Source organism: Hakea prostrata, chromosome 3 (assembly GCF_041222555.1).
Source record: "Hakea prostrata isolate BN-2017 chromosome 3, UWA_Hpros_2, whole genome shotgun sequence".
Lineage (NCBI taxonomy): Eukaryota > Viridiplantae > Streptophyta > Magnoliopsida > Proteales > Proteaceae > Hakea > Hakea prostrata.
In genome coordinates, this window is record NC_142602.1 from 24,001,134 (window position 1) to 24,122,607 (window position 121,474).

General features: G+C 36.1%; 15 protein-coding genes, 2 long non-coding RNA genes and 3 pseudogenes across 18 annotated transcripts in view; 3 read left to right on the forward strand and 17 right to left on the reverse strand.

Annotated features, from left to right (window-relative positions):
* The window catches only part of LOC149021769 (uncharacterized), a 3,887-nt gene extending 1,096 nt beyond the window's left edge, over positions 1–2,791 (reverse strand). The window contains exons 1-4 of the mRNA XM_089147489.1: positions 2,717–2,791; positions 748–869; positions 479–648; positions 50–341 (exon numbers count right to left, since the gene is read on the reverse strand). Coding sequence (XP_089003615.1) covers positions 50–341; positions 479–648; positions 748–869; positions 2,717–2,791 — 659 coding nt within the window. The remainder of the gene's footprint in view (positions 1–49; positions 342–478; positions 649–747; positions 870–2,716) is intronic.
* Positions 2,792–4,249: 1,458 nt separating this feature from the next.
* LOC149021770 (uncharacterized) lies at positions 4,250–5,936 on the reverse strand. Its single transcript, XM_089147490.1, has 5 exons — positions 5,701–5,936; positions 5,397–5,566; positions 4,959–5,250; positions 4,700–4,857; positions 4,250–4,462 (listed from the first exon to the last, which is right to left on the reverse strand). The coding sequence occupies exons 1-5, from the start codon at positions 5,934–5,936 to the stop codon at positions 4,305–4,307; spliced, it is 1,014 nt and encodes a 337-aa protein (XP_089003616.1). The 3' UTR covers positions 4,250–4,304.
* Positions 5,937–10,529: 4,593 nt separating this feature from the next.
* On the forward strand, positions 10,530–11,057 carry LOC149021771 (uncharacterized). The gene has a single exon (XM_089147491.1). It carries the CDS (start codon positions 10,530–10,532, stop codon positions 11,055–11,057), a length of 528 nt encoding a protein of 175 aa, XP_089003617.1.
* A 2,900-nt stretch (positions 11,058–13,957) lies between these two features.
* On the reverse strand, positions 13,958–16,534 carry LOC149021772 (protein RESTRICTED TEV MOVEMENT 3-like). Its single transcript, XM_089147492.1, has 6 exons — positions 16,480–16,534; positions 16,255–16,387; positions 15,981–16,150; positions 15,555–15,846; positions 15,248–15,414; positions 13,958–14,118 (listed from the first exon to the last, which is right to left on the reverse strand). Exons 1-6 carry the CDS (start codon positions 16,532–16,534, stop codon positions 13,958–13,960), a joined length of 978 nt encoding a protein of 325 aa, XP_089003618.1.
* A 3,545-nt stretch (positions 16,535–20,079) lies between these two features.
* Positions 20,080–21,860, reverse strand: LOC149021773 (MATH domain and coiled-coil domain-containing protein At3g27040-like). The gene is made up of 6 exons (XM_089147493.1): positions 21,783–21,860; positions 21,561–21,687; positions 21,266–21,435; positions 20,841–21,132; positions 20,582–20,742; positions 20,080–20,243 (listed from the first exon to the last, which is right to left on the reverse strand). The coding sequence occupies exons 1-6, from the start codon at positions 21,838–21,840 to the stop codon at positions 20,080–20,082; spliced, it is 972 nt and encodes a 323-aa protein (XP_089003619.1). The 5' UTR covers positions 21,841–21,860.
* Positions 21,861–25,599: 3,739 nt separating this feature from the next.
* LOC149021774 (uncharacterized) lies at positions 25,600–29,667 on the reverse strand. The gene is made up of 7 exons (XM_089149964.1): positions 29,137–29,667; positions 28,465–28,592; positions 28,243–28,372; positions 27,969–28,138; positions 27,544–27,835; positions 27,274–27,440; positions 25,600–26,113 (listed from the first exon to the last, which is right to left on the reverse strand). Exons 2-7 carry the CDS (start codon positions 28,517–28,519, stop codon positions 25,956–25,958), a joined length of 972 nt encoding a protein of 323 aa, XP_089006090.1. The 5' UTR covers positions 28,520–28,592; positions 29,137–29,667; the 3' UTR covers positions 25,600–25,955.
* An 821-nt stretch (positions 29,668–30,488) lies between these two features.
* Positions 30,489–33,821, reverse strand: LOC149021775 (uncharacterized). Its single transcript, XM_089147494.1, has 7 exons — positions 33,806–33,821; positions 33,584–33,710; positions 33,294–33,463; positions 32,881–33,172; positions 32,606–32,778; positions 32,117–32,269; positions 30,489–30,586 (listed from the first exon to the last, which is right to left on the reverse strand). Exons 1-7 carry the CDS (start codon positions 33,819–33,821, stop codon positions 30,489–30,491), a joined length of 1,029 nt encoding a protein of 342 aa, XP_089003620.1.
* A 2,486-nt stretch (positions 33,822–36,307) lies between these two features.
* LOC149021776 (uncharacterized) lies at positions 36,308–38,243 on the reverse strand. Its single transcript, XM_089147495.1, has 6 exons — positions 38,186–38,243; positions 37,961–38,090; positions 37,669–37,838; positions 37,264–37,555; positions 36,992–37,164; positions 36,308–36,471 (listed from the first exon to the last, which is right to left on the reverse strand). The coding sequence occupies exons 1-6, from the start codon at positions 38,241–38,243 to the stop codon at positions 36,308–36,310; spliced, it is 987 nt and encodes a 328-aa protein (XP_089003621.1).
* Positions 38,244–40,952: 2,709 nt separating this feature from the next.
* LOC149021777 (uncharacterized) lies at positions 40,953–43,662 on the reverse strand. Its single transcript, XM_089147497.1, has 7 exons — positions 43,597–43,662; positions 42,503–42,586; positions 42,284–42,413; positions 42,006–42,175; positions 41,578–41,872; positions 41,313–41,485; positions 40,953–41,110 (listed from the first exon to the last, which is right to left on the reverse strand). Exons 2-7 carry the CDS (start codon positions 42,531–42,533, stop codon positions 40,953–40,955), a joined length of 957 nt encoding a protein of 318 aa, XP_089003623.1. The 5' UTR covers positions 42,534–42,586; positions 43,597–43,662.
* A 3,961-nt stretch (positions 43,663–47,623) lies between these two features.
* LOC149021778 (uncharacterized) lies at positions 47,624–57,710 on the reverse strand (annotated as a pseudogene).
* Positions 57,711–59,621: 1,911 nt separating this feature from the next.
* Positions 59,622–61,116, reverse strand: LOC149021779 (uncharacterized). The gene is made up of 6 exons (XM_089147498.1): positions 61,044–61,116; positions 60,809–60,953; positions 60,509–60,678; positions 60,112–60,403; positions 59,858–60,021; positions 59,622–59,779 (listed from the first exon to the last, which is right to left on the reverse strand). The coding sequence occupies exons 1-6, from the start codon at positions 61,114–61,116 to the stop codon at positions 59,622–59,624; spliced, it is 1,002 nt and encodes a 333-aa protein (XP_089003624.1).
* Positions 61,117–63,521: 2,405 nt separating this feature from the next.
* LOC149021780 (uncharacterized) lies at positions 63,522–65,182 on the forward strand. Its single transcript, XM_089147499.1, has 5 exons — positions 63,522–63,763; positions 63,884–64,053; positions 64,203–64,497; positions 64,599–64,762; positions 65,025–65,182. The coding sequence occupies exons 1-5, from the start codon at positions 63,522–63,524 to the stop codon at positions 65,180–65,182; spliced, it is 1,029 nt and encodes a 342-aa protein (XP_089003625.1).
* A 3,592-nt stretch (positions 65,183–68,774) lies between these two features.
* Positions 68,775–70,282, reverse strand: LOC149021781 (uncharacterized). The gene is made up of 6 exons (XM_089147500.1): positions 70,201–70,282; positions 69,983–70,115; positions 69,735–69,901; positions 69,342–69,639; positions 69,103–69,251; positions 68,775–68,968 (listed from the first exon to the last, which is right to left on the reverse strand). Exons 1-6 carry the CDS (start codon positions 70,280–70,282, stop codon positions 68,775–68,777), a joined length of 1,023 nt encoding a protein of 340 aa, XP_089003626.1.
* A 3,888-nt stretch (positions 70,283–74,170) lies between these two features.
* Positions 74,171–76,781, reverse strand: LOC149021782 (uncharacterized; annotated as a pseudogene).
* Positions 76,782–77,135: 354 nt separating this feature from the next.
* LOC149021783 (uncharacterized) lies at positions 77,136–81,573 on the reverse strand (annotated as a pseudogene).
* A 3,864-nt stretch (positions 81,574–85,437) lies between these two features.
* Positions 85,438–90,977, forward strand: LOC149021784 (shikimate O-hydroxycinnamoyltransferase-like). Its single transcript, XM_089149965.1, has 3 exons — positions 85,438–85,521; positions 85,605–86,021; positions 89,712–90,977. Exons 2-3 carry the CDS (start codon positions 85,614–85,616, stop codon positions 90,600–90,602), a joined length of 1,299 nt encoding a protein of 432 aa, XP_089006091.1. The 5' UTR covers positions 85,438–85,521; positions 85,605–85,613; the 3' UTR covers positions 90,603–90,977.
* A 2,514-nt stretch (positions 90,978–93,491) lies between these two features.
* LOC149021785 (uncharacterized) lies at positions 93,492–94,802 on the reverse strand. The gene is made up of 3 exons (XR_016172019.1): positions 94,529–94,802; positions 94,006–94,292; positions 93,492–93,907 (listed from the first exon to the last, which is right to left on the reverse strand). It is a non-coding gene; the product is annotated as an uncharacterized LOC149021785 (long non-coding RNA).
* Positions 94,803–96,207: 1,405 nt separating this feature from the next.
* On the reverse strand, positions 96,208–96,715 carry LOC149021786 (uncharacterized). The gene is made up of 2 exons (XR_016172021.1): positions 96,604–96,715; positions 96,208–96,512 (listed from the first exon to the last, which is right to left on the reverse strand). It is a non-coding gene; the product is annotated as an uncharacterized LOC149021786 (long non-coding RNA).
* Positions 96,716–99,769: 3,054 nt separating this feature from the next.
* On the reverse strand, positions 99,770–105,691 carry MPS1 (multipolar spindle 1). Its single transcript, XM_089149966.1, has 10 exons — positions 105,439–105,691; positions 105,289–105,346; positions 105,028–105,180; positions 104,866–104,925; positions 104,683–104,762; positions 104,516–104,570; positions 103,584–103,697; positions 102,471–102,663; positions 101,238–101,308; positions 99,770–100,056 (listed from the first exon to the last, which is right to left on the reverse strand). Exons 1-10 carry the CDS (start codon positions 105,598–105,600, stop codon positions 99,872–99,874), a joined length of 1,131 nt encoding a protein of 376 aa, XP_089006092.1. The 5' UTR covers positions 105,601–105,691; the 3' UTR covers positions 99,770–99,871.
* A 319-nt stretch (positions 105,692–106,010) lies between these two features.
* Positions 106,011–114,883, reverse strand: EIFISO4G1 (MIF4G domain-containing protein / MA3 domain-containing protein). 2 transcript variants are annotated; one of them, XM_089149968.1, is made up of 9 exons: positions 114,355–114,883; positions 110,321–110,392; positions 109,377–109,472; positions 109,015–109,251; positions 108,617–108,714; positions 108,340–108,427; positions 107,887–108,237; positions 107,544–107,786; positions 106,011–107,458 (listed from the first exon to the last, which is right to left on the reverse strand). In XM_089149968.1, the coding sequence occupies exons 1-9, from the start codon at positions 114,565–114,567 to the stop codon at positions 106,421–106,423; spliced, it is 2,436 nt and encodes an 811-aa protein (XP_089006094.1). In that variant the 5' UTR covers positions 114,568–114,883; the 3' UTR covers positions 106,011–106,420. The 2 variants fall into 2 exon arrangements, with proteins under 2 accessions (XP_089006094.1, XP_089006093.1); XM_089149967.1 differs by having other exon boundaries at positions 109,015–109,257.
* Between the last annotated feature and the right edge of the window lie 6,591 nt (positions 114,884–121,474).

Genomic DNA, 121,474 nt, shown 5'->3' on the forward strand with positions numbered 1-121,474 from the left:
GTGAAGAGGTGATATGTAAAATTAAAGGATATATGCAACTTTAAGTTACCAATTATGACCAGCAGCAGTAAAAATATCGGAGCAATGGAATTCCTTAACCAACTCAGAGAATTTCTCTATCTTCCAAGTATGAATGCAACTCACAGACTCGGCTGGCATCAAATGTTGCTCCATTTTAGCTATAACACTCTCTTTGTGGACAAATACTTCAGCACCAAAAACACAAGCATCCTGCACCAAGTACCCATTTTTTGGATCATTAAATTGTTCCAAGGAAATTAATCTGTCGAACCCATATTGAGTTGTTGTTGCACGGAACCTTCTTGGTCTTTCGTTGCTATCTATGTCAAGTATGATGGGTTTTTTCAGCTTAACAAGTTAGGCAGCTTTTGGTTACATAAAAAGCAAAAGAGTTGCACACCAGGTTCCATCTTTAATATTTGAAGTTTGTGATTATCAAAACCAAGACTCTACGTACCTTGGAGTGTTAAGTAGTTGTCACTAAGTTGGTCAAGCACAAACAACCTGAACAAGGCATGAACCTCCCAACCTGGGGATAAGGAGTCCGTTGCTACCATTTCCAAGTATAGAGATATGTGCCCTTCCCCATTTTTATCCTTGTTTCCATTTGGGTATAGGCAGAGTTTCCTGAAATGCACCCATTAATATGCATGCATGTGTCAAAGTATTTAACATGAATCTAAGGTATTCAGATGAAGACATGATAATCTGGACAAGAAGGTGTACCATTTGTATCCACCGGCTTGAAAATTTCCAGAGTAGTATTTGACACTGGAAAGGAAAGAAAATGAATCGATCCTAAGTAGAAAGTGGGTTGGAGGTTCATCTCTTATTGTTCTTTGAAACTTCTGCATAAATGAAAAAAATGAAAGTAGATATTCAAGTTCAAGAAAAGGGATTTAATACATTGAGCAATTAAATAAGTAGAATTAGCCTCTTGCCAACCTGCTTCTTCCGTCTTTGTCTTCTTTCTTGGAGCCATTTGGATTGGAGTTCAATCTCCTAAGAGCAAAAATATTGTTCTCCAAGTGGAAAAGGTACCTATAGAGGATTTATATGAGAGGGTGGAGACAAAGAAATTCTAAAATGAGAGAAAATAGAAGAAGCTATTCTCCAGTAGAGGTCGTCTTTAAAAACTTTCAATATAAATCTTCACAAAGTTCATATGGAAACAATCCTTCCCTAGTGTCTGAGAGGTATCATGTTGTACAAAATATTTAAAAAATAAATTAAAAAGATAAGTTTGGAAGAATCCCAAAATATTAGTCACAAACTACAATTGCAGCTATATCACCTTACATATTCGAAAAAACGATATCAAATTTCCCAAGAAGACTTTTTCCATATGTTTTGATGGTTAATCAATTCTGTATTGGAAATTGCAGCTTCTCCTCAAGCACACAGGAACAAGTTTTTGCCTCGTACAACAACTTTGCTCAGATTTAATTTCTAATTATTAAACAATTTATGCAAATATGGGTTCAACATCATCATATACCTGAAAGATGTAGCTTGAATAAACCAGACGGCGTTTCTTTGTGTTTCCTCTTGATCTCTTTTATTTTCTACGTTCCAAATCCAGAATTTGAACGGTTTCTCTTTTTCTTCTATTTATTATATACTCTCTCTCAACCCTAATTGCTTCTCACTTATAATCAAAGAGTCCAACCGGGACTCTTTTTCCTTTTTAAGACCACTTGGACTCCTTGGACGGTGAACCATTTACGACTCTAGCATTTGGTTGGAAAGAAATCCTCTCATATTTTCTCGAATTACCTTAAACAGCTGAAAATTCCTCTTTAAGATCCTGAATTACACTCTTGGCAGGTTTCTGATCTGAAATATATTTAGAAGTTTTTTTTTTTTTTTTAAATTTTTAAATTTAATTTTTAAATTTAATTTTATTTAAATAATCTTAGTAAAAAGAAAACTACAACAAACATTAATAGAAAGAATGTGGAAAGAATATCATAGTGATTGAAAAAAAAAACCTCAGCTGTGCACAACAGTGTATTTTTGTACTAAATGATTGTCTGAGATTAAAATCTTAATTTTAAATTCTCAATAGCTTCACTTCTCTATCTCACCAGTCACCACCATTCCACCCCAGGTCCTTTTGACTCACTATCTCCCTTTGTGCGTGTATTCTAGGACTGTCCTACAACAAATGAAAAACCATTGGATCGAGATCTCGGTTGAAATTTTGATCGAGATTTCGATCTCGATGTTAAAAAACAAGTGGTCAAGATCAAAATCGTCCGAGATGTTCATCTGACAGCTTGTTTTCTTTCTGAAATGTACATGTCTAGTACGTGTCTAGTGCAGGACTGAAGCTCGATCCGTCCTCCTCCTGCTCCCCACCTTGTGCCATCACTGGGCCCACAACCCCTAACCTCAAACCCATCTACACCTCATCCTCTTCTCCCACCTCCCACACACTCGAACTTAGTTTTTGGACGTTACCAACTAGAAAGAAATGGATTCTTTTTACTTTTTAAGGTTTGGTGAAGAGGATCAGCTTTTTCAACATCATGGTTAAAAGTGTACATTTACCCCAAGTAGTTGGCTCAGCCGATAAAGATTAACATTTCATAGTATAAGGTTAAAAGTTTAAATAATTATACCATTTTGAAAAAACCATAATCACTTCTTAGCTTCAGGAAATAAATCGTAATCCCTAATAAGTTCAAATCACCTTCTCAATAAAAACAGACTTTTTAAATATGTTTTCATAGTTTGCTCGATTTTCTATTGGATTTGCAGCTACCATTTATATTTAATTTTAAAGTTCTACTTAATCTAAGGCTCAAACACATAGGGTTATTAAAGGCTCAAACAAATAACTACCCTTTTTTACCAACCAAAAAAAAAAAAAAAAACCCTCTTAAAGATGTAATCCAGGTGACAAAAAAAAAAAAAAAAAAAAAAAAAAAAAAAGCAATGTCCATTTGTGTGTAACTAACTTAGATATAAAACTAAGTGTCTTGTATAGGGATGAAAATAAATCATTCCGGAGAATTTGAACATATATGGGATAGGGATATTATGTATGTTGTTAGCAAAAATCAAACCTATGATCCCTTCACTAGAATGCATTAGTCTTTACTAATGTACAAACCCTGTATTAACAGGAAATGAGTTTTATTTATACTTGTATTCTAGAGCACAAGTGATACAAGTTGTATTACATGCAAACTTTCATGGTGGTAGAGTTTCCATAGGTTTCTACCAACTACAAAGAAGCACCTCAAACCATTTTGAACTTGTTCAAAATTTCAAAGGTTGTATGGGTTTTGAATATGGGTTATGAGTTTGGAAAAGTATGGATTACGGATAAGTCTTAACAGCCCACATCTAGATGATATGGGTAGTTTGCATAACTGCAATTTATTGTCACAAACAAATACAAATCTGGTAGTTGATAATGGCTTTGTCTAGATATTTGCAAGCTGATCTTTGTGGAGATAAATTTCACTTCAAGTAGGCCTTGGTATCTTACGAAATTGAAGTAATTAGATTGAGGGATGTAAATGGATGATTGAAATCTATCTTCATATCCATTTAAGAGAATTTGAATCTATTAGAAATTTAATTAGGTACATACATGGTATCCATTATTCAACATATGTACCTTCGATCTTCAGCTGAAGAAAGAGACTTTGCATGTTTCTGATATTACAAGTAAAGAAATGGATTTTTTTTTCAGAAAAAAAAAAAATTCTTATTCTTTTGGTGCAAAGGAATCAGCCTTTTCTACATCATGGTCAAAAGTGTCCATTTGGGCACTAAAGAATTAATTGGATTAAAACAATGTTGCGATTAACTAGATACCATCTTTGATTGTGGAATGTCAAGATTTTGAATTTATATACATTTAGGAATATTCGAATTTATATGAAAATTAATTAGAAGTAGATATGATAACCAAATTGAGGAATGTAAATGGATAATCAAAATTTTCATTCTTATCCATTTATGGAAATTTAAATCCGTGAGATAATAAATCAGGCGGGGATATGGTTTTCATTATTAAACCGATTTGATTATGTTTGATTAATTCTAGAAAAATTAGTATAAGCTAAAATAGAGTGGTTATTTTTTAAAAATAAAATTACAATAAACAGGAATAGACAGAAAAGTAAAAGAATCAAAGATTGAGAAAGTAAAAGAAAGGAATGTTGATAGATTTTAAAATTTGAAGCAAATCAGTATCAGGTGTCTTCCATGCTTATAAGCAGATATAACAAAATACCTAATTAAGACATCGAACAGCATTTGAACTCTCATTCTGATTTTTCAATTGTTCCGATAAGTTCAACGTGTGCTTCAATGATGCAGACATCATTCACCAAGTAGCCATTTGATTGATCTCTAAAACTGCTGAGAGCCAGAAAATCTCTCCAACCCCAATCCTTAGTTGAATCTTTGAACCAATGCTCCCCTGGAACAAAAATTAAATGGTTGATCATGGAGGTGCAAGAAAATGAATCAACAACTCACAGAAAGGATTCAGGATAGAAGAAATTTTTTCATTTTAGACAATATCAACAATGCACTGTGATGTGATCTTCTATGGTAATTAACCACATGGCAATAAACACGAATGCCTATTTTAACTTTGGAGTGCTTGTAGATCGAATCAGACACAAACTGGTGCTTTCAGTGTATTATGGCTCACCTTTCAATTCCTTGTGTTTGGTGTGGATCTGGTCCACTATTTTTAATTCATACTCTGCATATACTCCTTGGTCCTTTGTAGAATCATTCAACTCCAAGAACAAAGACAGGCTTTTGCCTTTACATTTAGACTCTCTTTTGGGATAAACAAGGATTCTCCTGAAATGGACAATTTAAAACAGCCAACATCTCAGAAGCCGGAGAGATTACGTAGAAAGAAAAGATGTGTAAAATTAAGAGAAGGATTAACGTTTAGGTACCAATTAAAACCACCAGCAGTAAAAATATCAGAGTAATGGCGTTCCTGATTCAAGTCGGAGAATTTATTTATCTTCCAGGTATGCTTGCAATCGACTGGTACAGATTTCATGAGCAACCACTCCCCACGGCTTGGAAAATTCTCTTGGATAAACACATCAGCTCCAAACACACAATTGTCGTCGACCAAGAACCCCTTTAAAGGGTCATTGAATTCTTTTAGGGTAATGAATCTGGTGAATCCAGCAGATGGGTTTATTGATGCACGGAATCGTCTTGCTCTTCCATCGGCAACTAGACTCAGTCATGAAATGGTAGGAATAAGAGATAAGTTACTTAATTCCATTGAAATACAAATGGTTGAAAAGTTTTTGAATGATAATAAATAGCTAGTTGACAACTGCTAGTGTAGTTAATTGGAATTTGAAGAGGGCAGCAACCTTGGAGGGTTAAGTAGTTGTCTCTGAGTTGGTCAAGCACCAGCAGCCTGAAGAAGGCACGGACTTCCGAACCTACAGAAAATGTATTTGTGTCTGACATTACCAAGTAAACCGAGAGGTACCCTTCACCTTGTTGACTCTTGTTTCCTTTTGGGTACAAACGGAGTTTCCTGCAATTCAAATGTTAATGTACAGATGAAGAAACAGGCAAAAAATTAATTAAATTGAAAACACAATGAAACAAACTGACTGATGAAGACACAGTAATTAAATTTAATAAGAGCTAGCTGAATAGATCAGTAACCATTTGTAGCCACCAGCTTCGAAATCCCCAGACTCGTAGATTTCAAGGGAGGACTTTGAGAGTAAAGAAAATGACTTGATTCCCAGTGTGAAGTGAGTTGGTGGTTCATCTCTTGTTGTCCTGAGCACTTCTGCAGAACATGAAATAGAATCAACTGAATTTGATGAAAATGAAGTGTTCAGGAGGGAGGAATTGTCTGAAATTGTTGGCATATGGTAACCTTCCCCACCATCCATCTGCGTCTAATTTGGTTCCTCAATCATACCAATCTTCTTCTCTTCTCTGCAAGTTTGAAGTTATTGTTCTGGACGAGGAAGCAGGGTTAGTTTTTTATTCTTTTGTTATACGCAGGGTGAAGTGAAGGGAGAAACTAAAAAGTCGTGGTGGTTCTGGGCTGTTTTAATGCAGCGTTACAACCTCACGAGTCACGAGTAATAGACGATTTACGAGGACCATTGATAGAGTATTCACCGTTTCTTCAAACTTCTTGAGCTGCCCCAGCTTGATCCCTTCTGAATTCTCTGGATTCCTTCCTTGAGTTTGTGTTTGCTTTATTCTTCTTCTTCTTCTATCCCATGTAGAAGAATGTGCATTTGGGTTTCTCCCTATGTGGAGAGTTCTCAATCTTCCTAAAACAGGATTCAAAGAACCATGACTTGAAAGCCCAGGAAGGCATATTATACAATTTATGATCTTGATGCTCTGCTGAATTTTTATTTATTTATTTTTTTGTGTATTATATATAGGAATGGGGATATTATGCATTGCTGTGTTGATTTAGATTGCTGTTCAATGTAGTTAATTGATAATATAAATACATTATATATATTGTTAATTAATAATGTAGATACGTTATACATGTTCCCCTCTAGTTTGTTGGGTAACCTTTGGATGGCACACCGAGGCGGGAATGTAGGGAAGGGAATTACGAGGATGTGAATCCTCCTCGATTCACATCCGTAATTCCCGTCATTTCTGATTCCTCATAAGATTGTGCCGCCGTAATCCAACGGTTATCTAATTTAAAATAAATTAAATTATTTAAACCCATCCATAAATTTGAATTTTATTTAAACTCTAGTTTGTTGGGTAACCTTGGATTACTTAAATGCCACATGGCACAACCTGAAGGAATGCGGGAATGTAGGGAAGGGAATTACAGAGGATGTGAATCCTCCTCGAATTCACATCCTCTGTAATTACCTTCCCTACAATTTCCTGTATTTCCCTCATAAGATTGTGCCATGTGGCATTCAAGTAATCCAACGGTTATCTAATTTAAAATAAATTTAAATTTTATTTAAACCCATCCATAAATTTGAATTTTATTTAAACTCTAGTTTGTTGGGTAACCTTTGGATTACTTAAATGCCACATGGCACAATCCTATGAAGGAATTGCAGGGAATTGTAGGGAAGGGAATTCCAGAGGATGTGAATCCTCCTCGAATTCACATCCAAATTCTCCTTTCTTTCCTCATGAGATGGCCATGTGGCATCAAGTAATCCAACGGTTATCTAATTTAAAATAAATTTAAATTTTATTTAACCCATCCATAAATTTGAATTTATTTAAACCGTTGTTGGGTAACCTTTGGATTACTTAATGCCACAGGCCAACCGGGGCGGGGGGGAGGGAATTCGAGGATGGAACCCAATCCCGCCCTCCACCCGCTCTCTCGGACCCACCACCTTATTTCTATATGAATTCAGTTATTCAGATTAGCCCCTCATCAATCTACCATCCCCACCCTCGTTTTGTAAATTTTTCATAAAATAGTCCATTTGGGTCTTTTTTTTCCTCCTATTTTTTAGGTTTTTCGCCATCTTTTAGTGTGAAATATCAGTACTTTGCCGCCCCCTCTTATTGGAAAAAATGTAATGGATAGAATAGTTATTATGTCCCCCTCTCCCTCTTGGGGCAACCCAATGCTGAACATTGACATTGCCCATGAAACCGTAATCCAACTTTATATTTAATGGTAAATGAGTTATAGGATTTAACTAAGTATGATATTCTAATCCGACGGTATTCATTGCATTTATCTTTCTTGAATAAAAAATAAAAAAAGAAGAAAAGAAGAAGAAGAAGAAATCATACAAGTCTTGTAACTCATTGAACCCTCATTGAGAGAGTCCTTCTTTGGTTCGAATTCAAACCCCCTTGCCCTCTTGTATCCCTTGTCTCTCCCTAACACTTGGTTCCTCCTCGGACTCCCATCTTCCTCTCTCGAAAAAACCCAATCTTCACTGCCAAATCCCTTTCATCCACCGATCACCACCAATTTTCCACCCTCATCAACAAACTGACATAATTGGAAGGGAAAAAGATAAATAAAACCTAGATCGAATTTGCCATACATTTCCACTTTCATTCATGGTTTTTGTTCATGAATTGGATTGGATTTAATTCCAGATTCTCCACCCATGTAGATTGGAATTAAGGGTGGATGGTTATCGAGTGTTATTTTGAAAAACATAATCCATTTTTTAAACAAGATTAATATAAATAAACTTGATGGTATTAAACAAATAAATTAATTAGTTTTAAATATTCTATGGCTAAAGTGTAGCTGAACGTAAGTGTGAATAGGTTAGCTGAACGGCTTTGAATATTCACCTTAGATTTGTTAAATTAAATATGAATAATCTAATAACATTCTTATTTTTCCTCTTATTATTTATGGGTTAGTTAAATTTAACCTAATATCACCGGTTTGCGGTAACATCTCTTTCTTCTTCCTCTATTTCTTCTCTAATACACTTCTTCTATAGGTTCAACACTTTTTTCTTCCTCGTTTTCTTCTCTAATATGGTTCTTGTACAGGTTCAATACAATTGATTTTCTGGAGAGACTTAGAGGGAAAATGCTGGTTTTTGTGAGAGATTCAATGAACATAAATATGTGGAATCTCTTGTTTGTATCCTATGCAAATGAAAGAATTCTTAGAGCCATGGAAATGGAGAGGGAACAGAGGAAGAAGAAATTTAACCGTTACTTTAACATATTCACATGTCCATTTAGCTAGCCCCTTTCCTTACCCATATTCTATTGACTTAAACAATAAAATTTAGAATTTTTCGCATGTGGGTCCCCTTAGTGGACCACAAACTATTGTTGGGTCCCATTAGTGTAATATATTACGTGTGGATCCCAATCAGACTAACACCATTAGCCAGGGTTAAGTGTATTCAAATTTCAAATGTGGAGGGACCAAACACAAAGGGGTTGTCGGAAAAGATAGAGAACTGCATTGCCAATGGAGGGGGATGGTTAGGAACTTGACTTCTCATTGGAGAGGTCGTTGATTCAACCCCTACCGGCGGCATATGTAATATCCCTATCCCCTATATATAAAAACGCCTTTGTAAAAAAAAAAAAAAAAAGAATTGCATTGCAGAGACATGCCACTATTACGGGGTATGCTTGGGGTATTTTGGTAATTCCGCATAAGAGAGGGTATTTTCATAATTTTACTTCAATTGTGTGATTGATAAATTTATAGTGAGGGTATTAGTATAATTTTGTGAATAGAAAATGGGGGTATTATCATTATATTCATACATAGATGATATTTAGGTAATTTGAAAATCAAATTTTATATGCTTTAAATATAAGTAAAGGAATTTTGGTCATTTTACACGTCTACTTAACTGAAAATGTAACTGTGGGTAATTTGTAATTTTGACTGTGGGTGCTTTTAATTTTATTATTACTTTATTCCATGTACTTTTTAACAAGTATCACGCTATAGCAGAGATCATTGTTGTTTTGTTCTTTTGTGTAAATTTCAAGAATTATAATACGTACACACATATATTTATTTCTTTTCTCTAAGATCATTGCACTTACTGTTTGAACTTCAATTTATACTGCGAAAATATTCATCTTCACCTTGATGCATATTTTGATGGAATTAAGGGCAAAGAAACTAGATCTCAAAAGGTAATTTGTTTACAAATTTTCTTTCAAATCCAAAATTGATTCTAAACTATAATATTTTAAGGATATAATTGACATTTCATATGATTTCTATAAATGAGAGTAGTGTCATCTTTTTTACTTCTTAATTTTAATGAAAGGCAAAATAGACATTACATATTCAATATTAACAACTACTTAACACCGTTTAGAAGTGAGGGGCCAATAGTAATTTTATAAAGAATGAGGTTTGATTAGTAATAAAACCAAAGTATAGGGAGCAATAATAATTATCATTAAAAAAAAAGTATTTTCTTCCCCATTTTGGGAAAAAAAAATCATTTGTTGTGCACAACTCTCTGATGTGCACATCAGTGCATTTTTGTACAAATGATTGGCTGAGATTAAAAACTTAATTTAAAATTTAAAAAATCTTCAATAGTCTTTGTATTTATTTTGTTTTCTCAGCCAATTATTTGGTATATATATAAACACTGCTATGCACAGCAGAGACTTGTGCACAATCGATGATGTTTTTCCCCCATTTTGGGTGCAAGGAAATATAACAAATCACCATCAAGTACAGTTTCCATGTTTATAAACAGATATATTACTCAATTGTACCAATGAGTGTAACATGTGCTTCAATGATGCAAACATCATTCAACAAGTAACCATTCGATTGATCTTTAAAACTATTTAAAGCCAGGAAATTTGTTTGACCTGAAGTCTTACTTGGATCTCTAAACCAAATCAATATGTTTCCATAGTTGTTTGATTCTCTATTGGATTTGCCACTTCCATCGTATTCAATTTCAAAATTCTACTTAATGCTGGAGCACATAGGATCATCTTTTTAAAATATATACAAGTTGCAGACACCATAGAAAAAAGGAAGTAATAGAAGTATGGAACAACATGGGACAGCACTTCTCCAATGGACTCCCCCACCACTTGGCTTTTCTAAAATAAACACAGATGCGGCCTTCAGCAAATCTTCAGGTAAAGTTGGTCTTGGTTTTATCATTAGAAATGATGGTGGTCAACATTTACTTGCCAAATTGATTCCATCCTCTTTTCTTGACATTCTTGATGGAGAAGCACTAGCGATGCGTGAAACACTTAAAGAAGCAAAAGATAGGGGTTTTCTTAATGTGGTAGTCGAAGCTGATAGCAAGGAACTGATTTCACTATTGAGGGATACTACCAAAACTGGTCCTCTATCTACACAACCACTAATTTCTGATGTTTTCTTCTTGGCATCTCATTTTGTGAGTTGTAGTTTTACTTATATTCCTAGGATGGCCAATGGTGTGGCCGATAAACTAGCAAATGTGGCTTTGTCGATTCCGAGCTCGACATCATGGCCTAATATCACTCTGTGGCTTGATGACTATGTGAACATCCCCATGTGTTTGTCTCGGTTCCTTGAATGAAAGAGTTTCATACCAAAAAAAAAAAAAAAAAAAAAAAAAGAAGAGAAAGAAAAAAAAAAAAAAAAAGAAAGAAAGAAAAAAGGAAGTAAACGAATTAATATTTCAAAGTAAAAATATTGGAAAGAGAAATGAACTCGTACCAACCTTTTTATGCAGAGAAATCAGTAATCCTGTAAACCAGTAATCCAACCTAGCTGATATTTTGTAGGAGTAAGTTGAAATGGAGAGAGACAGGTAATTTAGTGGTTGATGAGTTGTAGGACTCAATCACATATAATATTCTAATTTAACAATAATTCAAATTTAAGTTCAAACTCCTTAATCTCGGAGTGAACTTGAATGCTGCGCATTAATGGACAGCATATGCTGCCGATGGTTGAGATCAAATCTTGACTATCCATTTTGAAGGTGGTAAAAATTCAACCGATACGCCCCACTCTTACCACCATTAGACCCGATCTCCATTCCCACTCACATCTCCCTCCTCCTCCCCCTCCCCCCAACCTTTGTGCGTGTCACTATGGGCCACTTTTGGGCCAACCTGCCTTCCATCCTTTGATCATGTATGCATATTCTTTTAGAAATATAAAAAATAAAATAAAGTAATTATTTTTTAAAACTAAATTTCTAGTAAAAAATTTATAATAGACATCAATAGAAAGAGATGTAAAAGAATCGAAGATTATAGAAAAACAGAAGAAAGGGATGAATAAGGATTGATTTCTCCTCCAACTGTAAGATGTGATCCCATTTTAAATCTTCTGGATATAAGACCGATACAAACAGTATGAATTAAAGAACCAAAACAGGGACATAAAATATTTGTCTTTGAATCTCTTAGAAAGATGTTGAAACCAGAAAAAATGGTGGAAAAACAAGAAATTTATAGAAATCCTTGGTTGTGGTTCATACCCTCTAGTTATTGTTAAAAAGTCTTTTATTATGGATCCCAATGCTGTTGCCTCAGAGAATTCAAGAGGAAACAAAGATCGAATCTCAGGTGGGTCTGAATATTTCTGAGTACTCAACGGTGATGGCTGTAAATAAACCATTTTTCTGCAATAGCCTTCTCTTCTTTGGAATTGCAGTGGATGAAGATGGTGACTCGCTTCCCGAACCAGAGTATTGAACAAAGAAGAAAGTCTACCATACTTGTATGGGAGAATAAGGTGGAATAGGTAGTTAGGTGAGTCGGAGCTTGATTTCGTGTTTGCTCATATTCTGTCTCTTTTCCTGAAGCTTGAAATTTGATCGCCGAGGTCCGACGATGTCGCCGGAAAGAGATGATCTTGTAGCTAGTTTATCTCCTGTAGATCCTCACTCGCTAGTTTGTCCTTTTTCTTCAGTTCGCCGGTGTGGGCCAGAAAGTGGTGGTAATCGGTGGCTGGAGGGGTTTGGTGGTGAAGATGGGGGTTTTTTCATTCAAGGCATTTTTTGTATTTCTGAAAAATAATTAATTTATTTACATCTAAAACTTGACTGTGACTTCTAAATGCAAGAGATTTGATTGATAAACCGACGAATTTTGCTGGGGTATTGCGTAATTAATGCACAACACCTATAACGAAAGGTGAATATTGAAATCTCGATCATCCATTTTTTAAAAGTGTGTTTTACACTTTTGAAAAATTGCAGCACAAAGATGCGCATTTAATACGCAACACTAAAATCAAGTCCTAAATTGAGTACCGGCCTTAATTTTAGGATAACTCAAAAGGTGGAGCTGAAAATTACCCTTTGAATCTATAAAACCTGCATTTTTCCCCCCTAAAAAGTCTAGCCCTTCAAAAGCCATCTAGTAACAAATTTGGCAGATCACTACTACGTGATACTGAGTTGGACAAGAAGATATCATAGACCTTGATTGAGAAAACTAGTGTTGCCTTGACGCATCATATACTCGTTCCTAATTTAGTCAAGTACAAATAGCCAATAGAAGGCATGGACCTCTAAGCACGAGAGAGGGAGTTTGTCTTTGACATTACAATGTAGGGTTGGTAGAGTGGTAGAGATCCATGCTTTTCAGTGGAGATGTCACAAGTTCAACCCTTGTAGACAGCGTCTCCCCCCCCCTCCCCAAGAATGTAATCAAGGTGCGCACAAACTGACTTGATGAACCTTAGCTTCCCAAAAGGAAAAGAAAATAAGTTTTTTTTTTTTCCTTCCTTGGAGAACAAAGGAATAAAACAAATCACCATAAATATATTTCTCTGAATATATTTTTCAATTGTACCGATGAGTCTAATATGTGCTTAATGATGCAAACATTATTCACCAATGAACCATTGGATTGATCTTTAAAACTACTAAGAGTCGGAATTTGTCCAACCCCAAGCCTTAATTGAATCTCTAAACCACAGCGTGCTTGCATCAAAATTTAAATAAACACTCGTGAAGGTAGAAGAAAATGGACCAGCCACTTAAAAAAAGGATTCAAGACAGATTAAAATCCTTCATTTTACACAGTATCAGCAGTGTGATCTTCTATGATAGCCACATGTCACCTTGCATCATTTCATAACTTAAGACCCATTTACACTTTGTAGTGTGAAGCAAGCACAAATAGAAAATAAAAGTTCTAATAGGTGTGAATAGTATAAGGAAAGAAAACGGAAAAAAGGGAGGAAAGAACTTAGAAAGAGTTCTAAGAGTTTGATTTAAAAACGGGTCACAAGACAGCATCCACCCAATTAACTATTCGTTATATTTCACTATCATATTTAATAGAATTCTTGTTAAACTAGGTCTGTTATAATTCCAAAGAAATATAAGCAAAAAAGTTTTGCTCGAGCTCCATTACCAAAAACAGAAAACATTAAGTTGCATGACAAGTCACTACCACATAGACTGTCAACAAAATTTTCTAACTAAGAGATAGACATAGAATGGCACTAAACTCACTAAAAGCTTGAACCCTTTGCTCCAGTGAGTTGAATGTTTGCTTCAATGATGAAGACATCTTTCACCAAGTAGCCTTTTGATTCATCTTCAAGACTGCTCAGAACTAGGAAATTCTCCCAACCCCAACTAATATTTTTACTGTTAAACCAATTCAGGCTGCCTGCAATGAGAATTAAATAGATGCTTGTGAACATATAATAAAATGAATAAGAAAATGTAAGAAAAGGGTTTAAGACGTAGAACGGAATCTACTATGACATTAAATAATCCTGTGGTTTAAATTGTATTGTGTCGTTTCAAATGTTAAAATTCTATTTTCACTTTGTAGTTCTTGTGGAACAAAAATGTTCTTGTTGTACTAAATAGGAAAGACAAGAAAACGAAATAAGGGACATGAAGAGTAATAAACCGTCGAGCCCCAAATCAGTGTCTAGCTAAAAGCTGAGATCATTTGGATTGGCAAGGGAGTTGTTTATGGATACATCGGTCATTGAGAATGAATAGGGAGTCTGGGGAGGAAGAAAGTAGCTAGCTATAAATTCCATCTAGAACAATCTTATATTTCATAATCTTCATGAAATATAATATGGCAAAGCAACATATATGTATTTACATAAGGAAAATCAAAGGAGGGAAAAGTTCATCAACAGATATCCGACTTTACCCCATTCCCATCTCAAAAGAAGAAGAGATATTAATTATGTAGTGCTTGTTGTTTGTTCCTCGCTTAGCATGATAGAATATTAGAATAGTAAACCGCAAAACATTGGGTAAATGGGCTACTATCAAGTCGGACCAGACCAGAATAGACCAAACCCAACTTGATAGGTTTCTTAAACCCCCAAACCATATCACTTCCAATAAGCCTTGGTTTAGGCTGGTTGGAGCCCTATCAGATTGGTTCTATTTGGATTTTAACAGTTCGATTCAAGAATTAATACCCATAATTGAAAATGGGCGTCTTTGTTTTCTACCGTTAATATTTCTCAAGGTAAAAAAGAGCAGAGTATAACCAAAAGACTGCACTCTTTTGCAGAGTAGTCAATCGATATCCATTTTACGGCAAAGCTAATACTTTTTCTTTTTTTTAATGAATAAATAAATTTATTATCAAAGAGTACAAGGAGATAAGCCCAAACAAGCAAGCCAACGAACTCAACTGACAAGCAAAGAGGCCTAAAGCCTAGCTACCACTTATGAGCAACAAAGAAAGCAAGAGGACACAAGATACCACTAATACTTAGTAGTGGAGGAAAGCAAACTAATGCTACCTACTTATGATGGCTTACTTGTTTTTTCCACGTCTTTGCCGTTGATTTGGTCCATTATTGAAAATTGATACTTTGCATATACTCCTTGGGCAGGAAGAAGCTTAGTTGAATCATTGAACTGCAAGAACAAAGAAAGGCTCTTGCCTTTCCCTTTACCACAACCTTTGGGATAAATCAAGATATTCCTGAAAGCAGCATTTAAAACAGTTCATATTTCAACTGATAGATAGATAGATTGTGTATTGGTGGAAATCTGTAATATTAAGAGATTCATAACTATGAAGGTACCATTTTCTACCCAAAAAAAAAAAAACTATGAAGGTACCATTTATGACCAGCAGCAGTAAAAATATCTGAGGAATGGCATTGTTGAACCAATTCAGAGAATTTATTTATCTTCCAGGTATAAATGCAATCCACAGCCACAGCTGTCATCAAAAGACGCTCCACTTTAGCCGTAACATTCTCTTTGTGGACAAATACTTCAGCTCCGAAAACACAAACATCCTTCACCATGTACCCATTTTTCGGATCTAGAAATTGTTCCAAGGTAATCAATCTGTCGAACCCATGATGAGTTTTTGTTGCACGAAACCGTTTTGTTCTTCCAATGCCCTCTATTGTCAAATATGAAAGTTTTTAAGCTTAAAAATTAGACATCATCATTTATATTGAAGGTTCTGATTGTCATAATAACTAACTAAACAAAAAGTAGTCAACATTTGATGAAAGTGCAATCAAAGAAAGCTACCTTCAAGTGTTAAGTAGTTGTCTCTGAGTTGGTCAAGTACAAAAAGCCTGAATAAGGCATGAACCTCCCAACCTGGGGGTAAGGAGTCTGTCACTACCATTTCCAAGTATAGAGAGATGTGCCCTTCCCCATTTTGCTCCTTGTTTCCATTTGGGTATAGGCAAAGTTTCCTGAAATATATGCACCATTAATATGCATGTGCCAAAGTAGTTAACAAGAATCTGGAATATTGAGGGAATAGATGAAGACATGATAATCTGGATAAAAGGTGTACCACTTGTATCCACCGGCTTGGAAATCGTCAGAGTAGTATTCTGTGAGTGAGGAACTTGCAAGCAAAGAAAACGATTCGATCTTAAGTTGAAAGTGGGTTGGAGGTTCTTCCCTTATTGATGATCTTGAAACTTCTGCACAAACGAAATTGTATGTAGATATTTTAAGTTAATGAAAAGTGAATTAACACATAAAACGGATTGAGTGGAAGTAGCCTACTGCTAACCTGCTTCTTGCATTTTTATCTTCTTTGTTGGGTGAAATTGCTCAAACGTCGCCATTTGGGTCTAATTTTGTATTCTGAGTCCAATCTGCCACAAAGCTAGAATGTTGTTCTCCAAGTGGAAAAGCTACCTATAGAGGATTTAAGAGGGTGGAGAAGGTTGATAATAAACTCTCAGATAAAAAAAAATGGAAGAAGTCATTGTTGAATAAAGCCTTTGCTGGTCTCCCTTTTCAGTTTTCACTATGTCCATGCAGAAAAAGATCCACCGATAGGTACCATGATGGGCAGAATAATTTGAATGGAAATGAAAAGTTGCAGAAAAAGTTTGGAAGAATCCCAAAATATTAATTACACTAGGAATAGAAAAGAAGATATATCATTTAACAAATTCGATAATTAATCACTTCCCGTCTGATTAGCAGGAAATTCCAAATCCCTATTATTCCGTCTTACTTAACCCTAACTAGAAAAAACTACTCCGACCAATAAGTTCAAATTACCATAGTAATCAATTTTAAAATTCTACCTAATTCAAGCACATACAACAGGACGAATGCCAGTGACAACTCAGAGAAAGAGAAAAGTAAACCAATATTCAAAGTAAATAATAGAAAGAGAAATAAAGAAAGTGCTAACCTTAACTAGTCGCCTGGGTGTGTAAACACGGCTGCTTTCTTAATATATATTTGTGTCTACCACAAACAAAAAGAAACTCCAGCCAGTTTTACAAGTTGGAAGATTGTTGTTTCTGCAATTACATACAGGGTAAAGAGTGAGAGATGGATCGAGCTTCATGAACACAAGTCATCAGATCACTCCTGCGCATTTTCTGAAGCAAAATGAGTGACCGATGAAAACCCTAAAAGATGCACAGGGTAGGGCTGCGTTGAATCGAACTGTATGCATTATTGATTAAAATATTACAGATGATTCAACTTTATAATTTATCAAACACTCATCGATCGAAAGAGTCCAACCTTATATGAAGCACTTTTAAGGATGTTTATTTATATAAAACACTTCTAAGGATAGAATCGAACTCCCTTTATCCTCTCATACAGGTCTCTCTCTAACACTCGGTTTCTAAATTTACAAAAAAGAACCCCTGATTCTACCAAACTCTAATTGCTCGTTCACAAGCCCTAGATTGATTAGTATTTGTTGCAACCAAATATTGTGAACTTTGTGTTAAAGTTAAGCAAAACTGGTTCATGACATACTCCTCTCCCAGTTCTCGCCACTTTTGTCCCTGCAACCATCAAAACTAGGGTTCATCTGTAATTCTTTCCACTCAATTGAGTTCAATCGAAGCCATGTCATTGTTCTTATGCTTTGGAGTGTTAGGGTTAGGTTTGAAATTTGGACATGCCTTGAAGGTCCCTTTTAGGGTTAAGGAAATGCTCCCAGTTCTGCCTCACCGGATTTCATGGCCTGTGCTTAATAATCTTCACAGTGCTGTTGATCTATTGCCCATTTTTGTTGGGTCGGTTACTCCCAACAATGCATCCATCGAGTGGAAAGGCTCTGGTTTTCAAGGTAACGATGCTCGGTTCGATTTAACTGATTTGGAAAGCGATGAACAAGGATTGGGTGGAGGGATTATTTACCTTTTTAAGGTCTAGTTTGTGCTCCAAGTTATCAGTTTTCAACTAATTACTTCTGATGCGCTTAAGAGTCGTTGCCAATTAGTTTAGTGAATTATTAGTCGAGAGATTATGCAATTGAATCACTAATTTGGCAACATCTGATCGTCCGGACCTTGTTTCGGCAAATTGATTTCTATCAAGCAAATGGAGGAAGACCCAGAAAATCCACTACCTTGGGAACAAAACAGCTTTTCAGCTCATTGAAGATCGACTTGTGCAGGAGAGAAAACGGGTTCATCTCTTGAGAGTACTGGTTGGTTTTATACTTTTATTCTTAGAGGTTGCTGCCTTAACAATGGACATAATGTCCCGGATTTCAAACTGTTCGATCGTGGTTTAATACATAATTTCATATAACAAGGACGAATGCCGACGAATTGGTATTAATGCCTTGTTTTACCTTAAAAAATTAGGCTAGTTTCTCTCAAACATCAATTATGGCTTGCTAAACGAGCGATTAGAGTTGGGTAGTATCAAGGGTTTTGTTTGTAAATTTAGAAAATTTAAAACCTTTAGTGCAAGAAAGAAGAAGTTATATTTACAATTAAAATTCCCATATTTTCAATTGACACCGTTGGATTGTAATTTGTATACATGGCAATATCTAAAGCGTTCTATTGGCAATAGCGGCTGTTGTAAATAAAAATCAGAAAAAAGTCTCTAAAGTGGTTGTATGGCAATGATTCTATGTCAATGTTCCCAATTCGGCACAGAATGAACTTTCTGTGCTTCTATGCCGAATTGGGCAAATTGGGCACATAATCGGTATTGAAATGTTGTATGGTTGGAGACAGATTAACATGTTTCTTTGGCAAAATATGCACAAAATCTTGTATGATATGTACAAAATCAAGATACAAAATGGGTTTCGATTGTAGAGAGAGGGCTTTGATTTTGGTTGCAGAGTGCTGAGAAGTGAAGCTTCACTTGCTTAGGGCTTGAGAGGGACGAGAGTCAAGAGAGAGATGAGAGAGTCGAGAGAGACTCAGATGTATTGTTTTCGGGCTTTTGAAAATAGATGGGCAAATGACATGATACTCGATTCACCGTCAACTTTTCTCTAATGCCCCGCGTTTTCTACAAGAAGTGCTTCTGTGCCCAAAAAACTCCTATTTGGAGCTTTTTGTTGGCATAAAATTGTGCGTGAAACACATAGTTCAACACACTTTTGCTGAACACTACATATAATTTCAGACAACTTTTGTGCCAAACTGGGCAAATGACACATAATTAATATGTTAGAATCATTGCCACACAACTCCTAAATTATTCAACTCCAAATACAAAGCAAGATTTTTATCATTATGTTCAGCAAAACCTTAGGATTAAGTACAAGCCTCCCGGAATAAAAAATTATACAACTTTTGACAACTTGAGAAAATTTGCTATTTCCCATATACATTTTAAGAGTTCGGGGCTTAACTTTCATTATTAGATAATCTCTATTTTGCTTACAATATTCTATTTCTAGGTGAAGACTTCTACTTTGAACATACAGGTGTCCCCTACCAGAGTCTCTTAGTTGGGTCGTTAAATTCATTCTGGGAATTGAATTTGTAGAACTCAGCTGCAATTTTGTTTCGCAGAACGGTTTTGGTCTTCAATAGACATCTAGGTTACAAATTTGACAGATCACTGCAACCTAAAACTGAGTTGAAGAAGAAGATACCTTAGATCTTGATTTGAGAAAACTAGTGTTACCTTGGCGCATCATGTACTTTTTCTTGATTTAGTCAAGGACAGATAGCCCATAGAAGGCATGGACCTCCCAAAAAACAAACACCAAGAAAATAGGAACAAAAGTTTCCCTGTCATATTTAAAAAGTCCTACCGTTATTAAACTTGCTTTGCTTATGTTTTCATACGAAATTAGGATGAAAAGTTTTGACAGTTGGTTCCATTACACCTAAAAAAAAAAACAATAATAAATTAATGTCAAGTACAATTTCCATGCTTATAAGCAGATATATTTCTCAATTGTGCCAATGAGTGTAATATGTGCTTCAATGATGCAGACATCATTCACCAAGTAACCATTCGATTGATCTTTAAAACTACTTGAAGCTAGGAAATTCGTCCAACCCCAAGTCTTATTTGGATCTCCAAACCAAATCTTCCCTACATCAAAAAATTAAATAGATGCTCATGAAGGTAGAAAAAAAAAAGAAAAGAACTAACTATTAAAGAAATGATTCAAGACAGATCAAATTAAATCCTTTTTTTAACATAATATTAGCAATGCAATACTAGGATGGAAAGAGTTGTAAGAGTTCGATTTAAAAATGGGTCTATGCACCAATAAAATGAACCTGAAAGGAATTATAATTGCTTGATTATAAGTTTTCACATGGTGCCTCATGAGACTCTACTGCAGACATTATAAATCAATTTTTGTCGGACTTAATACTTGGAAGTGGAGGAAAACAAACTCGGGCTTTGAGTGTATTATGACCCACCATTTAATTCATTGTGTTTGGTGTTGATCTGGTCCATTATTCGTAATCGATATTCTGTGTATACCCCTTGTGCAGGAAGAAGCTTGGTTGAATCTTTCAACTCCAATTCCAAGAACAAAGAAAGGTTTTTGCCTTTATGTTTGGGATAAATCCTGATTTTCCTGAAATCAACAATTTAAAACACCTCACATTTAGGAGCAGCTGGAGAGATTATGTAGAAGTGACTCTAAAACTAAGAGAAGCATTAAGTTTAAAGTACCATTTAAAACCACCAGCAGTAAAAATATCAGAGAAATGGTATTCCTGAACCAATTCAGAGAATTTCTTTATCTTCCAGGTATGAGTACAATCCACAGCCTCGGTTTTTACCAAAAGGCGTTCCACTCTGCTTGGAACATTTTCTCTCTGAACAAATACTTCGGCTCCAAAAACACAAACATCATTCACCAAGTATCCATTCTTGGGTTCTTTAAATTCTTCCAAGGTAATCAATCTTTCGAATCCATGACTAGTTTTTTCTGCACGAAACCGTCTTGGTTTTCCGTTGCCATCTATAATCAAATATGACAATTCTTTTAAGGTTATCATATTAGACAGCTTTTGACTATAGAAAAACTAATAAAGAGATGTAACCCTTAATTCATCTATATTTGAGGGTTGTGATCAAAGAAAGCAGCTACGTACCTTGGAGTGTTAAGTAGTTGTCTCTGCGTTGGTCAAGTACAAATAACCTGAACAAGGCATGAACTTCCCAACCAGGTGATAAGGAGTCCGTCACTGCCATTTCCAAGTATAGAGAGATGTGCCCTTCTCCATTTTCCTCCTTGTTACCTTTCGGGTATAGGCAAAGTTTCCTGAAATAGATGCACCATTAATTAATATGCACGCATAGGTCGAACGAAGTGGTTAGCAAGAATCTACAATAATAACGGAGCAGATGATGAAGACATAAAATAATTATTTGAATAAAAGGGAGTACCATTTGTATCCACCGGCTTGGAAACTGTCTGAGTAATATTGTACGAGTGAGGAACTTGAGATCATAGAAAATGATTCGATCTTAAGTTGGTAATGGGTTGGATGTTCTTCCCTTACTGTTCTTGAAACTTCTACATGCAGAAATGAAAATGTAAGTAGATATTCAAGTTCAAGAGAAAAGAGTTAATAAGTAAGAGCGATCGAGTGCTTTAATCTTGATTACCTGCAGCTTCGTCCATCTTCGTCTTCTTTTTTGGACGACAATGCTTGGTGGCCACCATTTGAGTCTAATTTTGTATTCGAGTAAAATCTGCTACAGAGTTACCGTTGTTCTCCAAGTGGAAAAACAATCTACAGAGAATTAAAGAGAATGAAGAAAGGATGAGAGAAAATAGAAGAAGCCCATTTCTAATACACCCTTTGCAATTCTCCCCTCTTAAGTCCTCACAATATCATACAGAAAAATGATGATCACTCCTTTATTGTTTTCAAAACATCCCTAATCAACTCAGATCAATAAGTTCAAATTTGACCCCAAAAAATCGAATTCCCCAAAGAAAAAACAGACGTTTTTAATTTTAGAATTCTACCTGATTTAGATTCAAGAGGTATGGAAAGAGACGCTTAGAAACAGGTAAGTAAACCAATACTTAGGAAGTAAATAATGGAAAGAAAACAAGTTAGAAGATTGTTGCTTCTGTTATCATACACACAGGATAATGAGAGAGAGAGAGAGAGAGAGAGAGAGAGAGAGAGGTACAGAGGATAAAGTTGAAAAGTAACGAAAATTTACAAGCAAATGAGTTACAGAATTCGACCACATCTAAAACTCTAATATAGCGCTATTTGCTTGCTAGATTTATGTTGGCTTTGAAACTAAAATAGTTTATACGTACAACTGAATCTTATCTTATGTAACTAACTCATTAAACGCTCATTTGGAAGAGTCCTTCTTCTAAGGGTCGAATCCAAACTCGACCACTCTCTCTCCAATCACAACTTACAACACTAGGTTTCTCCCGGACTTACATTGCGGCCGCCGCGCGGCCGGCCCCGAGCACTATGGATCGAATGGTGAAATAAAGGATAGGGTTTAGTGGTAAATATAAGTCCACACAAAAGTTGATTTCAAATTACAAAGAAATCCCCTACTCTGCCTCCCACACCCCCCCCTTCCCCTCAAGCACTCACAGCCCCCCCAGTTCTCAAGAGAAATCGTCGCAACCCCCCAGTCCAGCAAGACAACCAAAGAGAAATGGAGGCTCAAGATGAGACCCGCCGTAGTGACGCATGGCTGGCCGTTGGCGGTGGTTCAGAATGTCGAGCGAAGCCCAGCACCGCTCCCGCCGGAAGCCGCACCGCTTCGTCCTACCGTATTCGTTCTTAATTGCTCTTCTAACTCCCTCGGAGGAATAGAAGTTGGACTCGTGATGGTAGATACGGAAGACTCAGATATCGATTGCTCCAGATATCTACGTGATACCAAGTAATTGAGTTCACAATCGATAACCTCCAGCAATTATGAAGTCCTAGGAAAATATACTACTCTTGCCCGAACAGGTAAAAGAGAATAAAAAAAAGCTCCCATCATGGGACAGAATCTTGTTTTCTAGAGGACAGCATAGCGCTAGATTAGCATGCTCAACCAAACGAACACACACGACCGGAGTAAAAGAAAACGATGGTACCGCTGAACCTGAAGCAACCAAAACCACGGAATGATTTCATAGACGACACAGAGAAAACACAGGGGACGATAACGGGATTGTGTCAATGAGTTCGAGAGGTGAAGGAGACCAACGCTGGAAAATTAATAGAAACAAACGCCCAGCAGCCCCCAGAAATGTCAAGTAACAAAACCACGATGAATAATAACGATCCCATCTCATTTAAAAACGAACAGTCAGCGCACCAATGGAGATTCAGAGGTAAGACAAGCCGAACACCCCTCCCGACCAACTGTTACCAGCCACCAACACGACAAGCAAGTACATAGATCGAGATCGAGGAAAGAGTAAGAGGGATTTCTTTTGTAAATTTGAAAATCAAAACAGTGTAAAGGAAAACTTATTTCCCTACCCTATACCTTTATTTCAACCATCGATCATATGCTTCTGGGCCGGCCGCTGGCGGCCGATATCCGTTTCTCCCCAACACCAACTCCAACTCCAACTCCAACTCCCTCTCTATGTGGGCCACCCTCTCTGGGCCCACCGGTGGACCCCACGTCCCTCCAATCCACATCTCCCTCCTCCACTTGTGCGTGTCATTTCTGGGCCCACTTTTGGATCCACCTGTCTTCCACTCACCACTTCCTCCTCCCCCACTCTGCGCGCCATTCGTGGGATTTTGGACTCCTAAACTTGTAGAAAATTTATTTACAGTTTCAAATTATCAAAATTATTTAATGCTCTCTTCAGGTACATGAATCCGGAATTTAAAATAAAATGAAATTTCAAATCTATAGATTCATAGTTCACAAAAGTAACTGTTAGTGTTTTTATATTAATCTCCGATTCATGAATCCACAGATTTGAAATTCTTAAATTCGGATAACTAAATAGGCTCTAAAACAACTCTGAGATGAACTAGACACAGATTTAAGTTGTGTCAAATGAAAAGTGAAAAGTGCGGATACAGTGACCATTAGACTTAGAAATGTAAATTTGAATTCATACCCATATTGAGGAATTCAAATCCATCTAAAAACCAATCAGCTGTGGCCTGTGGTAAACCATTATTCAACCGATTTGGATATGCTTGCTTATTTTTATAACTATATAAGCTGATAATATGATTATTTTTCTGCAAAGTTTCTATTTGGAGAACTAAAATAGTCCTATTTTTGTTTGCGGCTCGGCAAATATCCTCTGCGCAGCCGTGGGATGATGACACATGTCATTTGAAAATTTCAAAGGTTAGATCTTATATTTTAGCTTTTTAAGTTGAAAAGGTTTTCAAAATTATAGTTACACCTCTCTAGAAAATATTTTTATTTTCTTAAGAAACTCTTTAGATATTAAATTTACAAAACAAGCCCAATATTTTCTCGTACACAAAATGAAATTTTTTGTTCTACACCTAACCCTAGGCGCTGTTCTACCCTTATCTCTGGCAACCCATCAGCCACTTCATCTTCTTTGGTGCCCTCGTCTTGGTCTATCAAATCCTTTGTTGCAACAATTTTTTCGTTTTTGAGAATGTTTTGTGATTTTAGGTATTAGTGATGGAAAAGAAAAAGAGGAAGAAGAATGAGAAGATGGATAAAGACTCAACAAAATCCAGCAACTGTGGGTTAGAATATGAGAGATAGGAAGAGTACAGAAAGAGAGAGCAGATGAAGGAGTCTCGAAAGACTACTGGGATTTAAGGAGATAGAATGTTGTGGGCCTCATTTTTATTTGAGGGTTGTGATTGTCACAATAACTAAACAAAAGTCGTCAACATTTGATGGATGTGCAATCAAAGAAATCTACGTACCCTGGAGTGTTAACTAGTTGTCTTTGCATTGGTCAAGTACAAAGAACCTGAACAAAGCATGAACCTCCCAACCCAAGGATAAGGTGTCTGTCACTACCATTTCCTTTTAAGATCCCGTCCATTTCCAAAAAGTGTTCACATTTTTGCAAAATGGACGGTCGAATTTGAGATCACTAATAGAAAGCCCTTCATTTAATGCACAACACTAAAATTGAGTATCTCAGAGTCTGGCTTAAATCTTATGAATACCTTTAGGGGTGATGCCAAAAATTACCCTTGAATCTATAAAACCCAGCTGTATTTTTGTTGTATTTTTGTTTCCTAGAAAGTGTCTTAAAAACTATCCAGGTAACAAATTAGCAGAACACTACTACGTAAAACTGAGTTGAAGAAAGAAGATATCTTATTCTTGTTCCTAATTTAGTCAAGTTGAAATAGCCAATGGAAAGCATGGACCTCCAAGCACGAGAGAAAGAAGATATCTTATTCTTGTTCCTAATTTAGTCAAGTTGAAATAGCCAATGGAAAGCATGGACCTCCAAGCACGAGAGAGGGAGTTTGTCTCTGACATTACACGTAGATTGGGGAATAGAATAAATTTAAAATTCTCTTAAAGTTCTAATAGGTGTGAATAGAATAAGAAAATAAAACGAAAAAAAAGAAGAAGGAAAGAACCTGGAAAGAGTTTCTAAAAATTAGAAACGGGTCACAAGACAGCATCCACCCAATTAACTATTCGTTTATATTTCACTATCATATTTAATAGAATTCTTGTTAAACTTGGTCTGTTATAATTCCAAAGAAATATAAGCAAAACGTTTTGCTCGAGCTCCCCAGAAAACAGTGACAACTCACTACCACATAGATTATAAACAAAATACTCTAATTAAGACACATAGAATGGTTACCAAACTCACTAAAAGCTTGAACCCTTTGCTCCAGTGAGTTGAATGTTTGCTTCAATGATGCAGACATCTTTCACCAAGTAGCCTTTTGATGCATCTACAAGACTGCTCAGAACTAGGAAATTCTCCCAACCCAAATTATGATTTAAACTGTTAAACCAATACTCACCTGCAACGAGAATTAAATAGATGCTTGAGAACATATAATAAAATGAATAAGAAAATGTAAAGAAAGGGTTTAAGACGTAGAACGGAATCTACTATGACATTGAATAATCCTGTGGTCTAAATTGTATTGCATCGTTTCAAATGTTAAAATCCTATTTTCACTCTGTAGTTCTTGTGGAACAAAAAGGTTCTTGTTGTGCTAAATAGGAAACACAAGAAAACAAAATAAAGGATAGGAAGAGTAATAAACCGCCAAGCCCCAAATCAGTGTCTAGCTAAAAGCTGAGATCATTTGGATTGGCAAGGGAGTTGTTTATGGATACATCGGTCATACAAAATGAAGAGGGAGTTTGGGGAGGAAGAAATCGGCTAGCTATAAATTCCATCTAGAACAATCTTATATTCCATAATATTCATGAAATATAACATGGAGAAAAACAATAAGAAAAGAAGTGACAAAGCAACATATATGTATATACATAAGGAAAATCAAAGGAGGGAAAAGTTCATCAACCAATAACCGACTTTACCCCATTCCAGTCTCAAAAGAAGAAAAAAGAGATTAATTATGCAATGCTTGTTGTCTGTCCCTCGCCTAGCATGATAGAATGGTAAACTGCAAAACCTTGGGTTAATGGGCTACTATCAAGTTGGACCAGACCAGAACAGACCAAACCCAACTTGATAGGTTTCTTAAACCCCCAAACCATATCACTTCCAATAAGCCTTGGTTCAGGCTGGTTGGAGCCCTATCAGATTGGTTCTATTTGGATTTTAACAGTTCAATTCAAGAAGTAACACCCGTAATTTGAAAATGGGTGTCTTTGTATTCTACAGTTCAATTAAAAAAGGAGCACAGTAGAACCAAAAGACTGCACTCTTGTGCAGAGTAGTAAATCGAAATCCATTTTATGACGGAGCTTTTTTTATTTTTTATTTTTTTAATGAATAAATAAATTCATTACCAAAGAGTACAAGATACAAGAGTACAAGGAGCTAACCCAAACAAGCAAGCCAATGAACCCAACTGACAAGTAATGAAAGAGGCATAAAGCCTAGCTACCACTTATGAGCAACAAAGAAAGCAAAAGGACACAAGATACCAATAATACTTGGTAGTGGAGGAAAGCAAACTAATGCTACCTGCATATCATGGCTTACCTGTAAACTTCACGTGTTTGTTGTTGATTTGGTCCATTATTGAAAGTTGAAACTCCACATATACTCCTTGGGCAGGAAGAAGCTTAGTTGAATCATTGAACTGCAAGAACAAAGAAAGGCTCTTGCCTTTCCCTTTACCACAACCTTTGGGATAAATCAAGATATTCCTGAAAGCAGCATTTAAAACAGTTCATATTTCAACTGATAGATAGATAGATTGTGTATTGGTGGAAATCTGTAATATTAAAAGACTCATAACTATGAAGGTACCATTTATGACCAGCAGCAGTAAAAATATCCGAGGAATGGCATTGTTGAACCAATTCAGAGAATTTATTTATCTTCCAGGTATAAATGCAATCCACAGCCACAGCTGTCATCAAAAGACGCTCCACTTTAGCCGTAACATTCTCTTTGTGGACAAATACTTCAGCTCCGAAAATACAAACATCCTTCACCAAGTATCCATTTTTCGGATCTTGAAATTGTTCCAAGGTAATCAATCTGTCAAACCCATGATAAGTTTTTGTTGCACGGAACCGTTTTGTTCTTCCATTGCTATCTATTGTCAAATATGACAGTTTTTAAGCTTAAAAGTTAGACATCATCATTTATATTGAAGGTTGTGATTGGCATAACAACTAACTAAACAAAAGTTGTCAAAATTTGATGAAAGTGCAATCAAAGAAAGCTACCTTCAAGTGTTAAGTAGTTGTCTCTGCGCTGGTCAAGTACAAAAAACCTGAATAAGGCATGAACCTCCCAACCTGGCGATAAGGAGTCTGTCACTACCATTTCCAAGTATAGAGAGATGTGCCCTTCCCCATTTTGCTCCTTGTTTCCATTTGGGTATAGGCAAAATTTCCTGAAACATATAAACCATTAATATGCATGTGCCAAAGTAGTTAACAGGAATCTGGAATATTAAGGGAAGAGATGAAGACATGATAATCTGGATAAAAGGTGTACCACTTGTATCCACCGGCTTGGAAATCGTCAGAGTCGTATTTGATGAGTGAGGAACTTGCGAGCAAAGAAAATGATTCGATCTTAAGTTGAAAGTGGGTTGGAGGTTCATCCCTTATTGATCTTGAAACTTCTGCACAAACGAAAATGTATGTAGATATTTTAAGTTAATGAAAAGTGAATTAATACATAAAACGGATTGAGTGGAAGTATCCTACTGCTAACCTGCTTCTTCCATTTTTATTTTCCTTGTTGGGTGAAATTGCTCAAATGTGGCCATTTGGGTCTAATTTTGTATTCTGAGTCCAAATCTGCCACAAGCTAGAATGTTGTTCTCCAAGTGGAAAAGCTACCTATAGAGGATTTAAGAGGGTGGAGAAAGTCGATCATACGAAGGAAAGAAACTCTCAGGAAAAAGAAAAAAAAGAAGTCATTCTCCAATAGAACCTTTTCACTATGTCCATATAGAAAAAAATCCACCGATAGGTACCATGATGGGCAGAATAATTTGAAAGGAAATGAAAAAGTTGCAGAAAAAGTTTGGAAGAATCCCAAAATATTAATTACACTTGGAATAGAAAAGAAGATATATCACTTAACAAATTCGATAATTAATCACTTCCCGTCTGATTAGCAGGAAATTCCAAATCCCTATTATTCCGTTTTAGTTAACCCTAACTAGAAAAAACTACTGCGAAGTCCGACCAATAAGTTCAAATTACCATAGTTGCTCGATTATTGTCTATTGGATTTGGGGTTTCGACAGTATTCAATTTTAAAATTCTACCTAATTCAAGCACATACAACAGGACGAATGCCAGTGACAACTCAGAGAAAGAGAATAAGTAAACCAATATTCAAAGTAAATAATAGAAAGAGAAATAAAGAAGTGCTAACCTTAACCTTCTGCTGGAGAAACCAGTCGCCTGGGTGTGTAAACACGGCTGCTTTCTTAATATATATTTGTGTCTACAACAAACGAAAAGAAACTCTAGCCTGTTTTACAAGTTGGAAGATTGTTGCTTCTGTAATTACATACAGGGTAAAGAGTGAGAGATGGATCGAGCTTCAAAAACACAAGCCATCAGATCGAGAGCAAAATCTCGATTGAAATGTCGACCAAGATTTAGATCCAACGATTTTTTTTCTTCTTTCTTTTTTCGCAGAGCAACCCTGCGCTTTTACTGAAGCAATATGAGTGACCGATGAAAACTCTAAAAGACGCACTGGGCAGGACTTCGTTGAATCGAACCGTATGCATTATTGATTAAAATATTACAGAAGAACCTTATATAAAGCACTTTAAGGATAGAATCAAACTCCATTAAAATATTACAGAAGAACCTTATATAAAGCACTTTAAGGATAGAATCAAACTCCCTTTATTCCCTCTGCTCTCTCTGTCTCTTGGTTTCTCCAACGGAAGGTTCGAAAATTTGATTAAATTTAGGCTTTCGGTGGCCAGCGAAACTAAACCACCGAAACCTTAAATATTACCGACATTGAAAAGAGTTAAATTTAAAATACTGTGGTCCCGTCATAGAACGACTCATATTTTTCCAAAACCTTTTACCAAATTTTTTTTTTTCCAAAACCACGCATGGTTGTAGTCTTTCAGATTTATATCCCCACCACCAAAAGGCTAAGATGTCAGAAGCCTTACAAGTTCCATCCTCTCTCTCTCATCTCAGGCCTTTATTTTGCAACTCAATCGCCATTGATGAACAGAGATGAAGCTTAACCATTGAAGAAGAGAAAGTCGTCTTTTAGACAGAGACTTAAAAAGGGTTTGTTCTTGTGCATAAGATTTTTGCAAATAGAAGGAGAAAAAGATAGAAAAGGGGTTTGTTGTTCGGTATTTTGTAGAATGAGAGGCAGACGGAGAAACAGTGGTGGGTTGCAGCGGTGACGGTGACGGAGTGACTCGTGTCTTTGAGCTGGTTTGAAGTGCTTCCTCTGTTTTCTGGCAATTCTAATTCTTAATCTACTGATTTACGTTTCACAAAAGAAGCAACAACAGAGTTAGCGGAAGTAGGAGAACAAGTGAAAAAATTCGACGGAAAATACAGAGAAATGACGATTCTTACCAATTCAGTGAAATTAGTTGATTTATCAACGAATTTCCGGCGATTTTTAGTAAATTTCGTATCGCAGGTTGGATTCATGCAGGTCTTGAGTGACACACCGAATTTCTTACCGATATTTCTGGTGACATATTGTTCCTTGCTCCCACAACTCCCGTCTTCTTCTCAGTCTTGCTTCCTCACCATGCAGCCCCCACTCTCACCACCAAATTTACAGCCAACCTCCATTCCCCATTCACATCTCCCTCCCATTTTTGGACGCACTTGGTAAGGAATAGCATAACAATTGGTACTCACAAAGTGCAAAACACTCGTAGGCCTGGAAAACTATACAACATTTGACAACTTAAGAAAATTTGTTATTTCCCAACTACATTTTTGGAGTTCGGGGCTTTAACTTTCATCAATAGATAATCTCTAGATCTTTTGCTTACAACACTGTATTTCTGGGCAAAGATTTCAGCTTTGAACATACAGGTGTCCCCTACCAAAATCTCTTAGTTGGGTCATTAAATTCATTCTGGGAATTGAATCTATAGAACTCACCTGCAGTTTTGTTTCGCATAACAGTCTTGGTCTTCAATAGGCAACTAGGTAACAAATTAGGCAGATCACTACTACATAAAATTGAGTTGAAGAAGAAGATACCTTAGATCTTGATTTGAGAAAACTAGTGTTACCCTTGACTGTTGGCTCCATTACACCCCAAAAAATCAATAATAAATCAGTATCAAGTACAATTACCATGCTTATAAGCAGATACATTTTGAAACAGACCACATTAAAGAAAGAAAAAACAAACACCAGCGCATGAAAACACAAGGCACACGAACCAAGGAGCGGAAAGCGACCAAACCGCAACAGCAAAGACAGGGCAAGAAGGGAGGGCAAGCCCACATACCCAGAAATAAAGCGCAACAAACAAAAGCACCCACAAAGGGGAACAAAAACACGCCCAAGGAACAAACACGCCCCAAGGGCGGACGGACAAACGCCACAAGGGCGCACACACACACACGCCAGGGCGGACACAAACACGCCCAAGGGGACGGACAACACGCCACAAGGCGGACACACAACACGCCCAGGGCGGACACAAAAGCGGTCTCGCAGAGCACAAAGTGCGGAGGCACCCCCCAAGCGCCAAGCGCCGCAGAGACGGGGCACCAACGATCGCCGGAACCAAAGAAACCGAAAAACGAAAAAGGGAAAGAGAAGACGCAACCGGGGAGAGAGGCCGGAAAAACAAACCGACGACAGCAAAAACACGGACCGGGGCCGAGCAAAAGGGCAGAGGCGGAGAAGGAGACGGGAGGGAGAGGCGAAGAGGAGACGCGGAAGAGGAGACGGAGAGAGAGGCGAGAGGCGAAGACGGAGACAAAAACGCGGTGGTGGAAGAGGCCGAGAGGAGAGAGGGAGAAGGAGACCCAAGATCCGGACAGAGGAGAAAAATCGGGAAGAACAAACACGGATCAAGGGAAAAACCCACCGGAACAAACCGAAACCGAGAAAGGAGAGAGGGAGAAGGAGACGGGAGAGAGGAGAGGGAAGGGGAGACGGGAGGCGGAGACGGGAGAGGGAGACAGAGACGGAGAAGAAAAGAGATGAGGCGGGGATGAGAGAGAGGGAGACGAGAGAGCCGGCGGGAGAGGAAGACAACCGGGGAGGCGGGAGACAGCAGTCCTCCGCCCAACGGCCGGAACTGAGAAGGCGGAGGTTGAACAGGAGTTGTTGCGTCTGCCAAAACCTAAAAAAAATTTTGCCACACGTCAATTTTGTGATCAAGCAGATACATTTTTCAATTGTACCAATGAGTGTAACATGTGCTTCAATGATGCAGACATCATTCACCAAGTAACCATTTGATTGATCTTTAAAACTGCTTAAAGCAATGTAATTTGTCCAACCCCAAGTCTTAGCTGAATCACTAAACCAACCCTTCGTCCCTGCATCAAAAAATTAAATAGACGCTAATGAAGGTGGAAAAAAATTAACAAACCAACCATTAGAGAAATGATTCAAGACATATCAAAATCCTTTTTTACACAACATTGCATTATTTACACAACATTAGCAATGCAGTACTGGGATGGAAAGAGTTGCAAGAGTTTGATTTAAAAATGGCTCTATGCACCAATAAAATGGTCTTAAAAGAACTCTAATCGTCCGATTATATTAATTTTTCAAGTGGTGCCTCATGAGACTATACTCCAAAGGATATAAATCAATTTTAGTTGGAATTAGTGCAACTCTGTGCTATGAGAAAGTGTACTATGACCCACCATTAAATTCCTTGTGATTGGTGTTGATCTGGTCCATTATTCGTAATTGATTCTTTGCATATACTCCTTGGGCAGGAATGAGCTTAGTTGAATTTTTCGATTCCAACTCCAAGAACAATGAAAAGCTTTTGCCTTTCCCTTCACCATATCCTTCCGGAAAAATCTTGATTTTCCTGAAATCAACAATTTAAAACATCTCATAATCATCAGCAGCTGGAGAGATCATGTAGAAGTGACGAAGTTTGAAACTAAGAGAAACATTAACTTTAAAGTACCATTTAAAACCACCAGCAGTAAAAATATCAGAGAAATGGTATTCCTGAACCAATTCAGAGAATTTCTTTATCTTCCAGGTATGAGTACAATCCACAGCCTCGGTTTTTACCAGAAGGCGCTCCACTCTACTTGGAACATTTTCTCTCTGAACAAATACTTCGGCTCCAAAAACACAAACATCATTCACCAAGTATCCATTCTTGGGTTCTTTAAATTCTTCCAAGGTAATCAATCTTTCGAATCCATGACTAGTTTTTTCTGCACGAAACCGTCTTGGTTTTCCATTGCCATCTATTATCAAATATAATAGTTCTTTTAAGGTTAACATATTAGACAGCTTTTGACCATAGAAAAACTAACAAGAGTCATCTATATTTGAGGGTTGTGATCAAAGAAAGCTGCAGCTACGTACCTTGGAGTGTTAAGTAGTTGTCTTTGCGTTGGTCAAGTACAAATAACCTGAACAAAGCATGAACTTCCCAACCAGGAGATAAGGAGTCCGTTACTACCATTTCCAAGTATAGAGAGATGTGCCCTTCTCCATTTTCCTTCTTGTTACCTTTAGGGTATAGGCAGAGTTTCCTGAAATGCACCATTCATTAATATGCACGCATAGGTCGAACGAAGTGCTTAACAAGAATCTACAATAATGATGGAGCAGATCGATGAAGCTGCATAAACTAATCTGAATAAAAGATGTACCATTTGTATCCACCGGCTTGGAAAATGTCTGAGTAATATTGTACGAGTGAGGAACTTGAGATCAAAGAAAATGATTCGATCTTAAGTTGGAGGTGGGTTGGATGTTCTTCCCTTACTGTTCTTGAAACTTGTACATGCAGAAATGAAAACGTAAGTAGATATTCAAGTTCAAGAGAAAATAATTAATAAGTAAGAGCGATCGAGTGATTTAATCTTGATTACCTGCAGCTTCGTCCATCTTCGTCTTCTTTTTTGGACGACTCGCCACCATTTGAGTCTAATTTTGTATTCGAGTAAAATCTGCTACAGACTTAACGTTGTTCTCCAAGTGGAAAAGCAATCTACAGAGGATTAAAGAGAATGAGGAAAAGATAAGAGAAAATAGAAGAAGCCAATTTCTAATACACCCTTTGCATGCAATTCTTCCCTCTTAATCACTTCCTTTATTGTTTTCAAAACATCCCTAATCAACTCAGATCAATAAAATCAAATTTGACCCAAAAAAATCGAATCCCCCAAAGAAAAAAGACGTTTTCAATTTTAAAATTCTACCAGATTTAGATTCAAGAGAAATGGAAAGAGACATAGAAAAAGGTAAATAAACCATTAATACTTGGAAGTAAATAATGAATTAAATAAGGGAAAGGGAAATGAACAAATGCAAACCTTATTATGCATGAAATCAGTCATCTGCGTACTCTAATCTGAATTACAAGTTGGAAGATTGCTGCTTCTGTTATCATACACAGGATTGAGAGAGAGAGAGAGAGAGAGAGAGAGGTACAGGAGAAAGTTGAGAACTGGAGAAAATTTAGTAGGAGATGAGTTATAGAATTCTATCATTCTAATATAGCGCTATTTGCTTGCTTGTTAGATATATATCATGTTAGCTTTGAAATTAAAATAGTTTATACAAAATCTTATGTAATTCATTAAACGCTCATTTGGGAGAGTCCTTCTTCTATGGGTCGAATCCAAACTCTACCACTCTCTCTCCAACTACAAGTTACAACTTACAAGTTAACACTAGTTTCTTTCTCCCCCAACACTAACTAACTCCCTCCCTCTCTATGCGGGCCACCCTCTCTGGGCCCACCAGTGGACCCCACGTCCCTCCAATCCACGTCTCCCAGTCCCACCTCCCCTAGTGCGTGTCATTTCTGGGCCCACTTTTTGGACCCACCTGTCTTCCACTCACCACTCCCTCCTGGCTCCTCCTCCCCCACTCTGCTCGCCATCCCTGGGATTTTGGATTTCGAAATTTTAGGGCCACCCCCCCCCCCCCCCCCCCCCCCCCCCCCCCCCCCCCCCCCCCCCCGGATAACATTACCTCTAACCCTCATTGTAACACACAAAAAATATTTTGAATCTTATAATTTAAACATAAATTTAAAATTCCAACAAAGGGCTGTTTGGTTACATGAGTAGAGCGATTTGAAATGAATTGGGATTTCATAAGTAAGAATGTCTGAATTCACGTTTTTAGAATAAGTACTATTTTTTTGGGTATGAGAATAATTACGATTTATGGAGGCTTTTCTCCATACACAGCATCAAACTTCTTGAGGTGCCATAGCCTCCTTATTCTAAATTCTAGCTGTTAGCACTTCCATGAGAGTATAAAGTATGGTTTGCTCATTCTCTACATTCCTTGAGTTTGTGTTTTTTTGCCTTTTAACCCTATGTAGAAGAATGTATCATGTATGTGTTGTTTTCTTCTAATGGGAATGGAGTATAGATTCTCTATCCGTTATGATAGAGATTTGTGTTCTCTTTATATATTTCTATTATTCATTAGAGGTAGAATCCACTTTTAAACAGTGACAAAATAAATTAAAGATGGGACCCCATATAAGTTCCACATGAACCCCATACCTAATGTATAGTGGAGTGCTCTGAGGGGAACATAGACCTTTGCCTGGCGAATAAAGGATCCGAACTCAAAGCGAAGGGTTCTCAGAGTTTTTCTTGGCAACATGGGAGATTATTTCTCCCAACCTCTCTTGTTCCTCGAGAAGCTACTGAGATTAATGTTGATCATTGTCAGGATCCCGAGGGTGCTCTTGACATTGATGGTTTAGAAGAAGCAAAAACTCTACAAATGGGTGCCACCAAACCAATGGAGACTTTCATGTAGACTTCACTCATAGAAAGGAGAAGACAAAACTAATTTAGGTTCAGCTGTGTTTGCCTTTGGTTCGGTCTTTTGTGCTCCCCCCTCCTCTTCTTCCTAATTAAGAGAATAATTAAAAGTTGAATCCTTGATTCTGAATAAATCTGGGTTCCTTCTTGTCATAAACCTTCACATTGAAATAATCCCTAAGATTGGACGACCTACCAATCTGGTGAGCATATTCATTGGCACCAAAGGCAGGCACTCAACAAACCTTATTGAAGTTGCTGCAGAATTCAAGAGCAAAAGGTAGTATATTTCCCTGTTCATTGTGCTTGATGAATAACACCAAGGGCTTGGCAGGATTGCACAATTACCCTCTGTTGTATAGCAGATGGCTTCTCAAGCCCATAGCATAGATGCCCTTCAGAAGATTCTCTTGCAAGCCCATGGCATCATAGTGAAAGGGTCTACCATTATTAAACTTGATTTGGTTATGAATCCATAGGAAAAAAAGGAAGAAAAGTTTTGATTCTTGGCTTCATTACACCTCAATAAAAAGCACAACAATCTGTGTTATAACAAATCACTATCAGGTAGAGTTTCCATGCTTATAAGCAGATATATTTCTCAATTGTACCAATGAGTGTAATATGTGCTTCAATGATGCAGACATCATTCACCAAGTAGCCATTTGATTGATCTCTAAAGATATCGAAAGGCAGGAACACTCTTTGATCCCAATTAAAACTTGAATCTCTAAACCAATGCGTCCCTGCATAAAAAAATTGAATACACAGCTCATGAATTCAAGGCAGAAGAAAATGAACCAACCACTTAAAGAAGAAAGGATTCAAGACAGGTTAGAATCCTTCATTTTACACAATATCAGCAGTGCAGTACTGTGATGCGATTCTCTATGGTAGCCACATGACACTTTGCATCCATTCAAATCTTAAAGACCTATTTTCACTTTGTAGTGCTTGTAGAAGCAGGCACAAATAGTCAAAAAAAAAAAAAAAAAAGGGTTCTATTTGGTCTAAATAGAATAGGGCAAGAAAAAAGAATGGAAATGGTTCTAAGTGTTTGATTTATAAATGGGTTTTTCACAAAAATAAAATGGCCATCAAAGAACTCTAATCATACTATTCTAATTTTCAACATGATGCCTCATGAAACTGTACTGCATTGGATGGAGTTAATGCTTGGCATTGGATTTCACCAAAAGAACAAAATAAATAAATACTTGGCACTGGAGGAAAGCAAACTAGTGCTTTGAGTGTACTATGACCCACCATTAAATTCCTTGTGTATGATGTTGATCTGGTCCATCATTCGTAATTGATACTTTGCATATACTCCTTGGGCAGGAATGAGCTTAGCTGAATTTTTGGACTCCAACTCCAAGAACACTGAAAGGCCTTTGCCTTTCCCTTCAGCATATCCTTTGGGATAAATCATGATTTTCCTGAAATCAACAATTTAAAACACCTCATATTCAGCAGGGGCAGCTGGAGAGATAGATTATATAGAAGTGACGACGTCTAGAACTAAGAGAAGCAAGTACCATTTAAAACCACCAGCAGTAAAAATATCAGAGTAATGGTATTCCCGAACCAAGTGAGAGAATTTCTTTATCTTCCAGGCATGCTTATAATTCATAGCTTCTGTTGTCACTGAAAGGCGGTCTACTATACCTGTAACATTCTCTTTATGGACAAATACTTCAGCTCCAAAAACACAAACATCATTCACCAAGTATCCATTTTTCGGGTCTTTAAATTGTTCCAAGGTAATCAATCTTTCAAATCCATGACGAGTTTTTTCTGCTCGGAACCGTCTTGGTTTTTCATTGCCATCTATTGTCAAATATGACATTTTTTTAGGATTAACAAGTTAGATAGCTTTTGACTACAGAACTAACTAAAGAAAATTCTAAAATTTTGATGAATGTGGAATCAAAAAGAGCTACCTTGGAGTATTAAATAGTTGTCTTTGCGTTGGTCAAGTACAAACAACCTGAACAAGGCATGAACCTCCCAACCCAGGGATAAGGAGTCTGTCACTACCATTTCCAAGTATAGAGAGATGTGCCCTTCCCCATTTTCATCCTTGTTTCCTTTGGGGTATAGGCAGAGTTTCCTGAAATGCACCATTAATTTATATGCATGCATAGGTCGAACGAAGTGGTTAACAAGAATCTACAATAATGACGGAGCAGATCAATGAAAGCATAAAATAATTATCTGAATAAAAGAGTGTACCATTTGTATCCACCGGCTTGGAAATTGTCTGAGGAGTATTCTACAAGTGAGGAACTTGAGATCAAAGAAAATGATTCGATCTTAAGTTGGTAATGGGTTGGATGTTCTTCCCTTACTGTTCTTGAAACTTCTGCATGCAGAAATGAAAACGTAAGTAGATATTCAAGTTCAAGAGAAAAGAATTAATAAGTAAGAGTGATCATCGAGTGATTTATTCTTAATCACCTGCAGTTTCGTCCATCTTCGTCTTCTTTGTTGGACGACATTGCTTAGTCGCCACCATTTGGGTCTGATTAATTTTGTATTCTGACTCCAATTAATCCTCTGCTGCAAACCAAAGTTGAATGGTGTTCTTCAAGTGGAAATAGAAAAAATCATTCTCTAGTAAAGCCTTTGCAAGTCGTCTCCGCTCTCCAGTCTTCAGAATCAATATATTCATATGGAAACAAATCCTGCCATATTGGCAGGTAATCGCTTCCATAGTATCTTCGGGAAATCCCTAATCAACTCTTATCAATAAATTCAAATTTTTCAAAAAATATTCAAATTTCCGCCCAAAAAACACACGTTCAATATGTTTCCATAATTTAGAAATTGAATCCAATAGAGAATCCAACAATCTATGGAAAACATTTCCTTCGTGCGTGTCATTTCTCGGCCACTTATGGGCCCACATGCCATCGACTAACCACTTACCTCAGTCCCTCCTCCTCTCCCTTTTGCGGGCCAACCTGGGCCCACCACCACTAACCCCGAACCCATTTTCTCCAGCTTTCCCACCACTCGTTCCCTTTCAACACTGGATGGGGCTAGGCTTTGTTGAATGTGAATCGCCTTTTTGATTTTTCAAGTTTGGCCTTCTTTTGTAAATCTACTCTAAATCAAGGGCCTGTACTTGTAAATTACAAATAATTTTGTAATTTAAAAGTAATTGTTGTTCATAAAAACCGTTGATTAAATGCATAATATTTCTCCCAAAACCGTGCCAGCGGAGCGGATATCCTCACAGTCGTGAACAAAAATCCCACTCCTTTTAACCCCATCCCACTCTCATCTATTTTCCAATTGTTTGCTTGAAAAATTTGAAAGGTCAGCTAAAGAATGGCAATAAAAGCATCAATAATAAATAAATAAATAATGGAATAGAAGGCCAGAGTCTCCATTATTGAGAAGCCTAGAGGCACGAGTCTAGATTTTGTGCTCTCATCATAATTTTTCATCACGCGATATGGTGGATTTCATTCACCTCTATTCATTTATCAACATTTAGAGATGATTTTTTTTTCTTTTGGGCCAAACTTAAAGATGATTTTTACTCCTATTATGTGGTAGAGAAATGTAAAAGATTATAGACCTCTACTCTAATAGATAAATAATCCAAGCTATAAAGCCATGACTGTATAGATTTTGTTATTGTGCAATCGAACATTGAGTTTCTTTTTCCCCTTTATAAAAAACAATCGAACATTGAGTTCTTTTTTCAAATTTAAAAGATCGAACATTGAATTTTTTTTCTTCTTCCCCTTAAATAATCGAATGTTTATCTAAGAAAACAAGTTCATAATTTATAATACTGGAGGACTGAGTTTTATATAGGTCTACTTTGTACTAAATTAGCTGTTTCTTTTTATTTTTTTCTTATTTTAGTTCAAAGAAAGAAGAAAATTAATATGTGATACCACTGCATGATTATTCGATTGGAAATGACCAACACCAGTTTATAAATAAATCATGAATTCGACACTCATTGATGGTATATATATATATATATATATATATATAAAATGCCTTTAGACTAGAATTAATATATGATAGGGGGAAAAGTGAGGCTGATCACCTTTATGTTTCATGCGAATGCTGCTGGTCCACAAGTCGGAATTGGTACTCTGCAAAGACTCTTCAACATCAAGATCTCCATTGTCCTTGCCTACTTGGCCACCAATTTGCTAAAACTAGCTCAAAGACTTTCTTTTTTTTTTTTTTTGGTTCGCCAACCCCGGTTTCCAAGGCTTTGCCCTGACTAATCCGGTGTTCGACCCGGGTCGCACACCTGATTGTGGTGGGTGAGTCTCCCAGCGGGGATTTTTTGCATTCACAAGATTTTGATATCGGAACCTTGCTTAAGCGGACCAAGCTGCTTACCACTTGGACCAACTCCCGTTGGTTAGCTCAACAATTTTCTAATGTAACTTATTATGATATTCCTCTGCCCAAGTTACATGATTTCTCTTTAGTCTTGCATCCTCTGGAGGTACAACAATTATCATAAGTTTCTGATGTACTCCAAGAATAATGAAATTTGTATGGCGCACAAATGATTATAGATGAAGTTTTACATTTTACAATGAAAGAAATCTCAGCCAAAACTTAATCAGATGTTTAAGTTGTAAATTAAATAATGAATTTATAAAAAAAATATAAAATTACATAATAAATTAGAAGTTAGGGTTGTCATTGTTATATATTGCGATCACAACCTGCGCCCAATTCAAGTATTTAGTTATATTTTCTTATCATGTTTAAAAGGCTTAGAAACAAAATCTAATTCAAATTCATAATTAAAAATTTTTCAAATGCAGAAGAAGGTAACAAACCTTATGTGAATCACTGTCAAACTCCAATAAATTAGAAACGGCTGATCTACATTTGAACTCTATCTTCTACACACCTTGTATTATTTGAATTTAAATAGTTCCTGTGACTGTACAAGTAAATGTTTCCACATAAGTTTTGAACGCAAAAAACCTTCATATTCTAAAGGAATTCTTTTGAACTGCTACCCCAAATTCAATCTATTCAATATAAAAATAAGAAAAGAAGTTTTGATTGATGACTCTGCTACCCCCAAAATAACAAAAGAAGAAAAAAATCTGTCTCATAACAAATCACCATCAGGTAGAGTTTCCATGCATAAAATCAAATATAACAAAATACCCTAATTAAGATATAAAACATCACTTGAAGAGTTGAATCTCCAAAAGCTTGAAGTCTCTCATGTTGATTTCTCAATTGCTCCAATGAGTTCAATACGTGCTTCGATGATGCAGGCATCATTCAACAAGTGGCCATTTACTTGATCTCTAAAAGTACTGAGAGCCACGAAATTACTAAAACCCCAACTCTTAGCTGAATTATTAAACCAACGCTTCCCTGCATAAAAGATTAAAAACAATCATGAAAGTGCAAGAAAATGAACCAACCACTTAAAAAAGGGATTCAAGACAAATTAAAATCCTTCATTTACACAATATCAGTACTGCATTTTGATGCGAACTTCTCGGGTAAACCACATGACAATGAACAATTAATCCTGGTAAACACAAACTAGTGCTTTCAGTGTATTATGGCTCACCTTTAAGTTGCTGGTGTTTGTTGTTGATCTGGTCCTTTATTCGTAATTGGTATTCTGCATATACACCTTGGCCAGGAAAAAGCTTAGTAGAATCATTCGACTCCAGCTCCAAGAACAAAGAAAGGCTTTTGCCTTTCCATTCAGAATTTCCTCGGGGATACATTAAGATTTTCCTGAAATGAACAAATTTAAAACAGCCCATATTTCAGCAGCTGGAGAGATTATGTAGCAGTGATGTGTGAAATTAAGAGAAGCATTAAGGTACCAATTAAAACCACCAGCAGTAAAAATATCAGAGTAATGGCGTTCCTGATTCAGTTCAGAGAATTTCTTTATCTTCCAGGTATGGGTGCAACTGACTGGTACAGATTTCATCAGCATCAACTCCCCACTGCAGAGAAAATTCTCTTTATGGACAAACACTTCAGCTCCAAACACACAATTGTCGTCGACCAAGAACCCCTTGGAAGGGTCATTGAATTCTTCAAGGCTAATGATTCTGGTGAACCCAGCCGACTGTGTTCTTGATTCACGGAATCGTCTTGCTTTTCCATCTGCAGCTACACTTGGTCATGGAATGGAAGGCATTACAGATACGTTACTTCATTAAGATAGAAAAAAAAAAAGAAAAATGTTGAAATGCTTTTGAATGATATTAACTTGACAACATGCAAGTGTAGTTGAAGAAGCAACCTTGGACTGTTAAGTACTCGTCTCTGAGTTGGTCAAGCACTAACAGCCTGAAAACTGCATAGACTTCCCAACCTCGATGGAGTTTATTTGTCTCTGTTATTACCAAGTAAACAGAGAGGAACCCTTCACCTTTTTTACTCTTGTTTCCTTTAGGGTAGAAACGGAGTTTCCTGCAATGCACCAGTTTAGAAACATACTTACACACACACCAAAAAAAGAAAAACAGAAAGAAACAAATGAACTGATGAAGACATCGAAAATAATATATCTAGAATAACCATTTGTAGCCACCAGCTTCGAAGTCGCTAGAGTCGTATTCATCGAGGGATGAACCTGAGAGCAAAGAAAATGACTTGATACTAAGTTTGAAGTGAGTTGGTGGTTCATCTCTCATTGTTCTTGACACCTCTGCAGAAAATGAAATAGAATGAACTGAATTTGATGAAAATGAAGTTTCAGGAGAGAGGAATTGAGTGAAATTATTGGCAGATGCTAACCTTCTTCACCACCGCCAGTGTAAAAGGCCATCTGGGTGTAATTTTGTTACTCGATACCAATCTTCTTCTCTGCAAGTTGGAAAGCTTTGTTGTGGAAGTGGAAAGGTTAGTTTCAGTTCTTATATGGATCTACACCGATTTTTCAATAATATTCACATCCCAGGGTGATCAGTGATGACTACTTTGTTGGATTTTGGTTTTAAAAACTAAATAATATATTATTTAGATAATTTTTAAAAACATTAAAACACTATCTCCCTAGGTTTTAGATAATTTTTAAAAACATTAAAACTCTACCTCCTAGTTTTGTTTTAGGACACTCTTATTTAATTCTTATTTCATAGGATTATTTTTAATGTAAAGATTTTAATCCAAGTATTTTGGCAATTCGACATATATATAAAGTAATCTAATTTACCATATTTGTTTAGTTCCACATCAGATGGAACTAATGATAATATCGATTATATATACATTGATTGCTCCTATTTAGGGTAAATGCTGGTAAAAAGTTAAATATAGATCACTCTGCATGGGAAGAGTCGAACTGTAGACCCTAGTCAAATTAGGCCATGGGATATAAAAAGAGTTTTTCTCTTTGGTTTTTAGTAAGAAAAATTATGTTTTGAAAGGTGAAAAAATTTCAATTTTGCTTTCTTCCTTCTGTGTTGGAGGTGAGAACTCCAAGATCAAACCCAACACTTAAGGGGCATTTAATCACCTTAAGAAAATGTATTATACTTATGCCTCAACTCACTTTGTTTTAGTTCATGTACTCTACATACGCCTCAACTCACCTTGTTTGAGTTCCTATTGTTTTAGTTTTTGCTTCTTCAATTTTTCAGGTATGTGTTTCTGACATAAGATTATAATAATTTGTGTGGTTCTATTTCTTATTGTCTAATATTGCTCTGTACAATGCCTCTGGTGTTCTGATACTAACATACTGTCATGCCAAATTCGTTGTAGTGGTAGAATATATGGCTAAAAAAAATTGCACAAATTTTGGTGTTCATTAAGCATTGAATGGGTGATAGTACAGAAGAGAAGCAGCAAAGAAATTCGTATCATAAATAAATAAAAAAAGAGCTTACCAAGCAATGCGATTCTACCAACTCTGATTCATCAAGTCTCGTTTAATCTTGCTTGAAATGATCTAGCTAGCAGCTTCTGAGTTGATCCTTATCCTATATAACAAAATCCTGCTACTTCTTTCATCTATATGTGAATTAGATGCAAGTCTTTGAGTTCAGTCTAAGTTAGGTATGCCCAAAATTGCGAGTCTTCTTTTATTCTTGTTGGTAAAAGACTTGCAGCAAGTTTACTAAAAGGATCAAAAAAAGCATTAACATTGTTTGTTTTAATCAAAGAAAGGACTCCAGATGGCTTACGAGAGAAGATCACATATAAAAGAGGCCCAAACAAGTAATTCAGAGCCCATGTTTCAACCAATCAATAAAGAAAGATTTCAATCAACGAGTGTTAAAAAAATATATATATATATGCTTCTTAACAAGAAAAATAATCTTCTATTTTTAGATTTCATAATCTTTTGATTTAAGAATCCGTAATCTTCTATTTATCATAATCTTTAGATAAATCTTTTTCTTAAGAGAAAGTTTATCTTCCATTTTTTTATGGGTAAATATCACTTACCTCCTCTCTTAGCTGGACAAATAGCACTTACACCCCCTCTTAGTTGGATAATATCACTTACCTCCCCTCTTACTTAGCAAACATATCAAACACCTCCCCTCACTTTCTCAGTTATATTTAACTTTTACCGTTAAATATTTTTCAAAAACCCCAAACTACCCTTGGCTAAAAATATTTTTTATTTTAAACCCTAAATTATCATAATCACCCTAACAGTTAAAATACTAAATTACCCTCAATTAATATAATTGTTAAAAAATCAAAACAACATAATTAAAACCCAAATTATCTTTAATTATTAAAAGCAACATACTTTTTTTTTTTAAATAAATTTATCAAACGATTAGAAAAACCCAAAATAGTACTACGTGTTTAATTTTATCAACATACCCTTTTTTTTTTAATTGCATTTTTAAATTTACTTGATAGTAGTACGTGTTTTTTAATTGTTTCATTAAATTAAAAAAAGAAAAGAAAATGGTATGTTGGGCTTTTAATAATTAAAGATAATTTGATTTTTAACTATGGTGTTTTGGTTTATAATAATTATTTTAATTGAGGGTAATTTAGTATTTATTTGTTAGGGTGATTACGGTAATTTAGGGTTTAAAATAAAAAATATTTTTAGCTAAGGGTAGTTTGGGGTTTTAGAAAATTTTTTAGCAATAAAAGTTAAATTTAACCAAAAAAGTTAATAGAGAGGAGGTGTTTGATATATTTGCTAGATAAGAGGGGAGGTAAGTGATATTATCCAACTAAGAGGGGGTGTAAGTGCTATTTGTCCAGCTAAGAGGGGAGGTAAGTGATATTTACCCTTTTTTTTATTGATATACATTGATTTTTCAATAATATTCACATCAATATTCAATCAAATCTAAATTAATAAACTTCACTCTTGATTTTTAAAGAGGCTTCAACCAACAGGGGTTGGTCTAAGTGGTAAGCAGCTTGGTTCGCTTAAGCAAGGTTCCGATATCGATTCCTTGTGGATGCAAAAAATCCCCGCTGGGAGACTCACCCACCACAGCCAGGTGTGCGACGCAGGTCGAACCACCGGTTTATAAACCGGGGTTGGCAAACCAAAAAAAGAGAGGCTTCTGCCCATAGGCTTTCCCCACATCGTGAAACTTCTTGAGCTGCCATAGTCCGATCATTCTAAATTATAGCTGATTGGTACTTCCATAATGCTATAAAGTTCGTTTTGCTTATTCTCTCCATTTCTTGAGTCTCTGTGTTTTTTTTCTTCTAACCCTATGTAGAAGAAAGTATGCGTAGGTTTTTGGATCTCAATATGTAAAAGTAGAGGTTTCTGTTCACTCTTCTCCATCACATATTAGGAGTATGACCTACATTTGAGTAGTAAAAAAAGGGTAATTTTCATCTGGACCCCCTAAGGTTTGGTCTATGTCATTTTTAGTCCAAAAAAATCGAGACTTTGCATCTGCCTCCCCTGTACTATAGATTAAGTCAGTTTAAGGACAAATTATTACTTTTATGACTAATGCCCTTTTTACTTTTTATTTAAGTAAAACTTTATTAGGATGGATGAAGAGATTCCTCCTCCACCCATCTTCATGATTAAATTGAGCAAAAGGGGGAAATTTATGTTCTCAACAGTGCGCAAAGCCACATTTGGTTTCTTCTTCTATGGTGATTGCTAAACTCGTTCTTGAAGAGAACAGCCATGGCAGCTAGAATTCCCGTCGCTGCGGGCGCTAAATGCTCCTACTTGATCGAAATCAGTTCCTTTTTTTCCGAAACCTAACTCAGTTTTCTGTTCCTCGTCTGTCTCATCTCCAATCGTTCACCGTCCTCCCAGTGTTTTCCAGGCGAAGAAGAAGATGAGCTTGATTATTTGCTCTGTCATGGAGCAGGAGTGGATAGGTAGTACTGAAGAGAACAACGATGAGTTTAATATGATTTCAATGCGAATTGTTGAGAGATTATCCAGAAAGAAATCGGAGCGGTTTACTTACCTGGTTGCGGATGTCATGTCCAGTTTAGGAATCACTTCCATGGCTATTGCCTCTGTTTATTATAGATTCTACTAGCAAATGGAGGTTATTTCTCTCTCTCTCCATCCCGATCCAAGTTTTGGAATTTCTGGTTTCATAGCAATTGTCATTGGCAGGAAGAAGAGGTTCCTGTATATTTGCTCTAACTGTAGGCGCTGCAATAAGTATATTTTCTCTTTTTCTGTCACCAAAACTCAACTCAAGTGAAGGAGGTTTTGTAGTTAATCGATGGATTTCTTGAGGGACCATTTGATAGATTACACTAATGGTGTTGAGGAATTTCAGGTGGGAATGGAATTTTGGGCTCGATGGGTGTATGTAGGCCATTTGCTCAACTCAACAAAGAAGATGGGTGAAGGGAGAATCTCTTCATCCATCTTGCTAAGATTTTTCTTAAATTAAAAAATAAAAATTAAAAAGGGCAAATTAGTCATAAAAGTAATAATTTGTCCTTAAACTGACTTTTTCTATAGTACAGGGGAGGCAGATGCAAAGTCTCGATTTTTTTGGACTAAAAATGACATAGACCAAACCTCAGGGGGTTCAGATGAAAATTACCCGTAAAAAAATAATATAAAGGTAAGACCATGCAATTGATTTCATGTAGACATTATAATAAATATGTGGTAAAGAAGTGTGAGAAGAGCACAAACTCGAAAGGAAGGATTCTAAGGCTTCCTAAAATGAGAATCAAATAACCATTAAGTTAAAAGAGATTAACTTAAGTTTTCGAAAGAAAAAAATTCTTGAAAACCTAAGAAAGCATACTATCCTTTTGCTCGTTGTATTTTTTTCCCCTCCCTCTTTCTCTCTTTTGATTATTGAAATTTTATTTTTCTTTTGAATTAATGAATTCTGTATTCAACTTGATAATCCATTTCAAAAACCCGGCAGTTATTAGTAACATGCTAATAATTGATTTTCAAGTTTCAATTTTCCCTCAACAATCAGAATTCCTATAGACTTTTAAAGCTATGACATCATCCAAAATAAGTGTATATAGGCTTCAAGAAAACCATTGAGACACCCAAGGCCATCTTAGAAAAGAGGAGTTCGAATTTCCCAGTTGCTCCAGTGATTTATTGTATTAAATTATTTGAAATTAACTAGATAATAATTTAGATTGTCTTAGTTAGAAATGTAAATGAATAATTAAAATTCGTATGCATTTAGAAGAATCCGAAAGATGTTATAGAGCACAAGTTAAATGACAACAGATTAATAATTTCTAGCTACATTCAAATTGGTAGAATCCTTGTCAAGAATGACTAAATCATATGTTTATGTAAGTTACTATTTATATCATGAACCACAAGAAGTGACCTCACAACAATTCAACTAATCATTTGAAGTATAAAAATAAGGAACCAATACAATTTCAGGTACCTAACAAAACAGTACTAGGTAGAGTGTCAATGCTTATTAGCAAAGATAACTATATGTAGAACTCTCATGTTGATTTCTTAATTGTTCTAGTGAGTAGAATGCGTGCTTCAACGATGCAGACGTTTTTCACCAAGTAGCCCTTCGATTGATCTCTAAGACTATTAAGAGGTAGGAAATCATACCAACCCCAATTTTTATTTGAATCATTAAACCAATCTCGCCCTGCATAAAAAATTAAATAAACAGTTGTTAACATACAGGAAAATGAATTAACAACATAAAGCAGTACTAACTAACATTAAGGATGCAAACCTTAATGGTTTTTGTGACACCATACTCCACCAATAGCTTTTGTATTTGGCATTTCAATCCTCTTTAGACTATAGAAGGTCAAACATTATAGACCCTACTACCTTATGTATTTTGGGAAGGACAATTGAAGTATGTCAATACAAGAAGACTTTGGGAGGGGAAAATCATTGAAGCTCTCTTATGTGGGATGAAAGATGGGATAGACCAAGCACAACTGTACAACATTCAAGTAGAAGAGATTTGGTGCATTGAAAATGAAATGTTTGATCTACTCTCACCACTGAATCACAATAAGTGGCCGATAGCTTATGTTCCAATTTTGGTATATAATTTGTAAAATAGTAAGCATTCTAACCTTAAGGAGTTTATTCAAACCACACTCTAGCAATATGGCTCACTTATATAGCATATGTATCCTCCTTAGAATATCAAAGACACTAGCTGTAATAGATACTACTACTCTATGTATTTGAGAAAAGAAAAAGAAAAAAAAAAAACAGTCCATTACTTGTACAATAACTAGCTGACCTTTTTATTTCATGTGTTTGCCGTTGAGCTGGTCCACCATTTGTAATTCAAACTCCGTATATATGCCTTGAGTAGAAACAAGCTTGGGTGAATCACACAACTCCAAGGTCAAACAAAGGCTTTTGCCTTTCGATCGAGCAACACCTTTGGGATACATAATGATTCTCCTGAAAGCAGCAATTCAAAACATCTCATATTTCAGTGGCTGGAGAGGTGATGTGTGAAATTAACTCATTAAGGGAAGCGTAACTTAGATACCAAGTATGATCACCAGCAGTAAAAGTCTTGGAGGCACAGAATTCCTGAACCAATTCAGAGAAACGGGTTATCTTTTAGGTATGGTTGCAATTGCCAGGTACATTATTGCTATTGCCAGAAACGGATTTCATCAAGAAACACACCCCTTTGCCTGTAATACTCTCTTTGTGAACAAATAATTCTGCTCCAAAAACACTAATGTCATTTACCAGGTATCCATTTGTAGGGTCCCTGAATTGTTCTAGGGTAATTAACCTATCGAACCCATATTGAGTTTTTGTTGCTCGGAATCGTACCAGTCTTCCATTGCCATCTTTGCCATCTGTTGTAAAATATGACAGTTTTGCAAGCTTAACAAGTTAGACAGTTTTGTGATTGTCATAAGAATCAAACTAAAGTGGTTATAAATTTGATGAAAGTGCAATCGAAGAAAGCCACCTTGAAGTGTTAAGTAGTTGTCTCTATGTTGATCAAGCACAAAGAACCTGACCAAAGCATGAACCTCCCAACCAGGAGACCATGAGTCTGTCTCTAACATTTCCAAGTAAAGAGAGATATGTCCTTCCCCCTTTTCATCATTTCCTTTAGGGTATAGACAAAGCTTCCTAAAAAGCACAAATATTAACTAAAATATTCAGGGAACATACGAAGAAGGCATAACAAGATGGTTAAAAGAAGGGATGTACCAGTCATATCCACCCGCTGGGAAACTGTCAGAATAGTATTTAATAATTGTAGAATTTGAAAGCAAAGAAAACGATCCAATTCTAAGTTGGTAGTGGGTTGGAGCTTCATCCCTGGTTGTTCTTGAAATATCTGAAAGAAATGAAGATGTTAATGGACATTAAAGTTGAGGAAAAAAAGAATTAATGCAAAAATATTGGATTAATTAATGGAAATACCCCACTGCTAACCTTGTTCTTCACCCTCCATCTTCATCTTGTTTTTTGGCAAGATTGCTCTGTGTCCGCCTTTTGAGTCTAATTTCGTATTCGAGTTCAATCTGCTACAACTTATAACGTTAATTTGAAAAGGTACCTGTACGTTAATTTGAAAAGGTTCCTGTAGGTTATTGACGATTTAAAGAAGTGAAAAACTGATTGATACCGAGAGAGGGGGAGAAATCCTAAAACGAGAGAAACTCTCCAGAAGAGTCTTTGCGAATCTCGCCTCTCTCACAAGGCTCATTTATAGAAACAGATCTTCCAAGAACACTTTGAAATTTAAAAAGTTTGAAGAACCCAAATAATTTAATCACTTCCAATTTTATTTTCAAGAAATCCCGAATCCCTATTTTCGCGTTTTGTTTACTAGAAAACAACTCCAATTGATACGTACTTGCAAATTTTGCTCCTCTCTCTCTCTCTCTCTCTCTCTCTCTATATATATATATATATATATATATATCATATTATACTATCATATCATATGATAATCTTTTTCTGTCTTTTTTTGTCCTTATCATTGTTCCAAATACCAATAATGTTATAATATTTGTTATTACTTTACTTAATTTTACAAGGATAATTTAGACATTTTAGTCATAAATTATTATTAATTTATCATTAATTTTAATCCCACTTTTAATTTCTCTCTCAATTTCTCTCTCGACCTCTCTCAATCTCTCTCAAAGTCTGTTGCTCTCTATATCCATCTCCCTCTCGAATTCTCTCTGAATCTCTCTCAAAGTCTGTCGCTCTCTATATCCCTCTCCCTCTCGAAGATATGAAATCCCGAATGTGGAAGATTTGCCAAAGGAGTTTTTGGAGGAACGAAAAATATTTTCCCCATTTCCCAACTGTTATCTCTCGATGCGTTCTTGTTCTTCCCCAACCCCTGTTTCTTCTAATCCGCTTTTCTCTCGTCTGAATTTTTTCTCTTCTCTCGTCCAACGATACGGTAGACCGGGAGTAATCATCTCAAACTCTAACCCTAACTCACAACCGACTCCATTCAAATTCAAATTGGAAAGTTTTGTTTATTAGTAATCATCACAAACTCTAACTCTGACTCTAACTCACCCCATTCAAATTCAAATTCAAATTGTAAATTAGACATTTTAGTCATAAATTATTCTTAATTAATTTATCATTAATTTTAATCCTCTCTTAATTTCTCTCTCGATTATCTCTCGACCGCTCAATCTCTCTCAAAGTCTATCACTCTCTATATCCCTCTCTCTCTCGAAGATATGAAATCCGAGTGTGGAAGATTTGCCAAAGGAGTTTTTGGAGGAACGAAAAATATTTTCCCCAATTCCCAACTGATATCTCTCTGTGCGTTCTTGTTCTTCCCCAACCCCTGTTTCTTCTAATCCGCTTTTCTCTAGTCTGAATTTTTTCTCTTCTCTGGTCCAACGATACGGAGACCGGGACTGTATCAGTAATCATCTCAAACTCTAATTCTAACTCACAAACGACTCCATTCAAATTCAAATTGTAAGTTTTGTTTATTAGTAATCATCTCAAACTCTAACTCTGACTCTAACTCACAAACGACTCCATTCAAATTCAAATTGTAAATTTTTTTTCTTCCATTTTTGGTTAATTTTTGTACCTTTTTCGCAAATCTTTTTCTGTCCTTATCATTGTTCCAAATAGCAATAATGTTGTATTATTTGCTATTACTTTTCTTATTTTTACAAGTATAATTTAGACATTTTAGTCATAAATTATTCTTAATTAATTTATCATTAATTTTAATCCCTCCCTTAATTTCTCTCTTGATTATCTCTCAACCTCTCTCAATCTCTCTCAAAGTCTATTACTCTCTATATCCCTCTCCCTCTCGGACTCTCTCTGAATCTCTCTCAAAGTCTGTCGCTCTCTATATCCCTCTCCCTCTCGAACTCTCTCTGAATCTCTCTCTAAATCAGCACTCTCTCGACCATCTCTCTGAATCTCTTGCTCGATCTCTCTCGAACCTCTCGATCCCCTCAATCTCTCTCAAAGTCTCTCGGTCTCTCGATCTCTTGATGCCTAATCCTCTGTTGCGGAAGGCCTTCACCTAACCCTAAAATTACACGAACCAACCTCCTCTTCCACTATCCCCTCAATCTCTCTCAAAGTCTCTCGGTCTCTCGATCTCTTGATGCCTAATCCTCTGTTGTGGAAGGCCTTCACCTAACCCTAAAATTACACGAACCAACCTCCTCTTCCACTAGACCTCTCAAAGATAGCTGATCAAACCATTAAATTGGGCGGTGGACTGCGTCAGGTATGTGCTATTGTACCGTTATCTTTTCGTTTTTTTGACAAATAGTAATAGTAATGTTGAAGTCTATTTTTCTCCTTCGAACCCTAACCATTGTCCTTTTAAAGGCGATTTCTCCTCTTTGTCTTCTCTGTTTCCAGTGCCAATCCATTTTTTACATCGGGATTGCAGCGGCTCATCTTTCTCCATCTCCTGGTGCAGGGGATTGTGAGAGGCGAGCAATATACGACATCCAATTAGAGTAACTATTGTTAGTTTAATGGAATCAGTTACTATTAATAAATATTAATAAAAGGATAATGATGTATTCTTCAAAATTAAACTTTAATTTAACGATATTAATGAAACTCTCATTTCATTTGATTGAAAAATACATCATTCTGTTAAAGTAAATTGAAATATACATACAAAATTAATTACCAGAACAGTACATCTATGAAGACAACTGGAGATCTAATTTGCCCATCAAAAACTCTCCATCTTAACTGGAGAGAAACATTACATGTACACACACACCAGAAAAAGAAAAAAGAAGCCCTACTTCACAACAAACCTTAAAGTCGTTTACCTAGCTAAAGTAGATGGAGAAAGGTGGATCCATATCCTCTGTAATTCCTTTCCCTACAATTCCCTGTAATTCCCTCATAGGATTGTGTCCCGTGGCATTTAAGTGAAAAATATATATCTTGATAAAATATCAAGATTCGTATCTCAACTCATATTCTATTATTATTTAAAAAAATGCAAAGAATAAATAAAATGAAGTTGTTTGGTCAACCGTAAGAAAGTTTTAAGGAGATGAATAGATTATGATAGAAAAAAATGAATATAAAAATTGAGAGAATTTAGGAAAGATTTTAAATTATTATTATTATTTTTTTCGTCTATCTCTCCTTTGGAATAAACATGAAGCATTTTTTTTATCTATGTATAATTTAATACGTAGAAGAAGGATTTCAGTCGTTTAAACAAGAATTTTTTATTATAATAATGTCTTTTCACCACACGCAATTTTCGCGAAAAAAAATTCTTAATTCCAACAAAGAGTTAAAAAGTCCACTTCAATGATGCAAAAGTGGAAGATGAACGTTAAATAGATTCAAGTTAGAATCAAGATTGAACCTGGTTGGAATAAAAAATAAATCTTTTAAAATTTAAAAGAGTCCACTAATTATGCTTCTTCAATTAAAAATTACATTTTAAATTTGATGTACCATTGTTTGTACCTTTCAAGAGTCCACTAATTATGTATTTTAAATTTAAGTATTATAAGTTATAACTAATAATTTCATCAATCCAATAAATTATAAAACGATATATAATTGTGAAGCAAGAGATTCTCTGCTCGATTACATAACATTGAGGCTGGTGAAAATACTGACGTGTAATCTGATTTCTGAGATTAATATTTATTCATAGTCTGATATATGGGATTAACATCTATTTTGTTAACTCAGAAATAGTTAACGTTTACCTTTTAAAAGATGGAAGTTAGCCAACAATCTCGTTGCTTTTTTATTTTTCAAAAGAAAAAACACATTTAGTTGATTATTCATGCAGATCTAAATTGACCCTACAACCGCATGAACCAGAATATCAGGGTTAAATAATGAAAAAATAATAATAATATAATTGTTAGAGTAATATTCAATTTTTCTCAAAACCTAATTAAATTTTATATAAAAATTTAAAATATAATATAGTGTTTAAAAAAATTATGCATACCTTACACTTACATCAGATGTATGTTAAAGAAAATTAATTCAAATCTTGAATGTCAAAACCTATAGAGTGATAAAACATTCTCTAATTTCCTCGTCTTTCCTATCATACCTCTTTCTTGTCGAGAGATAAGAGAACAAAAAACTTAAGTAATTGAAAGAACCCCATCATAACCAGTGGCGGACCCAGGATTCAATAGTGGGGGGGGGGGGCGAAGAATGAAAGCCAGTAACCTTCCTATTTGGGGTCCCACCGCTAAATTATTTTATTAAATTAAAGAATAGACCCACATATATTTTGTGGGGCCCACACTTATTTGAAAAAATGATGAATTATTGATAATGACATTTTTTTTTGATAAAATATACGTAAAATTAAAGCAACAATATAAAAAAAAATATACACATGACTTCAACCCTAAAAAGTTAAATGCAAACCAAAATTTCTTTTTAGGTAAGAGATGCAAATCAATGGTAGTTAGTTACCTACTAACTATAGACATTTTATTCACAATACAAAATCAAATAACAAAAATTGCAGAAGAAATAAAGAAACATATTCAAACTTAATGGCTACTTAACACCGTTATAAGGAAGGGGGGCAACAGTAATTTCGTAAAAAACAGGGTTTTATTAGTAATAAAATCAAAGTACAGGGGGGCAACAGTAATTATCCCAATATAAAATCAAATTAAAAAGAATAACAAAAGAAAAGAGAAAAAAAAACAATAAATAAATTGAGAAAGAGAAAAAGACTTAATTTTGGAGTAGATTTTTTTCCAAATTTTCTTAAGCCACGCTTATAGAAAGGGAAGAGAATAAATAGAGGAAAAAAAAAAAAAAAAAAAAAGAGGATAGAGAAGAGGAGATAAGAGAATAAATAGGGATTGAATAGTTAGTTTTTAATTAAAATAACATTTTGATTTTTGAATACCTAATAAGATTTTTTTTTTCAAAAATTTCCTTTAACCCACGTTTATAGAAACAGGAGAGAATAAATAGGAAGAAAAGATGAGAGAGAAGAGATGGGAGAATAAATAGGGATTGATGAATTAGTTTTTTTTATTATAAATGACATTTATACCCATCATTTTACCTTTAAAAATTGTTCACAATATTAGGTGGGGCCAAATAGTGACATTTCACATGTGGGAAGAGAAAAAATCGAAAAAATTAAAGGGATTAGGAGAATATGCATAAAATTTATAGCAATCTCAAACCATAGTCCATAACTATTTATAATAGCAATCTCAAACCATAGTCCACTTCCACAATTGATCGGTTCGATCCATCGCAAATCTAATGACATTGCATTGCCTTGATATGTTGAGACTCCATCAATTATTAACTCCAACAATTAATCTAAGGCCGCATATTATATTAAGATAACCCAAACAATATAATATAAAACAACAAAAAATATTTACCAAGTATCTTAGCTAAAAAGAAAAACTGTAATATAATAACTCCATAGCAAGCAATACCCTAGTTAAGAAACAGATGAATATTAATTGTGCTCATCAAAAGCTTGTCCATCCTCTCATTTTGATTTCAGTCTAGTTTCCCAATTTCTCCGATGAGTTCAATGCTTGCTTCAATGATGCAAGCATCTTCCACCAAATAACCCATTGATTCATCATATCTGAAATTACTTAAAGAGGGAGAAATTCACTCCAACCCCACCACTTGCTTGAGCTAAGCCAACCAGCCCTTGCACAAAAGAATAAACGCTAATAACTTTTTTTTTTTTTTTTAATTTTTTTTTTTTTGGGTGGGGTGGGGTGGGGTTTTGAGGAGAAGAAATTCTATCGACTTATAGAACTATAGGAAACATTGGCGTCTGTGTTACAAATACGTCGAAACTAAGGATTGGCTAGTGACCAATTAGTCGAAGCTCAACCGACATAGCCAGGCTAGGCAAGAGAAAAATAAGTACAATTGACCAACCTTCTTTTATCATGTGAATGGCAGTAAGCTGGTTCATCACTCGTAATTGATACTCCACATACACTTCGCGGTCAGGAAGGGTTTTTCTACAATTCGTCAACTCCAAGAACAAATTAAGAAAGGCTTTTGCCATTCCCTTCAGCACCACTCTCCTGAAATCATATTTAAGACAGTTCAGACTTCAATTGAACTGCTTGTTAGTTATGTGAAGTGTGAAAATAATGGATGGATAAAAAAATGTTACCATATATGATCACTAACAGTAAAAGTATTAGAGAAATAGATTTTCTGATCCAATTTAAAAAAATTATGAAAGCAATTAATTTGAGTGTCATTGAAGAAAAGCCACATTGGAGTGTCAAAAAACTTGTCTCTAAATTGGTCAAGCACAAACAACCTGAATAAGGCATGGACCTCCCAACCTGAAGAGAGGGAGTCAATCTCTGAAATTTGCAAGTAGAGAGAAATGTGCCCTTCCCCATTTACATCTTCGTTTCCTCTTGGGTATAAACAAAGTCTCCTGTAACGCAAGAATTATATTTGTTCAATAGTTTTTTATCCACATTAATTGTTCTGATAAACAAGAAGGGGAAGCTGACTAAGAGTAGCAAATGGGACAAGCAAGTTTCTGAAAAAATGGTGTACGTACCATTTGTATCCACCAGTTTGGAAAACGCCAGAATGGTATATTTCAAGTGAGGAATTTGAGAGTAAAGAAAATGAATTGATCCTAAGTTGGAAGTGGGTTGGAGGTTCATCCCTCACTGTTCTTGAAACTACTGTAGAAAACGAAACTTGAAATAGATAATAATGTCCAATGGAAAAAAACGGATTAACACATATTACATTTTTGTAGGGATCGATTACTTCTAATAATGTCCAATGTAAAAAAACGGATTAACACATATTACATTTTTGTAGAGCTCATTGCTAACCTCTTCATTCACCCTCCATTTTGATCTTCTTATTTGGGTGAAATTCCTGAGCCTCCATATGCGTCTATTTTTTGCATTCAATTTTGACCTGCCAAGCTTGAATGTTGTTGATCAAATGGAATGGGTACCCATAAACGTTTTAAGAGGGTCTAAAGATGGCAAAAGCGAGACATATAGATGCTAGTCATGCTACACAATGAGAGAGAGAAATTTGTATTTCTTTGTGTTTCGCAAAACCAAACTGAAAGACCTAGTGCACAGTGCTACTCTCCATTTCATATCTTGGATTTTTCTAATTTGCCATACATCTTATCATTTACCAAATTAATAATATTAAAAAAAAAAAAACCCTAGTTCTTCCAAAGATTTTCTTCATAAAAGCTCCTTTAAGTAAAAACAAGAAAGACATTTAAGAATAAATTAAGTAAGCCAAACTCCGGAACAAATTCTTAATGTAAATAAAATGGAGCTAACCTGAGTTATCACGATTACACAAACCACCAACAAAAAAACTAGGTTCAGTAGTGCAGAAGAAGATACAAACAAATATATGTTTGCAAGTGAAGACGCTATTCATGAATCATGACCATATAATCTGTTAATAGGAACTCTGAATATTATAGACAGAGAGATATATGATATATCTACCAACAATTCCAAGCTTCGAAGGGAGGAAGAGTTACCTGGTAAAGTTCCTAGACGACAGTTCCCACCCAGTATTGGGAGAAGAGAGAGAGAGGAAGGGTTGGAAAGATTTTCAAGACTATCTTGAAAACGAAATGATAAAGATTCTCAGTTTTGAGAGAGTCCGAACGACACTAGTATTTTTGGGAAAATTAATCAATAATTTTTCAGGTTTCTTTCTACAGAAGTAACCGCTTAATGTTTTTTTTTTTTTTTAAACAGCACTTCTTTTAAATAATTAAAAAAGTACAAGCTGCATGAGTACACAAAGTTCGAAACGAACCAAGGAGCGGCATATGACCCCCGCGTACATGCAATTGTGGGGCCAGGGAGTACGGGTTGGGTCAAGCCCAAAATGGATCGCGTCCACAATACCCTTAGAACAAACACCTAGATAGGGGGAGATACAAACACCCACATAGGGGGAGATACATATAATACCCACATAGGGGAACCTACAAAACGCCACAAGGGCGGACACAAAACTCCTACGGGTATGGCGATGGTAGCAACGAAAGTGCGGAGAAGGTGTGACCGCCATCCGACTCGCCATATAGGCGATTAGTCAAGCTCGACGGAATAACTTGTACCCAAAGTTGGAGTTGTTCCGCGTGTGCACCAAAGAAACGCTCCGGCTACGTGCACAAGGAAACGCTGTAAGCCCGTAACCAAAGGAGCTGTTATGAAAAAAGAAAAATAAAAGAAAACAAGAAACAAAAACAAAGCAACGCAACCCAGATCTAGGGGAAACCCTAGACCCGGTTATTAACGGAGAAAGAGGGAAAGAGGGAGGCGGAGACGGAAAAGAGGCAGAGAAGAAAAGAGAAAACGGGAGAGAGCAAGAGAGAGGGCGGGAGAGAGAAGAGAGAAAGAGAAAGGGGGAGAGAGAAAAAAGAGAGGGAAAACGGGAGAGAGAAACGGGAGGGAAAACGAGAGAGAGAAAGAGAGAGGGCGGGAACGAAACGGGAGAGAGAAAACGGGAAGGAGAAACAGAGAGGGTGGGAGAGAGAAAACGGGAAGGAGAAACAGAGAGGGTGGGAGAGAGAAAACGGGAGAGAGAAACGAGAGAGAGCGGGAGAGAAACGGGAAGGAGAAACGAAGGGAAAAGAGAGAGAAGCGGGAACGGAAGGAGGACGGGGGAGGTGGAGAGACACCGGGCGCCCCGCCCGCGCCGACGGGAGGAGTTGCAGAGCGGCGACGAGGGTTGCAGAGCTTGCTGTTTGAATAGATGTCATACAATTTAGGGCAACCAAAGTGGAGCCATGGAGTTGAAGAAAGTGATAATGACTACCGCTTAATGTTTTACTTAATACTTAAAAATTGAATTTGAATTAATAAAAATAATAATTTTCTTTGAACATTTTTAACCTTAAAATTAAGTATACCAATATCAAAGACAGGCTTTTGCCTTTCGATTGAGCAATACCTTTTGGGATACATAAAGATTCTCCTGAAAGCAGCAATTGAAAACATCTCATATTTCAGCGGCGGAGAGGTGATGTGTGAAATTAAATGATTAAGGGAAGCATAACTTAGATACCAAGTATGACCACCAGCAATAAAAGTATTGGAGGTACAGAATTCTTGAACCAATTCAGAGAAACGGGTTATCTTCCAGGTATGGTTGCAATTGCCAGGTACATGATTGCTATTGCCAAAAACGGATTTCATCAAGAAACACTCCCCTTTGCCTGTAATACTCTCTTTGTGAACAAATAGTTCTACTCCAAAAACACCAATGTCAGTTACCAGGTATCCATTTGTAGAGGTCCCTGAATTGTTCTAGGGTAATTAACCTATCGAACCCATACTTAGTTTTTGTTGCTCGGAATCGTCCCAGTCTTCCATTGCCATCTGTTGTAAAATATGACAGCTTTGCAAGCTTGACAAGTTAAGACTGATTTTGACTACACAAAGCCCAACAATTGTGATTGTCATAAGAATTAAACGAAAATTGTTATAAATTTGATGAAGGTGCAATTGAAGAAAGTCACCTTGGAGTCCACTAATTGTGAAGTAGTCACTCACTTCAGATGCTGAAAATTGTGAGATACTATTATTTTTCTTTGGTAAGCGAGAGATTCTCTGTTCGCTAACACTAAGGCTGGTGCAAATACAATACTGACATGTAATCGGATTTCTGAGATTAATATCCATTCATACTCTGATTTCTAGGATTAACATCTATTTTGTTAACCCAGAAACAGTTAACGTTTACATTTTAAAAGATCGATGGAAGCTTAGCCAACAATCTCGTTGCTCTTCTTTCTTTTGGAAGCTTAGCCACTTGAAGCAGAATACAAGGGTTGAATAAAGAAAACAAGGAACACTATAATATGAAACAACAAAAAGTATTTACCGAGTATCTTAGCTAAAAAGAAAAACTGTAATATAATAAATCCCTAGTTAAGAAATAGATAAATACTGTGCTCATCAAAAGCTTCTCCATTCACTCATTTTGATTTCAGTCCAGTTTCCCAATTTCTCCAATGAGTTGAATGCTTGCTTCAATGATGCAAGCATCTTTCACCAAATAACCCTTTGATCCATCTCTGAAATTACTTAGAGAGAGAAATTCTCTCCAACCCCAGAACTTGCTTGAGTCATTAAACCAAGCACCCCCTGCACAGAAGAACAAATGCTAATGATCTTTTTTTCCTTCTTAGCCTAGACGAAAAAAGTAAATACAATTGACCCAACCTTCTTTTTTCATGTGGATGGTAGTAAGCTGGTTCATCACTCGTAATTGATACTCCACATACACTCCTCGGTCAGGAAGAGTTTTTCTACAATTCGTCAACTCCAAGAACAAAGAAAGGCTTTTGCCAATCCCTTCATCACCACTGGGATACAGTACCACTCTCCTGAAATCAAATTTAAAACAGTTTAGACTTTAACGGACTGCTAGTTAGTTATGTGAAGTGTAAAATAATGGATGGATAAAGAAATGTTACCATATATGACCACCAACACTAAAAGTATCAGAGTAATGGAATTTCTGATCCAATTTTGAGAAATTCTTTATCGTCCAGGTATGGTTGCAACTGACTGATTTGGATGTCATCGACAGACACTCTCCTTTGCCTGCAACACTCTCCTTGTGGACAAATACTTCAGCCCCAAACACACAAGTGTCATTGACCAAGTATCCATTAATGGAGTTTTTGAACTGTTCCAAGGTAATTAATCTGTCGAACCCAGATTGTGTGTTTGTTGCACGGAATCTTCTTGGTCTTCCATTGCCATCTATTGTCATTATTGTAATTTTTCAATTTATTTAGACCTGATTCTAGTCATAGAACTAACTTATGAAAGCATTTAATTTGACAACTGTGATTGAAGAAAACCCACCTTGGAGTGTCAAGAACTTGTCTCTAAATTGGTCAAGCACAAACAACCTCAATAAGGCATGGACCTCCCAACCTGGAGGGAGGGAGTCTATCTCTGAAATCTGCAAGTAGAGAGAGATGTGCCCTCCACCATTTACATCCTCGTTTCCACTTGGGTATAAACAAAGTCTCCTGTAATGCAAGAATTATATTTGTTCAATAGTTTTTACCCGCATTGTTCTGATAAAAAAGAAGGGGAAGCTGAATATGAGTAGAAAATGAGACAAGCAAGTTTAACAATCTGAAAAAATGGCGTACGTACCATTTGTATCCACCAGCTTGGAAAACGTCAGAATGGTATATTTTAAGCGAGGAATTTGAGAGTAAAGAAAATGACTTGATCCTAAGTTGGAAGTGGGTTGGAGGTTCATCCCTCACTGTTCTTGAAACTACTGTAGAAAACGAAACTGGAAATAGATAATAATGTCCAAGAAAAAAAAACGATTAACACATATTACATTGTAGGATCGATTGCGTAGAAGTAGCTCATTGCTAACCTGTTTCTTCACCCTCCATCTTTATCTCCATTTTTATCTTCTTTTTTGGGTGAAATTCCTGAGCCTCCTCCATATGCGTTTCTTTTTGCATTCAATTTTGACCTGCCAAGCTTGAATGATGCTACACAATGGAATCGGTACCCCATAAACGTTTTAAGAGGGTCTAAAGATGGCAAGCAAGACATATAGATTCTACACAATGAGAGAAAATATGAGGACAAATATTAGAGGAAACTGCTGTTGAGGTATTTGAGTCATATTCAGAAATAGTTGAGGTATTTGAATTATACCCAACGTATGTTCTAATATAGGCCATAGGATCAGTTACGATCCAATGGTGTAATGGGCCTTTATAGGAGAGTTCAACTAACTGTAGAACCTAGTGTTCTGGAAATAACGGTCTTAATATTCCAATCTAGATACTCGGGGTGTAATGCTTTAAGTAACTTTGTGCTTGTTAAACTAAATCAATGAAAGGAAAAGTTTTAGATCATTTACCTTAGTGATTTTTTGCAATGGATTTAAACATTGGATGTGCCTATTTGCGTTCCCTTTCTTTTCTTTCAACTTAATTATTTCCAAGTTTTCAAATCGGTGAACCTCCATAGATTAGTTTGGAGAATTCGTAGAGCATGGGAAGAGTATTATAAATCATGTGTTGTTGTTTGGTTTTTCATCCCTCTATTTATAATGTTTTCCCTCAACCCTAATTCATTAATTCCTTAATTAAAGTTTTTTTAGATTCATCTTATGGAGGGAATATTAGAAGTCCTCTTTAGACTCAATTAAATAAATGAGTAGTCATCTTAAACTACATAACCATCTTGTAGTGGGACCCACCCACTAATATTAACATTGCTTAAACCTTAACCCTAACAACTACGTCTCAGCTCCTAACGAAGAATTTCTTCAGTGCTTAAACCTTAACCCTCCATTTCATATCTTGGATTTCTCTAATTTGCCATACATCTCATCATTTACCAAATAAATAAATAAAACCCTCGTTTCTTCCAAAGATTTTCTTCATAAAAGATCCTTTAAGTGAAAACAAGAAAGACATTAAGAATAAATTAAATAAGCCAGACTCCGGAACAAATTCTTAATGTAAATAAAATAAGAGCTAACCTGAGTTATCACGATTACACAAACCACCAACTAAAAAACTAGGTTCAGTAGTACAGAAGAAGATACAAACACATATATGTTTGCAAGTGAAGACGCTATTCATGAATCATGACCATATAATCTGTTAATAATGGACTCTGAAAGGCATAAACCACAAACCACAAACCCCAGTCCACAGACATATCTACCAACAATTCCAAGCTTCGAAGAGAGGAAGAGTTACCTGGTAAAGGTCGTAGAAGACCAGTTTCCACCCAGAATTGGAGAGAGGGAGAAGAAGGGTTGGAAAGATTTTCAAGACTATCTTGTAAACGAAACAACGACGATTCTCGTTTTGAGAGAGTCTTGAACGACACTTATATAGTTGAGAAAATCAACTATTTTCAGGATTCTTTCAACAAAGTAACCGTTTAAAGAAACAACTGAATTTGAATTAATAAAATCAACTAAAATAATAATTTTTTATTGGATATTTTTAACCCTAAAAGTAAGTATATCGACATGGAGGTGAAAATATTCAAAGACTTTTTCATTTGGACAGATAGTCATTTTTCCTCTTCAATGTGATTAGTTTTAAGGATTAAAAATGAAAAATGACTACGTTGGTTGGTTTTGTAAATCCAAATTCAGGGTTAACCAGTTTTGTTAAACAAAATATTGAGTGATTATTTTTGTAAAGGAAAATTTAAAAGTAGCTAGTCATATACATTTTCCAGCAAAGTTTAAAGTATTCCACGATACCATACGATACTAGTCAATACGTATCCATATTTGAACCAATCGATACAATACACTCGATACAGGACAATACGTCTCTTAAATTCAAAGAATAGGGAATTCAAATCGTGGGAATATGCACCATTATACAATACACCAATACAAGAATGACTGATAAAACTTTTTCTAAAAAAATAAAAATAAAAAAAACCTTCCTATAATATTATAGTAAATAATATAACTATCTAGAAGTAGAAGGAAGTTACCTAGAATAGAATAATACGATAAGAAGTTTACCTAGATTAGAAGTTTACAGTAACTAAACTACCAAAAATACAAAACTCTGCGTAAAATGGAGAATTAAGAAGAATCCGAGATGAGAGAAATAAAAATCGATTTCCAAACTGTAGAAACTGTGATTAATAGGTTAGGCTGTGAGGGTGCAATGGTGTAATGGTGCATTAAAACTGCCCAGGCCACCACGTCTCTTTTTAGTTTCTTCTTCTCTTCTTCACCCTATATATAAGTATATAACCATGCATAGGACCATAACTTCTCTCTCTCACTTACACAATAATACCTTCAAACGTGCACAGATCGAAGAAGATTAGTATCCAGTAACATTATTAGATTCAGATGGCGATTTACAGTGAAGAAGGTTACCATATGCCAACAATTTCAGTCAATTCCTCCCTCCTGAACACTTCATTTTCATCAAATTCAGTTGATTCTATTTCATGTTCTGCAGAAGTGCTCAGGACAATGAGAGATGAACCACCAACTCACTTCACACTGGGGATCAAGTCATTTTCTTTACTCTCTGAGTCCTCCCTTGAAATCTACGAGTCTGGGGATTTCGAAGCTGGTGGCTACAAATGGTTACTGATCGATCTATTCAGCTAGCTCTTATTATTAAGTTTGTTTCATTGTGTTTTGAATTTAACTAATTTGTGCGTGTTTCTTCTTCATCTGCAAATTAATAAATGCATTAATTTCAGGAAACTCCTTTTGTACCCAAAAGGAGACAAGAGTCAACAAGGTGAAGGGTACCTCTCGGTTTACTTGGTAATGTCAGACACAAATACACTCTCTGTAGGTTCGGAAGTCCGTGCCTTCTTCAGGCTGCTGGTGCTTGACCAACGCAGAGACAACTACTTAACACTCCAAGGTTGCTGCCCTCTTCAACTTCCAACGAACTACACTTGTTGTCAACTACTTATTATCTATCATTCAAAAGCTTTTCAACCATGTTTATGTTTATTTCAATGGAATTAAGTAATTTATCTCTTATCCATCCCACTTCATGACTGAGTCTAGTTGCCGATGGAAAAGCAAGACGATTCCGTGCATCAATAAAACCATCTGCTGGATTCACCAGATTCATTACCCTAGAAGAATTCAATGACACTTTAAAGGGGTTCTTGGTCGACGACAATTGTGTGTTTGGAGCTGATGTGTTTGTCCATCAAGAGAATTTTCCAAGCCGTGGGGAGTGGTTGCTCATGAAATCTGTACCAGTCGATTGCAAGCATACCTGGAAGATAAAGAAATTCTCTGAATTGAATCAGAATTGCCATTACTCTGATAATTTTACTGCTGGTGGTTTTAATTGGTACTTAAACGTTAATCCTTCTCTTAATTTTACACATATATCTCTTCTACATAATCTCTCCAGCTTCTGAAATATAGCCTGTTTTAAATTGCCCATTTTAGGAAAATCATTCTTTATCCCGAAGGAGATTCTGAATGCAAAAAAAGCCTTTCTTTGTTCTTGGAGTTGAATGATTCTACTAAGCTTCTTCCTGACCAAGGAGTATATGCAGAGTATGAATTAAAAATAGTGGACCAGACCAACACCAAACACAAGGAATTTGAAGGTGAGCCATAATATGCTGAAAGCACTAGTTTATGTGTGATTCTGCAAGCACTACAAAGTGAAAATAGGTATTCATGTTTTGAAATGATGGAATACAGTTTAAACCACAGGATTGTTTATTGTCATGTGTGTTACCATAGAGGATAGCATCATACTTCATTGCTGATAATGTATAAAATGAAGGATTTTAATCTGTCTTGAATCCTTTCTGGTTGATTCATTTTCTTGCACCTTCATGATAATCTGTTTAACTTTTGTTGTAGGGAAGTGTTGGTTTAAAGATTCAAGCATGAATTGGGGTTTGCGAGATTTCTTGGCTCTCAGCATTTTTAGAGATCAATCAAATGGCTACTTGGTGAATGATGTTTGCATTGTTGAAGCACGTATCGAACTCATTGGAGCCATTGAGAAATCAACATAAGAGTTCAACCTTTTTATTAGCCTTGTGTTTTTCAATGTCTTAATTATGAAATTTTGTTATGCATGGAAACTCTTCCTAATGGTGACTGGTTGTAAAACTGGTTGTGGTTTTTTTTTTTTTGGGCATAATGGATCTGACCATCAATTCTTTTCTCCCTACTTCCTAATAAATCATAATCAAATCAAGTTTAGTAATGGTTAAATATATGATAGGAAAATATAAATAAATCTTTTAATTGTTTGGAAGTCACAATAACGTGACGCTCTCTTGTGATTCATTACTTATATGTTACAACCTAAGCATCTGAATGTATTAATCTATAATCATTTATTTGTGGCTTGTAAGGTTTATTTCCCATAAGTTTTATCTCTGTTGCATCTTCTTCTTTTTTTTTTCTTTGTGTTGTGTGTGATAACCTGCATCTTGTTCTTAAAAATAAGTGAAACACAAGTGTTCTCGGCTATTAACCTCAGGAATCTAGGAGTTGGAACTTGGAAGGTTAGCATGATATCCTGCTGGTGATTGGCATGGCCCTCCAAGGTAAGTTGCGGGTAAACACGTTCCCCTCTCCAATCTGCCTCTTCTTTAATCTCTTCCCCCCATGCTGCAGCTTCTTTTACGTACACCCTCCATAGAACATTAGGCTTTTGGGGGAGAATTCTACAAGTCCAATTTCCCTTCCATATACAATCTGGGGCCTCTCTCCTATTGATGCCTTCGTGAAATAAATGGCAACTACAACATTTCCATATCTCTCATATTACAAATTGTCACGCACCAATTGGAGTTCTGCAAACTCTCATATTATCGGATATAAAATTTCCATTATCCGTGGACATTTTTTCCTTCTTAGTAATGACCACTACGGATTTTTGTTCACGGCTGCTCGGGTATCCATCCGCGCAGCCGTCAGAACTTGCCACATGGTGTGAAAAAAAATGAACGGTTTTAGATTTTCTTTAAATAAATTTTTATATTTAAAATGTTTTCAAATTACAATTGGAGTTCTGCAAACTCTCATATTATCGGATATAAAATTTCAATTATCCGTGGATATTTTTTCCTTCTTAGTAATGACCACTACGGATTTTTATTCACGGCTGCTGCGCGGGTATCCATCCACACAGCCGTCAAAACTTGCCACATGGTGTGAAAAAAAATGAACGGTTTTAGATTCTTTTAATAAATTTTTATATTTATAATGTTTTACAAATTACAATTATTCGTCCCTTGTACTCTCTAAATTTACAAAAATAATCCTTGTTCATGTCGCTGAGAACAAAATCTTAAACCTCATATGGATTTACAAGCTCCTCTAACCCCTCCAGTATTCACCTTGGCTTCACCGAAAACCACCGATGGCTCCTCTGGACATCCTTGCTGCTGCTTCAGTTGCTGCACCATTGCCCCCGCGGTGGGGTCCACCATAGTAAGGGTCTAGAACTTCAGTTTCATCGTGTCTTTTACAATACGAGCACATTAGCCTAACCTGGACATCCAATTTGCAGAACCGGTAACAATCCGAACCTCTAGGAGGTTCATCTAGGATAAACACAAGTCAGAAGCTATGCAGAGCAGAGACCTTCTTATGGGCATCAAATTGTAGTGTCTCCTTTAGTTTCCAATTGTTAAAGACTTTCAATATGTCATCTAGGGAAATAGCAAAAATTGCTTGATGTCGAATTCCAAAGAGAGCAAAACTCAACAATTGTGAAAAAAAAAAAAAAACCACGCATACAAACCATCGAAGGTATTGTATGATGGAAATTGAATATTGATTGGTTCAATCTCTTACCTCTGTTCTGCTTGTCCATAGCTAGAATGAGATAGAAGTCTAGGAAATCAGATGGTCATATAGTCCTCGATATGGAAGTTACTTCAATCCCTCGCCGTTTAATATTTCACTTGTAAAAAATATTTTTTATTATTTTATTTGAGGTTCATTAGGGCGCACCTCGATTACATCTTCAGGGGAGCTTTTTTATATTAATGCTGCCGAATGGGTACGAACCCAAGACCTCCCCTAGGGAAGTTAGGCCTTTAACCGCTTTAACCTTCCATCATTGGCCGTCTGATTTTATAATTATGTCAAGACTCCTTTTAATAATAACCGTTTGATTTTATTCTACAACGTGTCGCGTCCGCAGCAGTGGACGGAGGATGTCCGCTCTGCCACGAACAAAAATCCAACGACTACTATTGAAAATCTAACAACATCCGCAGCAGTGGGCGGCATCTATATTAGTAATATTCCCCCACCCTATATATAAATTCTTTGGATTCAAAAAAAATATATATATTCTTTTACATTTGTTTCTTTTCATGGCTATTGTAATTTTACCTATTTTAAAATATATTTTGATAAAATTAAGCAAACATAATCAAATCGGTTGAATTGAAAATAATATTGAAAGTTATTTCCTTTTAATTTTCTCTTTGAATGGGTGTAGATGTTTTACTTTTTGCTGGGATGAGTAGAAATGTCTCAATATACTTGTATTATATTTTTTGCTTGTCAGTAAAATCGACCTTCTAGCGGAAAAGATTAAATCAGATGAATAGTGAAAACCATATCCCCACCTGATTTATTCTCGAATCGATTCAATTTCTCCTAAATGGATAAGAATGGGGACCTTGATTATCGATTTACATCCCTAATGTTCTTATATCGGCAATTGATTAACTCTCAGATGAATTCTAATGCTTCTAATGGATATAAATTCAAATTCATGACATACCTCAGCCTAAAAATTAGAAAACAAATACAACAAATAACTTGTAATTTGTTTTTGGATAAATTCAAATATTCCAAAGGTTTGTGAAACAAGTAAGTTGGCTGATTTTCTTGTCTTCTTTCTTTTTTGATCTCTAACTTTAATTAAGCATGTTCAATTCTAAACAAATGACATACAACTCATCAATTAGAATTCTCACACAGAGTTTGTTCATGTTCTTGGGCATGTTGGGTTAAATGAATCCAGAGATTTGAAATCTCTAGATTCATGAATGCGAGATTTATACCCGTTTGATTTTGAAATTCTCTAGATTCATGAAATCTAGAAATTCATCCTTTTACACTAAAAACGTGAATCTGTAGATTTATGGGTATGAGGTGAAATCTAAACATTTCATCCTTATTATAAAACGCTAAACATTTGTGTATTCACAAAAATTACAGATGAATCCACATATTTCATTCCACATGTTTAGTTAACCAAACAATTAATTTTATGAATTATGATTCCATAAATTTGAAATCCATAAATTTGAAATTTTTAAATATTTGAAATCTCCAAACTCTGTAACCAAACAAGCCCTTTTAGTCAATAAAAGTGTGTGAGCGTAACTAACATAGCTAAAACCACACGCTGAACTACTGAGATATGCAACATAAAGAAACCCTAATTTAGGAAGGGGTTTGATATTTGCATTCACAAGTGAATTTAACACCAATAAAGAAATCTATAATACTGCCTCCTTAGACATGAATTAATAAAAATTTATACCGTATATCTAATTTAAAAACCACTAAGTAGGATAGGAATAACCTAACCTAAAACACTAACACGAAATAGAAAAACACTACTAAAGCTCAACCAAAACTATCTTCTGATTCTCCTTCCAGCTGGTCTAATTCCTCGCTAGACCCCATTAACAGAATTTGTGCTTCAACAATGCAAGTATCGTCCACCAGGTAGCCATTTAATTCATCTCTGAAAATACTAACAGGCATGAAATCCTGCAAGCCCGAGCTGTAGCTTGTTGACTCACTGAAGTAATAGTTTCCTGCACCAAAAAAGCAAACCGATTTATATTCATTTAATTTTACCTTTTATACTTCTGGTTTAGTCATGATTAAGAAGCTATAATGAAAGTCTTCGAGAAATCAAAAAACACAAACAGTTTTAATATTGTCTCACCTTGATATTCCACATGTTTACCACTGATCTGATCCACCATTAGCAACATAAACTCCAGAAACACTCTACTCTTAGGAAGAGGGTGTCTTAATTCCAGGGAGAAACAAACGGTTTTTCGTCCATAGACTTTAGTAAATAAATTTATTCTCCTGAGATCAACAATCAAATAGTTAGAAAGTATTGATTTTAAACTGTTAGTGTGAAGTGCAAAAACAATGTAATCATGCATAAATTAATACCATTGATGATCACCAGCAAAGAAATTCCTAGACAAACAATATTTCTTTTCCTCCTCTCGGGAGAAGGACTCTATCATCCAAGTATGTTTATAATTAGGGTTTGGTTCAGATGTCAATGATAGACACTCTCCTTTTCCTGCAACACTTTCCTTATGAACAAAAACCTCAACTCCAAACGAACATGTGTCGTTTACTAGGAACCCATTAGCTGAGTTGTTGAATTCCCTTAAGCTAATTAATCTATCAAACCCAAATTGAGTTTTCGATGCGCGGAATCTTGTTGGTCTTCCATTGAAATCTGTTATCGAAAACACAGGAAATATCAGCAATTAAAATGTAGATTATAGATGGGATCTTTTTAAATTTGATGAAAAACGGAATTGAAGGAATCACCTTGTATTGTCAAGTAGTTGTCTTTATGTTGATCAAGCACAAACATGGTGACCAAAGCATGAACTTCCCAACCTGGATTGAGAGATCTTGTCTCTAAAATTTCCAAGTAAAGAGAGATATCTTCTCCATCGCTATCCTCGTTTCCATTTGGATATAGACACAGTCTCCTGAAAAACACCAATAATTAAAAAGAAGCAATTGCATTATTCTGAAAGAGAAAATAGCTAGGAAGAGTTCAGGTGAATTACCATTTGTATCCACCGGCTTTGAATGATCTTGAATGATATGTTTCAGATGAGGATTCTGAGAACAAAGAAAACGACTCGATCTTGAGTTCAAAGTGAGTTGGAGGGTCGTCCCTTATTGTTTTTGACACCCCTACTGTAGAACATGAAATTGAAGTAAACAAAAAATTTACGAGAAAGAGAAAAAAAAAATCAACGAGAGAAAGAGTTTACGCGTGTACCGTCGAGAATAGAACATTGTGGAAATTCTATGATATCACAATCCTCGTTAGAATCAAAATTAATCACACGAAAAGCTTCCATCGTTGAATGGAGAAAAGAAAATTCTTTCTACGCTTTATATAGATTGGTTTTTTTTTTTTGGGTAGTAGATTTTGAGAAGGATTTTAATTAAATTTTTATCGAATTGGATTAGGATTTTGAGGGTGGATCAAACACATGTCCGCGATAAATTGTTGGGTTCGTATGTCTTGTATTTTCTAGGTCCATATAATTATTGTTTTAGTTGTGTTTGTAATTGAAATAGAGTTTGGGTCAATTACTAGTACTAGGTTAAATTGTAATTATATTATGATTAGAATTTTAGGTTTTCCTCTAAATATTGTCTTTGGGATAACCTAGAAAAAAAAAAAAAACAAAGGATAACATTTTGTAAGTATGAGAGTAATATGAGGTTTTCTAAAATAATAAAACTTCTTTTCTTTCTGGTGGATGTAGGCAGAGTATTATCAAACCAGTTAAATCTCTCTTGTGTATTTTGCTTGTGGTTCTTCTCTATTCGTGGTTGTCTATAGATTCCATTTCACAGATTCTAATTAACCAAACAATTAATTTTATGAATTATGATTTCATAAAATTTGAAATCTAAAATAATAATAAAAAAATTCAAAATTCAAAATTAAATTGAAAACTCAGATTTCAAACCCGGTGTCAAAAAAAAAATTCAAAAATAAGTTGGAAACTCGATTTTTAGAATTTGAATGACTTATTAAGAGATTTACACCAACACTACAACCATCTTAAATAAATATAGTCTAAATCTCATTATAGAGTTTTTTTTTTTTTTTTTTTTTTTTGAAAAAATTAGCTTGTTACAATGGAATGGGAACTAAATTACTAATATACGCTACGGGTCATCTTGAGTGTACATATGTTTTTTTGTCTTGTGCAACGGTTTGTAACATGCTTGGGCATGTGATGGATTACATCAAAATGTATTAACTATTACAGTACAATCCGTGCTACGAGATGATAGATTTTTAAAATCACCTTATCTAGATGAACATGTTAGGTTTACAATCTCTAAAAGTAGTTCCTAACTAGATTTTAATTATGGTTGTTGGGTAATTAATTATATTCTATCACACTCTTAAAGACTAACTACAGGCAATTACAAGAAAATTAATGATAGAAGATGTGAATCCCTAAAGATAGGATGGAACAATTCAAAATTCAACTCAATTTCTAAATGCCTAAACATGACTTTCTTCTTTCTTAGATAAGGCTGGTTATTATTTATTTATTGTAACCACCTACTCAATTGTGATCTAAAGCAAAGGAAGGAAACCTTCAATCCTGCGTTCCAGGGAGAGAAAGAGATAGAAGCCGCCGTTTCTGGAAAACTTACGTAATGCAATCACTTACTATCTTGTGCGATGGTTACCAAAATAAAATATTAAAAATATATTACACCCAAAGAATTGTTTTTAAATACAACTTTAAAATCATGTCTCAAAAGATAAATAACAGAAACAAGATTCCGCCGAATGTCTGGAGCATACAACACATCATGGAGTAACAGCGTCCGGCCACCTTGCAAAACTAATTTGCATGTGCCTATGCCATGAACCCCCACACTTGAACGGTTCCCCATAGTTATTCTCCTGCATCCTCTTGGAATACGACTGGTTTTCCACGAACCTCGAGCGTTCCCTTGTTATGTGTTCTATCGCATCTGAATCAACAATCTATAAAGGATTTAGTTCAGCAAGCATAGTAGAACTTGTTACATAACAAGATGAGGTATAACACACAGTACATACCTCCTGCTTAGTGCAATCACGAGCAAAATGATCAGGCTTTCGGCACTCGAAGCAAATCAAAGGTGATTTCTTCTTGTCAATACTAGTCCCCCTTGAACGCTTGGGGCCACTCTTGTTTTTGTTCTCACCTTGGTTACTTTGCTTGGACCGCTGAGATTGAGCTTTCTCTCTCTTGCGCTTGAAGCCTGCACCCTTACTAGTGCTAGCTTCAGCAGCAAGTACTTCAGTTTGAGGGGCATTGGCTAACATCCGATCCTCCTCTAGCTCAAGGTGTTTGGTAGCTTGATCAAAAGATTTGACATCATCAACATGAGTCAAGAAGATATTCATATGCTCCCAAGTCTTTGGCAATGACCTGGTGACTGCGGAGACTTGCTCCTCATCAGTTTTTTGGCGCTCACATGCGCTCAACTCACTAATCACGTTAGACATGATGGTTATATGCTGCCTCTTGGTGTGACCCTGGCTCATTTTATAACCGTCAAAGGTGAGTCTGAGCTGGCGGCCTCTTGTGGTGGAAGTCCCTCCCGTACTGGAACTTCACAGCTTCCCACAAAGACTTTGCAGTTCTATGCTTCTCAAACCAAAGCATCAGGTCATCCCTCATGGAGCTCAAGATTGTAATCCTAGCTACCCGGTCTTTCCTCTTCCAAGCATTGTATGTCTCAAGGTCCCTACGATGATGTGCAATGATACCTTCCTCAGGTAGGTTTATGGTTTCTAGCATATCTTGCTCTTCCAGGAGATATTGCAACTTTCGGTGCCAAAGGTCATAGTTCCTCTCATTCAGCTTATCTCCTTTAGTGAGGTCAGCAACTATACTCTTTGTAGCAGCCATTTATTCTAGAGACATTACATACAAGGATGAGTTCAATTATTCTAGCATTAAAACACAACAAAAGCAACAACAAATTACACTAGCATAGCCAACCTATGGGATAAGCATTTAAACCAAAAGAAATGCTAAAAAACATTCAATCAAATTCTCATGCAAACCCACATAGACTTATATTCTAGTTTCATTCTATGCAAGAAAACATGATTGATAGACCAATAATTAAAACAGTTTAATAAAATAAAACATGCAATCATGTTTATGCTATGAGATGGTTCACACAAAACACTAATACCTCATTAGCTCCCACTAGGCCCGATTAGGCCATCAATCCTCAAACATCCATAGATTGTCGAGCCATTGATGTCCAGTAAATAGAAACACATTCAAAATTGGACAAATTCTCAGACAAATTCTGAGACGGCTCTCCGTATGGAAATCCGTCTGGCTTTCTACAACCAGACGGTCGACCGTCTGGCTTTTTGCAACCAAACGGTCAACCCTTTGGTCTAGACGGTCCCAAACGGAAAATCCGTCTGGGTCATTGTGGTTTGTCAGACCAATAGACGGACGTCCATCTGGTCCACAATGACAAAAAGACAGCGTTTTCATAATTTTTCTTTAACGAATTTTTTTTCAAAAAAAGGTAAAACACCTTTTTTTTTTCTCCCAAAAAATCATCCAAAAACACATGAAAAAAATCCAACAATAAATATCAAACAAAAATAATTATCATGGATTATCAATTCATGCAAAACTTCATTAGGAAAATTCACAAGGATCCTCCCACTTGGATCCGAACCAAAACATAAGGGTTTCCAAAAACCCTTGATCCTCCCATTGGATCCAGAAAATGAAAATAAACAATGGGGATGAACAAAGAACCGTGAGAACTTTAGGCTTTGATGCCAATGTTGGTAATACTTCATGTAATTTTCAATTCCATAATTGATAAAGGGAAAGATCTTTACTTGGATTCGCTCTCTCAAATATGAAGTATATGCAGCGAAAGTAAATCTAGATCCACGTTCTCGTTCCACCACCAAAGTTCTACCGGGGTGATTCCACAATCACTAGGAAATGGAATAATTTCCACAACCCAAATGCCGTGTGGAAATGATGGAAGAGTGATCTAAAGCGAAGGAAGGAAACCTCCAATACTGCATTTCTAGGAGAAAGGGAGAGAGAGAGAGATAGAAGCCATCGTTTCTGGAAAACTTACGTAATCCAATCACTTACTATCTCATGTAGTGGTTACCTTTGTAACCGCCCTAATAGTGAGTTTTCAATATTGCCCTTGGGCATTTAATTAAATTAATAATTATAAAATCCTAACACCAAGAACAAAGAAAGGCTTTTGCCATTCCCTTCACCATCACCTCTGGGATACAGTCGCACTCTCCTGAAGTCAAACTTAAAACAGTTTTATGTGATTTCAGGATAAAAATGATGGATAGGATAAAATTTGTTACCATATATGACCCCTAACGGTAAAAGTATCAAAGTAATGGATTTCCTTATCCAATTTAGAGAAAAAATTTATCTTCCAAGTATGGTTGCAACTGACTGGTTTGGATTTCATCAACAAACACTCTCCTTTGCCTGCAACACTCTCCTTGTGGACAAATACTTCAGCCCCAAACACACAAGTGTCATTAATCAAGTATCCATTAATGGGGTTTTTGAACTGTTCCAAGGTAATAATCTGTCGAACCCATATTGTGTGTTTGTTGCACAGAATCTTCTTAGTCCTCCATTGCCATCTATTGTCATATATGGTAGTTTTTCAATTTATTTAAATATGATTCTAGTCATAGCCATAGAACCTACTTATGAAAACATCCAATTTGAAAACTATGGTTGAAGAAAACTCACCTTGAAGTGTCAAGAACTTGTCTCTAAATTGGTCAACCACAAACAACCTGATTAAGACATGGACCTCCCAACCTAGAGAGAGGGAGTCTATCTCTGAAATTTGCAAGTAGAGGGAATGTGCCCTTCCCCATTTACATCATTGTTTCCTATTGGGTATAGACAAAGTCTCTTGTAACGCAAGAATTATTAATATTAGTGGGTGGGTCCTACTACTATCTCCGCCACAGGTGGCGGCAAGATGGTTATGTAGTCTAAGATGACTACTCCTCTACTTAATTAAGTCTAAAGAGGACTCTAATATTTCCTTCCTAAGATGAGTTTAAGAAAAACCCTGGCAAGATGGTTATGTAGTCTAAGATGACTACTCCTCTACTTAATTAAGTCTAAAGAGGACTCTAATATTTCTTCCCTAAGATGAGTTTAAGAAAAATCCTAATTAAGGAATTAGGGTTGAAGGAAAACATTATAAATAGAGGGATGGAAAACCAAACAAATGCACATGATTTAGAATATTTTTCCATGTTCTACGAATTCTCCAAGCTAATCCCATGTCTAGATCCATCGCAAAAAATCACTAAGGTAAATTATCTAAAACTATTCATTTCATTGATTAAGTTTAACATTGGTATCAAAGCTTGATTGTGGTAAGGGTCGCTGGCAACGGCTAGTTTTATAGGTGTTGATTGATAGGATCCATTGACATTAATGAATGTCAGATACTTAACCAATTGCTTGATCTCTACCCAATCTATAATATGAAATTAGATGAATAGTTTTTCTTTTCTTTTCCTTTAATAGGAATTTTTTTTTTATGATTAAAAAAAAAAAAGTGTTCTCGACGACCGCTGTGCTTACCATTTTCTTTTAAGGTTTAAAAACAAAAAGGGAAAGCTTTCCTAATCCTACGTTCGGCGTTTGAAAAAAAAAAAAAAAAAAAAAAAATTTATCGTTCGGTGATTATAAAAAAGATAAGGGAGTTCTCCGTTTTTTGTTCACCGAATACTGGGTTTTTTTCATTTTTTTTATTAAAATAAAAAGTGGATCACGTGAAGGAGTTTTGGATGAGATGTTTTCCTTTTTCTTTTTTTTAAGATTATAAAAAGAAAAAAAAGGAGGAAATAAAAGAACAGAGAGTTGAATTTGTGGGACTCTTTTATTTTTTAATTTTAAAATCAATCTGTTCCAAAATAGATTATAAATATTTTTTATCTATTCATGGAAGAAATCTTGTTTGGTATTACCATAATGAAATTTTATTCATGTAAGCTAGAGTTAGCATTTGAAAGTGATGCAAAGTGTGGTATACCCTAGTAGTATTGTAGTAGAATTTTTTGAGATGTAATTTAAGGGATGTAATTTTAATTCTTTTTCGGAAGCCATGTAATAGGGTTACCACCACACTACGCATCACAATATTGTACTCAATTTGTCATTGAAAGTACCAAACTTTGGGTTCTTCTGGTAGGACCCACGCGCACCCGTATGTGGTGCAATTATGTGATAGGAGATGCTCATTCCTCGGATGTATACTTATTGGAATAATTTAAATTAATTATTCTCAATACATTTTTTGTGGGGTTTATCCCATATTTAGTTAATATAATTTGAATCTATTTTTTTCTTATAATTTCTCCAACAATTTTAGCCCCTACTTTATTTTAATATATTTTTTATAATTTACTTATAATTGTGTTAACTATATTTTAGTCCTCTTATTAATCTACCTAAATTTTTAATGTAACCCTCACACGTCAAAATATAATAAAATATTTTGAGACGGGACCCACAGTGGATCTCGCATTGGCCCACGTATATTCAGTCCCTCAAAGTTCAATCCTGGCTCTGCCCCTGATATAATGTCAGTGATTGGCATGGCCCTCATAACTAAGTTGCAGGTAAACACGTTCCCCTCCCTGATATGCCTCTTCTTTAATCTCTTCCCCCTATGCAACTCCTTAGATGTACACCCTCCATAAAACATAACGCTTTTGAGGGAAAATTCTACAAGTCCAATTTCTCTTACATACACAATCCGGGGCCTCTCCTCCATGGATGCCTTTGTGAAATAGATGACAATTGTGACATTCGGATATCTCTCATATTATAGATTCTCATGCACCAATTCATGTTCTTTGTCAATACAACTGTGAGCATTAACGTAACTAACCTAAAACCACACACCGAACTATTGAGATATGCAACACAAAGAAACCCTAATTTAGGTAGGGGTTTGATATTTGCATTCACAAGTGAATTTAACAACAATAAAGAAATCTATAATATTGCCTCCTTAGACATGAATTAATAAAAATTTATACCGTATATCTAATTTAAAAACCACCAAGTAGGATAGGAATACCCTAACCTAAAACACTAAAAAGAAATAGAAAAAAACTACTAAAGCTCAACAAAAACTATCTTCTGATTCTCCTTCCAGCTGGTCTAATTCCTCACTAGACCCCATTAACAGAATTTGTGCTTCAACAATGCAAGTATCGTCCACCAGATAGCCATTTAATTCATCTCTGAAAATACTAACAGGCATGAAATCCTGCAAACCCGAAGTGTAGCTTGACTCACTGAAGCAATAGTTTCCTGCACCAAAAAAGCAAACCGATTTATATTCCTTTTAATTTTACCTTTTATATTTGTAGTTCAGTCATGATTAAGAAGCTATAATGAAAGTTTTCGAGAAATCAAAAAAAAAAAAAAAAAACAAAAAGTTTTAATATTGCCTCACCTTTATGTTTCACATGTTTACCACTGATCTGATCCACCATTAGCAACATAAACTCCAGAAACACTCTAGTCTTAGGAAGAGGGTGTCTTAATTCCAGGGAGAAACAAACGGTTTTTCGTCCATAGACTTTCGTAAATAAACTTATTCTCCTGAGATCAACAATCAAATAGTTAGAAAGTATTGATTTTAAACTGTTAGTGTGAAGTGCAAAAACAATGTAATCATGCATAAATTAATACCATTGATGATCATCAGCAAAGAAATTTCTAGACAAATATTGATTTTCCTCCTCCCAGGAGAAGGCCTCTATCATCCAAGTATGTTTATAATTAGGGTTTGGTTCAGATGTCAATGATAGACACTCTCCTTTTCCTGCAACACTTTCCTTATGAACAAAAACCTCAACTCCAAACGAACATGTGTCGTTTACTAGGAACCCATTAGCTGAGTTGTTGAATTCCCTTAAGCTAATTAATCTATCAAACCCAAATTGAGTTTTCGATGCGCGGAATCTTGTTGGCCTTCCATTGAAATCTGTTATAAAAAACACAAGAAATATCAGCAATTAAAATGTAGATTATAGATGGGTTCTTTTTAAATTTGATGAAAACGGAATTGAAGGAATCATGCACCTTGTATTGTCAAGTAGTTGTCTCTATGTTGATCAAGCACAAACATGGTGACCAAAGCATGAACTTCCCAACCTGGATTGAGAAATCCTGTCTCTAAAATTTCCAAGTAAAGAGAGATATCTTCTCCATCTCTGTCCTCGTTTCCATTTGGATACAGACACAGTCTCCTGAAAAACACCAATAATTAAAAAGAAGGAATTGCATTATTCTGAAGAAAAAATAGCTATGAAGAGAGCTCAGGTGAATTACCATTTGTATCCACCGGCTTTGAATGATCTTGAATGATATGTTTCAGATGAGGATTCTGAGAACAAGGAAAACGACTCGATCTTGAGTTCAAAGTGAGTTGGAGGGTCGTCCCTTATTGTTTTTGACACTCCCACTGTAGAACATGAAATTGAAGTAAACAAAAAATTTACGAGAAAGAGAAAAAAAAAAAAATCAACGAGAGAGAGAGTTTACGTGTGTACCGTCGAGAATAGAACATTGTGGAAATTCTAAAATATCACAATCCTCGTTAGAATCAAAATTAATCACACCCATCGTTGAATGGAGAAAAGAAAATTCTTTCCCCGCTTTATATAGATTAGTTTAAAACTTTTTTTGGTAGTAGATTTAGAGAAGGATTTTAATTAAGTTAAAGTTTTCATCGAATTGGATTAGGATTTTGAGGGTGGATCAAACACTCGCACCCGAGAAATTAAGATGAATCACAGCCATGTAAGCTGCAGCATCAAGAAATTGGCAAATTTGTTGGATTTTTGTTTTAAAATCAAATAATATAATATTATATGTTATTTAAATGAGTTTCAAAAACATTAAAACTCTATCTCTTGGTTTTGTTTTAAAACTCTTGTTTGATTCTTACTCTATTGGACTCTTCTGAATATAAAGATTACAATCCAAATTTGTTGGGAATTCAGCATAAATAAGGTGATATAATTTACCATATTTGTTCAGTCCCAAATCGGATGGAGTTAATGATAATATCTATGATATATACATTGATTGCTCCTAAGTAAGGTATATGCCGGTAGAGAGTTAAATATAGATCATGCGCATGCGCCAAACTAGGCCTAGTTGGCCGTGGTTCGTGGATCCCAATCTGACAAAGCTTGGAGACACTATAATATTATTTAAATAATATTAAGTATCTATGATGGGTTGTGGATTCTGATCCAGAACCCGGGTTTTACTGACCTGTAGGGAGGTGACCAGTCACAACTCTTCCCTTCATAGGTGACCTTATGTACAGATGACACTCTCTGATAGAGGTATCCATACGAGTTTATGAATATAAATGAGTTTACTGTAGGGAGGTGATTGATCAGTCACAACTCTTCCCTTCAGTGGTGACTTTAGGAATATAAATGAGAAATTAAGACAAGAGTTTTCTTCTAGAGTCCATTTTTGAAGTAAGAAAATTTTGAACTCTGATAAGTGAGAAAAATCTCAATTTTGTTTTCTTCCTTCCTGTGCTGTATACTACCTTCGTATCTCCTCTGCAAGTAGAATTTGTTGGAGTGCTAGCCTTCAATTCTAAGAAGTCGTTGTATCTTGGAGGTGAGAATGCCAAGATCAAACCCAATCTGGACTAAAGGGGGCGTTCAAATACCTTAAGGAAAAGTACTACACGTACGCCTCAACTCACCCTATTCGAGTTTGTGCTGGTTTTGTTTATGCTTCATCTACTTCATTCAAGTAAGTGGTTCTAACATAAGGTATACCACTTTGTATTATATTTCTCTTTTTTTGATATTGGTCTGTCTATACTATGCTTCTGGTCTTTTGGTTCTAACAAAATTGTTCAGCTGCCATTGGAGCCATTGGGCCTGTTTAATTACATGAATCAAAATATTTCAAATCTCTGAATTCATGAATACGATACTTAATTATACCCGTTTGGTTGTAAAAATCTATGGATTCATAAAATCTAGAGATTAATTTTTTTTACACTAAAAACGTGAATCTATAGATTTATGGGTATGAGGTGAAATCCACCCTACTATAAAAGTGTTAAACTTTTGTACGTACATTCATAAAAACATCGACCAAATAGCTTTTTTAGAATGAATCTACAGATTTCATTTAACTGATTCAGGTTAACCAAACAATTAATTTTATGAATTATGACTATAAATTTGAAATCCAAAATTAAAAATTCAAAAATAAGTTGGAAACTCAGATTTCAAACTCGGTGTCAAAAAAAATTAAAATTTAAAAATAAGTTGGAAACTCAGATTTTTAGAATTTGAATGACTTCTTATAAGAGTTTTACACCAACACTACAACCAACTTAAATAAGTATACTCTAAATCTCATTATAGAGGTTTTTTTTTTCGGAAAAGTAGCTTGTTACAATGGGATGGGAACTAAATTACTAAAATACGCCGCCGAGTGGGTGCGATTATGCAAACCCAGAACCTCCCCGTGGGAGGGCGGGTCTTCTTAAGTGTGTGTACATATGTTTTTTTTGTCTTGTGCAACGGTTTGTAACATGCTTGGGCATATGTTGGATTACATCAAAATGTATTGACTATTATGGTGCAATCCGTGCTACGAGATGATAGATTCTTAAAATCACCTTATCTAGATGAACATGTTAGGTTTACAATCTCTAAAAGTAGTTTCTAACTAGATTTTAATTATGGTTGTTGGGTAATTAATTATATTCTATCACAATCTTAAAGACTAACTACAAGCAATTACAAGAAAATTAATGATAGAAGATGTGAATCCCTAAAGATAGGATGGAACAATTCAAATTCAACTCAATTTCTAAATGCGTAAACATGACTTTCTTATTTGTTAGATAAGGCTGGTTATTATTAATTTATTGTAACCACCTACTAATCACTTAATTAACAACAGCTTCCAAACTTAATTAAACTGCAATTAATGTAAAACAAGAATCTCGAAATCATTAAAGCACCGAAATCTTATTAATGCGAATTGAAAGCCAAAAAGGAAATTGAAAACAGAATTTCCTAGGCCCACAAACATGGAACAATTTTTCGCCGAATTTCAGCCCCTGGCGTACCAAAAGCAGGGGGCTAAACGAGATCATCAGCGATATCTCGTCATTTCTCGCGATATATCGAAAAATATCATTTTTTTTTTTTGCGAGTTTTATGTTACTTCTTGAACTTTTTAGGCGATTTCTCTTGTGATTCTATCCTAATCTTACCAATTCTATCCCAATGATTCAAGACTCAGAAGTTAATGTGTTAAATGTAATTAGGAGGAGAATCTACATAGAATAATTTATAGATAAGAAGACATTTTATAGAAAAATCTTCAAGATTAATGACCAATCATAGCAACTATATTTTAGTGATTTAGTCTTCAAAAATTAACATGCTAAATGTGGTTTGGGAAGAATATATATATATATATATATATATATATATGAAATAATTTAAATTATCAATGAATTTTGCAATAAAATCTTCAGAATGAATAGATAATCATTCCAATTATGTTCAAATGATATAGACCTCAAAAGGTAATATGTGAAATATGATTAGGTAGGAGAATTTAATGGAAGAATTTATAGGAAATAATTCAAATTTATCACATATTTACGTTAAATTATGATAGACATCAAATTTACCAAAATTATTGACCAAAAATACCCAAAACTGAGGGCGAAAATTTTCAACTAGATAACGAACCGACAAACCAGGCGAAATTTCTTTCCTTGCCTACAACAACAGCTTGCTGTTCTTTTTTCTTTTATTTTTTCTTCTGTTTTTTGGTAAAGCAACAAGAGCTCACCTTTTTCTTTTTCTTTTAATTTTAATGGACATTTAGAAGCCGTTAAGTCCCATTGTGCTTATAAAAAGACAACACAAATACATTAATTACTTGGAATTTAATCAAACTGGTTACTTGAGGTGATAGGAGGGAACCCTTTGGACCAAATATTTGAGCAGACACAATTGATAAGGTACTCTATTTTTAGCATGCCTTGACAACGAAGATACGATATAATTGAATTGACCTAACTAATACAATACAACATTAATTACATTCATTACGAGAAGATATATTTATTAAAATTACCTAATTGATGTGATATTTTGTAATAATATTTTGAAAAGACAAATGAGAATTGATGTTATATATTTTCAAACCCTCACCAAATCCCTTATAAGTTGCTATCAATGTCAGCTATCCACCAATACAATAATAAAAGATTTATAAGTAGCCGAAAATTTTCACCAACCTCATTAGGGACACATGTAACGTGTACATTCTCTTTCCTTTAATGGTATAAGAATTATAAATTCTAAGATCCATACTTCTCAGTGGAGAAGTAATGGGTTCGACCCTTGCGGACGATGAGCATCCCCCTGTGGATGTAATCAAGGTGCGTGCAAGCTGACTCGGATGAACCTCAGATACCAAAAAAAAAAAATTATAAATTCTAAGACACTCATTGTATTTTAAGCAAGGTTTTTTCTCTCTTTTTAATAGATGAGATTTCCAGTAGAACTTTAAACTCATAGAAGAGAGCATGCAAAGAAAATTGTTCTTTCATTACATTGTTACATTATTTATTTTTCGCTATATAGGTTACAAAACTCAAAGAAATATTACTTGTAGACTCCTTTTATCTTTTTAAAGTTATAAGACTTCTTTTCTCTTAGCTCAAAAGAGGTCGAGGGTTCGACGTTCCTGTAGTATATATAATGGTCTCTACTTCCTAACATAAAGTTATTAATTTTAAAGTAGATAAAAGATTTATTATGTGAAGAGAAATGCCAAGATATTATTTATTGTAAAATTTTATCTCAGTTGTTTAAGATTCAATATAAATTTTACGAGTGAAATTTTAGCAGACTTGTTGAGTCTTCTACAGTGAATTACGGAGTCATAAACCTTAAACAACAACTTCTAATCATTCTGATTTGATTGACATTTTTAAGAATGTAGTCGTTTCCAATCTGCCTCGCAAATGAAAGCATTGTCCAAGGCATCTTTTCTATTGTCAAACAACTTGTAACCTGAATATTTGTCTAGATTTCAAGATAAGTGAAAGGTTTTGATTACTCCTTAAATAGGAGGGTCCTATAAATTAAATGCTTGACTTAATGTACCTATTTTTTTTATTTTCTTTTTTTCACTAAAAGTCATACTTTATGAAGAAAGTTAAGAAAAGGAAAACAATAAGAGGGGGAAAAAATACATAATATTAAGGGAGTTAATAGGCAACCCCCAACTAAACTTTTGCAACATCCAGCACCTTAATATCCCTATCAAACTAATGACCCCAAAAGCCAAATCAAGGTTGATGAGAAGCATCACAGTCCAACGCAATTGCTCAATTTCAAGAGCACATAGCTTGTCCTGCCGACAATGCAAAGGTATTCTATTATTGAATTTGTTTCCCAATTGCGATGAGATATTTTCATTCAATTTTACATAGAAAAAGATAATTCCTCTCTATTTTTGTGACCTACACCATAATTATTTTTTTTGTTCGAGAGTGACTAGAGACACTGAGTTAACTTTCAGCCATAATTTTCGTAAGATCAGCATTTTTATTGATTTTAAATCGCATCAAAATGTCTAAGTTTGCTTCAAGATTTGTCCACACCCCCCCCCCCCACCCCCCAGCCCCCAAATTTTTTTTAAAAAAATTATATGAAGTGATCTCCCTTGCTAGCAAGTTTTAAAATAGATCATGTGAGCCATCTCTTCCAAGAGTTTGATTTTATCCATTTCTATTTGGGTCGTATTCCTTTTGACTTTTGCATGCCTAACAAAAAATATGTAGACTTTTTGACTTTTCTTTTTTCTTTTTTCCTTTTTTTTTGTTTTTGACCTTTTGGGCACACCTTTGTGTGGTTCATAGGTTTTCAACATAGGAAGTTTTGAATTTTGAATTTTTGTTTTCTGTCAAAAGATAAACAATCTCATTCACGCAAATTGGCTAATTTTTGCTTTCATCGACTCATTTTGATCTTTATGCTATTGTAGCTGCTATAAAGCCAGACAAGTATTTCTTACCCTTATTTAACTTAGCCTTTAGACGATTAAAAGAAATTAAAGAAAAACTGTTTCCAAAAATAAATTAAAGAACCGTTTGATAATCGGTCAAAAAACTGTTTATGGTATTTCAATTTTAGAAAAGGTAAAAATTGCCTCGTTTCAAGAAATATTTTTGTTGTTGTTGTTGAATCTCTTTCTAGAAACAAAAATTAGCGTTTTCACTTGGAAAAACATTTTTATCAAATTTCTGAAAGAAAATATTTTTACACAGACCTAGTTGGCTAGGCAAGGAGAAGGAGAAAATGTTGTTAGGGACGGAGAATAAAACCCATAAATCCATTGGACCTTATGCCGTTATGAAGAAGCTGCCAGCTCTTGTGCTAGAAGCGCATGCTTGTAGGGTTTTATATTCGATACAATAATAATTTAAAATGAATTTATCCAATAGCATATCAAATTGATACCTGTTTTTTTAGTGTTGATTGATTGGCCAAAAAAAAAAAACCGATTGACAGTTCAAAAGAGGGTACCCTAATTTTACCTAAAACCATTTGTCTGGTAGAACTAATTTATCTAAAAGTAGCAATATAGGGAACAGAGATACACGGTCAGATCTAGCTATTGTAGTGGGGTCCATCAGACCCTTTCACTTCCAGTACATATCAGTTCATGTATCAATCCGAAACAGTGGGCCCAGCAGCACCACCAACTTCAAACTAAAGCCTTGCGATATTGCGTTGTTGTGGAAAAGAGGAGTAGGTAACGAAGTTACCTGACCACATATTATTCTTTACGTGGAATCTTCTGACGTCAAGTCCAACGTCATTATCCACAACTATCAATCAACTCCCAAAATCTCTGTTCAATGGTGGGACCATACGAAGATGATTTTACGTGCGACCAGAAAAAAAAAAGGAACGTGATTCTACCGGATAAGGTTTGGTGAAGGTTGGGGAGACTTCGTATGTCACCATGGGCAATAGTGGAGTGAAGAAGCCTTCAACTTGGTTGTGACCGGCACACCGGCTCACCAACCACACTGGGTCCCACCCCATGACTTCCTTTGCTTTCTTCACATTTCCTTATCTCTTATACTTTTTTTTTTTTCTTCTTTTTTTTTAATTAGAAACTAAAAACCAAAAGTTAAAGAGACGTGTCATACCAACGCGACCTTTAAACTCGCTGAGTCTGACTCTAATTAAAAGATGCCAGAACCCGTTGGTTGACTCGTCCACGTCAGCAGGTGCGGTAGGTAAATGAATCACGGTTCCCTTCTCTCTCCTTCGTTTCTTCGTGTATATAAGCCAGCCTCTGCCAACCCAAACACCAAAACGCCCTTTCCCTTTCCCTTTCTCTTTCACCGCACTAACATACATACGAAGCACACACAGAAGACATCCTTGCTTTCGTCTCCATTACAGGTGAGTTCTGTTCTCTGAAACTAATCGATCTCTCGCGTATTCTCAAATCTGATTACTGATCTGTCTCGTTCTTGTTGTTACAGGTTTCAACTATGAAGATAGAGGTGAAGGAATCAACTATGGTGAGACCGGCGGAGGAAACGCCGCAGAGGGGGCTGTGGAACGCCAACGTCGATCTGGTGGTTCCGAGAATGCATACACCGAGCGTTTATTTCTATAGGCCGAACGGTTCTTCCAACTTCTTCGACGCTACTGTGTTAAAGGAGGCTCTGAGTAAGGCTTTGGTGCCGTTTTACCCGATGGCTGCGAGGTTGAGGAGAGATGAAGATGGTCGTATAGAGATCAATTGCAATGGAGAGGGCGTTTTGTTTGTGGAAGCTCAGACCAGTTCGGTTATCGATGATTTTGGAGATTTTGCGCCGACGATGGAACTTAAGCAACTTATCCCTGCCGTCGATTACTCCGGCGATATTTCTTCCTATCCTCTCCTCGTGTTGCAGGTACGAGTTTTCGATCTTACTTTAATTTTCTATTCAAAATCTAAATCTAGATAGGAACCGGTAGGTCACACAGTTTATTTATTTATTTATTTATTTTAAACAACTTGCACAGTAGTGTGTACTTTTTATACTAACTAAAATAATTTTTTAGTTTTTTAGTCTTTTATTTATTTGATATATATGTGCAGCAGAAAATATTTACTAGTAAAATATTTTTTTTAACGAATTAAAAAAAAATGTAAAAATCTTTTTTTTTTCTTTTTTTGTAAGAGATCTTGCCATTGAGGGTGCGTTGGTAAAATTTATTCTTTTAGAGTTACAAATATTTTGTGTGCATAGGAGAATCTATTCCAACTGAAAACAAAATAATAATAATAATAATAAGGTGAATCTTCACATATATTTTGTATGAGTGTCTTTTTATATGATTTCATTTAAATGCTGATGTAAGATCATCCTCATAAATCACCAACTGAAATGTTAAATAATGAATATGACAATTCATTATATCAAAGACTAGTTTGACCCCTTATGGATAATAAAAGTAATATCATCGGGTTTTTTAACCCCATTTATGTATTAAAAAAAATAATATTACCAAAAAAAATAATTTTAGTAAAAGGAGTTTCTAGGGTTTAATAGAATCAGTCCAACTCACCACAGCTAGGTTTGCGACGCGAGTCGAACAACGGTTTATAAACCGGGGTTGGCAATCAAAAAAAAATTAAATAGAGCCAATCCAGCACTTGAGGCTTCATCCCTAGTCTAACCCATCTCCAACTTATGCTTATAATTTTCACTCCCTAGCCGAAATCTCTGCGATATTTTCCCCCATTTGAAAATTTTCGCCCCCTACTTTGGGGGTATTTTAGTCAAGGGTTTTGGTAAACTTGATGCATATCCTAATTTGATGTAAATATGTGGTAAATTTAAATTATTTCCTATAAATATTGTCTATTTAAATTTCATGTCTAGCCACATTTAATATATTACCTTCTAAGGCCTAAATCATTCGGAGATAGATGGAATGATTAACCGACGATTCTATTACAAAATTCCTTCATAATTTAAATTGTTTCCATAAATTATTTCATGTATATACTCTTTCCTAACCACATTTAGCATGTTGATTTTTGAGGACTAAATCATTAGAATATAATTGGTAAGATTGTTCATTAATCTTGAAGATTTTGCTATAAAATGTCTTTCTATCTATAAATTATTCTATGTAGATTCTCCTCCTCCTAATTACATTTAGTATATTAACTTTTGAGTCTTGAATCATTGGGATAGAATTGGTAATATTGAGATAGAATCGAGAGAGAAATCGTCTAAAAAGTGCAAGAAATAGCATAAAAATCGTAACAAAAAAAATTTTTTTTTATATATTTTCTCAATCTCGTTTCGGTCATGTGTTTCGGTTCGGTAAGGACCGAAATCACCGAAATTCGACGAAATGTTCCATGCTTCTTAGTAGTTTTTGTTTATACTCTTAACAGTTCGGAGTGGTAAGCCTATTCTTGAATTTTGAAAAGTCCGCTTTTCTTTTCAATTTTACTTGGAAAAAGAGCCCCAAAAAAATCACATGCTTTCCACCACACAATACTGTGGATCTCATTTGTAAATGTTGTAAAATTAAAAGTAGAAATTTCTCTGGATCCCACATAAACCCCATCCCAATTCATTTCAATTGTATGGTAACGACTACAGGTGCCTGGTACACACTTTCTTAACTGTTGAAAAAAAGAAAACACATTTTTGTAAATTGTTCTTGTCAACCATGGTATCTATGTTTTGAAAATTCATATTATATCTTTCTAGGGAAAAAAAAGTCATTATTTGTCTGAATTTTACCCAAAAAAATAATTAATATCTCAATAAATACATTTTTTATCTCCAAAAAAATATATTTTTGTGGAGTGAAGTTAAGTTAAATTTGTTCTTATCACCTATAGTATGTACCTTTTTGAAAAGACATATTAGATTCTTTTTAGAAAAATGATTATATTTTCATGGTAGAAGTTGGTTAAATTGTCTTGTTCACTATAGTATGTATGTTTTTGCATATTAGATTCTTTTTAGGGAAATGAAAGTCATATAATAGCTGTCTGAATTTTACAAAAAAAATTTTATATCTCAATAAATACATTTTTTTATCTCCAAGAATTTTTAGGGAAATGAAAGTCATATAATAGCTGTCCGAATTTTACAAAATTTTTTTATATCTCAATAAATACATTTTTTTTTTATCTCCAAGAAGTTGGTTATATTGTTCTTGTAACTATAGTGTGTATCTTTTAAAAAGGCATATTAGATTCTTTTTGGGGAAAAGAAAGTCATAATATAACTGTCAGAAGTTTACCAAAAAATAAAAATTTATATCTCAATAAATACATTTTTATCTCTCACAGAAAACATTTTTGTGGTAGAAGTTGGTCAAATTGTTCTTGTGACTATAGTATGTACATTTTAAAAAGGCATGTTAGGTTCTTTTTAGGGAAAATAAAGTCATAATATAACAAAAAAAAAAAATTGATATCTCAATACATATATTTTTTATCTCAATTAAAATATATTTATGTGGCATAAATTGGTTTTTGTTATTTAATGGTCCGTTAGATTAAGAATTAGGTAAATGTGTAGAAATGATGGATATCTCTTTTGATAAGAAATGACATTAGTCAAATACATCTCATATAAAAAATAATGAATCAAATAATCAAATTTTAAAATCCACGTATGATTAATTTTGACCAACTAGAATTATGCTTTGTATGTTAGGTCTCTACCCGCCAATCAAAGTGATATATGCCTAAAAATCAATGGGTTGACTGGGACCATCATTTTTTGGATGTCTAAATGTTTATGTGGTAGAAGTTAGTTAAATTGTTCTTGTCACTATAGTATATACCAAGGGCATACTAGATTCTTTATTTGAAAAGGAAAGTGATTATAATTGTATGGATTTTACCAAAAAAAGAAAATTTTATATCTAAATAAATACATTTTTTATCTTTACAAAATTATTTTTTGTGGGGGTAGAAGTTAATTTTTATTATTTAATGGTCAATTAGGTTAAGAATTAGGTAAATGCATAGAAATGATGACATGAGTCAATTACATCTCATTAAAATAGATAGTGAATCAAATAATCAAATTTCAAAATCCACATATGATTAATTTTGACTTGTGCTTTGTATGTTAGGCCTCCACCCATCACTCAGAGTGATGTATGTCTGAAAAATCAAGGGGTTGACTATTACCATAATTTTTGGATTTTGATCTTTAATATGTTGTTTCTATTACTGTTGATAATCATTGAGATCGTTCATTTCTATCCTATCACTTGTATGCTGAAATCTTAATGATTAATAAGATATTCAACAATAGAAAACCAAAATACCACACATTCCTAATGCTTTATAATTTAACTGCAACAATTTTAGAAAAAATAATTTGTATCATTTATTTACTATAAAAGAATTCCTAATATTCATGCAAAATTTTGTATTATTTTTCTTCACATTTTTTTCTACTCATCATTTAGCGGTTGGAGTGATTTTTTTTAAGGGGTGGGGTTAGGACTTTCTACTAAAACAACTCTGTGATGGTGAAAAGAATTATATATAAGGTAAATATTTATATATTGGGATATGGCTTGACAGATATTCTCTTGTTATCTGTGCATAGGTGACACGTTTTAAATGCGGTGGGGTTTCTCTAGGTGTGGGAATGCAGCACCACGTGGCAGACGGAATGTCGGGTCTTCATTTCATAAACACTTGGTCAGACATGGCACGTGGACTCGATCTAAGCATCCCACCGTTCATCGATCGGACGCTCCTCCGTGCCAGGGACCCACCAACTCCCGTATTTCACCACATTGAGTATCAACCCGCTCCTCCCTTGAAAACACCTGTAAAATCCCAATCAAGTCCCGACACAACTTCGGTGGCTATATTCAAGATCAACCGTGACCAGCTCAACATTCTCAAGGCCAAATCCAAGGATAATGGCAGCAACACAGGTTACAGCTCCTACGAGATGCTGGCTGGACACGTGTGGCGTTGCTCGTGTAAGGCACGTGGTCTCTCTGATGATCAGGAAACCAAGATGTACATCGCCACCGATGGACGGTCCAGATTGCGTCCTCAGCTTCCCCCTGGTTACTTTGGCAACGTCATCTTCACCGCCACACCTATTGCCGTCTCCGGCGACCTCGTGAACAATCTGCCGACATACGCCGCCGGAAGGATCCATGACGCATTGGCACGGATGGATGATGAGTACTTAAGATCAGCCCTTGATTACTTGGAGCTACAGCCTGATCTGACGGCCCTTGTTCGAGGGGCCCACACCTTCAGGTGCCCAAATATCGGAATCACCAGCTGGGTACGGTTACCGATTCATGATGCGGATTTCGGGTGGGGCCGGCCGATATTTATGGGGCCTGGTGGGATCGCTTACGAGGGGTTGGCCTTCGTGTTGCCAAGCCCCATCAACGATGGAAGCTTATCACTGGCCATCTCTCTGCAATCTGAGCATATGAAAATCTTCCAGAAGCTTCTGTATGAGTTTTGAACAAAAACCAATTCGTCTTCGCTTCTTCAATCTTGGCGATGCTAGAGACCGGTTTTCGATTATTTGTTGAAGCAGAACAATTTTTTCTCTTTTCTAATAATTGGGTTTTAAACGGGTTATACTTATACCAATGCTGGACTATGTCATAGACTCATAGCCCTCGTTTTTTACATGTTCGGTGGTGATTTTGTTGATGCCATGGAGGACAAAAAAATACTATTGTAGATTTGTATAGTTAATTACCTTTAATCACAAAATTAAAGTGGACATCTTCAATACGATGCAGAAGCCAATATTGATAGATAGATGCTTATTAATAAATGGGTAATTTTCATCTGGACCCCTTGAGGTTTGGTCCAGATCATTTTTAGTCCAGTTTAAGTTTTCTTTTGCATATAGCTCCCCTGTGGTTTTATGAAATGATTAAATAAGGACAAGTTTAACAGAAACTGTTAAATTTTTCAATTTATTTGTTTTAATTTTCTTTTAATAAGTTTCTTTTTTTTTTTCAAAGAAAAAATGCTAGTCTATCCGTCTTCTCCATCGTCGGCAGTCTCTCTGTTTTCTCCGTCTTCTCCATCCAGCGCAAGATACTCTCTCTCCTAGAGTGAAAAGTTCAACCTAGGTTAGTGATAATGGAGGATGGAATTCATATTTGGCTTATTACAAGTATCTAATTGTTTTCTCCCACTCTTGCCTACTTCACCATTTGTTTTCAAGGGGCTCTTCTTATGCTTCGTGGAAGCTTTGAAACTTCTTCGTTCACAGAAGAGAACGATGAAGAGCAGAAAATGAAAAGAGAGTTAAAAAATAAAAAACCAACCTGCAACTTCAATTCTTCCATGTTGAGAGAAAAGGCATTTACAAACAAGAATCTGGGTTTCTCTTTATATGTAAGTATGAAGTTAATATGAACCCAAAGAAGATGATGAGAATGAATCATGAGAAAGAAAACAAAATCTAATATATATATAACTAATAAGCTTTTCCCATCCACTATAAATATTTATATGCAGAGAATGTAAGTTATCTATGTTAAGTCTTAAGCAGCTGCAAGTGTCTATCCTTTAGGGGGAAAGGATCCTGATTTGGCAGTTGTCGATGAAGCTTTCTTTAATGTCAATGCTAACTTCTCCTTGCGTTCATCTTGGTTGATCTGATGCTGATGACACTCTAAGCTACAAAACGCTCTATCTCCTCTGCAAAATTTAAAAAAACCCACATATTTAAAACCTCCAGAGATGCATCTAACCTCCTAATCGTCTTCAACCTCCAACCGGATCCAATCTCTATTTTCTTTTCTTTTGAAGGGCTGAGTTCTTGGCCAACGATGTAGAAGACGGAGAGACTCGCATTTTTTTTTATTTGAATAAAAGAAAGAAACTTATTAAAAGAAGAAAAGAAAAAAATAAAACAAATAAATTGAAAAAAGAGCATTTTCGTCACAAAAATATTAAATTAACAGTTTCTGTTAAATTTGTCCTTTGTTTAATCATTTCATAAAACCACAGGGAAGCCATATGCAAAAGAAAACTTAAACTGGAACTAAAAGTGACTTGGACCAAACCTCGGGGTCCAGATGAAAATTACCCTTGATAAATTGATGTAGATGTTGAAGACTAATTAAGTATTTGGTAGGTTTTCTCAAAAAGCATTATCATGTCAAATCAACTCCAAAACTCATGCCAAATACAATTTTCAAATGCTTGGCCCTTCGGAAAAGAGTTTTTTTTCATTGACCGAAAAGAGTATCTTTGACATTATTTAATTTTGCTACATTAGATGTTACCGTTGAATTCCTCATTACCAATTAATTTTGTGGTTGGAATATTAGATTGGAGTCTTCAGTTATTAGTTGAATTTTTGTCACGTGTTCAATTTTAAAACAATATTTTTTAGTAAATTAACTAAAAGAATAACTAATATTAGTTAAGTTCGTAAAAAAATAAATCTTATTTTGAAATTAGACCCAAGTCAAGAATCTAATCTAACCACTTGGAGAAAAGGACAGTCAATCTCGCAGTTTATATTAAAAGATTCGAATCCCTTTAAATTGGGCAAGTATTAAGAATTCACCTATACGGATTGAAAATTTTCTTTTCATTCAATTATATATGTTGAAATTTTTCTTTCAATATAACTAGAAGATCTAAATCCATAGATTAACCAAGTAATTCGTGTGATCTCCCAAAGATGTATTACATTTCCCTTCCCAACTCAAAAGTCCTTGTTTGTTATCCACCCCAAGATGCACCCAAAAGCTAAATCAATTTTTAGTGCACAAAGTGGGATTTACATCCTCTGTAATTCCCTTCTCTACAATTCCCTGCAATTCCCTCATAGGATTGTGCCATGTGGCATTTAAGTAATTCAAAGGTTACCCAACAAACTAGAGTTTAAATAAAATTCAAATTTATGGGTGGGTTTAAATAAAATTTATATTTATTTTAAATTAGATAATCATTGGATTACTTGAATGCCACATGGCACAATCTTATGAGGGAATTACAAGAAATTGTAGGGAAGAGAATTATAGAGGATGTGAATCCCACAAAGTGCCACTTTTGTACCCGCCGGAACCACCCTTCCCCCTCCCCCCAACAACTTTCCCTTTGGTCTACAATATCCATATGGCCGTTCAGCTGCTGCAAGCAGCCAACGGTTTAGATTACACCACGTAATCTAAATAAAATCGGACGATTCACAATTAAATAGTGGGCCTTTACTTGTAATACTACTTTTTATTTTTTTCAATTCTAAGGATTTAAAACCCCTATTCGATTGTGGACTATCCAATTTTATTTAGATTACCTGGTGTAATCTAAGCTGTTGGCTGCTTGCAGCAGCTTCTGCAAATAAAAATCTCAAGAAGGGAGGTTTTCTGCTAATTTAACCCACATCTTAATTGCTAGTTAATGTTTAATCAACATCTAGCATATGTACTTTCATTGTGAAGAAGGGAGTAACGTATTATAGTTTTTTCCTACCAAAAAAATTAATACATATCATCATTATATGTATCTGCAACTGAAGTAGTATTCATATTCATATTCAGATGAAGTAACTGAAGACTGGTAGTAATCCAACACTGACTTGCAGAACCACACCAATTACTAAAGAAGGGTACGCAAAGGAAGTGGATGCACCATTACGACGAGGCTTGTATCTGTTAGAGATACCTCGGTTCCCCTTCCGGACATTTCTGCGACCCCGGTTTCCCTTCGGGAACTTTTTATCCACCATTTTCACTTCCTTTATCTTTCTTTCCCTTGTTTCCTCATGCATCTCTATCTCCACATCAGTACCTGTAAGAACAAATCAACCCTAATATTCTTCTTGTTTTGCTTCTCTGTTCTAATTTACTAGACATCTACAACTAAAGTAATGTAATCATACTCCTCACCTTCATAGTCTTCTTTCCCAGTGTTTTCTGAAAGTCCAGAACCTGCATCACTTGCAGGAGTGAAAGTAGTTTCACAGGCCGACCTCAGAACTATTTGCAAGAATAGGATGAAGAAGAGGAACCATGGTAACATTTTGATCTTCATATCTGTATGAATAGAGATTCAAATGGAGACGAACTTTAATGGAAGAAAGTTTGAGATGGGAAGGAAGAGGTAAGGTGACTCTTCAAGGTCGCTGGCAGCAACAACAGCAGCTCTTCAAGACTGCAGTGTGGTTCATCAAGACCTGCAACAGTAGAACTTTAAGAGACGATAATAAACAGCAACTGTATAATTTTTGGTACATTGATATAGTATGTTATTTATATAGAGATTACAATAAGAACCATTAGAATAGAAAACCATTTATAAAGGAAATTCTAAAACAACTAGGAAACTGAAGCAAAACCAAATTAGAAACCAAATCAGAAAAAACTCCAGCAAGTATGGAAACTAAATATAACGCTGCCATGCCTCAGCTACCTTTTCGGTAGGCCTATAACTCATAGAGACTGACGCTTGGACCCTAGGTGCTGACACCAAGGTTAGAATTCTAGCTCTTCCAAAGTGGTATCTCACCGATGTGTCGCACCCGGCACCCCTCCTCAACCGGAAGGAGGCCTTAAAAGACTTTTTCAGATTCCTATTGATTTCAACTGTGGACAGGTATCTGTCTAGGGGGTTGGATTATTGAAGGCTACAGGAAAATAGTGATCACAAGAACCCAGTGATCAGTAAATTCTTCTAAAATGAGAAAATTAAGGAAGCAACACGTTTCTGAATGGACATGAGGAGGTGGAATATATAGTTCCACTGAAAAGCACCACAGACAACAAATCTTTGCTTTGCCAAGTCGGCTAAGGTTATATCAATTATCATGTTATGAGTTGAGCATCTCAAGATATGCTAATCTGTAAAAGAGATTACTGGGTATTTGAAATTGAATTCAAATGAGTTTGTTTATTCTGAGACACGCCAGCAAAGAATCACTCTTTTTGCTTTCCAAATTCCACCACACTTTTTCTTTTTAGCACTGAAATTCACTAGCTAAATTCCTAACCGGAGAGACAAAGTAAGACAAAAAAGTCATCATAGAATCCAAATGAGTCCAAGAACAATAGTGAATGGCAACCTTTATGGATCATTTTGATTGGGCAACACGCAGGGAATAGATTCTTGACCTTCCAGGATAACACACCCAAGGTTCAAGAAAAGCTAAAGCTTCTAAAGACCAAAAGCACCTCAGTATTCCACCATGGATTTGGAGAATATAGAGATAGAGCAGAGTGCACAAGCCCAAAAAACTAATAAAATTCGATTTGAAGAACTAACAGCTGATGAAGGCACACAAGGAAACAGAATGATAACAGGGAAAGTTGAACTCAAACGTAAAGTCAACCCAACTTCTGCTGCGATAAGAACTCTGGATTTCAAAAAATAATCTGAGAGAGAGATTTATGATTATCAATCAAAAGGCGAACCCCTATTGATTAATCAAGAGCAAGAAAAGTAAAAGAACCTGAATATGTCAAGATAAGTAGATGAAGGTGCAACTCTTAAAATCAGATACCTGAACGATTTGCAGTTGAACAATGAGAAATGGGCAGAAGTGGTTCAATCAGAGAACCAGGAAAACCTCCTCTTTAAGGATGCCATGGACAGAAGACACCACATTTGATCGACCCCTTTGACAAGGATGAACAGAGCTAAATGTCATCTTCAAGTTTGTTTTGATTGATATACCATGTTGACAACTGTCACAGAAATGGGCTGCCACAACAATTCTAGTTCTACTCTCACCCCAAAAGAGGAAAAGGAAAAGAAAAGCTCATCCGCACAGCAGGAATCATCCACCGCTTGGATTTAAAATATAGGATCTGAATAGGTTGTTTGGAGCCTTTGAGCCCTTAAAGATTTGTTCATTAGAATCAGATTCAATTTCGATTTCATTTCCCTTTTTTCGGCTTTGTCCTATATAATAATCATTATAAAGATATAATGGAGTTACCTATACATCTTCTAATGGCCTTCAAAAAATATCTGTTAGCCAAAACATTAATTCTTTTTTTCTTTTTAATTGGTTCGTTCATTGATTGATCTTGCACACAACCATGCATGAAGACAAGGTTCAGGGCATAATATTGGCAGGGCAATAGAGCAAGTGGAACTTACACCACCTGGTAAAGTACATTAAATAACTCAAATACATATTACAAGATTGATGAAGTAACAATTCAAACAAAGACATGAAAAAGAACTGGTAGTGTTATGATGAGTTGAACCAGAACAACTGAGATTTTTGAAGAAGTCCTTGCCACAAGGACCGATGCATCATTTTTCACAGGTTTAGCAGGTCGTGGGTTTATGTCTCCACCTCCAAAAGCTCCATTATTCCCCTTACCATGATGGCCAGCCAAAAATCTTCTTTGCTCATGTTTGTCATATAAACCAATCGTCACACTTGAACCTGCAAAATCAAATTTTCAAGTATAATAATAATCATAATTAGTTTCTTGTAATTTCTCTCACTCTTCTCTGAACTGTCAAAATGGACTTACCATGTTGCTGCTTTTCATGCGCCACAGACAAACATCCTTGTAAGAATATGATAAAGAAGAACCATGAAAGCAATTTTAGCTTCATAGGTGATTGCCTATAGGAAGAACTCAAAACTTTCCTTTGTTTTCATTAGGAAGTTGGTTATAGAGTTTATAAAGACATGAAAAGATAGACATTTGGTGTACCAGATACTATATTTTATTACTTATGTGTCACAGTACTAATGGTCGATAGTAGTAACAGCAGAAATCTGGGCAGAAACGAGTCAATCTATACCAATGAAGTGAGTTAAACATGAGACAATGCAACTTGACTATATTGCCTTTGAAGGTTTGTTTCTTTATATGAAGTCACAGTGAAAAGAATATATTGTCTTGCTGCCTATCTCCGAGACTTTTAAGAGACATTTTTACCTGTGGAACAGCCATAAGGGAATATGAAACAACCATTTATTCTTTTTTAAATGAATCTTATGCAAAAGACATTTACGCCCATAGTGGAAGGGAAAAGAAAACCCAGTTTATTTCAAGAACATCCCATCCACTAAAGAAAAGGGTTTTACTCGAATCAATTAGCATTCTTTGGATCTAAAGTTCATCCGAACCAACTTATGCGCATCTTGAATACATATGAGTAGAATTTTTTATATAATTAATATAGGTGGGGCTTTGCCTCTAGCCATAAGGAGATTTGAACTCTAATCTTCTACATGGGAGCGTTGATCTCTTTTTTCTTTCTCTTTCTCCGTCTTCTCTTGCCCCTTCTCTGCAATCTCCGCCAAATGGTATGCTAAGTACAAAGTGATAAAAGTCAAAGTGTATGGTGAATTCTTATAAAAATGGGTCTGGAAGTTTTCTGGTATATGCTGAATTCTTATAAAAAATGGGTCTGGAAGTTTTTTGGTATATGCTGAGTGACATTTTATTATGAAGATTGTAATGGTTGCTAAGGGCTTTCACTAATAGGGCTCATTAGTGATCTCATTTGGGTGTATGAAGGCTTAGGCGACAGGGGTTATGGTATGAGATATTATCAGTTGGATCAACCCAACTTGGAGAAAATCTAACGTCTCATATTATCTTGTGCGCACCAAAAATCAAATCTTTGTTTCATTTTTTTTCTCGATTTTGTTTTCTTCATATTACGTTAATACGGAACCACAGAATTCTATGATTGAAAAAAAGACACATCATGTGAAATTTTGAACTATCATATCTCCTTCAAACCATTACAAGCCAGGGAACAACTTCATCGCCTAATTGATTTAACATAATAGTATAAAGCAGGCAAGCTTAACATCAAACGAAATGAATCAACATGAAAGAACCAGAGTAACTCAACAGACATGGAAAGAAGACACTGCCGTTGGATTTGGAAACTAAACTCTGGTTCAAGCCGAGGGTACCATGGTTGGTAGTGCATCTCTCCTGCTCTTCATGAAGATTCCAACTTTCCTGGCTTGGAAAGCCTTGATCCTCTCTCGGTCTGATTCTTCAACCACAGAAATCCATGACTTCCAGTTTGTGCCTGCCTTTTCCTGCTGGGCAAGAAAACTGGGATTTCTATGGAGGGGAATGAAGGCAGCACCATGGGCTGAGATTGCAGTGAACAAGAAGAGGAGGGATATTAGAGATAAGGAGAGAAACAATCTGAGCTCTCTCATGTTCGTTAAGCTTGGAAGCTCTGAGCAAGACTAGGTACTATTGTGTGTCTATCTGTGTATAGAATCAGACCATTATCTAACACCCAACATTGAAAACGACTCCAGACGATGACAATGCATTCGGTGCCCAGAAAAATTGTGGAAAGTGTGTGAAATCAAGGATTGTAATTTCCTTGAAAAGACTCAAATATTAAATCCCATTCAAATATGTTCAGTAATGATTGAGACCTGAAACGAATAAAATGTCCATTGCAATGGGATCCGATACTTCATTGACTCGGGGTCGTTGGAAAGCAGATTCTTCAGCAAATCAATCATAACAATAAATAGACGGATGTGATGGACAAACAGTCTGAAAAGTCTGTGAATCGTCTAGGAATGAGAGATGCTTGGAATAAAACCTTGACAGCCTATGGTACGTTGAAGCTTTCTAGAAGAGTCTACTATATATCTGGGGTGATTTCAGTGGGTAACAATTGAACTTTAAGATCCTTGTCAAAGTTATTCTCTCATTTGAAATTAACAGCGAATGGGGAATATGGCTTAAATTGTCAAGCACTTGAACCTTTTATCATGGTTCTTTAAAGACAATTTTAAAGATAAAAGCGTGTTGGAGAAAGACGAGTGATGCACAAGAAGCACCTGACCTTCCCAGAATCTAGAAAGTGATCGACGTGCATCAATTTGAAGCAGAGAAGGAGTTTCCATTGCAAGAAAATGGTACGACGCCAAAAGTCAAGCTGCCCAAGAAGTCTCTGGAGGTGGAAACCATGTTGTAATTTCATGAATCGGACAAAGTGAACCAAAAGTAAGTTTAGTGGCTGAAAATTTAACCTCAGTATTGAAGCTACAGGAAAGAAACGTTAAACCAATTGTAATTTCGCCCTCTGCACGGCAAACCAATCCTGTTTGGGGTGCAGGAAGTATCACATCCTAAGGGTGATAATCCATGTCAAAAATCAGGGCTTACTTGGGTAACGAACCGTCAAGATCAAAACCTCAATCCTTGTTTTAATCTCAACCATACACAGCACGATGTAGCACCCAAGCAATTTCACCAAAAGCAAACCAGTTACTTGACAGTGAAGAGGGCAAATTATAATGTTATGGCTTTCTTTTTTTTCTTTTCTTGGTAAAGATTGTTATGGCCTTTACCCAGAAAAAAAAAAAAAGATTGTTATGGCATTCTACAACTACATTTTCTTTCTTGAAATAGACATCAGTAAGAAATAAAATTTATGGAACAAGATTCCATAAAAGACGTGCCTCAAGCGTGATGGAAATAGATTGGAAGTGAACGAACAGATTAAGTGAGAACTCCATAATTTGCAGAGGCAGGGGAGAAGTGGAAGACAAACGCTTGAAAGCAACTGCCAGAAGACCAGAAGAGTAGTGTGGACCCTAAATGCCCACCCTAAGGTCTTGCATTCACACTCCAGATTCTCGTCTTCAGACTAGATACCTACCAATCAACAAAAAGAAGAAAAAAAGTGATGGATATTTATGTACCATTTCTTCCGGTTCAAGGAAAAACAGAAACTGCCAAGGTTAGCTTGCTTGCTTTAAGAGTTGATAGAGAAAGTGTTAGTCATACAAAGAGGACTTTAGTTAATCAGACTATCAAGGATATCTGGATCAAGCCTATTGAGTAAATGAACCTGCCCAAGCTGCTTAACCAATTCCCCTGTTACACGGTCCATGTATAGGAGGTAAAGCTCACCCCTGCTCTCCAATGGCTCTAGTGTCTTTCGAGCTTGAATAAAAGATTTCACCCAATCTTCAAACAGTTCTGCATCATCATCACAAGTGAATGTCAATACTGGATGTATACAAGCATGGTGCAAATTTTAAATATATAAACAGAAAATTAGTGTAATATAATCCCCTTCACCCTCCACGGCCCTCTTCATCCCCCACCCCCTCCTCTCCCTCTTCCTTGGCCATCGCTTCGGTTTCCCTGGGTAATGTCATTGGGCAACATAACTCTAGCTCTTCAGTGCTTGGGACCTCTGACTCTGGGACCCCTTCTCCTCTGCTCCTGAGTTGCAAAAGCAGCCGCTATACCAGAAGGTGCCATCGCTTTGATGAGGACTTTGTCAACGAGCTCAAATCTTCCAGGAAGACGAAAAAGAAAAAGATGATGAACTAATTTGTTTCTTGAGTTTGGTATGTTCCCCGCCTTGTGCCTCACCCCTTTTCTCGTATTTTGTCTAGCTTAGTCATTTGTTCTATTTCCTTGATAGCCTTGTTTAGGTCCTTGTTGGCCTAGTTAGGGCTCTGCCATGGCTTTCTGATTGTATTCTTTCCCTCCCCTCTTATCTCCTTCAGTAATTTTTTATTTGTCCAAAAAAAAATGTATATTTTGAAGAGTCTTTAGCATACAAAGCAGAATAATTGAGATGCCAACCAAATGCTTTATTACCATATTCATATCATAGATGGCCTTTATCTAAATTAATATTTCTTTAAATAGAAAGTAATAGACTAGAAAATGGCACCAAAAAATAGGCAAAAGAAGGGGATGATATAGGGTGACAAGGAAAACGTATCCAACTAACCCAGCCAGCAGGGGGTATAAAACATGTGTAAGGCCCCTCCCCCCTCCCCCCCTCCCCCTTGTTGAAATTGTAACATACTTTAGAATCTTTCTGCATGTGTGTGTATTAATGGAGAAGGTTTGATACTACCAGATATCAGGGAAAAGAAAAAGAAAACATAACTATAAATAATAAATGTTGAGATTGTACACCTCATTTACCCACCAACAAGACATGAATATAACACCTCTTAAGAACAGCTTTTATTCTTCATACTTATGAAAGATCCTAAACATGATTGGCAATCAACAGGTTTGAAGTCCTCTTAAGTCTCATGGTTGAAATTGGAACAAAATTACAGGAAGAAAGCTCACAGAGAAAAGCATCATACTATTTCTATTAGAAAACTAAAGCATAGGAGTGTTAAACATACTGTTCTCAAAACCTTCACAAGTTGCCCAGGCGTGTGAATGGTCTGATATAAGAAATTCAATAAGTTGGATCCTGCCATCAAAACAGAGAGATCAGTCTTAAAAGGCTAATGAACCTCCAATCTCTTAAACCCTAACAGCAAGGCTGTAGTAAAATATGTACATAATACAACATCCAAATTCAGGACATAGTAAGGACCACTTGAGTATGTTTGTTGTAATCAATGAAATCTCTGGGAGATTAAATAAATCTGCATCCAACACACACATCACCATAGAATGCAACCATAATTCATCAGCATGACCTTCATGGGGGTAGATCTGTATGGGTCGATGACACTATGAACTGGCAATCACATGCACAAGTGATGCAACTTAAGCACGGTGATCTGAAGTGTGTCCTACCTTCAAAGGATCCTGAGATGGGTGGACTGGAGATGGTCCAACCCCGTATAGTGGTGGCGCAGAGAACCTTAGGTGCGGTAAAAGAGAAGCCTGAAGGCCACCTTCTACGTTATTTAATCAAATGAAGGTGTCACATGTACAGAAATCACCTACTACTTGCTGGTACCATTCAATGATATTACTACCTCTCAGATATCCAAATATATGGAAAATGAGTGTAATAAATGTCAGAGTCAAATTGACACTATTGTGGACTGTAACTCTATGTCCTAGAAAGGATTATTAGCTACTAGCAAAAAAGAAAAGATCAACTTAGGAAAAACAGCCACTTCTACACTTCCTATTGGAAAAACAGAGACCTATAGAGTTTAAGAAAAGCCCATGAAAATTTCCTAGACTAATCAGACTTGAATTTCCTATCACAACTTTTCTTGGATGAATAAAGAATTCATTAACCAAACGAAAAGGGAGGGGGGGAGAAGATACAAAAGCGCACCAAGGGCCACGCTTAACCAAGAAGAATAAGAAGCACTAACGACTGCACTAAGCCTAACAGACAACTAAAGGATCTAGTAGCGAGAAAACAGAAAGCAAAACTAGACTAAGCTAGAATTTCCTTTTAATAACTTAGAATATGACCATAGCTACTAGTGGAAACTCGCGAATAATAGCAGTGAAAGCATTACACTAAATCAGGTTTCAGATTATCAAAAAAAGTTATCCACCATAGTATTTTCATCCATTTAGACAAGTTCATGCAACAAGAGATAAGTGATCATTTAAATAAAAAAAAACTATTGACTGAAACATATCTTTTGCAGAGAACTTACATCATAAACATGCAACTATGCATTTTAGGGAATGCATCATCAAATGGGTCTATGAAAAGCAAGCTCTCCGCAAGTACAGAAACCCTCTGAGAAACCAAAAGCATTGTTCTTTGGCCTATATACTGCTCATTCCCAAGCTTACGAATTAAGTGCTGAACATAGAATTGACCATCTGAATCAGCAGTAGATGATCCTGTAAAAGAGTGAGCATGCAATCAATTAAACATAATTTAGAAACAGATGACCAGTTGACAGCAAACAGAGAGGAACATGGAGTGAATAAGCATTAGACTGTGTTTATCCCTCACTCTGATTTGACAGAAATGAGAAATCACTGAAATTGTATTAGGCTGTGGGAGATCATTAAAAACTACCAATGAAAATCCCAGTTTCCCATGAACTACATAATATAAATCTTGGCCAGGATCCTTTGAATAGTGATTTTGACCAAATGACGGAGGCCTCTTCTCTGTTTTGCAAAACAATTGGTTTACTAAGGTTAATTCACTTGGATTTCTGTTATTCTATCTCATTCTTCTTCTTCATCTTCTTTTATTTCTCTGTGGTAAATAAATATTCTGCATCTTTAGGAATTCAAGATTTCAAAGTTTCTAAATAAAAAGTTTGTAAATGAGACTTTCACGTTAAAACATTTACAAATCAACTTAAGGGGTGACCATTATTAAAAGTTGAAAGACTATGCCAACACAAGGTATATTACCCAACCCCCCACCCCAAAAAATCCCAGAAAAAAATTTTATACGGTCACTTTACACAGGTAGTCTTGATGAAGCCAAGTAATAAATGCCTTGATACTCATGTAAGCACTGCTAAAAATGGTTTTCCCTATGGTTCTTCATAGACTTTGGAAAGACTAGAGTAAAGCATTCAGCCAGAACAAAAAAAGAAATCATAGCTTAGAGTCAAGGATGTCACACACTCAGGGAACTTATTTTGGTTGTCGATACAAGGGTATCTATTCATGGTGCAAGTTCCCCTGATGATAGTTCATACCACATCATAATTCCTGGCAAATATGAGGCCTTATTAAAGCAACAACCAAGGAAAAGCACAATAGACACCATAAAGTTTCAAGTGTAGTCAGCTGGTTACCGTCGCTCTGCAAGGACGGGCACATTCGTCTAACCAATCGTGTGATCAAGCTACTGATAATCCCTTCAATGTGCTCTCTACGCTTACCATTGGACAACAAACCCTTCAGTGTAGCTTTAAAAAAATACAAATTTATTAGAATAAATAACAATCAAATAATTGATCCTGACAATACAGATAAGTATTGCTGTTCTAGTGGAGAGACCCTGAAATAAGAAAGAAACAAACACATCGGCACAGGCAGATGAAATACACGTATGAAATTGCATAGATTTAATATCAAGTTCTTCACAAAAAGAGAATGATGCCATGGCTGGCCTAGTCCAAAAGGATTCTAGTTGAACAAAAATTTTATAAATTCTATCAAGAAACCAAAGCAAAAATAATGAAATAAGTATTGCTGTCATTTTCCTTATTAAAGTAGACACAACCTGCTTTATATAGACTATAAAATATTACAGTGCGCTGCAGTACCTTTAACCAAATTACATGTTGCATCAGGAAAAGGGAATAGGCAACCAATTTCAAAATGATTCTGCCATTTTCCTTCTGTACCACATTTAATGAAGGATAAAGCAGAATATAGGAAGTCTGATTCTTCACTAATGTCTAATTGCATTCATATATACTAAACATCTTATTATGAGTAAGATTAAATGTAGGTAATTTGTGATGTCTTATATGGCTATGTGCTCCATTTTCCCTTTTTCTGATTTTTTTCTAATTGAATTATGAGAAAGTGCAATAATTGGTTTCCTCCTATCTTTGTGAAGGGAAACAAGAACTGTTGTTTCAACTCCAACCAAATCAAACCATGCATGGTTTGGGTGTTGGAAATGGACATCTTAATTTGATTGTAGCAAGATTGCATATATTGTTTCTTACAAAATGCCTAAAATTGGAGTATAATGAATACATGATGTGAATATTACCTAAGATAAAGTCCACAGCCTGATGTGACAAATTAGCAAAAGTAGTGTCTTCCACCTTCAAGCAAGATTGAAAATTTTGAAAACTTGAACAGTAAGCAGCATGTCATAAACCAGTGCCATGAGAAAAGGAAGGGAATGCATTAGAAAAATTTAAGTTGCCAACTGACAGGACACACTGTGTTGCACAGCTCCACCAGAAAATCAACTGAGGTGCCCAGGTGCTCTAACTCATCTTCTCTATGGAGCTCTGCAATTACAAAAGACAATGTGCTACGCTAAGAAAGCTCATATGTATTAACAACCATACCACAAACAAGATCCAGTAAGCGTAAATCAACAAATGCATGTACCTAGAGTGTTTTGCCTACGAAAAGAATTTTCTGGCCTCTTCCTCATTTGCCTTAGACGTACTGGCCAAGAAAAAAGAATTATCGTCAGTGAGTCGCTGACATTACATTAGGCAGAATAACAAGAACAAGGAAGGAAACGACAGGAAAAGATACAAACTAAACCTCGTCTCAGAAATCTCCGCGTCAAAACCTCATTGATTCGAGAACCACTCTCATCTCCACAATGCACACGCTTAGGATTTAGTTTCCCGAAATGATCATAGAAATAGCACCTACATGAAGCACTCTGCGGGAACAGATCATACTGCCTTCCGTCTGGACCAAACTAAAAGAATCTACAGTCAATTCCTCTTATGTTCACACAGAAGGAAAAAAAGGAAAAGGAAGGGCGTCCTTAGAGAGAAGAGAAAGCCCAGAGCATACCTTCGAGTTCTTTGAGTTCTTCTTTGAGCCTCAGAAGCTCTAATTTCCTTTCCTTCGCCTGAAACACAAATGAAGGTGGTGATGAAATTAGACTTTTTCGAATTAAGTTGCAGGACCGGTACAGAGAAGACGGACTGATGGACTGGAAACCTTTCGCTTCCATTTTAGAGCATCGGATTCAGATGACGAAGAAGATGGAGATGAAGGATTCGGATATAGCTTCGATTTGATTAGAGCCATTGCTATGGCGAATTTCAGTGACGGATTTACTTCAATTTCACGCTGACCGTTGTCTTCCATCGTCGCTGCCATCGAATTCTCACTCTCTACCCTAAGTCTAGAATTCGGACAGCCACTGAGAAAGAAAGACGATTCTAAAATAAAAGAAGAAAGAAAGGCGCGCCTTCTCTACTTTCAAAAAACCGATACAATATTCGATCAATACTTTAAACTGAATTGTTTTCTCCAAACGGACAATCATGCCCCCCAATAAGCCCCTCCCCAGTCCCACACAGTGAACTACATTGAGCTAGGTTCAAGCCCCGTCCAAATGGAATCCACTCATCTGAATTCCAGTTGATCGGATTGGTGGTTCACTTTTTTTACTTCGAAAAGAAAATTTGAATTGAGACAAAAATTGAACTTCACTTTGAACCTAAAAATAAAATTCACCTGAAAAAAACACATAGCAACATAAACAAAGCACAGAAGGGAAAATAAAATAGAATTGAAACATAAACTAATGTTTCTGAGTCTGTACTATCAAAATCTGATACACCATAAATTAAGTGAACATGTACCGGCCAAGTTCATGGGGGCATCTAGTAGTGGGCCAATTCGCCATGCTAGATGGTAATATTTATGGAAATTGTTTTTCTCTTTGAAAATTCTCGCTCCAATGAACACTCATACGACCTCAAAAAAGAAATATACAAAATAAAGATAAAGGGTTCTCCGCAGCCCTCGCTTGTCACAGATTTTTCAACACAGGTTGCTCGCCTCAAAAGGGGGGGGTTTAAAAAAGTGAAACGGAGAATTAAGATTTAGAAAAACAAAAAGGAACAGAACAGAACAGATCTAGTTTTCTCCTGATACAAAAGAAGACAACTGCAGGCTAAGCGCTCCAACGGAATTAAGCAAGCAAGGCTTCACAAGCTTGGATATCAGCACCTTCAGCGCCAAGTATTCCTTGCCCAGAAGCACTAGAACTGACGGTCCTTACGGCACTATTGAAGATCACTTTCTGGAATTGGGGATCTTCCACCTTCTTCATGATATCTACCACCACCTTGAAGTTGAGACAACCAGCCAAGACCAGCTTTCCAATTACCTCACCAAAACTGCTAGGTGCTCTTGGTAAATCAATTGCAATGTCATCCAACATCGAACCATAGAGAAGACAACCTGTACCTACATCCTTGGCCATTAGAACCTCCTTTGTCAACAAATATTCCAAGAGCTTCGTGACCAGCTCTACACAGGCTGAGCCTTTCTCCAGTCCAAGATTGATAGCTTCCTTAACCAGCTCTGCGTGGTAGTAAGGGGCTTTCAGGTCCTGTACACACTGCAATGCTTCATCCAAAAGACGAACATGGAAGTATTCCTCCAGAAGAGCTATTGTTTTCCTCTGAAGCTCAGCAGGATCTGACCTTGTTACAGGAGCCGTTGGCCTCTCAGAAACTGGAACTGCTGAAGGTGCCGGAACAGATCTTGTAGGTCCAGGGCTCTGGGCAACAGGGTCACCACTGGTAACCTGGCTAGGAGACCGTGAAGGGGCACCACCACCACCTAACAGTGCACTAGTCTTGCCGGTCATCAGGCCTCCAGTACCCTGAGGCAGCAGCTTTGGGTTAAAAGAACCTGGTCTCCCAACCATAGGGGGCTGAACTCGACCAGATTGCACACTGGCACCATCGCCCCTAGGCATTGAACGTGTACGGGGAACCTCCCAGTTGTCATTGTCCATCCCAGGCATCCCAGGCATCTTCCTGATACCGGGCATTCCAGGCATCATTCCCCCAGCACCTGGTCTGTTAGGGAACCCTCCTGGACCAACCCCACCAAGAGCACCAGCTGCGCGACCATTTCTCATGTTTGCAGTTGCACCAGGACGCAACCCAAGATTCTTCTCCGCCTCTGTGTGTATTTCAGTAATGGTCTTGGCTTTAACCTGAAAAACCAAAGATTGAAAAAGATAATATGATGAACTGCAAATAAAAACTGCACAACACAAGACAAGAAATAAGAAAATTTACCTCCTCACGCCGGGGGACCCAGTTCGAGGCCCTTAAATCCAGAACATCACGGACCAAAAACCTTAGCCTTGGTGCCAACTGAAAGTTTGTTGTCAGCTCCTTCAATCGACTGAAGTAGGTATCGTTGATACGCTTGGATTTTGGGCTCTCATCCAACTGCTTCCCAATGGTAACAAAGAACTGGCATATAGCCTCAACATTCTCCTCATCAGGACATGTTTTAACATCATGCCCCAAAAGCTCCTGTTTCACATAAGCGGAGGATAAGCAATTTCTAAAGCACTGAAAAGCCACTTAAGATTCTGGGGATAAAAAAGGAACAATTAGAGAGCTCAGTAAGGACCTGAACAATGTGATGAACAATCTTCTCAGGCACCATCTTTTGTTTCAGTAGTTCACCAATAAGGCGGATATTTCCAAGAGTGCGCAGCTTCACCATTCTTTCTTCGTCCCTACGTTCTGACTCTTGCTCAGGAGCAGTCATCATCCTAATTTCTGCCCTGATATTGTCAGCACCTTCAAATTCCTCCTGACAATTATTCAACAGAATACGCTTAAATGTGATTTCTTTTCCACCGGGTTCTTCAGAAGGGAATGGTGGCAGCTTTTCATTTAGATCAGAGCAGAGTTGAGCATACATAGGGCAAAATGTTGGCTCCAGCACAGCCTTGTCAAAAATAAGTGAGATAACACCCTGCAGGTGGCAGATTATCTGAGTACCACAACTGGGAGGAAGGTAAAAGAAAAGAAAATAGAATATATCCACATATTCAAGAGATCAACAAGACAAACTAACCTTTAGTATATCGGGTGTAGTGATCCCAGAATCAATCAGTTGGCCTTTAAGAATATCAAATTTCTCCGGTGTCAGCTTGTTCAAAATACTGCAGAGAACATGTAAGGAAAAAAAAGTAAGATCCCATCATTGCAAAATGGCCCGGTCTAAGGGAAAGACACCTTAAACCCCCCAGGCTCAGGCATTGAATGTCATGCTACATCCGAGAATGACCCATTAGTAACTGGCTCACTGCATTTACTATACTACTAGAACAAAAAGTATCTTAAAGGTGTACCCTTTCACTGTCTTTAAAACACGTTCTTTCTCAGTGAGAGTCCCCCTTCGAGCTGACCATGGCACCTCAGCTTTGACAAGAACTGGAGCGGGACCTGTCTGTATCAAAGAAGAACAAACAGAGGTTAGAAATAGTGCCGATAAGGCAAATTAGATGCAAATAGTTAAAATGACTCCCAAATATCTCAACACCACCAATAAAGCCTGCACCTTAGCTCTCCCCCGCGCAACCCGCCCCCCCCCCCCCCAAAAAAAAAAAAAAATTGACAGCTAAAGCATTAGACAACTTATGGGGTCAACTTACATGAACAGAATTCCAGTAGTACAAGATAAGATAGAAACTGCCAAATAAACAATAAATACATCACACGAATAAGAAATGCAGCTACTGATCAATACCCCTTGGTTTGAAGAGATTTGAGCCCTTGCAAACTGAGAGTTTAATTGGTCTTGGCGATTATATTGATTTGTTTCATGCTGTCTTGAATCTAACCGAATTCCTGACTCCTTACTTTCCCGAATAGTATCCCAGGACCTCTCCTCAGCAGCAGGCAACTGTCCCGATCGACCACGCCAATCACGGACCTCTGGTTCAGAATAACGACTATGAGCTTGAGCTTGAGCTTGAGCTTGAGGCTGCAGCTGCCCAGAAAAGGGTACACAAACAAATCAGAGGACAAGATTCTTATATTAACCTAAAGAAAAAATAAATACAAACCCGAGACTGGCCATCTCTAGTAAAAGATTTTAAGATAGCTCACATTTGCATCTCCGCGACCCCAGTTCTGCTCTTCACCAAAAAATTCAGCCTCAATTTCTTGCTTGATTTTCAGAATATCTTCAGGGATATCAACAGCCTATGAGAAAAAATAACAACCAACAGAATACACAATCTGTTAAAGATTATCAAAGTGTAGAAATTGAATATTGATATTTGCAATATAAAAATATAAAGCACCAAAACCTAAATAAAATTTTGAAACAGCAAACACAAGACAGTTGTACCACCATAAGAAATGTAGATTAACAAGCACATCAAATGGAAGAGACCGCCTACAGATTTATCATAACGGATGGATGCCACAATACCATCCAGATACCGAAAGACCTGTCAGTTGTAACACATGTACAGTTCTGCAATCAATGGAAGTCAACATAACCAAAGCATACAACACAAAGCTCTATGAATTCCTCTTAAAATTTTCAAATTCTCCTTGAACAACGACCAAGGCTCAATGAAACTGCTCTTTTTCCCACATGACATGGCGAGAAGGCATAAACTAGTCCAATGGGACAGGAAAAACCTAAGGTAAACTGCTGAGACCGTTTGGCTTTAAACCTTTAACCACCGAAACAATTATAAGTAAACACAAACCTCTAACATCAAAAAAATTTCAAAAGTATACGGAGAGTTCATACACACCTCTCCAAATACTCAGAACATAAAATGTAAACTACAAACAATGAAAATAAAATGTCTTTCAGTGCAGACACAAAAAGAATATGTAAAACCTGGTAGAAGACTCTACAATCAAAAGAAATACAAATGAACAGGAAACAAACTATCATTATTTTTCGACTGCTAACATAGCATTAACATCAACAGAAATACAAAATAATACAACAAGCAGCATCTCCATTAATTAATCACCATGAGAAACACTGAGGATAGGAAATATAATGAAGGGAAGAAATTGGCAATTACCTCTCTCAGCTGTAACAGCTGGTCACGAGTGTACCGAACATTCTCACGAGTCTCAAATCGTGAGTCTCCAGTCTGAAAGAAAAAGAAAAAAATAGATAAATCAAGAGTACAGAAGTCTTATCCATCTTGTACTTTATTTGTCTACTCTACCACATTCAGCTAGTAGAAAGACAAGAACCACTAACGAAATCAAAAAACTCAAGCCTACCATAAGAAATCGACGGAACTCAATCATCGAACAACAAACATCACTTTCAAAATAGAGCAAAACAGAATAATAAACAAGTTTAAAGCATACATCAAATATGGCATGAAATTTTCACACAAACCCACCCATCCCCCAACAACCCCCTGGCTGCCCCCAAAAACAGACTACATGCATTAGAAGAATAGGAACAGTTGCCAAAAGGCATTCACATTATTCATGACCAGAGGAGTTTGAATCCAATGCTAGGAGAAAGACATCAATCAACTTCTACTTAGAAAAGCAAGTTAGGAAATCTAAAAGGGGGGGGGGGGGGGTTGGGGGTGTTAAACCAAGGCGACCCCCCCCCCTCTCCACAAGCAGGTTGCAGACAAGATAATGATTGGATCTGGTATCTAGCAAACCATGAAACCTCACTTGTGTCTTGTAATATCAGTGAATTCCTTCAATGCTTCATGGGACAGGAAAGTTCAGCATTAAATAATCTCTTGTAAACTCATTGAAATCCCAACCACCCCATTGAACAGAAGAAAAGAAGAAGAAAGAAAGAAAGAAGAAATCCCAACCACCCCGCCCTCCCCCCTCCATAAACCCGACTCCTAGCCATTTTGTAGGAGTAGCAGCATTCATATCCAGCAAAGAAAAGCATAAAATAAAAGAACAAATAATAAATCCCATAGAGACCTATCAGAATTAGTGATACCCACGGTGAGTACCTTTACAATCATATATAGCAGTTAGTTAAAAAATGACAGAAGCATAGCTGTCAAAGTGCTAGGCAATCAATGCATCAACAGCCAGCAAAATGCAGCCATTTTGGTAGGTATTAGATTCATACCAGATAAGAGAGGCATTAAAAAACCGGGAAAAAATAATATAATAACAACAATTAGTACCTCCCCCACCCCCACCCCCCCCCACCCCCAAAAAAAAAGAAGAAACTTCCCATACTGAGCAATACCCATGGTGGATACACGTATAGTCATCGATGGCGATTATCAAAGAACAACAGAATCACATTTGTCAAAATGCTTCAGTGATAAAGCACCTACATAGGAAATCTAAGTGCTTTCGTATTTATTAATGCATCCTCGAAAGAATTGTCATCGCCTCAGAATGTTAAAATGCTGAAAAATCTTAGTCTTACTTATTGTAGTTTAATTCTTAATTAAAAAAATATTAGAATAAGATTTTAAAAAAAAACACACACACACACACATATATATAGCATATAAAAAACAGAGGTTAAGGCATTCTTGATAAATTCTGCCAAAATACTAATTAAATACGGGGGACTGAGAGAATTAATATATGAACTAAGTAAGGGAGAAATTGAGAGCATTCTCAGTTTCGACAGGCCAACAGTTCCCACATGGAAATCATAGTAAACGAAAAGTTGATTGAGTCTCTCAAAATGCCAAAAGGCAAGGGACACAGTAACCTAAAACCCACAAATGTCAACATCCCATCTCAACTGGGCCAACAACAAAACATTGCACAAAAGACAGTCAGATTTCTATTAAATGTTGCACAGTGAGTATGCAGACCTACTTTCAGAAAGCAGATCAAAAGACCTAAGAAGGCTACCACAATCTAAATGGATTAGAAAATGATTTTTCATTTACTATAAACATTGCAAAACAGCAGAGCATTTCAGCAGAAGTAATAAAAATAAATCATATGAAAAAGCACAGTGAGATACATACTGTTGGAAGTTTATTGGGGAATCTAAGAGTTAAGCTAGGTTTCAAAGTGGCAACTGAGACTCCAAAGGACTAGTATTCCTCTGATCGTCGGGTCATTGAGAATTGCCTTCATGATCCTTCTGTCCTCCCCCTTTTGATATTTCCACCATTGTGATAGATATCAGACTTCTTCTACTTGTTTTAAGTCTACCACTTTCTCTTATGGAGATGAAGGTGACAATACTTGTGCTCATACTATTTCTATGTGAGCTTTGTGCTACCTTTATCAGGGATTACTTAAAGTCTTCCCTTCCAGAGGACCTACCTAAGCTTTCCCTTTTTCCATAAGCTACTGCCCCACAAGGGGGTTTGTCCTCTAAAACCAATTAACCCTTTGGTTTGGTTGGGGGAGGTGAGGTCGGGGAATGGAATAGAAACCACAATTAGATGTTGATCTAAGTGATTCCCACATTACTTAATAATTTTTTTCTTTTGGGAGCTGGTAGCTACTATTTTTTTTTTTTTTTTGGCCAAAGCTGGTAGCTACTATATTAGCGAAGGAAGGGGATAACCTGGCCCCGAGGAAATCCAAACTCTTGACCTCATACTATGAGGCATTGGTCTTTGCCAACTAAGCCAAACCCTTGGGGTTCACATTATTTAATAATCAGTAGAAAACATCTATGGAGTAGACTTAGTCGACAATATCCCCAAGTTAAATCCACTTCTATAGTTTTTAAAATTAAGTTCTATAGTATCAAAGAAAAAAGAATATCAAACATAGAACTCCGGCTATTTCCTTCGATAAAAACCAATTATTATTGGTGACACAGCCATGTGGACCCTCTTAGTTCAACTTCTGACTGTCATACTTCTATTAGTTGTCCTTTGCTAAATGAATTTCTTTTTAACCTAAAAATGATTATGGGCAAAATAAAAGATAAGCCAACCAAAGTTAAGAGTAAATCTCAAGAGAGGAAAAGAGCATGATCCGAACCAAAAAATACATTAACACACTACGTGTCATTATTTTATTATCTACAGTAGAAGGAAACCTCCATAATGAGTATATGGTTGAAAGAATCAACTAACCACTTTTAAAAGGTAATCACCATAAGGATGGCAAATAAAACAACAATATTCTGCCATCCTGTAAGGCTTACACATGTAGGTCCTTTATGGGCATCCCAATAATCGATGCACACCTGACTACAGCCATTGACTACTGTTTGTCCATATTTACGGCCAAGGCACATCTTGAGTGCCTTCACCAAGAATAACACAACATCAGCACATACCTTTTGCAGCTCTATATTATTGGGATTTCCCAAACTGCAGAATTTCTAACAGTGCCAAATTTATTATTGCTTTTATGCCAATCCAAAACTTTTGGCAGTGCACAAAGCCCGTCTCTCATTCTAAAGTACATTTTTTATTTCTTTTATTTACATAATTCCACGAAAGATGAAAACGCTGAATCCAAATCCCAAGCCCATCCCTCATTCCACGGTAGATTTGTACTCCTTTTATCAATGTAACTCCACAAAAGATGAAAATGCTGATTCCAATTTTCACATGAAAATAGAAAAAATAAGTAAATGCTGCTCCGGCATATCCACATTCCAACAAGTAAACAGCACATTGATCATTTGAAGCAGGAAATAACGTCATTCATCCTAGGAAATACAAATAAGTAGACAAAGTTGCATATAATAATTAAAAGAGGAAATACCTATTGAATTTGTAAATTAACGGATTTGATACCATAAATAATCCAAACAAATAGCGAACAGAAAGACACATGTCCAGTAATCCCATTCAAGACAGGACATAAATTTTAAATTCCGATGGTGCCAGCACATCAAAATCCGAGAACAAAAGCATAAATACAACTAAGCTCCAGCTAGTCAAAAAAGATCTCTGAAACTAAGAAGAAAGAAAAACACAAACATAAACAACTGAAAAAATCATATCTTTACGAACCCTACCTGAAACGTGAGTTAAATCTCCACCTCAGGAATAGGAACAACCAGAAAGATTTAAATCTCTACCTCATGAATAAGAACAACCGGAAAGACCCAGAAAATAAATTGAAAGAATAAACCCTAGATCCTTTAAAAAGAATAGGGTTTCAAAGGGGCTACCTTCAAAGACGAGAAGAGAGGGGCACCGCCGTGAGGGCGGAGAAGCAGTTGATCCGAGGACGATGAGGATGAGATCGAAGATGAACCACCACCACCAGCGCCACTACCAGAACTGTTGCCGAAAGCAGAGTCTGAGCGAGGGGCAAGAAATCTGCTTCCTCGATTGGCTCCACCACCAGGCCTTAAGCTCAATACCGTCTGATCTGCCTGCATAACTCAGTGTTTCGCTCTTTGATTTGGACAATCACCGCCGACCAATCGATCACGAGAAAATCGACAAGAAACAATCGGCAAGAAAGCCGATCGGCAGAGACTAAAAGAAAGATATTTGAAAGATAACAAAAACGAACAACGAAGAGAAGAAGCGTTATCGCGGAGAGAGGTAGAGACTCTCTCTCTCTATCTATCTCTATCTGCAACTCTATCCCTCTGCCTCTCTTCGCTGCTGCAAAGAGAAAAGAAACTGGGGGAAAGATGAGGACAAGAGAGAAACCCCCTTTTATGTATTTCCCATTTTCCCTTCCCCCTTGGTTTGGTGTTTACAGAGAATTTACTATTCATTTCTTTTTATAACACTTTCTTATTTTCGCAATACGAATTAGATTTACATTTCCCGTATAACTCCAACAACCATCAAAATTACGTCACTGTCCTATCTTCTACTAATTTCAAACTCCCCACTATTACTTCAAAGAAAAATCCACATTTACTATTTTGCCATTCCTTCTCTTTTATTTTTTTTTTGGTGAGATTTACCATGTTACTCTTACCTGAAAAAAAAAAAAAGATTTACCATTTTACCATTCGAATTGTGAATACATGTGACAGATAGAAAAGTTATGTTTTTTTTACTAAAAAAAAAGAACAGTTATGTTCTGGAACTCAGAGTTGTTTTAGCGGTGAAACATTCGACTTTTGCTGAGGCATATTAATATCCCATCCCTGGCTTAATAAAATCCCTTTATACCAAAAAATTATATATATCTTCTCAAAATTATCTCAATTTTATTATTATTATTCTTATAGATTAAATTACTTTTGTGTTTTTTTTTTCTTCTTTTCTTAAGCAACTCGTTGCTCTATATTATAAGTTGAGTGATTATGACATATACCACCATAAGGAATTGAATTGTGATATCTTCATTAAAATGTGTTAATTAGAATTATATTAAAGAACAAGTGGTATAACCACCACTCAAAGGAGGAAGAAGCACAAGTGGTGGAAAGAACCAGGCCACCAAATTCGAAAAATACCCAAACTTAGTTGTTAATGCTAATGCCTCCCTACAGAAAGGAATTAGGAGCAAAACTAAACTTACAACATGAGAATAAATTAGTTGAGCAATGTCATCTACCATGGATGTGGCAATCCCATCTACTGATGTAGTATACTGGCATCCTTACTTGTAAAGGGAACTAACGATTGGTAAATAATGTAAACCATAAGGAGCAACATATCAACCATAGACTATATAAATATGCATCTAGAACAGTAGTCACAACCTCCTATGTAAAGAAAGTAAAACCAATGAGGCATTGGGTTCGAATCATCATTCATCCACATCTTTCCCCTCCCTTGGGTTCATAGGTCATAGTCTTTGTCAATGGCTTGATAATCACATAAAAAATAAAGGCTCTGGAAATTTTTTTTTTTATGGGATGAATAACATTACAATATTTTTCCGATGTAAAGATACAAGGGATGGGTTCTTCATGACTAGAGTATGGATTTTTTTTTTCCTCTTTTTTTTTTTTTTTTTTTTTGTTGGGGTGGGGGAACATTACTTGTAAAGGGAACCCAAAAGTTCTGATCCTTTGCTCCCAGCTGACACATATAACCATACATAGTGGGGGGCCTGCATTGTTAGGCCTACAGGCTTCAGGTCGAATAGTGCAGGACTCACACTTTTGTAAATATAAGTGTATGGACGGTTGGAAATAGAGGATTAGAACTTTTGGGAGGGGGTTGTCTAAAGAGTATGGTAGTTTTGAGTGATTGGACCCAATCTAATCTGTGGGTGTATTTGTGATAAAAAAGTATACCCAAAAAAAGAAGAAGGTGTTTGTGAATACAATGGGATTAGAGGGACATTGCAGTCTTTTCATATTATAAATATCTTAAGTCACATGGAGATCTAGTGAAGGGTAGGTATAGTTGTAGCGGCCCAGATGTGCCATGATTGAATGGTCCCAGGCTGGTTCTGCATCAGATGCTCAAAGCAGCCGATCACTCCTCTGCAGATTCTAGAATAGCGGACAAGAATAAGTAAGACTCGAGGGTATTACCCGGACCGTTAGATAGGAATAACTCAAAGTCTCAACTTAGTCCCTTTGTTTTTGGTAGTATCTCAAGTGAGTCGTTGATGGTTTCGTGTCGGAAATCCATTTGTTTCGCGCCTTCTGCTATTCCTCCATTCTGAAATGCTCTTCGCCTCTACCGAACCCAAAGAAACCTATAAATCCTCACAGACGAACCCCAACCAATATCGTTTCGAGTTGGCGCTTGCTTCAATTCTTTCTTGTGAATGCTTCTTGCATCTTGATTCTTCTCTCTGTTCGTTTCCTGGTTCCTTTCGTTCCTCATTTGTTTATCGATTTCGAGTGCACGTTTCAGCAATTCTCTGCCTTTTTCGATCACCAGGGTGAAGTCTCGATTAAGGTCTACAAATGTCAGGATCTTCGAACAGAAGAAAACAACTTCTTTAGTAGACTCATGCTTTCTGGCATTCTTCCATCACCAGGAGGTGTTCCAAGGATCAAAATCTGCTTCACTACAGTAGAATCTTGAAGTGTTTGCAGAAGACATGAACTCAGAAGTGAAGGAAGATTCCAGAATCACCAGCGACAAGGTTACGCTAACCAGGAATGATGAGAAATTAAAGATAGGGGAGCAAGCCGAGAGGTTGGAGTCGGAGGTTGAGGAAGTGGAGAAGGAGAAGAAGGAAGATATCAAGAACACGCTCAAGGATTTCGTTTCCGTGATGAAGGATTACATAAATTGCTTTGACAGTACGGCTGGTCCGAAATTGGATCCTGTATTGAAGCGAAAGATTGAGAAGTTGATGAATGAGGCAATTAGAATTGTGGGAATAGAGGAAAAATCGGCTACATTGAAGGAAATGGAGAAACAACTGGAGGAGTTCGTGATTACCTGCGGTCCAGTTATTGCAAAGTTTCGCGAGGAACGGGTCATTGTTGAATCTGCGCGAAACATAGAAGAAGATGCTCTCTGTTCTGAAGAAGTTGATTGAAGAAGATGCTCTCTCTGTTCTGAAATTTCCTTCTCCGCTTCAGATTTGAGAAGATTACATGTTTTCGTATCTGAGAATTCTGTTTCCTGGGCTTGATAATGAGTCCCCTTTCAACTCTGACTCTCTATATTCAAGATATCCGTTTCAAAGATTCAAGAACCTAAACTCGTTTGTGTGTTTGGAATCCAAGAACTACGATCATCACCTGAAGGGTACGTCCTTATGTACGAGTACAGTAGCTCGAAATTGGATCCTGTTGAGAAGAAAAAGTTGCAGCAACGACGAGTTATTTGCATGGTCGGAGAGGAACAAATTGGCTACAGAGGAGGAATTGAAGAACGGATTCAAGGAACTGGATATTCTCACACAACCAATTATGGCAAAAATACAGATGAGTTACTACTGGATATGCATGTGACAATTTCTAAAGAATTTTGAAACCATTTGAGGTTCAAACAAAATTAATCCTCTGAAGACATTCTAGTTAGGTTCTTTAGTAAGTTCTTGTATTCAATCTTAATGGCATTCCTACTTCTTCCTCTTTTACTGCGTTTCTTCATCTATTTGAGGACCCTATATATCCAGGGAACCAGGCATCAGGTGTTGGGTACGTGTCTCTTAAAGCAAGTGTTCCTTTAAAGGTTCTTGAGATTAATCAATGCTCTCTTGACTAGCCCCTCTTGAAATTGACAAATTAATTTAAGCCTCAATCTCTGTCCTGTTGAGATGATTTTTCTGAGTCATCTATGGAAAGTCTCACCATAGTTGGGTTCTATTCTATCTCGGAAGCCCAATTGTGCAATATTTCTAGTTGCACCACAAGGACATCTATGGTTGTAAGACTAGTTTCAAGTGACATAACTCAGCTCACCAATTTCTCTGTCATCATTTTGTTATAGCCAACTTAGGATAGACCCTTGTCCAGATAGGGAGGGCTGCAATGGTAGACATGGAGGTCAACAAGGATTAGAAGAAGCCCAAAATACATGACAGGGTTAGGGAGGGATCAGGAGCAACCCTTCGAGGGTAATCTGTTTTTAAAAATTTACTTCTCTACTTTATATTAGGCCTTTGCAGCTTGAGAAGATTGATTTTGTATTCTGAAAATTGTGTTCCAAAAATTTAAAAGCAAGTCTATGTAAAGCTCGATTAAAACGAGTGTAAATTTCTACAATTCCCTTTTAAGTTATTGTCTCCAATTCCAAATTCTTCTTCAACTAATAAAGCACTAATCATAAGAAGTAAGGACACTTTAAACTTTCACAATATCTTAAGGTGACAAATACTTTTCCATGGCTTCCTATTGAATACCTTTTTAAAAATATTGGTTAGAGAAATTTAGTTTATTAACAGCCCGTCAGCCCCCACAACAATTTATGTATGAAACTGGATTGACTAAAATGTACACCCTCCACCTCCACCAAAAAAAGGAAAATAGAAAGAGAAAAAAGCATGAATGGGGTGGTGGGTCTTCAAGGTCTTGATCATGGTGGTGTGATGGGCTTATTTCAAGGGTGGAATTTACTTAAATTCTAACTCTTGACAATCAATTCTTATTTCAACTTCATGACCATTAATGGCCATTACCATGAATGGGGTTAAGGTTATTGAATGGATTAAATCCAATTCATTGCCGTAAGAATCATAAGGGGTGTAAGGTGTGGTTGGGCCTATATAAACCCAACATTTCCTTGCATGTGGTATGTAATTGAGACACTCCTCACACTCACATTATTTGTGTTACAAAGTTTATTTATTTCTGTTGTCTAAGTATTGTGCTCTAACTTTTGGCTCCTTGAAGGGACTAGAAGAACTATCTCATCTTCTAGTTGGAGGTTGTTTTATCTTAAAGGTGATGGTGCGAAGAACCCTTAGTAGTAGGGTGATGCATCAATTACCTTAAAAACAGCACTCAAAGTGTGATTCAACCTCATTGATCAGTGATTCGTTCAGTTGCAACATTAAGCTCTCCGGATTGGCTAAGGATCTTCATCTTTCAATTGTGTTGCAATTTCATTTTTTTTTATTTTGTAGAATTTGTAATACAATTACCCCAACAAGGGATTTCAACCATAGATTACTACACATTTGGTAGAGGTGTCAACGGTGCGGTTTCGGGCTGAAAAACACCTAATCCAAACACGGCCCATTAGCAAAATAACGGTTTTAGACTAGTTTCGATTTGATGCGGTTTGGGTTCAGGCTAACTAACGGTTTAGACTCGGGTTGACTAATGGTTAATGGCGTGAAAGAAAAAGAACAAGAATAAATAATTGAACATCCTACAACAAAAGCCAAAATTCTGTGAAAAACAAAGTTGTTATTGGTCAATTTCCATTAAAAAAATCCACCCATCCTATAGAAATCAAGAACGTAGATATCAACTAGTAGAATGACTATTTGATCTTTGAATTCATGCATAATTTTTTAATTGTATATACAATGCAAAATTACAAAACGGGTTGTAAAACGGGCTATAACGGATTGGTTTGGTTTCGGATTGGTGCGGGCTTTGCCACCCTCAGCCCAATTACGACCCATTAAGGTTCGGTTTGGGTCGGTTCGGACTATAAAGAACCGGTGCAGTTCGGTTTTAATGGTTCGGGTTACAAATTGGCACCCCTACCATTTGGTAACTGTTTTTACATCTTTATGTGCTAAAAAATAATAGTTTGCTTAGAAATAGACGTTTGATAATCTATTATAAAATTATTTTTCAACACATTATTACAAGAAATTGATGTTTGATGGGCCTTAGCTAGGTAGGCATGATATCATTTCATTCAAATCATAAATGGGCCTTAGATGGGCTCAAATGAAATTATTGACATTTCTTAACAGTCAATATATGTATATCATAATATTGTTGAATTTCGTGCCATTTAAAAAATGTTTGAAAACTAGAATTTGCTAGAAAATGGGCACAATCGGGGCATGATGGATAAGACAATTAGAGTTAAATTAACATGAAAACTGTTGCTGCACAATCCTGTTTGTCCTCTCAACCGGATGTACTTACAAGAATGAGCTCGACCAGGGAGGTCGAGTATCACCTCCTACGATCTAGCTAGGAATCTCTCTAATTAAGGAAGACAAGAAAGCAACTAACAATACGATTTAGATTAGTGATAGCTCTATTTAGTGTACCTTCCTCTTGTATCTTCTTAAATTTTTTATAAGTTTTCTATGTTGCCTTGATATTTGAGTTCATCTCGAACTAAAACAGTGCTTAAACTTCAATACAGATTCTAATTGTTGAGTCCCTTTCGAATACCTTTTCCTTGGCTACGAATCTTGATATTTCGTATTCATGTTTGCTGACCGACCTTAACATTGTCGGTTCGGTGAACTAGCTCGGTCTAACCTGTTCGAACTAGGTCTATCCGAACTGGTACAGGTTAGTTTGTTTCTTCTTTATCATAAGCCCCCCAGTCTTTGAAGTCCGAACTTCGTACTATTCGGAATTTATAGACTTTGTGTTCAATCACCTTTTGAGGCTTGATATCCGAACTTGAAGATTTTTATCATTTCCGTTGACGTCACTTGGGAAAGTACTGCGCCAAAAATTGAAACGTCTGCACACTTTTTCTTAAATATTAGCTTTTTCGACACGTGGTCAGGCTTTTATGGCATTTCATAATGACTTTTTGAATTTTTTTTTAAAATCTTGAATTTCAACCATCTCTTCATCTTAACCTCTAGATTTGAATCTCTTGAGGATAAAAGATATCAGTTTTTTTTGGATCGTTGGATGAGGGTATTTTTGAAGACGTTATTTGATCTCTCCTGAGATGTTGTCTTTATTTTTTTTCTTTGGGCAATTCGTTGCTCTATATTAGAAGGTGAGGGACTATAAAATATACTACCAT

Bases quoted from the DNA above. Each gene is read 5' to 3' on its own strand.
- MPS1 (XM_089149966.1), bottom strand. From the start codon at position 105,600: ATGGCAGCGACGATGGAAGACAACGGTCAGCGTGAAATTGAAGTAAAT. The intron at 105,347-105,438 runs GTTTCCAGTCCA...TTTGTGTTTCAG, and splicing joins CTCTAAAATGGAAGCGAAAG to GCGAAGGAAAGGAAATTAGA. The intron at 100,057-101,237 runs GTATGTTTAACA...ATGATGATGCAG, and splicing joins TTGTGAAGGTTTTGAGAACA to AACTGTTTGAAGATTGGGTG.
- LOC149021779 (XM_089147498.1), bottom strand. From the start codon at position 61,116: ATGGAGGAGGCTCAGGAATTTCACCCAAAAAAGAAGATAAAAATGGAG. The intron at 60,404-60,508 runs GTGGGTTTTCTT...TAATGACAATAG, and splicing joins CAAGTTCTTGACACTCCAAG to ATGGCAATGGAAGACCAAGA. The intron at 60,022-60,111 runs GTAACATTTCTT...ATTTGATTTCAG, and splicing joins AGTGTTGGTGGTCATATATG to GAGAGTGGTACTGTATCCCA.
- LOC149021771 (XM_089147491.1), top strand. From the start codon at position 10,530: ATGGAACAACATGGGACAGCACTTCTCCAATGGACTCCCCCACCACTT.
- LOC149021784 (XM_089149965.1), top strand. From the start codon at position 85,614: ATGAAGATAGAGGTGAAGGAATCAACTATGGTGAGACCGGCGGAGGAA. The intron at 86,022-89,711 runs GTACGAGTTTTC...ATCTGTGCATAG, and splicing joins ATCCTCTCCTCGTGTTGCAG to GTGACACGTTTTAAATGCGG.
- LOC149021775 (XM_089147494.1), bottom strand. The intron at 33,464-33,583 runs GTACATCTTTTA...GGTGCATTTCAG, and splicing joins CAAGCCGGTGGATACAAATG to GAAACTCTGCCTATACCCTA. The intron at 30,587-32,116 runs GTATCTGCTTGA...TTCCTTACCAAG, and splicing joins CATTGGTACAATTGAAAAAT to TGCGTCCAAAAATGGGAGGG.
- LOC149021780 (XM_089147499.1), top strand. From the start codon at position 63,522: ATGGCGATTTACAGTGAAGAAGGTTACCATATGCCAACAATTTCAGTC. The intron at 64,054-64,202 runs GTTGCTGCCCTC...GACTGAGTCTAG, and splicing joins CAACTACTTAACACTCCAAG to TTGCCGATGGAAAAGCAAGA. The intron at 64,763-65,024 runs GTGAGCCATAAT...CTTTTGTTGTAG, and splicing joins CAAACACAAGGAATTTGAAG to GGAAGTGTTGGTTTAAAGAT.
- LOC149021772 (XM_089147492.1), bottom strand. From the start codon at position 16,534: ATGGCGACGTTTGAGCAATTTCACCCAACAAAGAAGATAAAAATGCAA. The intron at 16,388-16,479 runs GTTAGCAGTAGG...TCGTTTGTGCAG, and splicing joins GATAAAAATGCAAGAAGCAG to AAGTTTCAAGATCATCAATA. The intron at 14,119-15,247 runs GTAAGCCATCAT...TTCTCATTGCAG, and splicing joins CAAAGACGTGGAAAAAACAA to GCAGCCTGAATTGGTTTAAC.
- EIFISO4G1 (XM_089149967.1), bottom strand. From the start codon at position 114,567: ATGCAGGCAGATCAGACGGTATTGAGCTTAAGGCCTGGTGGTGGAGCC. The intron at 109,258-109,376 runs GTGAGCTATCTT...TTTTCTGGGCAG, and splicing joins GGGGTCGCGGAGATGCAAAT to CTGCAGCCTCAAGCTCAAGC. The intron at 108,715-109,014 runs GTATTGATCAGT...TCTTTGATACAG, and splicing joins AAATCTCTTCAAACCAAGGG to ACAGGTCCCGCTCCAGTTCT.
- LOC149021781 (XM_089147500.1), bottom strand. From the start codon at position 70,282: ATGGAAGCTTTTCGTGTGATTAATTTTGATTCTAACGAGGATTGTGAT. The intron at 69,640-69,734 runs GTGATTCCTTCA...TTTCGATAACAG, and splicing joins CAACTACTTGACAATACAAG to ATTTCAATGGAAGACCAACA. The intron at 69,252-69,341 runs GTATTAATTTAT...TGTTGATCTCAG, and splicing joins TTTGCTGGTGATCATCAATG to GAGAATAAATTTATTTACTA.
- LOC149021777 (XM_089147497.1), bottom strand. From the start codon at position 42,533: ATGGCCTTTTACACTGGCGGTGGTGAAGAAG. The intron at 42,176-42,283 runs GTTATTCTAGAT...GGTGCATTGCAG, and splicing joins GAAGCTGGTGGCTACAAATG to GAAACTCCGTTTCTACCCTA. The intron at 41,111-41,312 runs GTGAGCCATAAT...TCTTTTATGCAG, and splicing joins CAAACACCAGCAACTTAAAG to GGAAGCGTTGGTTTAATAAT.
- LOC149021773 (XM_089147493.1), bottom strand. From the start codon at position 21,840: ATGGTGGCCACCAAGCATTGTCGTCCAAAAAAGAAGACGAAGATGGAC. The intron at 21,436-21,560 runs GTACTCCCTTTT...CATCTATTTCAG, and splicing joins CAAGCCGGTGGATACAAATG to GAAACTTTGCCTATACCCGA. The intron at 21,133-21,265 runs GTACGTAGCTGC...ATTTGATTATAG, and splicing joins CAACTACTTAACACTCCAAG to ATGGCAACGGAAAACCAAGA.
- LOC149021774 (XM_089149964.1), bottom strand. From the start codon at position 28,519: ATGGCCACATTTGAGCAATTTCACCCAACAAGGAAAATAAAAATGGAA. The intron at 28,139-28,242 runs GTACACCTTTTA...TATATGTTTCAG, and splicing joins CAAGCCGGTGGATACAAGTG to GAAATTTTGCCTATACCCAA. The intron at 27,836-27,968 runs GTAGCTTTCTTT...ATTTGACAATAG, and splicing joins CAACTACTTAACACTTGAAG to ATAGCAATGGAAGAACAAAA.
- LOC149021776 (XM_089147495.1), bottom strand. From the start codon at position 38,243: ATGGTGGCGACTAAGCAATGTCGTCCAACAAAGAAGACGAAGATGGAC. The intron at 37,839-37,960 runs GTACACTCTTTT...GGTGCATTTCAG, and splicing joins CAAGCCGGTGGATACAAATG to GAAACTCTGCCTATACCCCA. The intron at 37,165-37,263 runs GTACTTGCTTCT...TGTTGATTTCAG, and splicing joins ACTGCTGGTGGTTTTAAATG to GAAAATCATGATTTATCCCA.
- LOC149021770 (XM_089147490.1), bottom strand. From the start codon at position 5,936: ATGGATGGTGGGGAAGGTTACCATATGCCAACAATTTCAGACAATTCC. The intron at 5,567-5,700 runs GTTACTGATCTA...TTTGAATTGCAG, and splicing joins GAAGCTGGTGGCTACAAATG to GAAACTCCGTTTGTACCCAA. The intron at 5,251-5,396 runs GTTGCTGCCCTC...GACTGAGTCTAG, and splicing joins CAACTACTTAACCCTCCAAG to TTGCCGATGGAAGAGCAAGA.